The following is a 144,179-nucleotide window of genomic DNA, read 5'->3' on the forward strand; positions in this document are numbered from 1 at the left end:
AGAAAGGCGAAGTCATCCTCCTTCGTTGTAGTCTAAAGGCAACTTACTCAAATTGTCTAAAATTCCATGCATTCGTATACAATACTACTTATCCATCCATCTATACCTAACTATACTTACAGAATATGCAATACCCTATATCTATCAGGTATAACTGTATTCCATATCAAATGTTCTCTTGTATCTATACTGACCATATCTTATCTTTCAGTCTTACTAAATATTCGGTTTGGGCACCAAATCAGAATTTCTAATAGCAAGTAAATCATACTTTAACACTTTATCTTAATCCTAAACCTACTAATCATATCTAACCATACACTCCTCAACCTACTAAACCATATCTAACCATACATTTCTAAACTTACAAAACTATATCTAACCATAAATTAACTCGTCTCTCTCAATCCAATACTGTAGCAAATTTAGCTGCTTCCACTCCATGAATTTTACCTATATCCTCTCCCAGTAAAAATTAAAATGGAAGCATTGTAATGTCTTTTTTTAACCACGTTTAAGAAGTGAAAATATTCTGTAAAAGTTAACCTAAATACCCGATTTTTTCAGGAGATATTAACCTAAATAACCAATTAATATTAACTACCCATGGGGAGTCGCAGAAATACCTGGATTAGGACCCAGGCGGTGGGCGAACCCCCTCGGAGCTGATGGACCCGTAGGTTTTCCCAGGTCATCCGTCTAGGAGAAGGAAAACTCTGAAACTAAACCTAGGGGAGGGAGGCCTTTCAGTCCTAGACGACAACCTTCCTAGAGCTGGTGACTCAAACAAATCACCGGTTGGCAAACCTAAACTGCTTAAGGAGGAGATAGGCTCTGTCTATCGCCCGGCTTTCATACTCCTTCTTTGCCTATTGGGCAGGCGTAGAGATACTATCACAGGGACTAGTATGAATCACCCATTGATTGACCTTGTTTCCTGACTAAGGCAATGAACGCCACTTTTACCCGCTCCCGCCATATCCCATCCCCCTAAACTTGACACAGTGGGGTACTTCAGTGCTATATATGTCGGTGCAGTTGGACTGGGTTGGCTTTGCCTAATGGATTGAGGGTACCGGATTGATAGTTCCTGGCTGCTGTTTCCGACTGATAGTACAGGGGCTCTAATTCTTTGGTAGCGCTTAGAGCGGCTGCTCCATCAACAGTTGTAAAACATCGGGATGTTTGTAGTACCATGTCGCGCATGGAAAGGGACCCTGCACTCATCCCCCTTGGGCTTTCCTGAGGCCACAATCCTGTGGGTGAGGACAGCTGCTGGTCTACTTGTATTGCATGTCTGGTATTCTGCACAACTATTTGTCCAGCACCCCCTCACTCACTCACCCTAACTAAAACTTTTAAATAAAATAAAATGAAATGACAGCTCAAGAAAAAGTTACGTTTAAACCAGGACCAAACTCAAAGAAAACCAACCTGCCTCCTTTCTTGAGGCTTGCATTTACTAATATCCGCGGGCTTAGAACTAACAAAGAATGTTGAGTCATTTCTCCTTGTAAACACCCCGGATATCTTAACATTAAGTGAAACTAACCTTCACTACTCTATTCCCTCTAACCACTTTTTTTATTCAATTTTCACCCCAAACAAGGCACAGTGCCACTTTGAAGCAGGGGGCTACTATTAGGGACTTAATTAGCGGGGTCATTATGAAGGGAGATGAGTAGAAAGATGTTTGTTAACATTACACTTTAACTTCTGCATATCATTGCAGTTGGGAAAGCAGAATCCCGGAAGGGAGTTCCAAAGACCCGCAGTTCTGGGGAAGAAACTATTGGAGTAAAAGGCTTTCTTGCACCTAGGGATCTCTACTGTAAAGGGATGAGACTTAGTAGCTTGTCGGGTTTGTCGGGGGTAGTTACGTCGGGGAGGTACAAGTGTTTGCAGTTCGTCAGAGCATTCACCATAAAAGTATTTGTAGAACAGACAGAGGGATGCAACATCTCGTCGATGGGACAGAGACGGAAGCCTAGATGACAGTTCAGTACGAATCAGGTTGGCGACTCTCTTTTGAACCCTGTCCAGGAGCGAGACACTTTAACATGCCTGGTTATCTCCCACTCTACTGTAAGGACTCGGACAGACATATGCATGGGCTTGGAGTCTATATTCGTAACACCCTCCCCTGACTAGAGTAATAAAACTAGAATCAGAGGGGCAGTCCTTTATGTGCTTCAGACTAAATATGCAACACAATATTAGCTACTTGTATTTTCTCTACCGCTCTCCCTCAAACCAAGACTGTACCCTAATAAACAAAGTCTCAGACAGCATTGATATAGCACTCTCCCTCGATAATAGCACACAAATACATGTATTTGGTGACTTCAATGTCCACCACAGTAACTGACTAGGATTCTCTAATCACACAGACGTAGCTGGTAGCGCAACACATAGCTTCTCTATATCCCATTCCCTATCTCAGTTGGTTACATTTCCGACACGTTTCCCAGACCAGCAAGATCAACATGCCTCACTTCTAGATCTCTTTCTGACAACGGTTCCCAATGACTGTACAACAAATGCCCACAGCTCACTCGGGAATGCTGATCACGCTGTGATAATGGTAGAAATTAGTCTAAATTCTCGCCCTAACACTGAAGACCAACTACTCAAAACAACGAGGTATTACAAAAAGGCTGATTGGGAAGCCATCAGGGAGCTCATCAGAGATGCCCCATTGCAAAATATATTTACTCTTCAAGCGGAACAGCGTGCAAATGAGACCACTGAATGGTTCAAAAGTGCAATTGAAGCACATGTTCCCGCAAGGAAATTCTATAGCAAGCACCACTCTCCCCAATGGTTTACTTCTGCTTGTGCAGCTGCCATTTGTCAAAGGCAGCATGCGTTCCGCAGATTCAACCGACATAAGTCCAGCTCAAATAAACAGAAGTATATAGGAGCTAGAAATAACTGTAAGAGAGTGATAGAGACAGCTAAGACAGATTACTCTGAAACCACCAGAAAACGCATCGAAGCACAAAAATTAGGAAACCGGGATTTTGGAAAATCTACAATAGCGTAGTAAATAATGACCAGTCAACTATTCCCCCACTATCAAACAATCATGAGGTTGCTTGCACGGCAACTGACAAGGCTAATTTGCTTGCTAGTCAGTTTGCCTCAAACTCCACACTGAACTCGGTACACCACTCACTCCCTGATTTTCCTCTGCGAACAGACGCCACACTAGACGATTTGAAAATCACCCCTTCTCAGGTACATGCTATTATAAAAAACCTAGACACCTCAAAAGCATGTGGACCAGATCTCATCCCGGCTATGCTATTAAAAAAATGCTCTGCCGATGGTTGCTCCAGTTCTCTCCAAACTTTACAATAAGTGCCTTAACGAACCTTGCTTTCCCGACTGCGGGAAAACCACCTCTGTGGTACCAGTCTTCAAGAATTCTGGTGAAAGAACTGACCCACTAAATTATCGTCCCATTAGCCTCCTCCCGCTTTTCGCCAAAATATTTGAGTCCTTAGTTAATCAATCCCTAGTCCAGCACCTAACAGCTGCTAAACTCCTGACTGACAAACAATATGGATTCAGGCAAGCCCGTTCAACAGCAGATATATTAACTGTAGTTTCTGAACGTATATACCGTTCATTTGACAAAACACGGAAGGGCAGAGCGGTAGCCCTTGATATATCTAAGGCTTTTGACAGGGTATGGCAACATGGTCTTCTAAGGAAAATTAGATCATATGGAATCACTGGAAGAATTCATAATGAAATTAAATCCTTCTTAAGTTATAGAAAAATCAAAGTTGTCCTCGACGGACATACATCCAAACAATATGACATAAATGCGGGAGTACCTCAGGGGTCTAACCTTGGACCTCTATTATTCCTGATATTCATAAATGACCTCCCTGATAAAATTGTTTCGGAGATGGGTATATTTGCCGATGGCACCACTCTCTATAACAGATATGAAGGGAAAAAATGAACACATATCCAAGGAAATGGCAAAAACACTAGAGGATGACCTTCAATCTGTAGTGGAATGGGGAAAAATGGTTGGTCACATTCAATTCTGCTAAGACTAAGCTTGTTTCCTTCAATAACTACAAGAAACCTTCTCTACCACCAATAGCAATGGCCAAGAACACATTGCCTGAAAGTACTTCTTTTAAACTCCTCGGCCTAACGTTTACAGGGAATATGAACTGGGGGAAGACGTGGCTAGTAACCTTTAATGCATCCAAAACCAAACTCCTATCCTTACATCATCAACGCTCTGATCCCCATCTTGCATCAATTGGGAGGGATGTCTCTTGTCTGGGTGAAGCCCTGTGTTTTAACAAGCTTCTGGGTTTTACCTTTACTCCTGATCTGAAAGGGAACACGTACATCAAGTCTGTTGCCAAGGTCGCTGGAAAGATGGTGGAATCCTTCTACCGCTCCAGAAGATATCTCACTACTGATGCAATTCCCTTTCTATATAAAAGCCAAGTACGTCCAAGGATGGAATACTGTTTCCATATCTGGGCAGGAGCTGCTAAAAACAGCCTATCCTGCCTTGACAGAGTACAAAATAGACTTCGTGGCTTAGTGGGGGATGCCCTTTTCTCTACCCTGCAACCTCTCTCCCACAGAAGAGACGTTGCGAGCCTATCCTTGTTTTATCGTTATTTCCATGGCAGATGCTCGTCTGAACTCCAATCTCTGGTCCCCCCTCGCCAATCTTTCACAAAAAACACCCGTCTAGCTGAATCAACTGTGAAAAATTTTCCCCACTCTTTATCTGTCCTAAAACAAAACGTGGATTCCATGAACAAAGCTTCTTTCTTAGAACTGCACGCCTGTGGAACTCTGTTTCTTCTGCCTGCTTCCCACCGGACTTGGATGTCTTCATGTCTAATGTTAACAAATTCCTTATGAACCGCCCCCTTAAGTAAACACTTCATCAAATCTCCACACTAACGTAATGTACTTACAATAACCCTTATCCCTGAGTGGCTTTCGTGCCTTGATAAGTGGTGATCACTGTGTAAAAAAAAAGATACATTGAGAGCATTGCCAAGGCTGCTGCCAGGAAGGTTGGCTCCCTCTACCGTGCTAGAAAACTACTCACGCTTGACAGTATCCTATACCTCTATGAGGCCACCACTCGCCCATGTATGGAGTACTGTTGTCACATCTTGGTTGGTGCATCTGCTGCTTGTTTCTCGCTTCTGGACAGGGTTCAAAAGAGAGTCGCACACCTGATACGTCCTGAACTGTCATCTAGGCTTCAGATCGACGAGATGTTGCATCCCTCTGTCTGTTCTACAAATACTTTTATGGTGAATGCTCTGACGAACTGCAAACACTTGTACCTCCCCGACGTAACTACCCCCGACAAACCCGACAAGCTACTCTTTACAGTAGAGATCCCTAGGTGCAAGAAAGCCTTTTACTCCAATAGTTTCTTCCCCAGAACTGCGGGTCTTTGGAACTCCCTTCCGGGATTCTGCTTTCCCAACTGCAATGATATGCAGAAGTTAAAGTGTAATGTTAACAAACATCTTTCTACTCATCTCCCTTCATAATGACCCCGCTAATTAATTCCCTAATAGTAGCCCCCTGCTTCAAAGTGGCACTGTGCCTTGTTTGGGGTGAAAATTGAATTAAAAAAAAAATTAAAAAAAAGAAAAAGAATTATGTTTTTCTAGATACTCTGTTTCTATTGAATTTGATTTGTAAAGAAATATAACCAACTGTAATTTCAATTTATGAAGTCTATAGACTATCACTGATTGTGATTTAAGACGTTGCTAAATTAAAGGTAAACATAAGAAAAATTATAGTTATTTGGAATGATCTATAACTAAAAATATCAACGTCTCGATTGTTCAAGATAGCAAAAGAATTACAGTTTATTAAGACTATTTATAAATTAGATTTGGCTGATGTCCAGAAAAGCTGAAACAATATATTTCATTGGTACATCTGTAACTAAAAAGTTCTATTTGGTTAGTTTTCAGCAAAGATTAATGAAATTATAGGTTATTTTACCACCTGTAATAATACTATTAGATTCGGCTAATGTCCAGGAAGCTGAAAAATTATATATAGACCATATGTAACTATTAAATAATATTCAACTAGTTTCCAAGGAAGCTAAAAAAAATAAAGATTATTTAGACCAATTGTAACAATAAACGCAGAATTAACTACTATTCAGCCGAGAAGGAACATTTATAGGATACTTGAACGATCTCTAACTATAAACCCAGATTTTGTATTTTCCAGTGGAGCAGAAAAAATATGAATTATTTGGTCTATCTATATTTATAAACTTAGATTTGTTAGTGTCCAGAAGAGGTGAAGTAAATTGTGGATTATTTGAACCCTCTGTACCTATAAACTTAGATTACGATATTATCTAGCAGAGTTTAAGAAAATTGTGATGTATTCTTTGAACACTTTTTAAATATAAACTACAATTCATGCACGATAAATTAACAAAGTAACTGAACTACTTGGGCCATCTGGAACTATAAACTTAAGTTTGGTTAGTGTCCAACAGATGTGAAGAAAATATAGGTTATTTGCGCCATCTGTAGCTATAAACTTAGATTTAGCTAGTGTCCAGGGAAGTCGATGAAAATTAGATTATCTAGATCATATGTAACTATAAACGTAGATGTGGCTAATTATAGATCATTTTGACTTTCTGTAATATAAAGTAAAATGTCTCTTGTGTCCAGGAAGAACTGAAGGAAATTATAGATGATTTGGACCATCTGTAACAATAAATGTAAATTGATTTATATTCATAAGAGCAGAAAAATGTAGTTTATTTTGTCCATTCATAAACACGCCAATCTTATTTTCATAAATAAGTCCTTAATGGTGATCTAAAAGCGACTAAGTTCCTGTGGCACAGTTTGTGTTGCCATTTGCTTAAGGCTATACAAAGGTTAACGCCCCTTTGCCATTTGTTTGCGTTAAATCAACATAACACATGCATTATACATAAGGACAATACTTATTGCTTGGGCGATGTCTTATTGGAACTGCTAATATCTACGATAAAATAAAAGTCACTTCATGCGTGTGTTAGAGTTCGTTCCTCATAGGTTCCTAAATGGCTAAGTCTATCTTGTTCAAATTTCATGCAAAGCTAATTTAGCCTATAAAATCACTAAATGCAACGCAAATACTATTTCCAAAATAACTGGATTTGGTATTAAATAACCCGAAAACCGTAGAACAACCAAACCGACTCTACAAATAAATATTGGAAGATTAAAGAACCTGAAACATAAAACTGTTTCCAAAATAAATGGATTCGGCATTAAATAACCAAGTTTCGATGTGTCGTAAAACAACCAAACCTAACAATACTAAAGTTAATATCTGTTAGTGTTTTATGCATGTTTTGTATAGAAATTCATCCGATACGTATCGTAAATCGAAAAAAAATAAACTGATCTTAAATATAGCCATTCCTCTCTTAGAGATATGAATCATTTTACAGGGGAATGTTTTGTGTTACACCAGTGTAACCTTGGCCGGCATAAAGTGAAAGATTCCCCTGTCAAAATTCTTCGTTTTTATCTATAAGACAGGGAAACCTATTTTAGATCATCAAACCCAAATATCAGCTGATGTGATATTGTAAACAAACACAGACAGAATTTGATAAACGACATTATCATTATTAATTTTTTCTTTTGCGAATTAGTTAACCGGGCAAATTATTCCTCGTAATAAAAAATAATCAATAGAGGATTGATTCTATTATAATACATACGCAATCTGTATAAATTAAAATACCATGTTGAATCGTATTGTACGACCGGGCAACGCTGGGCGTCCAGATTGTTAATGAATAGCAAATAATGTACATATATTATATATCAACGGAATATATAATAAGATGAAAAAATCTAACAAATACATTCTTTTTATTATACCAAGTTAATTTTAAAACCTTCAACAGTATATTTATTATGTAATAATTTCTCCACCAAATACTTTATTTTAGTTGCCAAAATATCTTGTCCAAGAAACGACGGTCACTCTAAATGCAAGACCTCCTATATTGTTTTACTAAAAAGCTAAAGCGTTGAAAAACTGCAAAAACGGAAGTGGTCCGATTAAAACGAGCGACCTTTTGTGTTCCAGAATTTATTTTGCTGAAGATTTGCCATCATTTTCAATGCACTTTTGCAAGCTTCTTTTAATGCCTCTGTTGTAAATGTTCGGAGCATGCTTTGTCACTAACATCTCTGTTGCCACTATGAAATCCACGAGCCGAATTGTGTTAACATCAATTACATCGGTTTCGTAAACATTCAACAGGCGCCGGTGAATATTGATCGGTCTAATTGTTTTCTGCATGGAAGAATTCAATGACACACCTCGTCTTCTGACGCACGTCCTTAAGCATATCAGGCAAACGCGATAAACTACATAGCCGCACTACTAACGTGGCATCATTAAAACACGTTCAGGTTTAGCTAATTACTACAATAGCTATATATCTAATATTCATATTTTCACAACCCAGTTACATTATTTACTAAAAAGAAATGTAAAGTGAATTTAGACAGACGACTGTACACCAGGCATGCATTAAATTATAAACTGCGTTAACGTCAAACCTTATTTTGACCAATTATAACCCTAATAAGAAAAATATACGTTGCAAATGAAGCAATGATATTCGGTTTGGAAGAAATTTTGTTATATAAGAAAGAAGGGCGATGCTCTAATCGGAAAAGAATTATTCATAAATAGAGATGATAGGAGTACACATAATATTTGTTACAAAAAGTGTATCATTGCTAACAATATTAGGTTAAGAAAAAGGGAGTATTAACGTACACTGCAAATCGTTTTCTGAGATAGGCAACTATTCTTTCAACATAGATTTTTTAAGACGTACATTAAACATCCTAGCAGGAATCTTAACTTCACACTCCAGCTGATCCTTAATCTATTGCCGTACATTTCACCCTTTTTAGTTATAAAAAAAACACGATACACATTATGTCTTTAACCTATCATCTGTGTTTGCCAACTTCTTTTTTTTTTGCTATCACTGTTACTTCTTTGCCATGTGTCTACTTTATTAGTTGTACGGTCGATTAACACCTTCACATCTTTTAGTCCTATGCAACATGAACATCATCTCTCTTGATATTTCTATGGAAGACGCAAGGAACTACATTCTCAACCCTAGGCTTGCCACATGTTATTCTGTGTGTTTGAGTCACTAGTTTGAGTGGTTGTGTGATCTTGTTGAGTAGTATTTTGGCTTTCATAAGATATTCTTTTGGCCTCTGGTGGTGTGTAGTTGGTACTTATGATTCTTATATGGCTTAGGATAGCAACTATTTTCGTTCAGCGTTTTTTGTTTCTTTTTTTTAAATCGCCACTTTTAGATATCAATCTCTTTCACTTATGCCCGCATTTGCTTATCTAAATCTCGACGCGAGTTCTTCAGTTTCTCGACAGATTTCATTGTGCGATCACAATTAGAACGCCTGGTATGATCTTCCTGACAGCCATTGCTTTCACGTCTCCGTTGCAATTCGCCATCTCACACCAAACAACTCCAAGTTATACAAACAGCACTGAGCTGCAGATAAAAATTCCTAATTCCTTAATCCAACGCAAAACATAACCATTATCATGATGCAGATCATCTTTTTCATGAAATTCGCTAAAGACAAGTCAGAAAGCCACTTGATATAAATAATTAAAAATACTACTTCAAGTGTAAAGGCTGGCAATCGATTAGTGTTTAATGGATAGATTCCGGCCAAGAATAAGCGAAGAGAGAATTACGAGGATAAGTTGAATGTTGTCGTGCTTTGTAATCATCCATGCGGTCCAGTATTAAAACTAAGCAGTAACATACAGAACCAGAATCCAATGCAATATCTATCGATTATTTCAAATGATTTGAACATATTATTGGTTATTAAGGATATCACTATTTTGGTGTAAAATCTCCAACATTTTGCACACTATCAGTCACCTCATCAGTTTTTTGTTTATTGTTAAGCTACTTTTTACATAAACTGCTAGTCGCTTTAATTGAAACAGGAAAACAGCGTTTTATTGCTATGCTTTATGTTAATTATATTAATTAAAGCCCTCCATATGTTTTTTTTTAAATAGGCGCTTAAAGCAAGTTACCTCCTAGAAGTAAACATTTAACAGTTAAAATAATGCAAGTTGCTCTTTTTAATTGCTAATAGTTCTTTTTTTTGTTCATATTATATGAAAATAATTATAAAAAAGAAAACGGAAAATTCTTACTCAAAAAGTCCATCCTTAAAACTTCATATTGTGGAATATTGGAATTTTATTCTATTTAAATCTTTTAAAAAATTATGTGTTATTTTGTTGTAATGTAACTAATTATAAAATATATTATTAAGAAAAAAAGGGAACTTTTTAAAAAATGTAATATTTATTTTATGTTCACTTGTTATTTACAACTTCAAGATAAGTGAAATAAATAATATATGCATAAAACAACTATTTTTCATTAGCTGGCCAACATATCTTTGACGCCTAAGGCTTCTAAGCTGATTTAGATTGATTTCGAGGTATAGATTCCAAAAATGTTTTCTCATCACGTAAAGTGGTTGAGATATTTACTATTTTATAGTTTTCACCTTAAAATTAGGCGTCCCCCTCTATGTTTAACCCATTATCTCCCTTTAAGTTACTCCTAAATAAAAAGTTAGTTTCTCCCTAATTTAATCTTACGGTTAGTCTTTACTTCCTTTTTTCAACCAGTGGTGATGCAGCACACCTCCTTTTTTATCCACTCTCATCACCGGCATCAACGGTATATCTTATTCATTTTTCCTCTTGATAGTGTGTTGTTTACTTTTTCAGGGAGCCTGAAATTTCATTTTATATATCGTTACGAACTTATTCAGTCTTTCGATTTCTTTAACTCCTTCATTTTTCTACCCACGTTTTTTGTTATTGCTTTCATTTTCTCATGCCAGCACTTTTTACTCTTTCAGTTTTTACTATTTCTCTTTATATATATATATATATATATATATATATATATATATATATATATATATATATATATATATATATATAACTACTTCATTTACTCACATAAAATTTATATACGGAAAGTATAAATTTATGCGTAAACTTTAAATATTTACTTCAAAAGTGCTCCATACGTAGGTAGAACTAGTTAGTAAGTTATAAAATATATATGGCGATTAACCTACACTGAATATTCCGCGTTTCATCCACTCTATTTCTCTTCAGGCGCATAAGCCTGAAGAGTCCTAGAGTGGATGAAACGCGGAATATTCAGTGTAGCTTAATCGCCATATATATTTCATAACGTAATATATATATATATATATATATATATATGATAATTGCAAAGTCTTGTCAGACGAGTGGCACTCCTGCACTTAAAATCCATAAGCCCAAAATTGCTTCTATCGCACAGGACCATTTTAATAAACAAATGCCCGTGGGAGCATCTAAACACAGATGATGTTACAGAGTCTTAGCTTTGTACGACAACTAAGTCTCTCTCTCGGTTCAAAATGTTGAGATCCAGCAATAAGCAAGAACAAGATAGCCAGCAACAAGTTAAACTGCAGACCAGCTTAATGTTTTTTTTTTAAATCAGAGATTTGCTTCTCCTAGAAAGGTTGCCTTCACCACGGCTTACGGGAACCCTCTCCACTCCAACACACACATACGTACACACAAACGGTGCTAGCTGGCCGTTGACGCCGAAAAAGGGTTTATTCGCCCTTGGAAGGTCTTGTTTTTAATCTTTCAGAGAGACTAGCTACCCTCCTCACCAAACAAGTCTGATGGAGAACCAATTTAGTCGCCGGTGACTCGACCATGAGGCAGTTGGTACTAGCTTACATGGTACCAGTAGCATATGGGATGACCTGGCCTATATATATATATATATATATATATATATATATATATATATTTGTAGATTATGTACTAGTCTTCAGAGTTGTTATTTTTTAGAATAGTTTATCTGACTATGAAGCGGAGGAGCGTGCGACGACAGTAATAAGGCGGGTTTGTATTTACATTCTTCCTTCATAATTACAATTGTAGGTTGTTATTTTAAGGTGTGTAAATTGATTATGCCATCACAAACCTTAAAGTAAAAGATAAATTTGCTATACAATGAGGTATGTATTTAGTAAGTAGTTTAAAATGAGTAGTCAATAGGCAAACCGTTTGTTTTTGTTGATTTCTGAGTCCGAGTAAGCTTTATCCTCATATAGTTCAGCATGCTTTTATAAGTCAGACAGGAAATAATTTAACTGCATTATTTACTTTTGTTGCAGATTTTTGGAGCAAAAATTAAGGACGGCTACATCATCTCCTAGGTGACGTTGTTCAAATAATCCAAACGTGTTTTGCTATATTTGCAATCCAAGTGGAAAAGAAATCAGTGAATTTATGAAGCGTTTTCATCTTACTTACTTCGAAGTAATGCTGGCTGATCAAGATAAATCATAGACACTCCATATTGCATGCAAACAATATGTTGAACATATTCAATAGTGGACGAAAAAGGATAAAAATTTCTGCATTTCAATGTTCTGGCGTGAACGCAAAAAACATTTCTGTGCAGTCAAATCGAATAAAATCAACAGAAAAAACAGAAATTCGTTGGTTTATGCAGACCTCAAGTCTGCAATTAGACTAATTCCATACTGCAAAGAAAATTCCTGTTCCAACGTTTAAAGGCTCAAATTGGAATTGCTTTATTCTGAAGAGGATCAAGGTTGTTGTTGCCTACCGCCAGTAGTGAAAAAAACTGTTTCAGATTTCGGTTATTTTCTTTTCCTATCAGCACAGCATTTTCCTGAAGAACAACTTGATCTGATTAGAGATCTCAACCTTTCAAAATTATATTCAACACTCCAAGAAAAAATCTACTTCAGTCTAGCACTCTCATAACCTTTCCTATTGAATTCTTGTTATATTTCACTCAGGAATACGACATAGTATATTGCAACGAGGTTGCAGCTTGGTGTTGAAGAGCATTATTCTCAAGATTAGCGCCCTTTTTTCCAAAAGACGTTTCAAATGTGTTCTGCAGAGTAGAAACTTATATAGATAAGTTTCTCTAGATTATTTAACAAGCCTCAGAGGAAAATCTGAGGAAACCAAATTTGGAAAAGATTTCATACAGACAGCGCATATGGATCATATGCGTCGATTTGAAAATGTTTGGTTTCCCACGGGTTATAAAATGCCTACACAAAATGTCCTTGCTTCCTATGTTTTTGGGATACCAGGGTCAGAACAGAGCACACGATAAAAAAAAGATTGGCATGTGCACAGTGAACTGATTCCTGACTCTCTCAATGTTCTGGCTTCTCCTTTGGTGAGGCGTTCAAAATTGTGACTCCTCCTCTTAATATAAAGGTTGGCATCATGGAACAAGTTGTAAAGTCTCTTGAGAAAGATGGCGACTGTGTTAAATGTATTTGCATTACATTTCCAGATCTAACCATAGAGAAATTAAAAGCTGGAATCTGTAATAAACCCCAGATTCAAAATGTAATGAATGACGCAAATTTTGATTTGAAATTATTTTTTTTTAAATTGACGTGTACGTAAGGATACTTCAATTAAGATCAAATTATAACAGGAAAAAATTATAGAGGAATAAAAGGCGAATCAAATGAGTTATAGGTTGTTTAAACAGTGATATTCAATTAAGATCAACTTTGCGGATTTTAAAAAATGATGAATATGGACTTTCGTTTTGGCAGCACTGTATATCTTATCTATATTTCTATTAATAGAGATAATTTTATGTTTTGATATTCATATTACACCCCATTTTTTCTATTTTTGTAAAAAGAAAACGCAGCTTTGTTAAACATGGGTCATGGAATTGCATTCATCTTCAAAAGATCTAATTAATTTGCCTATTCTTTTAAACATTCAGTTTAATTAATTCTCTATTAGTTTTTTTTCGGTTTTCTTATGGGATGATCATCTTTAATTCACTATTCCGAGTGTTATTATATTCATGCAGATATTCGTCATGATTTATACTATAATTTTGTAAAAAGATTATAGTAAACCTCTTTGTATATTTATTTATGTATACAAACCTCTTTATATATTTATTTATGTATACGTAAATATATATTTGTTAAAAAAACAAACTCCTCTGTCAGTTTTTGAACGACAGACATGAAACTTTATATATAGGGCAATCAAACCCATGCGAGGTTTTTATACTTGGGTTTTAGCCGGGGGAATTCGGCGAAAAAGTGTGAAAATGAAAAAAAAAATGGAATTTGTCAGATAAAGGTCGAACGACAGCATTACAAGTATGCCCGAGTAAAGTAACAGCTTTTGTCTAAATTTTTTGCCCTGCAGATAAACATGCCTTCATAGCTAAGGCATTAACGTCAAAGAAAAAAGTAAATCGTAAGCTAAGCGTTTTAGTTTCGATTCTCGGCGGTGGCGCTCAAAACTTAAAATCTTTTTTAACCATTGCTATATATTGGGTCGGGTATAATATAATAATCTGCATTAATCACAATGTCATATATAAGCATATGTTACAACAGAGCAATAATTCAGGCAGTTTACTAGTATATATATATATATATATATATATATAAACTACTTCATTTACTCAAATAAAATTAATATACGATAGTATAAATTTATGCATAAAATTTAAGTATTTACTTCAACAGTGCTCAATACGCAGGTACAGCTATATATATATATATATATATATGTATGTATACTTAGTTATAAAATATATATGGCGATTAAGCTACAGTAAATATTCCGCGTTTCATCCACTCTAGGGTTCTTAAGGCTTACGCCTCAAGAATGCTAGAGTGGATGAAACGCGGAATATTCAGTGTTGCTTAATCGCCATATATATTTTATAACTTACTATATATATATATATATATATATATATATATATATATATATATATATATATATATATATATACGAAGTGCTTGTCTTTGAAATTACAGATGATATAATACGCTCCAAAAGTTATACATTCTGTTTTTATTCCGCCTGAAATGATCAGATGGAGATTGAAAATTGCATTGTTATGATAACTGAACTTCATGAACTGAAAGTTTAATTTCTCTTCAGATATTGACAGTATGAGACTTTAAAAAGGCAACCGCTGTCATAGATGTGCGTCAGAAGCAGATATGCGTAAATGAATTCATCCATGCAGAAAACATTGAACTAATCACAATTCACCGGCGATTGTTTTATGCTTACTAAACCAATGCAGTTGACGTCATGATGACTGTGTAACGAATGCCCACAGCCTACTTGGAATGCAAACCATGCAGTGATAATGGTTGAAATCGCCCTAAACTCTAGTTCCAAAACTGTAGAGCCATTGCTGAAAACAACGATATATTATAAAAAGGTTGACGAAGAAGCCATCAGGGATCTCATCAGAGACGCCTCATGGCGAAATATCTTTTAACTTCCTGCTGAACAGTGCGCAAATGAGACCACTAAATGGTTCAAAACGGCAATTGAAACACATGTTCCCACTCGAAAATTTTATAGCAAGCCGCACTTTCTCCAATGGTTTACTTCTACTTGTGAAGCTCCCATTGCGCAAAGGCAGCATCCATACCGCATATTTAACCGACATTAGTCCAGTTTAAACGGGCAGAAGTATATAGCAGCCAGAAGTTACTGCAAGTAAGAAATAGCGACAGCTAAGAGAGAACCTAATGAAACCACCAAAAAACGCATCGAAGCACAGAAATTAGGAACTCCTTCTTCTTGAAAATCTACAACAGTGTAATGGGCAATCAACAATTCCTCCACTATCCAATAATCAAGTTGTTTGCTCAGCAGCTGAGAAGGCTAACATGCTTTTGCCTCCAACTCTACACTGAACCCTGCTAACCATCTCCTCGCTGACTTTATTTGCGAACAGATGCCACACTAGACAATCTGAAAATCACTCCTCTCAGGTGCATCCTATCATAAAAATCTTGACATTCAATAGCATGTGAACATGGTTTCATCCCGGCCGTGCTATTAAAAAAGTAGTTCTAGTTCTCTCCAAACTTTACAACAAATGCCTTAATGAATCTTCCTTTCCTGTCTGCTGAAAAATTGCTTCTGTGGTACCAGCTTTCAAGAATTCTGGCGAAAGAACTGACTAAGTAAATTATCGCCCTATCAGCCGCCTTCCACTTTTCGCCAAAATATTTGAGACCATAATTAACCAAGTTCTAGTCCATCATCTTACATATGCTAAACTTCTGACGGACCAACACTATGGATTTAGGCAAGCCCGTTCCACAGTAGACATCCTAACTGTAATATCGGAACGTATATACTATTCACTGGACAAAGCAGGAGAGCGTAGAGCGGTAGCTCTACATATATCTAAGACTTTTGACAGGGCATGGCATGAAAGTCTTCTAAGGGAGATCAGATCATACAGTATCACTGGAAGAATACTTAACACAATTTAATCCTTCTTAGATGAGAGAATATCCTGGTTGTCCTCGACGGTCTTACAACTAAACAATACGATATAAATGCGGGAGTGCCTCAGGGGTCTATCCTTGCACCACCATTATTCTTAATATTCATAAATGAAATCCCTGACAAAATTGTCAGTGAGATCGGTATGTATGCTGATGACACCACTTTCTATAACAGACACGACAGGAAAACAAATGAACACATATCTAAAGAAATGGAAGAAACACTAGATAATGACCTCCAATCTGTAGTGGAATTGAGACAAAAGTGGATGGTCACATTCAATGCTACTAAGACTAAACTTATTTTCTTCAATAATACCAAGAAACCTTCTCTACCACCAGTAGCTATGGCCAAGGAATAGTTGGAACAATAACATTGAATGCATTGCCTTTTTCTACCTAGAAAGCTACTAACGGCCGAAAGTATTCTGTACCTATATAAGACCACAATTCCACATGTATTGAGTATTGTTGTCATAAAGCTGGTTCATCTGCTCTCGCTCCTTGATAAGGTTCCAAAGAGAGTCGCCAACGTGATAGGTTCTGAACTGTCATCTAAGATTCAGCCTCTGCCCCATCGACGAAATGTTGCATCCCTCTGCCTGTGCTACAAGTACTTTAACGGTGAATGCTCCGACGAACTGCAAGCGCTTGTACCCCTCGACGTAAATACACCCGACAAACCGGACAAGCAGCTAGATCCCAACACTTCATATTAGAGATCCCCCTAGATGTAAGTGATACTTCTATACCAGCAGTTTCTTCCCTGAACCGTTAGACTTTGCTTCCCCAACTATACTGAAATGCAGAAGTTCAAGTGTAACGTGAATCGACCTCTTGCTGCCCAACTTCCTACATAGTACACCAGTAGCTTATGTCCCTGGTAGTAGCCCCCTACATCAAAGTGGCAATTTGCCTTGTTTGGGGTGAAAATGTAATTAAAAAAACTTACCCGTAGTTTCGTATCAAAAGCTTCGAAAACATTGAAAATTCTAAGCTGCGCGTACTGTTAAATTTTCATCCTGTTTCGCGCAATGTAAACAACTTGCCATCGTAATTGCTGAATACACGGTATTGGAGGTTTCTCAAATTATTAACAAGGCAATTTGTTAGTCAATAAATTGGGTCGTAAAAATGAAGAGTTTTGAAAAGCGTACTATTACAGCACAGCACGCAAAAGGTAAAACTAGCATCGAAATATCGAAAATGATAGGAAGGCAGCATCAGACTTTGAAGTACTTTGTCAAGGATCCTACTGTTCGTTACACCAAATTAAACTTGAGTTGTTAAGAAAACTGTGCAGACAAGTCGAGAAGTCTTTGACGAAACCGTCTCAAAAAGTATTCGATGTCGCCTTCTGAAAGAAGTCACAGTCTGTTAAGCATGTAACAAAACCTCCATTAAAGCAACATCATATACAAAACCGATTGGAATTGGCAGAAGACAACATGAATACGACTTTTCCCAAGTTTTGTTTACGGATGATGTGCGTGTCACTCTTCATGGCCCATATGGCGCATCAGCATCAGCGTTTAAGGCGTCAACAAGGTGGTGGTGGGATTATGATTTGGGCTAGGATTATTGGCGTTAATTTACTTGCCTCATGGAGAGTCCCAGAATATGCAAAATTGACGTCAAATGCTTACATAGCTTTTCTCAAGGAGCACTTTGAACGATGGCTGAAGAAGAACCGTTATTTTTATGCGGGATAATGCCCTCTCGCATGCATCAAACAAAAGCAAAGAGTGTTTGCAACAACTGGGGTTCTCTGGGCTACGGAAGATGGAGTGGGCTTCGAATTTACCAGATTTGAACCCAATTGAGAATCTTTTGAGTATCATGAAGCGACGTCTCTATGCAAGTGGACGCTAATTTAAGAGCAAAGATGAGTTGTGGGATGCTCTCCAACAGGTACCGCGAGTTGTGGGATGCTCTACAAGAGGTATCGCGAGAAATACACAAATTTGACTAATTCTGTGGACCAATCTCGTTTACAAGTCATTCATAAAAAATAATCGCATATCCCCTACTAATTATGTCAACGTAGAATTGTTATGTACTTATTGTGCTCTAAGGATTCTAGTTCATTTAATGTTTGAAAATTAGTTCAATAAACAAGTTATGGGTATATTGTATTTTTTTCTCAACCTTGTTAATAGCTTGACACACTGTAATCAACAGATATTCCTGTCTTCTGCCATAGTTTCTCTGATACTGCTTTCAAGTCTTTTATTTTCTGATAGGAGTAGCTGAATAGTATTGTAAGCACTTTCTCAAAATTGCATGGATTCTTATTCACTCGTTCCTTAAATATGTAAAAAAATGTGAAATCCTTAATAATTTGATAAGCAGTGGATATAGTCTTTACACTTTTTAACATTTAAATATAAAAGACTTATGTAATTTTTATATTTTTTATCATTCCTTAAAGCACTATTTAGTCTGTACGTCATTTAATCACCTACAATCAATGCATAAACATGCTAACTCAAATTCAATATAGTACTGATATTAAGTTAAGGGATAAACCGTTGTTTATAATGATACACTGTTTCGGGGATTTAAAAACAAAACAGTATATTAAATCATGACCTCTCAGAAATGTTGATCAAATAACACCTCCCTTAATCCTAAGAATGTTTTGGTTTTTCATTGAAAATTATGTTTAGATCATTGTAATAATGTTTTATAATCATTGAAATCGTTTTTTTACGCGTGTCAGATGTTCTGTGAAGCGGCCTCTTCAGAAGGTATTTAAAATGTTTAGAAAATATTCAAGATGTGTTTAAAATGGAAAAGAACATTTTCGTAGTTCATTTGAAATGTTTCCGAGAGGTAGAAACATGTGGAAATGATTCTACTTTTCATTCGTATGCCCAATTTTTTTTTATTACTGGTTCATTGTGGTGGGCTATGGTCACTGCTGTCTTGTGTCTCGCTCTCTCTCTCTCTCTCTCTCTCTCTCTTAATATTATGTTTGTTTAGATAAAGATGTTTATTTATAAATATACGTAGGGGATTTTTTTTAATGTTTCTACTTTTCATTCGTATGTCCAATTTTGTATTACTGGTTCATTGGGTTGAACTGTGGTCACTGCTGTCTTATTTGTCTCCCCATGTGGGTATGCCCAGATCCAGGATCGGTTCTTAGTGTGGGGAAGGTCTCGTTCCCCAGAGGGGAGGCGGCACTTAGAGGGGGTATAGGTATGGGAGAAAGGATGATAGTTATCTCAGTCATGAAGGATTTCTCTTCCACTAACTGAGGGGGGAGGCGAAGTGTTGGAACATATACTACAGTATGGTTCTAGGTGTTTCCTAGTGTTGTTCGTTTCGAGGTTAAGTAGAGGTGGTATTGTTCAATGTGCTGTATTAGAGACAGGGGTGTTATGTCTGTGTGTGGCTGTATGCGTGGGTGTCTGTGTGTGTGTCTTTTAATGTGTCGGTTCTGAATTATGTGTGGGTGTGTATATGTATATGTACATGCATGCGAGTGTGACTTGCATTTTATGTTTTTGTGTGTCGATATTAGGCTCTGTTTAGTTCGGGAGTGAATCTCGTTATGAAACGTTTTTCCTGTGTAAGTAAATAAAAATAATTGCCTGTGTGGAAGATTGGCATACTTTTGAAGCTATTTCCACTGCATGTGTATACGTGTTTTGAAAGAAAGAGGTGTCTGTTATCTGCAATTTTGATGTTGCTCTTATGTAAGGCCTCTCTATTGCAAACATTTTTGGTGGCGCCTATGTAGGATTTGTCGCATGCTATGCATCTTATTGTATATACTACATTTCTGGAGGCGCAATTTAGATCCTTTTTTATTTTTAATGTTTGCGTTGGGTTTTTGAATGTGTATCTGTTTCCTTCTATTATTATGTCACATACTCCACATCGCGGTTTGTTGCATTTTGTTACCCCTTTTGTAGTGTGTGGAACGAGTTTTGAGGAAGATAGGATTTGTTTTAAGTTTTTGGGTGGCGTTTGCTTTTTATTATTTTTGTTGCTTTAAGTATGTTGTTTAGTTTGTCATTCTGATTGAGGAGGATACGGTTTTTTGTCATCTGTGTAAATAGGTTTGGGTTATTTATGTTGTGTGTGGAGATGTATGCTAAAATTTGTTCTTTGTTGTGTTCTTTTGAGATTCTTAGTTGGTCTATTGGAATGTTTTCTGCCAGTTCAATACCCTTCTGTATTAGTGGTAGTGAATATCCTCTTTTCCGCAGGGTTATTTGCAGTTCATTCAGTCTAGTTGAACGGATGTATCTGCCTCTTAATATGGTGCAGACTCTACGTGCTAGGGAGCAGGGTATTGATTTTAGACAGTTTTGGTGATGGCGGCTTTTGAAGTGGAGGTATTGTTGAGTGCATGTGGGTTTGTGGTGGATGTCTGTAATTAATTTGTTGTTTTTGATTATTACTAGGATGTCTAAGAAAGGTAGTTCTGTGGGGCTTTGTTCTAATGAAGTTTATTTTGGGGTGTAGATTTTGTAGCAAAGTGTGGAGTTCTCTGAGATCCCCCATGTGGTCCTCCAGAGGATAAAGCAGTCGGTTATGTATCTTTTCCAAGATTTTATTAATAGTGTTTTTATATTGTGCCCGTATTTCTGCTCCGTCCTTTCATAAAGGGTCTCTTCTAGGAAGGCGAGTGTAAGGGTGACATATGTTGGTGCAATTTTAGCACCCATTGCTGTGCCTGGTATTTGAATGCAGTTGTCATTATTGAATTGGAAGGAGTTGAGGATTATGTTAATGCTGTCAATCAAACATACACAGACTTTACACCCCAGATTCACTAAACAATTGACTATTTAATAATTACTAAATTCATTAATTTTATTAATTCTCGGTTATGTCTACCTATTTACGAGAATAATTTCACCATAATTCCATAAATTACATAAATTACAGATCAATATATGTTTTAATATACGAAATTAAAATTAATTTACAAAAAAAGGAAAACCCAACTATGCGTACTAATAATCTCAATCCATGAATCTACTACCTACATTTTCAATTACTAATTATTACATTTATTATTTCTAAGTTCCACATACATACTTATGGAAATAATATCAACAAAACTATGTCAACTAAATTATAAACTACTAAATATATGTACGAAAATTAAACTTACATACAAAAAAGGAAATAGGAAAGCCAACTATTCGTATTAACAAATTTATTTGTGGTCTCATCATTATAAATTATATTAGTAAATTCAATAATTCTAAGTTGTGTATACATAAATTTTACAATAATATCAACCGCATTATAAAATATGTGATCGGTTGCCGGCCAGAAATTTGGCTGTTAAGGGGTCAAAGTTCAACTATTTGATCTTTGAGAACTCTAGCAAACTCCTCTGACAATTTTGGGTCTAAACATTTGAAATTTTAGATATTGGTTTCTTGGGCACGGATCTAACTTAATAATTTGATTTGAGCCCCAAACACTAAATTTTAAATGGTCATAATAGGAGTCCAAGTTAAAGAATTGACCGTTTTTTTTTGTTTTGTTTTTGCACAGCATACACCTCCAAACACCCGGGCAACGCCAGGCACCCATGCTAGTATATATATATATATATATATGCTGTGTAAAAGAACAAAATAAAAGGTCTAAGCATTTAGAATTTTAGATATAGGTTCCTTGGACATGGATCTTACTTAATAACTCAATTTGAGCCCAAAACAATAAACTTAAAGGGGTCAAAATACGGGCCAAATAAAAAAATGACTTTTTTTTTCTCAGCAAACACCTCCAATGACCCGGGCAACGCCGGCCACCCATGCTAGTATATCTATAAAAGTGAACGGATCTGTGCGTCTATCTGTGTGTGTGTCTGTCTGTCTGTGTAAATTTCCCTATGCAACAACTCTGTTAATTTTTTTTGTCTACAGACTCGAAATCTGATATACAAAGTACTGAGATTTGGGAAAATCGATGTAATCGGTTTTCGGCCAGAAATTTGGCGATTAAGGGGTCAATGTTCAACGATTTGACTTTTGAGAACTCTACCAAACCCTCTGAAAATTTTGGGTCTAAACACTTGAAATTTTAGATATAGGCACCTTGGACGTGGATCTAATTTAATAATTCGAGTGGAGCCCAAAACAATAAATTTTAAGGGGTCATAATAGGGGTCAAATTTTAAAAAATTGACCGCTATTTATTTTTTTTTGCTCAACATACACATCCAAACACCCGGGCAACGGCGGGGACCCATGCTAGTATATCTATAAAAGTGAACGTGTGTGTGTGTGTGTGTGTGCGCACATTTCCGTACGCAATAACTCCGTCAATTTTTAGTCTACAGACTCGAAATTTCATATACAGGTTACTGGGATTTGGAAAAATCTATGTAATTCGTTTTCGGTCAGAAATTTTACTGTTAACGGGTCAAAGTCCAACGATTTGACCTTTGAGAACTCTACCAACTCCTCCGAGAATTTGGGACCTAAACGCTTGAAATTTAAGATATAGGTTCCTTGGACATGGATCTAACTTAATAACTTAATTAGAGTCCAAAACAATAAATGTTAAGGGGTCATAATAGGGGTAAAATTTAAAAGAAATGACCGATTTTTTTTTGCTCAGCATACACCAACCACCCGGGCAACGACAGACACCCATGCTAGTATATATATATATATATATATATATATATATATATATATATATATATATATATATATATATATATCATTCAACCACGGTAGTGGTTGAATATATGCTTAAGTCCGAAATTGAATGAATCGAGACACATTCAAACCCCCACCACTAATTCCGTTCGCAACCAAATTTCAAACAAGTTATATAGTTGGATAGAACACCTCATTAGCTACATTTTGAAAATAAATTTTTCGAAAATTGGTTCAGTAGAAAAAAAGTTACAACAAAATATGTGGGTTCACAAACAGGAGAGTAAGTACATAAGTGACTAACGCTTTTATTATTTTGCATAACTTATTCAAATAATAGATACAATATTTATCAATATTCAAATTTTATTTTTAGCTGCAATATTTTAAGTCTAAAAAATTCTTATTTTTTACTTTACTAGAATATCTTGTTCTTTACTTTTCCAGGTTGAATTTCTTGTCCTTTACTTTTCCAGGTTTAATAAAATCTTAAGAATATTACTTTTCATGCGCGCATTTTTCCATATAATATATATTCATCCCTCTCTTTCTTTCATGCTTTTCCAGGTTTAATAAAATCTTAAGAATATTACTTTTCATGCGCGCATTTTTCCAAATAATATATATTCATCCCTCTCTTTCTTTCATGCATATAAATTAGGTTTCTGTCTCTGTATTCTGTTAAATAAACTCTTTAAAATCGTAGTGATAAACGAGCAAGAAACAGGCATCAACTGTGCGGCCACTGACGAAACCTGGGTTCGAACGACGATGCAGGAGTGTATGGTTTTATACACCCGCAAGGGTAAGCGTACACCTCAATGCTTTATTTATATCTTATACTGATGCTAATTCTTATTCATCTCCGTTGCTCTACGAATAGTTGTATAATGAGACGAAAGGCTTCTTGCTTTTGTTCCTTTTATTAATTTCTTCTACAGCGTAGAATTGCGGACGCATTTATTGGCTTTAAAGGTCAAAATGTCTGCTGCACCTGCCACTTAGGATGCGAGGTAGCTTACTTATTTCCGCTATTAAACGGAATTTCCAGGGTGAATCCACCGTACATTCTCTGACGTGACATAAGCAATCACAGGTAATTGGCACGGCTTTTCAAGTGAGTCAAGGACGAAACTCCTATTCCTCCTCCGCCACCTCCTCCTCCTCCTACTACTACTACTGCTACTACTACTTCTACTACTGTAATACTTGTACTATCACATGGCCTTGATCACTTATTTTTCCACGCTACAACCATATTGTTCTAGGACTGTAGGAAGCATAAAGAATTATCATAACACTCATCATGCGTATGTACAGGGTAGAACGATAAAACTGTCGCCTTAGAAAATACGACATTATTCCATTTCCGCTTGATGAAATCATTTTTTTGTGTTGATACAGTTCACATACTAGTTATACAGGTCTGTATAAATCCCAATAGCAATAGCAGTCTTCCCTCATATCTGACAGTGGCACAATCTTCAACGAGCGAGATCGGAAATGCGCCGCTCTACAACTCATGCTCTTCACCAATGCAAAATTATGACAACAACCCCATTGTCAGGAGAAGCAAAATGGTCAGTGTAACGAGAAGATGTTTCTGTGCCGAGGCGGCTACATTGAATATATATATCAGCTCTACTACATAATCTGATTTTTATTCAATAAAAGTTTTAAAAAATCAAACTTTTTATCGTTTCATCCTGCATATGTATGCGTTTTGTGTATGTGTGTATGTGCGTTGGTCAAATAATAAGCTTAAAAAGAGAATATACGTATCTTCTACACTCAGAGACATTTCATTCGTTTGCTTTTCTAGAAATATATTTTTTACTAGTCGCACCCATGAGAAATTCCACGGTGATTTTTTTTCACACCAATCTATATAATCGTCTGTTAATAATAATATCTGATTGCAATAATAAATATCCAACAGAGACACTGCTATTATAATAGAAAACTGGGTCCATTTCACCATCTGTCGTTCACGTTCAGTTTAAAATTATTTATTCAAATGAAACGTTTAGAGCTTTTATTGCAAATTGTAGTAATTTAATTATTTTGTAAACCGTGGTGAAAATAATTAAAAACATGACTTACAAAAGCAACGGCGCCTCTGTCTATCCTGTTGAGTAACGAAATAAGGAAAGGAAAAAAAAACTTTCGTCTATAGACGATTTATTGATATACAGGGTGTCCCAATAAAATGTGTACACTATTTAAATGACCATAAAACCAACAGTTATGACAAAAAAGAAAAAGTTTCATACATCAAAATACCGCGAACAAATATAGAAACCATCTATTTATCGAAAGTGTTCAAATTATTGGCCATTGTGGTCCATGAACAGTTGACAACTAATTGAATCGAAAACGTTCCTAATCAGTTCAATTCGTATGTTGACACATCTTCTTTCAATGGTTGCTTTTAACTCATTCATTGTAGCTCGTTTTTGGTGTGAACCCTGTGTTTAACATGCCCCTACCCACACAATTCCGCCGCCAAAAAAGAGAAAAATCCAGGGGAGGGCGAGGGTTCAAATCCAGTGAGCGGTGACAGTACACGATACTTCATGCTAATATGTGTTTCATAGGTAACTATTAAGATATGCACTTACGTCATGGTGATAGTAGGCAAGTGCTTCATCCTGCTGGAAGTGCCGTTTTTCATTTTTAAAGCATCTCTTGGGAACGCTGTATAGCGTATTCCTGTAGCAAGTTGAGACAATTTAAAGAATGTATACATTTTATTGTGGCACCCTATACGTATCGCATTAATTTAGGTATAAGGACAATGATTACTGTAAAAAGAAATGAAGGGGGAAACACAGGGTAATTTTCTTTTTTCTTTTTTTTTTTTTTTGACAGCTGAGACAGACAGTTGGAACGGTTGGTGAAGATTACAGTTGAAGTCAGGAGTTTGTAAGAAGAGGTTTGGGCGAATATGTATTTTTTTAAATACATTTTCAACCCAAACAAGGTACATTGACACATTGGCGTAGGGGGCTACTACCAAGGACAAGAGCTACTGGGGTACTATGTAGGGAGTTTGGCAGTAAGATATCGGTTCACGTTACACTTAAACTTCTGCATGTCAGTAAAGTTGGGGAAGCAGGGAGCCGGAATGGAATTCCAAAGTCTAGCGGTTCTGAGTACGAAACTACTGGAGTAGAAATCTCTCCTACATCTAGGTATCTCCGCTGTGTGGGGGTGGGATTTAGCTGCTTGTCGGGTTTGTCGGATGTATTTACGTCGTGAGGGAACAAGTGTTTGCAGTTTGTCAGATAATTCACCATTAAAATACTTGTAGAACAGGAAGAGGGACGCAACATTTCGCCGGTGAGACAGAAGTTGAAGATTAGATGACAGTTTAGGACGTATCAGGTTGGAGGCTCTATTTTGGACGTTGTCTAGGAGCGAGAGACTAGTAGCAGATGCATCAGCCCAAATATGTGAACAATACTCCATGCATGGGCGATTGATGCCCTTATAGAGGTGATGGATACTTTCGGGCATTAGTAGATTTCTCGCACGGTAGGGAGAGCCTCCCTTCCTCGCAGCGCTCCTGGCAATGCTCTCAATGTAATCGCTCTAACTCAAGTTTCATTCAATATATATTCACTGCTTTGTTAACGTAAAAATAATTGCCAATTAAATATTTTTCAAATCAATAAAACGAATATCAATCTTTAAAATGTATTTATTTAAACTTATATTTATTTGACATGTTTGCTTTAGCAACATCATATCACCGACCACAATCACATTGTTGTAATATTATCACATCTTAAATAATAAACATCCTACAGGGGCAATACTATACAGAAAAAAATAACTGGTTCGACTCTCGAAGAAACATCTAGTACGAGTCAAGCCACCGACCAAAAGTTTTATGGTAACAAACTGCGTATATGAGAGATGCAACTGGGGAAAACTATACAAAGGTGAAACCAGTCGCCTTCTAAAGGTGAAGATAAAGGAATACCGTAAGGTTGTGACACAGAGGGGGTGGGCGAAAAGACGGGACTAGCTGATTACATATGAAAAAAGCAACACACTTCCCTTTTATAGAACGAGGTAAAAATAATTGAAAGGGATGCAAGATATATAGTAAGACAACGTAAATAAGTGGCATATATGCTAACAAAATCCTATACAGACCAAGCATAGAGATCAGCAGTATATGGAAACTTAGAATTATAAATACAAATAAAAATTGTAAACCGCTCCTTAAAATTTCAATGGTAAACATGAAATAGTCCCTAGTAAAACTTTATTAGAGTTATCTCCCTTTACCATCCGATGTTTTCACACATACGAAACCATAGCGAAATAAAAAAAAACAATTCAAAGAATACGAAACCATCTACGGAGCTAAAACGACCGAAACGTTTCGCAAAATGAGGACAATAGTCAGATCAAAACAAATAATATGACAATCAGCCTTCATCTTAAAAAAATAGAACTGTAAAAAAAAAAAAAATCACCCGTAGAAATAATTGCGAGTCTTTAAATAAATGTGTTTTTCCCCTATTTTTAAATATCAACTTTCTAAATTTGTAAAATTTAAAATCGAAACCGACCCTTAATTTTTTTCATCAATCGAGTTTTATCACGAACTTCCGTAAGACGAACTCAATGTGATCATTGAAAAGTTACTCGTAGAAAGACACCGAATAAATGTCATCATTGATGCAAAAATGCAATGCTCTACCAATATTTTATTTAATTTTCTATTTTGACGTGTATTATCATTATTATTATTTTATTATTATTTTCTTCTAACTGAACAGAAGGAAACCCACAAAAAACAACAAACCAAACAAAAAAACACTTTAAAACAAGTTAAAACACACATAAATTCATCCACGTAGGTAGAAGAGTAAAGCATCTTGTATTAAATGATTTTTATTTGTTAGAAGTTATGATTTAGGACAGAATTTGCAGGACAGTGTGTGGGAAGTTGAGTAGCAAGATGTCTGTTCACGTTACACTTGAACTTGGGCATGTCAGTACAGTAAAGGAGGAAGGGATCCGAGATGGCATTCCAAAGTCTAGCAGTTCGAGGATAAGAACTATTTGAATAGCAGGTTTTCCATCATCAAGTGATCTTTCCTGTGTAGGGGTAGGATTTTACTTCCTGTCCGGTTATGCGGGAGTATTTACATAGAGGAGGTACAAGGTCTTGAAGTTCGTCGGGGCACATTCAATTAAAATATTTAAAAAATAGGAACAGGAATACATAATTTCGTGTACAGACTAGTAGTAGATGTACCAGCTCAAATGTGGCAACTCTACTTCATGCATGGGCGAATGGTAGCCTTGTAGAGGTACAGGATACTTTAAGATTTAAGAAACTTTCTAGCACGATAGAGAGAGCTCACCTTCATTGGAGTAGCCTAGGCAATGACTTCACGGCATTTATTTTAATTAATGCTCCCTGCAAAAGTTAAAACGAGAGATTGAAGAAAATATTTTCAGGTAGTGTATCAGTAGCTATGGCTATCAGTGGTTGAGAAAATGTATTGTAATTATTAACTAAAGATAATTAATTAAAGACTGATTCAATAATGAATTATGTGTCATGAAAGTATAAAAATTATGCATGTGTACGTGGCGCAGCGGGTAAAATTAAGTTGTAAAAGTTAAATTCCTGGAGATCAAAGGTAAAGTTCTCCACCAAAAGTAATACAACTACGAATTTCTTAAGACATCTACTTAGTTATGGCTGACGGAACGAGAGAATGCTTCCCCAGTGGATTAAATAAAGGGGGTCATTCGAAAGTCCGTGCAAATACTCAAGTTCAACGTAAAGATTCCCGAGTTCGACAAGATACACCTGAATTCTTAGGTTACACTGTGCAAATAAACACCCAAGAAAGGAACAGTATTTCGAAAAATCAAAATATTACTAAAATATTTCAAATTTTATAGAAAAATAAATAGTTAGTTCATATTTAAGATTTTTCTATGAAGAGAACTTTTTTCACTCATCTTAAATGTTAATCTATGAGTGTTTGCTTATACCTTAATCTTCAAAATCGCTATCAAAATTTCATGTTGAAAAATTATGTACAAAACCAGCAGTGTGATTTTTAAATACTAAACAATTACTAAATTAAAGATTAAATTAGTTAAGATATAAATGAATACAATTATGTCAACGTACAGCGTGTAATTATCGTTAACTTCAAATTATCTTGTTTTTCTGCTTAGCACCAACCACCAGAACTAAACACTATGACATCAGCAGATAAACGCGATTCAGTGAACAGCCTTTCTTCTTAACGGAGGTCGTGGTTTTGTCTGCTGCACATAAAAAGAACTAATCGCGAGTAAACAATTTATAAACGTATAAAAATATCGTAAAATGTCTTTGATTTCCCACGGCGCTTTTGATGGTAGAATTTTCGATAAATTAAATAAAACTTTGTGGAATATTATGACGAGAAAGCTTTCAACATTCACTTTGAAATTTCGAAGTCTTGCTTTTCTTTTCTGTTCTTTTTAAAAATTCAACCCAAAGAAATATTCAGTGTTTTTAAAACGAATGCAAGCAAAGAAAGTATTACAAACGTTATATATTTTTTTAAGTTTTAAGGTATTCTTAAGCTGGGGATTCATATAGGTTTGAATATTTCTGACTGCAACTTTAGAAATAGACCAGAAATCGCAGAAGCAGTTTACGCCAAGATAACAACGAAAACAAATGCAAATGGCAGACGCCACTAACCCCAGCAACAAGATATAATCCATTCTTTACGCATTCTCAACCCAAGAAGAAAAATAAAATGTTGCTTACGTTTATGCCAGTACTAACTGACTGTCCGTTCGACGGCTGTTTGGTGTTTGTATCGTAAATCACAATTGCAAAGGTTCAGGAAATATAGATTTATTTGTAATAAGCAAAGTTTACAATTAAAAGGGATATTTCCGACTATTCTAACATCCTCCATGATGTTTATAATAAACTAATAAACTACTTGCCCGTGTTTCTGCGCTGCCTACAAAAGTAGATTAACTCAAGATATTCAATATTCAACCTTGACCTTCTGAATTATTTGATGTTTAGAATTGTCTGGCGCAAGCACATACCTCACGATCTTAATGTAAAACTACATACAGAAGAGTATTAAAAAATCTTCGAATCGTGTTTGGCCTCCTCTTCCTTCCCTGACCCATTATGAATATTTTTCTTTTATATTTTTATTTTCTGTAATATATACTTGAGTTATTCCAATAATAAAGTGTCCTATTTCATCTAAAGTTGTGGAGATACGAAAGTAGGAGTAGTATAATTTAAGCAAGTGATTTTTTTATACTCCAGGATTTAGTATTTAAATAGTCACAATCAATCTCAATGTACATTTATGATGAACGATGGCTGTTCATGGGTATCCAGAGCGCGCTTTGTCATACGAGGATCGTTCCAAAAGTTAAGCCTCCTATTCTTAAATATAAAGCTAAAGGAGCTAGGCAGACGGAAGCGGTACCATAAAAATGAGCGACCTTTCGTGCCCCAGACTTCATTTATCCACACATTTATTACTAAGGCAAGGACAACAGCGTGTTCTTTTCATTGTTTTGACTTTCGAGTGTGTATCCGTTAATATCTTATATGCTTTTATAAAAAGCGATGTGATTCTCGGTTAATTAACTGTGTTTAACTGTGTCGAATATATACTCGAAAATGAAGACAATGAAAAGAGAATATGCTGTTGTCATGGCACTAGTCATTACCATTCCCAATGCACTTTTACCAGGAATTCAATAACGTACTTCTGCTTCTGACGTACGTCCACACCAGGGCTTGCTTTCTAAAGAGTTTTACACAATAAATATCTTCTATAGAGAGCTGAAACTTTTAAGTCATGAATGCATGAGTTCAATCATAATATCAATGCAATTTACCGTCTCATGATATATTCGGGCGAGATTAAAATAGATGGTATTACCTTTTGAAAGCCGTTCTTATATTAGCAAGCTAAATAATTAAAAAAAAGCTTTGCTGTTTATAGATGATCATCCTCAACGCAAATCCATAAGATTTTCTATAATTTTAGATCGCCATTACTCATTATTAGTATTAGTGTTTTAACATATAATGTAGCCCCTCCCCTTTATTCAAGTATTTTAGTTTATAATCACGAACTTTTCTTACACTAACAGGCCGCCCAGTCATAAAATACCCTTAAATATATTTTAATTGATGCAGATTTCGTATTCATGAGTAGAGAGCAAATTTTAAAATGATTATTACATGGCACTGAAGATATAGTAATAGATAATAAAATAGTAATAAAATACTATATTGCATCCTAAAAGCAACGCCATCACAACCGCAGCAGCATTATAGGAAGAAGTCCCTATTTTTCCTTCTACATATTTAGTTCTACTACTGCTACTAGTTGTCATCGTGACGAATTCTACATGCTTCCTAGATTCTGTGATTACACCGACCGTAACTGGCTCATGCATACATAGGCCTAACATAATCTTTGCAATTTCTGATTCATTAATAATAAAGAATCTCCTGCCTAAGCCTGAGATGATGAGCTCTGAAAATCCTCACACAACGTCAATTGTATCTCATATTTATGAATGCGATTCTCCCCTTTATAAATGAATGATTACTAAAATTAAAATATGGCACCCATAAGAAACATAGTATTTCGCGCCGCGTCAATTTCATTTCATGCATAGGCAATAACAGTCGTGTGTAATTATGCGTGCATACGAAACAAATCACTCTAATAGTTGCTTTGTAGCTGTTGGACTGTCGTTCGCTATTACCCTACGGGACCCACACTGTGGGTAAAGGGATTACTCTTTCGCCTCTCTGCCTTTTTTTCTCTCAATGCGCGTATTTCCCTTCAGTAATGGTTCAGTTCGACCATGCATGTGTTTGTGTGCGTGTGTCCGACTTAGCATGTATCTTAAAATGCGATACCATTTCTTTTTCTTCTTCTTCTTCTTCTTCTTCTTATTTTTATTATTATTATTATTTTTATTATTATTATCAATTCATTACTCTTTTTCTTTCTTCTTTCGACCACAATGTTATTGTGTGATTTTTAAAATAATTATTTTATTTTTTAGTAAGTTACGTATTATAGACGCTAGTCCTTAGTCTATTTCTAAATTATACATAATATCCATGACTTTGGCCTACGCCCAGCGTAATCTGTAAGGTTTGCTCGCGTACACAAACACACTAACATACGTATACACTCGATGGAAGAAGAAAAGAGTTGTCTAACTAATCTGTACTTATACCTAAAACTTTAATAAATTAATCATGCCATAAGAACTAAATTTAATCTTAAAAAATATCGCGATCTGTCTTCTGCATGAGTGCCCATAACATATGTAATTACACAATAGTAAACGAAGCCTCCCTCCCAAACAATAACGTTATTATTTCAGCACGATCCGTCGGAATACAATGTATTGCGATCTTAAATAAAGCCAAGGTCAAAATCACAGAATGAAATTCACACTAAAACTAATGGACCAATTATCAATTTTGGAGCAGAGCTGCTAAGCGCAAGGGCGCCGTCTAAATATGATATATAATTGCATTCGCTTAGTATCACGTCGTTAAAAATTTAGGATAATATAATTTGCTTGCTTCACCCCCCCCCAAAAAAAAAAAACCAACAAAGACTTTCTGGTTTACTTTTATGGCCCCAGCCAACGCTGGGTAGCCCTTGACTAAATTAAGGCATGATAATTAAGAGTATTTTATGATCCTATTTCGGATATGTCTAATTGATGAGACGAAATGAAGCGTAACTCGAATCTGGAACAATTGGTTTGTTGGCTGTCATGACTACTGTGAGCTGCAACCTTATTTGACTTTGGGAATAATTATAAAATGATTATCACATTCTGATAATATATATATATATATATATATATATATATATATATATATATATATATATATATTACTAACAGTAAAACCGCACGTGGCCTGGGATTCAATAATCAACCATGACGTCATATATGACGTCATATATGGTGGCATCTATCGGACGTAATATGACGTATTTTGACGTCATATATGATACGAATTTATTATATATATATATATATATATATATATATATATATATATATAGAGAGAGAGAGAGAGAGAGAGAGAGAGAAGGAGAGAGAGACTGACTGCTGGAAAACTGATTCTGTCGTACCAGTTTTTAAGAATTCTGGCGAAAGAACTGACCCATTAAATTATCGCCCGATTAGGTTTCTCCCGTTTGTTCACCAAAATATTTGAACTCTTAATTAACCAAGCTCGAGTCCATCACCTTGCAGCTGCTAAACACCTGAACGACAATCAATATGGATTTTGGCAAGCCCATTCCACAGCGGACATCCTAACTGTAATCTCTGAACGTATATACTGTTTACTGAAAAAAAAAAACAGGGGAGAGTTGAGTAGTAGCCCTCGAAATATCTAAGGCTTTTGCACGATGGTCTTTTAAGGAAAATTAGATCACATCATATCACTGGAAGAACACATAATCTAATTAAATCCTTCTCAAATAAGAGAAAACTCTAGGTTTCCCTCGACGGTCGTACATCTAAACAATATGATATAAATGCGGGAGTACCTAAGGGGGTCTAATCTTGGACTATTATTTCTGATATTTATAAATTTCAACCCTGATAAAATTCATTCTGAAATAGGTATATTTGCTGATAACACCACTCTCTATAATAATTACTAGGGGAAAACAAATGAACACATATCTAAGGAAACGACAAACACACTAGAGGAAGACCCCCATTCCGTAGTGGAATCGGGAGTAAAATGGATGGTCACGTTCAATGCTGCCAAGATTAAGCTTGTTTTTTTTCAATAATTACAAGAAACCTTCTGTACCACCAATAGTAATAGCCAAGAACACATTACCCGAAAGTACTTCATTTAAACTTCTCGGCCTTACGTTTATAGTGCATTCCAAAGGCTGATGCGAAGAAGGTTGGCTCTTTCTACTGTGTTTATCTACCAAAGTCTATCCATTCTGATTGGCTGAGCTCTGAAAATTCTCATCTATTGGAATGCAATTATTCCCCTAACAAACGAATGGGTACTAAATTAAAATATGGCATTCCTAAGAGACATATTATTTTCCGCGGCGCCATTATCATTTAATGCATGTCCATGCTTACAATACAAATCACTCTAATAGTTGCTGTGTAGCTGTCGGACTGGCGTTCCCTACTATTCTACAGGGCAAACACTGTGTGTAAAAGGATTAACTTTCCCCTCTTTTTCTCTTTCTCTCTCTCTCTCTCTCAATGCGCGTATTTCCCTTCGCTAATACTTCTTATTATAGTTCATACATGCGTTTGTGTGTGTGTGTGTGTGTGTGTGTGTGTGTTCAGTAAAGTATGCGTCTGACAATGCGATAACATTTCTTCTATTATTATCACTAATTCATTTGTGTTTTGCTTTCTTCCATTCTCCTTCTTACACAATGTTATTGTGTCGGTTTTGAAAAATGTGTATATTTTTTAGTAAGTTTTTTTTTAGTAAGCTACGTTTTTAAATCATACGTAATATCCTTGGCTGTGGCCTGCGCCCTGCGTAATATGTAACGTTTTCGCCCACACACACACTAACATATGTGCGTACTCATTCGAAGGAGAAAATAGTTTTCTAACTAATCTCTACTTACAACTAACATTTTAATAAACACACACACACACATATATATATATAGAGAGAGAGAGATAGAAAGAGAGAGAGAGAGAGAGAGAGAGAAAGAGAGAGAGAGTGACAGACAGAGAGACAGAGAGAGAAATATAGAGAAAAAGCGACATAGTGATATATATGAATAGAGATATTACACTTTATTCTTATTTTTTTTATTCATTAGATGGCTGTTAAACTGAATTTCCAAGATGAATCCGCCGTACATCTGGTGACATGGCGCAAGTAGAGGTCTCTCCCACGGCTTCTCAATATTGCCAGGAAAAATTACTGCTACTACTCGATATAATACTACTACTACTATTACTACTTATACTACTGCTACTGGTACATGGCCACATCAAATTATTTTTACGCTATAGCTTGTTCTAGGACTGTAGAGAACATTAAAATTATAATAACACTCATCATGTATGTGTACGTGTGCGTACGTGTACGTGTATATGTGTATATATGTGTCTATGTCAATAACTTACCAGCATCTAATAAAATAATAAAAGGGTAGAATCTAATCTCTATAATTTTCTGTTAAAATAATATTTTCTTCCAAATAATAAATTTTCTTTCAAATAATAATTACCCGTCAGAGACACTATTAATAAGAAGTAAAACGCATTCCTTAATCATATGTACCTTAATATTCTTTAATTGAATGCAAGGATTATAGCTGTTATTCATTGAAAACTGTAGCAATTTAATTATGAAAAAAAAAAAACTGTGGCGAAAGTAATGAACACGTGACTCACACAAACAGCGGAAGCTCTGTAAGGAATGAAAAGAGAAAAGCATTTTTTTTTATATATAGACCGTTTATTAATATAAATATGACATTAATTTGCATATGAAGACAATGACTGCTGTAAAGAGCAAGTAGGTGAAAGCACAGGGCAGTCTTCTACTAAGAACAGCTGAGAGAGAGAGAGAGGGAGAGAGAGAAATAGGGAGAGAGATAGAGAGAATGCTCAGTGAAAATTACAGATTAAGTCGGGAATAACAAAAAGAGTTTGGACGAATATTTATTATTATTATTATTATTATTATTATTATAATAATAATAATAATAATAATAACAAGAACAAGAACAACAGCTCTTAGTTACATTCAGTGCATATTTACTGCCTTGTTAACGTAAAAATATATGTTAGTTAAATGTTTTTTTTTTTCAAATCAATAAATGAATATCATTTTTTGGGATGTATTTATTTTAAATTATGTTTATCGGAGAATTTGATTTGACGACATCAGATTAAATACAAACCACAATCGTACACGCACAATTTTGTACTGCGTGTGAAAGGTGACAACGTACGTACAGACGTAAAATGCCTTTACCTAATTTCTAAAAGAGATTCCAGAAGGAGTTCAAATTACATTGTTAGGATGCATATATTAAGTGAAAGTTCAATCTCTGTTGCAGATATAAACTGTGTATGATACTAAGAAAACAACTCCTGTCATGCATCAGAAGCAGAGATGCATTATTGAAACTCTAGCTAAATTGCATTGAGAATTGTGGTGACTATGTAGAGAAATAAATAAATTCTGGGGTACAAAAGGTCGCTCGTTTTTATGGTCTCACCTCTGCTTTAGTAGTTCTGCAACTTTTTGAGTAAAAAAAGGAGGCTTTACTTCTGCAACACCACTCGAACATGTACATGTCTATGAAATTTGAACGTATATTTATTAATACTAATAGTGTTTGATTAAGGATTTGACTAGTTTAAATTTTCGATAATTCTTTTGGAAGATGGCATAATCATGTTAAAAGACCGGTTATTGTTAGATCACCGAAGTTAAGAAACGTTGAGCCTAGTCAGTACCAGATGGGTGACCAATTAAAAAATTCCAGGCGCTGTATGCAGGAATTGCAAAAAAATAAATTCGTCCTCTCCCTGTAAGGTGATATACATGCAACTGGATACCGCTCTGAATTTCATACACCTTTTATTATTTTATTTTATTTTTTTTACTGCGGAGTCACCATTACCAAGGTCCGGAGGCCACTCAGGGATAAGGGTTATTGCGTGTACAATAATAAATGAGATAGTATTGTAGTAATCATTAGTATTGGAGATGTGATAGAGTGTCTTACTTAAGAGGGTGGTTTGTCAGGAATTTGTTTATGTTGGATTTGAAGACATCCAAGTTATAGTCAGGTTGGAAACAGGCGAACGCGAGAGAGTTCCAGAATCGTGCACTTCTGAGGAAGAAACTCTGCTCATGGAATCTACGTTTGGATTTAGGAATAGATAAAGAGTGGGGAAAATTATTGACAGTAGTTTCAGCCAGACGGCTGTTTCTCGTTAAAAATTGGCGAGGGGGACGAGAGATTGGAAATAAAAACATAAGACAGGCTCGCAACGTCTCTTCTGTGGGAGAGAGGCTGCAGGGAAGACCAAAGGGCATACCCCACCAAACCCCCAAGTCTATTTTGTACTCTGTCAAGGCAGGATAGGCTGCTTTTAGCAGCTCCTGCCCAGATATGGCAGCAGTACTCCATCCTTGGACGTACTTTCTCCTCTTGAGGAAGCTTGTTAAACGTGAATAGGGTTAGCGCCATGTTTAAAAATGGGGAGATACTGCTTTCAGTTAAATACTTGGTTATTAAAAAAAGATGATGAGGACGTTCACAGAGACATATAAAGTATTGAAATTTACAAGGACATGTGGCAACAAAATTACTTTTACACTTAATTAAGGAGTAGTGGTCGCATCAAAAGAAATACATTTCACTTGCTACTTTTTAACTTTAGAAATTTGTTAAATTCAAAGTCAGAACCGATCTTTTCAATTTATTTCCCCATTCGAGTTCAGTCTGTTGTGAAAAGAAAGAATCAATAATGAGTAATATATATATATATATATATATATATATATATATATATATATATATATGTGTGTGTGTGTGTGTTTGTGTGTGTGTCTGTGTGTCTGTGTGTGTGTGTGGGTGGGTGTGTGTGCGTGTATATATATATATATATATATATATATATATATATATAAATGTATAAAAATATAGGAAACTATCTTTGATTTTGAAGCCGCTTTTAATGGCAATTTTTTTTTTTCGAAAGATGAAGCAAAACTTTGAAGAATTGTAAATATTTGTGTGAAAATCGACGGAAAATTTTTTTAACATGTTAAGTTTTGTTTGTCGTTGAAGAAACAGAAAAAAAACTTTTCCATTTTTTATTATTTGCCTGTTTCAATTTAATTTTATTTAATTTTATTTATTTACTAGCATGGGTGCCCGGCGTTGTCCGGGTATTTGGAAGTGCATGTTGAGCAAAAAAAAAAAAAATAAAAATAAGCGGTCAATTTTTTTAACTTTAACACCTATTATGACCCCTTAACGTTTATTGTTTTGGGCTCAAATCAAGTTATTAAGTTAGAGCCATGTCCAAGGAACCCATATCGAAAATTTCAAGTATTTAGACCCAAAATTGTAAGAGGAGTTTGCTAGAGTTCTCAAATGTCGAATCATTGAACTTTGACCCCTTAATCGCCAAATTACTTGCCGAAAAACTGATTATATCGATTTCCCTCAACCTCAGTACCCAGTATATCAAATTTCGAGTCTGTAGACTCAAATTTGACAGAGTTATTGTGTAGGAAAATGTACGCATAGAGACAGACACGCAGATACACAGAAACACAAGCATGTTCACTTTTATAGATATACTAGCATTTCAGCCCGGCATTGCCCGGGTGTTTGGATGTGTATGTTGAGCAAAAAAAAAGTGGTCGTAGGGAGGCAGGCTCGAACCCGTAAAGCAAAGGAGGATAAGAACGGGGAAAAAACCAAACGTTTATGCTGTTACGACCACCGCCAAACCGGAAGCGACATTTTAAAAAATTAATGCTAGACAATCTAAAGGAGAGGATAACTTTAAAAAATATCGGCGAAAAAAATGACCCCCCCTGTAGAAAAGTGCCAAGTTTAAGGGGAAGATATTAATGTTTTTAGCCAATTTTTAATTATATAGATTGTTCTTTTATCCGTTTCTTACACTGTATTTAGTAGTTTTCCTTGGTCATGTAAACAATATAATTCATACATTGGTTTGTGAAAAGCTTCTTCTACAGAATACATCATTTTTCCTTATTTTCAACGCCGATGCCCGGGGAAAGGGGGTGTGGTGTTAGGGATAAATAATTAAAATTTACTTGCATCCCCACTAGGGCAGAGTTAGTCAGACACAGGGCCAATTTTCCATATGAGGAATATTCATCACCGCCTATATTATCTGCTCCTTTTTGTTTGTTTATTAATTTTTATCGGTGTTGCCAAGGCTTTATTATAATAAATATACCATAGTAAGTGTGTTTATTGCCTGCGAAACAGATTTTCTTTAGAATTTATTTAATATCTTAAATTAAAAATGGTCAATTTTTACAACGTGACCCAGCTTCGTTTAACCCCCCCGAAAAAAAATAAATTAAGACCTACTTTTGAGGGGCCTAATACGTTGAAACAGAGTTATAAATAATATGAAAGAAGAAATTAAAAAAAAAAAGAAAACTAACATTTAAGTGTGGGGGGTTATTTTTTTAATATATATATATTTAACGTAAAATGAGAACCTACGTTTTGGCTACAAAGTGTTCAACGAGACATGTAATCTCTCGCATTTTTTAAGTTTGGCGATCGAGGGGGAAAACATTACAAATACAATTTTTTATGGTAGGGGGCGGGAATCACATTTGAAACATAAAATAACGATAAATTTAATTATTTGATATGAGACCATTCTGTATTTACACCCAACAATTTTATAAACAAAACAACCCCCAAAATATGAAAAATTAAATCGGGGGGGGGATTATATTACAAATATAAAATGACGAAAAAATTCATTTAATTGTTTTTGGAATTGATTTTTGGTAGATTTGTTTTCGATCGCACGGGCATTGGCAACTATTTTTATTGAAACAAAAGTTGTAATGATTTATTTTTAATTATTTTTGTTGTTAGGAGAGTTCATTCCAGTGCTCAATATTCGAAGAATAGTTTCTTCTCTTTGTAGCCCTTCTGTCGAAATATTTGGTGGAGAGGGTATCACGTATTTTATCCTTTTTGGGGGCGATTACATTTGAATGTTTTCATCCGTTTTTTTTATTTTTGTTGTTGGGGTATCCATGTTGCCCATAGTGAAAATGATTAGTATACAGGTGTGCTTCAAACAGAACTCCATGTTCACCCAGGCAACGCCGGGTTCCCGTGCTAGTATATATATATATATATATATATATATATATATATATATATATATATATATATAAATGCATACGCATGCACATATATATATATTAAGTAATGTGATTTATAATTTAAAATTAAAAAATCAAATTCTAATTAAATTAAAAATCCGTTTCATAAGAAGGAACAACAACAAAATCAATTATCTGTACGATCGTTTCGGAAAACAATGCTTTTTATTGTGGTATACATCAAGTTATGTAGAATAATTATATATAGTTTTTTTGGTAAGCAAGGTCTCCTCATCAGTAAATTTAGGAGGGTTTTTATTGAATTTAAAAGACACCATAAATAAACCTAGCATTAAAAGTAAGGCAGATGAATCTTTTAATTTTTCTTTTTTTGAAATCAGGAACTGTGGTTAAAGTAGTCATTTAGATGTTTGCTATAGCTTTTTATCTTATTGGAAGCTTAGCTCCCTATAACAGGTCGAGTTTATATATATATATATATATATATATATATATATATATATATATATATATACAATATGATATTTTACAATTAATATGTTTTTACTTGTGAGAGGTGGCTGGGTAACAATATTTCGGAATATGTCTCCTCTCTTCAGGCATATGTTCGAATTTTAGAAGTACGTGATCAAGCTATTCTTAAATGAGACAATTCCGCAGAAATAAGAAATGAATTTATTTGCTTCAGATGTATAACTTAGTAAGATAGGACGTGTTTTTCTACTCAATATTATTTGTGTATATATATTATATAAATTTAAAATGAAATGTAACTTTATTTATGTATGTAATCGTAACTAATCTTTATTTTTATTATTAGTTTTATTTACTGCGGTCCTATTATGATGGCTAGAAGCTGAAATGTTGTTATTTAGGAAGATAACATTTTTCATCATTCACGGGGATAACTTTGCTAACGGTTGTCTAGGTAACTCACAGACACAAACATATCCACGTACACACAGAAACGCAGATGCAGACACAGCCTCACCCATATGTACGTATATATATATATATATATATATATATATATATATATATATATACATATATATTATCTTTAAAATATAATTATCCAATGACACTGGTTTTGTCGTCTACGACTCATTAGAGTGGCTGAATCTATCGAAATTGGGAATCGAGATAAATGTTGTTTGTTTTTGTGATACTTTTTGAATTAATTCAATTATTTACGAAAGTGCATTTTCACCTAAATGCAAATTGAAAATAATTTTCCCTTTACCTAATTTGGCTATAAATCTTTATTTTACACTAATTGGGAAGGAAGTGAGTGTTTATGTTACGTTAAAATTATATACCATAGGAAACGCTCTACAATGTTAATTGTTTGAATTGTATTTTTGTGCCAGTTTCTGAAAACTTTTTTCAGAATTATGTCATTACAATATTTTATTCCCTACCAGATATTCATCATAACAGAAGGGGAGTGATAGATGGACTCTTGGCTTCTGAGATTTTTTATGTCTCCGTTCTGAGTGCAGGCCCATTTAGTCTATCCGACTTTCTCCGCATATTAACCTTGATCAAACACTATGCGTGCACAAACCGCAACACGTATGTGTGACTTGATACGTTACGTCCGTCCCTGTTAGCATACTTTCTGGTGCAAACTGACCAGTCTCAGAGTTTAAAACCTGTCAAAACATGGTGATTCAAATCGCTGTTTTCTACTTGTAACTAGAAAGATAGATTATTATATAGACAGATAGATATGTAGATATATAGATATATGGATCGATAAACCGATCGAGAGATGGATAAATATTCAGATAACAGACAATTAATTCTTCTATAAGGCAATTATCTAACAACACAAGATAACACTAATCCTACGCTAACGCTAACGCTAAAAGAAACAAAATATAACTATATTACTAACCCTATCTCAAACGCTAAAAGAAATACGCCCTAAAGATAACGTTAGACCTAACGCTAACAGAAACACAACCTAACCCTCGCTCTTACGCCAAAAGAAAGAAAACCTAACTTTGAACCTAACCCAAACCCGAGGCATTACCCTAAGACTAGTAGAAACACAACCGTACTCCAACTGAAACTTTCACCCTTAATTTATCATTTACGCTAAAAGAAACATAACCTAAATCTAAACCTTACTCTAAGGCTAACAGAAACATAACCTAACGCTTACCCTAACACTAATCCTAACCCAAAAGCTAATAAAAACAGAACCTGGCCCTAAACAAGTGACCTATATTAGGTGTGTTGGACAAAGAGTAGTGTAAACTTGTCGCTTGATCGGGACCTTAGTGTTTTATCAATGTAGCTAGCTCCAAGAGATATAACCCCTAGATCAGGCGAGATGGGATTGGAGCCGCCCGCTAAATGCGATAATACTGTTGTCCTGCTATACGTCCACAAGTAGATATCAGGTTGGATGTATGTGTCCGTTGGACGAATGATGGATTGAACGCAAAAACCAAGGAACACAAACGGAAAATAAGACAACAATAATTAAAAACGTAGATTCAATGAACACAGCTTCTTTCTTAGAACAGCACGCCAGGTGAACTTTGTTCCGTCTGCCTGTTTCCCACCTGACTACAACTTGGATGTCTTCAAATCCAACGTACACAAATTCCTGATGAACCGCCCCCTTAAGATATGAAATCTCAACACTAACGTACAACGTACTGTATGTGCAATAACCCTTATCCCTGAGTGGCTTCCGGGCCTTGATAAATGGTGACATCCTTGTAAAAAAAATTGTTTTGGATAAGATTACTTTATGAGCCGTGAAAAAATGTCAATTCACTATAAAAGTTAGATTGTTGGCAAAAATGTTACCCCACAGATTTGCACCCTTTAACTTTGGCTAAGAATTGAAACGTAAAATATCATTTGTCTTTGGAAATATTCATTGGTTTCGTCTTGTTTCCCTAGATCTTAACACTGGTCGCCATATCATTTACTTCGTTCAACAGCATATGTGTGCTCTTTGCAGAAAAGGTCATGTTTCCTATACTGGCGATAATAGCTTATCTGTCAGCGATGGATGAAGTGTCCATACGCCTACCATGATGGCAAATTGACCACTCGGCCGACGTTTAGGTTCCAACCTTCAGGATTTCGTTTACACCCGGTTGGGCAATTTCTCAACCGGTGTCCCTCATAGTTACATGTAAAGCAGTCAGTTGCGACCTCCTCGGCTGATCCTTATCACGAGAGATAACTCAGAGGTAACCTTGCCTTTAAACCTCCACCCGCTTTTCACCTCACCGGCGATGATCATTCGCTCTGGGAATCTTCTTATACGATCCCACACATGCGCAAACTGTTTGACAAAATTTAGGGCTTCCTTTAGTTCCTTCGGTTTTCTTTATAGGACATCTGCACATATTTTGAGGTCGCCGTGCTCTCGACGTGAACCTATGTAGGCAGTTCTCGAATCATCGTACTCCCTCAGACTAACTTATCCGGAAAAAACACGCGAGGATAAACGCGTGGTTCTCTCAGCCAATTCATTTATTTCCTGGCTCGCTGCTATTTTGAATGTGAATAATATTCTTGTTGCATTTCCCGTGGTCTGTTCAGTGGAGTCGAGGCAAAACTCAAATTGTACCAGGATATTCGTGATTATTAAAGTATTCTAACCCTATGTTTCGGGAGACCGATCCCTTTTCCGCTTCATAAGCTAATAGGGCAATCTTTGGACCTCAAACCTGTATATTATCTGTTTGTACGGAGGGAGTGCAAACAGTCGTCCAAGTCCCTCGGGCATCTATTAAAACTTGGGAGAGGCATGCCCCCTAATAGCGTTCTAAAAACTTCGGATGTCATTGATATACTTATATCTTTACTAATTAGCTTCCCTATCTTTAGTTTCGCTGGTACTATTCGGTTATCTTGTACGCATCTCTCCCTCTCATATGAACTGTAACCAGTCATCCAACTTCTTAGAGCTATTTCTAAACTAGAGAGGATCCTGTCTTAACAGCGTTCTTAAAGTATCTGATACCCTCAATATCCCTACATATCCATTAATTTTTTCCCCAATTTTTAGCTCCGTTGGTACTACTAGACCGGCCACATTTAGCTGCTCTGTAGACATCTCTCTCTTTTTCTTTTCTTTTTCTATTTTATCGCTCTTTTCTTTCTTTTTGTAAATATATTCTCTACTCGCGCGCTCTCTCAACATCACACAACAAAGCAAGCTCGACAATGAATGCTTACGATGGCCAACAATTCAACAGAAAGAAAGGTTACCAATATAAAATGTCACCTTTGCGGTCCACGTTTGATTGGCTCCTCTATTTAAGTTCTGATGTGTTTTTTACTCTTTCACATGTCGTATCATTGTGTGAACAGCTCTAATCCAACACGAAACGCACTTTTTCCAAAAGGTCAACTCTTAGTTGCGGTCAGCAGTTATAATACAGATGGTGGTGACAAGCCGTGGTATGTCACTACAACGAGTAACAAGACCGTGCAATTAAGCGGAGAGTCACACTTGTTTACAAAAGCTCTAACAGCTATAACGCGTGCTAAATTGTAGTTATTATGTCAAAAGTTCTAACAGCTATAATACAATGCTAAAATACATTTTATTTCAGTCAGCCGTTAAATGCAAAATGTCTAGGATATCCCCGAGAAAGTAAAAACAGTTTTTTTGATTATTGGTTACTCTCTCTATCAATATAAACGAAAACATCCCACCCCCATAATCCATTCTCCACCCCTTCCGCCATAAGCACCGACACTCGAATGAAAAGTGTCAGTGAGCGGAAAACTTTCCAACGCGATGGTGGTGCCTTTTTGACAAAGAAGAAATAAGTTTAATGAATATCTGAACACGTGGAAACTCCCGACCGGTATTTTTGAAAATATCCGTGCTAAATTGTCTTTATTATATATATAATGCGAACATTAATATATTACATATGAGAGAAGATCCTGCTAGTTCAACGTTAATATTGAAATGACACAAACAATAACTTGTGGAACTTTTTTCAACAGGGAAGTGAAATCTACTAATGTCTTTCACTAAAACATATGCTTGCGTTTTGAAAACTTCACACACTCACGACTGTTTCTCTCTCATTCTCTCTATTCAATTATGTGTTTTAGTGAACAGATATTTCCTTTTCGTGGCTTCAATTGCATATTTATCTCCATGAAGACTCAATGTCATCGTTTTTAACAGATTTTTAGCTACATGTATTCTTTCCAGAGAATTAATTTCGGGGGAAAGCTGTCCTAAAAATAACACGTCATATTTTAATTCCGTCCAAATAACTATATATATTATTGCATTGTTTTAATGATTGAACTAATACATTCATAGTCGTACAGCATTATTTCTGTGTTGCGGATGTTGACGATATGAAACCATATGAAACCGTCCCCTGCTATGGACGTGTCTCAGAAACAGAGATGCGTCATTGACTTCCTAGCAAAAGTGCATCGAAAATAGTAGTGAATATGTAGGAAAATAAATTCAGGAGCACAAAATGGCTCCAGTTTTATTGATACCACTCTAGTCTCTGTAACGTCTCAACTTTTGGCTTCAAAAAGGAGACTAACTTTTGGAATGACCCTCGTATGAGAAAGCGTGTTTCGAACGCTCATGCACGGCCATCGTTCATCGCTGACAAAAAGTGTATTAAGAATTATTCTGACTATGTAGAAAAATAAATTCTGGAGCACAAAAGGTCGCTAGTTTAAATGGTACCACTCCCATCTTCGTAGCTCTTCAACATATTTTGTCAAGAAAAATAAGATTTACTTTTGAAACAACCCTTTTATTTTACATACAAGCAGACCGAACAAAATAGCACTCGTTAAGATACTAATAGTATATAGATAGCTATGCAATTAATGGCATTTTCTTGAAAAGCATTAATCGAAAAAAATGATAAAGTATATACGAAAAAAAAAAAAAAAAGAACGTCACGCCGGGACATGATATGAGATTGGATTCGAAAAAAAAACATATGTGATCATATTCTACGGTAATGCAGTTTGTTTCCCTACCGATCTCATGTGTTTCCTTTCTCAATATGTCATTGTTAAAGATAAGGAATAGCAATTTAGGAATTCTGTCTTGGTATATTATTATTTATCCTTAATTACTTTAAGATAACTCGCGTTTTAAAGAATTTGATCCTGTATCAACTGAGAGAAGAGAAACTTAAACACGAAGAAGGTACAGAGCACGTATGGGCGCGTGTTAAAATATCAGCAGCAGCATAAGGTAGCTAGCTATATAAAATATTAGCAGCAGCAGCCGTTAAAGAACGTATGCAAATTAGAGAACAATACACCACGTGATCGAAAGGAAAATCAAGTTGCCAGCTGGAAAAGATGGGCATGTAAATACGAGAGCGAGAAAGCTCTGGCTTTTATAAAGCATATGTGCGTGCGAAAATATTTTGGAAAGATGATGAAATGCACCATTCTGGAAGAACCACGAACAAATGTTTTTCATTTGAACTTAACAAAATACCGGAGCGCAGTTATATTTCTTCCTATTAATGTTTTATTTTGTGTCTGTTTGCGGCGATGCCAGACGGCGTGTTGGTGCGTTTATAAAAAGGAAATCCCTGTGGGTACTTTTTCGAATCGATTCTTCCTCAGTGTTGTGTGTGGTCCTGTTAAACGGGTCACAATATTAAAGTGAAATGTAAGGAATAAAGTAAGATTATTCATGCGCTACGTATTAGTTAAGGTATCTTTTTATGTAATTTACCCCAAGACAACAACGTTTGAAAGACTTCCTTATTAGGGGATGATCTTATATTCCTTGTTATCAGAGCATACGTAAAAGGTAAATAAACCTCAATGTTTTTCCATTACATTTTTTACACTGGGTGTCAAGTCTTTTTACTCCACCATTATTTTACAGGAACTGAAATCAAGGGAAAAATTAGTACCTAGGCATAATTACATGCCTGTAAATGTGTTTAATGTGTGTGTTTGGATTCTTAATCCGGCAGGGGATGTGATGCGTCTAGTTTATTAGGTATAAGTTAGTATTAAGTTCATGCTTGTGTGCCTGCTCGCTTCAAGCTAACACCGCTGGCTAACCTCACGATGAAAAGGAAGAAGCTATGCATGTCTTTCCTGCCAGTGCATAGAATCTCCATCATCAAGACTCCTAAAGTGCCTCCACGTTGGACACACACGGAAACTGGGTGCCTTGCAGCCCCGGGCTAAACTTGTAGGAGATCTAGGAGTAGTAGGGGACCCCAGAGGTAGTGTGTTATATCGCACCGATTTGTGGACACGCCCTGGCACACTACCACCCCTACCCCACTGTCTTGTGGATGACCTTGGTTGGGCGAAGGCTAGGGGACCCCACCCACAAATCAAACACCACTGCCTTGTGGGTGTTATCACAGCAAAAGGCTAAGAGATGGGAACTCTGACTTCAAATCCTACTGCTGCCTTGCAGTTTTCCTCAAAAGGCTATGAAACCTCACCCAGAAAGAAAAGGCGTAGTAGCGGAAACAATAGGACGACTGTTTACTTCACTAAGATTACTTTCGGCCAGAAGCTGCGGTTTCCGCTGCTGCCAGTCGTCGCGGGTTCGCTCAACTGGGCATGTGTATGGGAGGTTCAGAGGGTGTTTATCTGATGCACAACAGATAGTACACCTAAACTGCGCAAACAAGTTAGGAGACAAGGTGGAATGTCCTGTACCGAAGGATAAAGTACTGAGCCCCGACTAATCATCGTCAAGGCTGACAGACTGTATGATGATGATGATGAAATATGTTTATTTGAATAAGATCTATGGACCTCCTGGTGCTCGATGTATTTATAAAATCGGGTTCTCAGAAACGCTTTTCATTTCGCTGCCCTGTTCACATTGTCTTGACTTGAAATTTCAATTGACAAATTTGACGATATTACGTTTACCCTAACTGAATCAGGTTTTCGTCTTTATCAATGATCTAAACGGCAGTGTGATACATGGTTTTCTTTGTCTGGACTTTACTTAGCGAATAAAAAAAAATGTATTAATGGGACTGCTTGGACAATTTCAAATATAGTTATCCCTTTTGAGGACGGCGTATTTCTTTGAAGCCCAAATCAAATACAGAAACTCAAAATAAGTTATCTCCCTTTAATAAAGTTTGTCGACATTTACCTACTTGTATTCCATATTTGGTGGATACCGTATTGAGTCACACCCCATCTTATTCGAATTCGTTTGGTCTATTTTTAAGCCTCTTCCGTAAAACGCAGAATATAAAATCATTTCTCCCATGAAATCGTTGGAATCAATAAAAATGCTAAACTTTCCCTGAATGATGAAGGGAATATGACTGAATAAAAAAACATCGCAATAAAGATGGAAAATACATTGTTGATCTACCCGGTGACCACGAAAAGTTTGCTCGGGTAGATTCTAATTACCTGTACATAATGCATAAGGTGACCTTTGCTAGAAGGAACACGGTTTATACAACGAATATTTGCCAGTAGCTATTGTTTTACCTTTCTTTGTTATTCTTGGTGAGTAGGACAAATATTGTTGGATTCATTTCATTTTTGAGGGCGTTGGAGTTACAGGTAAAATCCGTCCTGTTTTTAATTTTCTTTTTTAAAATCAGGAATGTCTTAATTAATAATGCAGCGTAAACTGGTGTGAAATTGACTGCACAGCTGCTCGACTTATTGACCTTCAGAAAAATAACTATGTCCTTTTGGGAGACTTCCGTACGTCTCTCTTACAAATCTGTCTGTGTAACGAGAAGCATAAAAACAGATTCTGTTTCTTTCTTAAACCAAATGAGAAATTGTGCACCTATATGTACAATGCAATCATTTTTTGGCTTTACTGCCAGTCCTTTCATCTTGAGTTACATACCCAAGCTGCATGCTGAGAGATATTTATGACTCTGATAAGTATTCTTCCGTAATGGCCACAAATTTATGGTGGATAATTTGGTAACTACTGGGAATGATTCCGCATCCCTCTTTGCGGTATATAATATTGTACGTGTAAGATTAATAGATACAGGGTTCGATCTTCGGTCTTGTAATTCCAACTGCACATATATAGAGGTGTGGTCAATTACATCGCCTCTTCCTACTTTGGAAAAGGTCCCAGAGTATCGTTATTCCCTTAGTCTACAAACGGTTAAACTAGCCCCAGCCATAATAGACACTGAAGTTAAGAGGAAATGGGTTATTTATTCTCAATTCTCAAGTAAATATGATTCATTATCTTTACTGATTCCAGTTACTATTCAAAGTAAGATCCTGGTTAGTCAACTATAGGAAGGCACCTGTTATGATGCTAGGAGATTTATGCAAATTTTACTTCATCTTATGAAACTCTTGCCTAAGAGTTATACAAATGATTTTGAGTTCCCTAGACTTGTGATGAGGGAAGAATCACCGATAGAGTTTATATGATTTTGTGATACTTCAAAACTCGCATACGAGTTTTTATTTTTATGTAAAACAAGAAACAAAATTATCTCTGTAATTTGCTAAGATGAAGGTGGCTCCAATTAACGGAGGATCTTTCCTACTTTAGAACTTATGGCTATTTATCTGGCTCTGAAGGCCTATCAATAACTATTCCTTTTTTTCTCGTATATTGTGCCCAAGTTGCCCTATCCTGGATTTTAAACGGAAAAGGGACTAGGAAATACATTTTTGTCGAGAACCGTGTAGTGGACATTAAAAAAATGCTAGATAATTTCAATCTACGACTAAAAATTCTCCCTTAGTTCTAATTGTCCTCTTCCCCCGAAAGCTCTGCCGATTTTTAAATAGAGGCCTTTCCACCTCCAAGTTCGAACAGTTATTAAATTTCTCGGTACACGGGCCCAGTTTGTTAAAAAGACATACCATTGACTGGCCCACGTCTACGTTACATTTTCTTGATGATGTGAACAAAAAAATCATATTGTGTATGTTCTCTGATGGTCTCTGTATTGCCAAAAATAGCTTACTTGTAAATATTGCTGAATATTCTTCTTTGTTCGGGGCGATTAATGTCCTCGTGGTGTTGAGGTTCTGTGATGAGTTGAAGTACCGAAACAAAGATACCAATCGTAAAGCAAAATTACTGATCCTTTCTCTATGCAGAATTAAGAATTCCTCTGTAGATTGACATACATGCGCCAACTCACTAATAATGCTGTTCCTACATAAGTATCTGCCCTTGGCTTGTTTATCGATAAGGACAGTATAGTGCGAACAAATGGTCATGTACTGGATTCAACTCTTTCAAAATCGAGATTATCTGGATTTTGGATTCACCATAGGGTGGGCAATCTGTGATGAAAATTCTACAAAATTGCATCATTTTTAAAAAGATTAATTCGATTCCATATAAAGCCTAATCGAGTTCTCAAATGCCCAATCTCCGGGCAAATTTTGTTCATCCCTTTCACCCAACAAGTGGGTGTTGTCTTTATCGGTCATATTCTGGTAAAGCACAATGGAGACGGCGTGAAAATGTTCACCTGCATGAGTCTGCGTGCCGTACATCTGGAGATTTTACCGGATATGAGTACTAGATTCTTTATATTAACATTTATTTGGTCCAAAAATCAGTTTTATATCGCCACACATGTTCATTAGATAATGTGAAGATCTACTTGTCGTCTGATGTTTTGTATCCGAAATATTCGTTTCGGATGAATTCAAAGAAAATTTCAGATCGACTTTCATTAGTTACATCAGATTCCTCTTTATTCTGCTTGGTATGGCGGTGAATGAGAGAGAACGATAAAGACATTCAAACAATATTTGAAAAAAATTGATAGGTAGAAAGAGAGTGTGCTATTTCGACGTCTTAATGTGGAAATGATCGACTGCTTATCTATGTTACTGATTTTGAAGGAGGAATCGATCTTTTAACCCCTTATCATTTCCTACAAACGAGGTATAAACATTTCGTTGTTGGTAAATAATTATGAATCAGACGATTTTAGGCCTGATCCTTCCAGTCGTGCATCACTTCTACAGTCTCTAGAATTGAGACATAAATGTAATGAAACATCCATGACAACGATTACTTGTCGTTCTTGAGAGAGAGAGAGAGATAGCGAGAGAGAGAGAGAAAGAGAGAGAGAGGGAGGGAGAGATAGAGAGAGAGAGAGTGTGTGTGTTTGTGTGTGATGCTAATATAATGGAAAGGGTATCGGTGGGAGAAATCAAATAATACTCGACCATTTTGGAATTAGACTCATCAATGGGAACGATGGTAAAGTTCTCTCGGCCTCTGTATGAAGGGGCAGTATTTAAAACGTTTATTCCTGCCATCTTCTACAGAATTTATGGAACAATTTATCACAAATGACGAATCATCTCCAATGATGTGAGGCAATGCCTGTGGTAGAATTTTGACTGTGTTGGGGTTAGTTGGCAGGATACTCTCGAGGAATGGAATTGTCTGAATTGTAAAAGTAAATAACTTTGTTCTTTACATTCTCTCTTTAAATTCAGTATTTGTTAAGCTGTCATTTGACTTATGTTCACGTCATAGTTCTTAATATTATTGATATTTGTAATCTAAATAAACTAGATTTATTGCTTATAAATTCACTTTTCAAAAGTTAACAGTATCACACATAGCTACTTTAAAATAAATAGTAAAATCTAAAATGGTTAGTTAAGTCCTTGTGAATTATTTACTGATCGATTAATTGACATAATTACCATGTATTTAATATTAAAAACGTAACGTGTACCCATTACTTTTTTTCCTCCTTAGCCAATGTGTCAGAAATTGTAATGACTTGAAATGTGAACTTTCCTTGGTTGATGAATTAATGTCATGATCTATTACAACCCTTTTGATTGGTGGATTGAAATTTGAACACAAGGCATGCCGGTGTTCAAACCGCTAATATAACACTTTGTGTATATATTTCGTAGAAGCAAGGCATGATTTTCATCTCTCCTCCATGCAATCAGAGAGTCGTTAATTTAGGAGCAAGTGGCGACCCTTTTCTCTCATCAGAGAGAATATTTTACCTAACTGATTAGATTTCATTAAAGACGTTATAACGTCTCCTTACAGCTGCGAATAAAGTTGATATCGTATTTGACTATTCGACGAACTTACCTTGCGCCATAACTAAATAAAACCTTACCAAGAACGTTAACTGTACTCATAAGAGATGCAAATAACACTTATGAAGTAAACTATCAAACAACAGAGGAAAACGACTTGAGTAAGTTTGATTTTCATTCGTTGTCTTTATTTCTCTCTGTCGTGTTCTAAATTAGGTATAATTAAATTTCCTCCAAGAGAAATCTCGACCGAGGTCTGCCATTACACGTATCGTTTCTGTCGGACATGCATTGCTTTTATTTATGTTTTAATTTATTTATGTGTTCACCATAACCATCATCATAAACATTAAAGAGATACAGTATCTTAAAACCGTTTCTCTATATGAACCTTTCAACATAAGATCGCGACTGAAGTCTGCCCATTAAACCGATCGTTTCTGTTGGATAAGTTTTGTTTTTATTTAAGTATTAATTTATTAATAGCGATTGAAAATGATTTCATCAACAGAAGAAGTAAGGCGCTACTTTCCTCCGCCAGCCCGTGGGAGATCATTGACCAAGGTTGAGTACCAATTTCGTACCCCCATCAGGTTTAAGTGTATCCAATCCCCACCTTTCCGTTGTAAAAATCTATTTCGCTACTTGGGATTCTGACCTTCAACCGTTCTGATGCCGTTGCTGTCCAGTACCGTCTTGATGGCAGCTTTTAATCCTGAAACGTCTTCAGGTCAAGACCAAATTTTCTGAAAAGCTCATCCTCGACGAACATAATGCCGATGATGCGGCATTCCCTAACCATACCTCCAGTGGACTTCAACACACTGTCAACGTAGTCTTTTACACCTACTAACGAGCAGACCTTCTTATCAACACCAAGAAGACGGAAATCCTGCTGAACATGTCTCTACCGATGCCCCCATCGTCACTGTCAACGATATTCCTCTACAGAATATCAGCAGCTTAACATACCTTGGTTCCAATCTCTCATTCTCCTACAACCTTAGCAATGAAGTTCATCGCCGCCATTAATTTCGTCTCTTCTGTTTTTGGCCACGTAAAAGACCGAGTGTTCGCCAACTGCAATATCATGAACCATACAAGGGTCGCTGTGTACAACGCAATTGTCATACCTACCCTTCTATACAATCCGAAGACTGGGTACTGTATCGCCCTCACACCACGCTATTTAGTTAGACGACTACAGCAGATCCTCGGTTTCCATTCGTGGCATAATTCAGAGATTCGCAGGAGTGTTGGAGTTACTCCTCTAGAGTCACTCTTTGTCCTTTGTCTACTTCGATGGTTGGGCCACGTCATCAGGATGCCTTCAAACAGACTACCTCAAAGAGTTCTCTTCGCTCAGTTCACTCACGAACGACAGAACGTCGGCTGCCCGAAAAAAATGCTACATACACTGCATCATGATCACCCTCAAGCGCTGCACTATTTCCTATAAACGTTTGGAGATTTTGGCAGTGGAAAGAAACATTTAGCACTCCTCGTGTGATAGCGGAATAGCCCTTTTCAACAACGAGCATGAGCAAGCAGCTACGGGGCGTCGCACTATGAGACACCGACGAGCGGCAGCACCTCACCATCAGCACCCATATTATGTCTTCATGTGCTCTACCTGAGCAAAGCATTGTAAGTCGCGCATTGGGCTTCACAGCCATCAACGGAGTCACATAGTCAATAAAAAATGATACAGAAGACTTCGTCATCCACATTGATATAATACCATAACTAACTAACGAACTACCTCACTAAATAATTATATATATATGGATAAATAGTAAATGCTGAAAATATATGAATTTTCATATCTTTTCTGTATTTATTTCCTATATTTAACGCGTAGGAATACGAAAAGTCTTTTGAAAGAAAACAAAATATTTCTTTCAAAAGCACATAATTTCAACCGAATCTCTCCATCTCCTACAATCTCATCTTATGAATGGAAGACGTATTCTTTCGGAACTCATTTTATATTAAAAAAAAAGACCGAGGAGAAAAGGAAAATGGATGGCGACTAAAAAATAAAAGTAGTATAATTGAGAAAAAAATCAAAACGAGTCAATTGACATGTTTTTTTGTTTTTTTTGGTTTTTTTTACACAGTGATCACCACTTATCAAGGCCCGGAAGCCACTCAGGGATAAGGGTTATTGCAAGCACATTACGTTAGTGTGGAGATTTGAAGAAGTGTTGTATTAAGGGGTCGGTTCATTAGGAATTTGTAAACATTGGACATGAAGACACCCAAGTTGTAGTCCGGAGGGAACCAGGCAGACGGAACAGAGTTCCACAGGCGTGCAGTTCTAAGAAAGAAGATTTGTTCATGGAATCCGCGTTTTGATTTAGGCACAGATATAAAGTGGGGGAAATTTTTCACAGTGGATTCAGCTAGACGGGTTTTTTTCGTGAAAGATTGGCGAGGGGGGCCAGAGATTGGAGTTCAGACGAGCATCTGCTATGAAAATAACAATAAAGCAAGGATAGGCTCGCAATGTCTCTTCTATGGGAGAGAGGTTTTAGGGTAGAGAAAAGGGCATCCCCCACTAAGCCACGAAGGCTCTTTTGTACTCTGTCAAGGCATGATATGCTGTTTTTGGCCGCTCCTGTCCAGATATGGCAACAGTATTCCATCCTTGGACGTACTTGGCTTTTATATAGATAGAGAATCGCATCAGTAGTGAGATATCTTCTGGAGCGGTAGAACGATCCCACCATCTTTCCAGCGACCTTGGCAACAGACTTGATGTACGTGTTCCATTTAAGATCAGGAGTAAAGGTCAAACCCAGAAGCTTGTCAAAACACGGGGCCTCACCCAGACAAGATCCATCCATCACAACTGATGCCAGATGGGGATCAGAGCGTTGATGATGTAAGGATAGGAGTTTGGTTTTGGATGAATTAAAGGTAACCATCCACATCTTCCCCCACTGAACCACGCGCTCGAGATCAGAGGAGAGAGAATCCGAGAGAACTTTGTCATTTACAGCCTTTGATGTGTTGCCGTAGATGGTCGTGTCATCAGCATAGATGTCAACGAATGATTTAAGTATGTGTTTAGGGAGGTCATTGATGTAGATCAGAAAGAGAGTTGGGCCCAGGATTGACCCATGAGGGACTCCAGCATTTATATTGCAGGCCTCCGATTTTTGTCCATCAACCACTACTCTTATGAACCTATCGGAGAGAAATGATTTAATGATTGAGAAAATATTTCCAGTTATACTGTAGCTGGAAATCTTGTGAAGTAGACCGTTATTCCATACCTTGTCGAAGGCCTTTGATATGTCAAGAGCAATTGCCCTAGAAAGGAAGCCTTTGTCAAGAGATTCACTAATCCTGTGGGATATAACCGTCAGCACATCTGCGGTAGATCTTGCAGAGCGGCAACCATATTGTGTGTCACTAAGAAGGTTATTCCTGCTGAGGTGGATGGCTATTTCTCTATTTAATATTGATTCCAGCAACTTACTCGTGACACACACGAGACTTATTGGTCTGTACTGAGAGGGAGAGGACTTATCACCTGAATTCTTAAATACAGGGCAAACTGATGAGGTCTTCCAGGGGGTCGGAAAGCACTTCTCCTTAAGGCAGCGCTTAAATAGTTTCGTAAGTATGGGAGCAAGTTGTGGTTGAAGCTTTTTTGACACTATAATTGGGATGCCATCAGAGCCAGTTGCTTTACTGGAATCTAGGGTTTTTATTAGCTTGGCGACCTCATGCACGGATATTTGTATGTTACCTAGCTTGTTCTGTGTTATAGGAGGAAATATGGGGAGTTGATCGCCTTCGTCGCATAGAGTAGAATTAGCTGCAAATTTCTTTGCAAATAGTTTGGCCTTGTCTGACGCTGACGAGGTGACCGCTGGTCCATTGATAATGGTTGAGATAGAACGCACACTTCTGTTCAGTATTCCATTTGTTATTTGCCAAATCTGTAGGGATCCAAGCTACCTTGGATTTAACAGACTGGGCATATAGCTAACTTGGATTTAACAGACTGGGCATATAGCTACCTTGCATTTTCTTATTACTCTTTTATAGTGGTTGCTGGCAGACCTTAAAGCAGCTTTAGTCTCAGTGCATCTATTACGTTGGTAGCTATGGAAAAAGTGATTTCTGTGCGCAGTAGCAGCAGCACATTCTGGGGAGAACCATGGCTGGCTGTTAGTTTTTTTTTTGTTTATATATATTTAAAGGCAATTATGAAGGGAAGACGTATTCTTTCGGAATTCATTTTATATTTAAAAAAAGACCGAGGAGAAAAGGAAAATGAATGGCGACTAAAAAATAAAAGCAGTAAAATAGAGAAAAAAATCAAAACGAGTCAATTGACATGTTTCGCCCTCACTTATCAATATTGGAATAGATGGATTTATTTTTTAGTAATCTGTTTTCCTTAATGATAAAATTTAAAAAAAGGGAAAGGAGCAACAGCAATCGTATGGGGATGAATTTTACTGTTGTTCCCGTCTCTTTTTTAGATTTTATTATTAAGTAAAACAAATTACTAAAAAATAAATCCCTCGATTCAAATTTTCATGAGTGAGTGTCAATTTTCGTTTTTATTTTTTCCTCTATTTCCCTACTTTTATTTTTTTTTCTGCTTTCCATATGACTACAATATGGTTTTCTTCAAGTCTAACGGAAATAAGTTCTTGATGAGCCGTTCCATATAAGTTAACACATTTACCGAATGTTCATTACTAATGATTACTATATTGTTCGATTTCTACTGTACACTCTTTAACCCTTATCCTCGAGTGGCCTCTTTGCCTTGATAATATGGTGATGCCTGTATATAAATAACTAAAAAGGGGTTAGATTTTCTTTAAAATCGACCTAAGTGACTCATATCTACATATTCCAGTTGAAAATTAGAATGTTACATAATTGCATTACATACCCATTAGGTTCTTTACATATATGAAAGAATAGCGTTTTAAGCCAATGTCGCGCCTGCCATTTTCACCAGGCTACGAACATTATGTTAGGCAAGCTGGACAATATTATTATAACCAGTAACAACATAGAAGACCACAAAGACCGTATCTATATACATTGAGAGCATTGCCAAGGCTGCTGCAAGGAAGGTTGGCTCCCTCTACCGTGCTAGAAAACTACTTACGCCTGACAGTATCCTACACCTCTATAAGGCAACCATTCGCCCATGTATGGAGTACTGTTGTCACATCTGGGCTGGTGCATCTGCTTCTTGTCTCTCGCTCCTGGACAGGGTTCAAAAGAGAGTCGCCAACCTGATAGGTCCTGAACTGTCATCTAGGCTTCAGCCTCTGTCCCATCCAAGAGATGTTGCATCCCTCTGCCTGTTCTACAAATACTTCAATGCTGAATGCTCTGACGAACTGCAAGCATTTGTACCTCCCCGACGTAACTACCCCCGACAAACCCGACAAGCTACTAAGTCTCATCCCTTTACAGTAGAGATCCCTAGGTGCAAGAAAGCCTTTTACTCGAATAGTTTATTCCCCAGAACTGCGGGTCTTTGGAACTCCCTTCCAGGATTCTGCTTTCCCCACTGCAACGATATGCAGAAGTTCAAGTGTAATGTCAACAAACATCTTTCTACTCATCTCCCTTCATAATGACCCCGCTAATTAAGTCCCTGATAGTAGCCCACTGCTTCAAAGTGGCATTGTGCCTTGTTTGGGGTGAAAATTGAATAAAAAAAAAATTTAAAAAATCTACGATGATGGATATAGGAGTTTGGATTCAAAATCAAGGCAAACAATTGTGAACCATTCCTACAGGAAATAAAATATTTAGGGAACATAATCGATATGAACGGCAAACGTCCAGACGTCCAGACCCAGAGAGAGCTGCTGCAATAAGGAACATGCCGCAACCCGGAAGTACTACGCAGTTACAAAGTTTCTTAGAGATCGCTAACTATTACCAGCGCTTCATTCTAAGAATGCATGAACTGTGGGCACCTTTGAACAAGCTTCTAAAAAAGGATAAATGTTGAAAATGGACTTCCGAGTGTCAGTCAGCGTTTGAGGAATTTAAAAATGTGTTAACACCAGACTTCTGTTTCACACATTTTAACCCGAGACAAGACATCATAGTGGCTGGTGATACTGCCCAATACGGTATAGGTGCATGCCTACTACGTAATATGCCAGATGAGCCGAACGAAAAGCATTGCCAATGCCTTCAGTAAACTGTTCCCGGCAGAAAGACACAACTCACAGATAGAGAAAGACATCATTGTTACTTGCACAGTATGGCATGTTACGCTGCAAACAGACCTCAACCGCTTCTAACCATTTTTGAGTCCAAAAAGGGACTACCAAGATTTACGGTCAACCGTTTACTAAGATGGGGAATCGGTTTACTGAAATTCCCAGCGTCAAAGAATATCGCGCATACGGATGGGCTGTCTACGCTAATCCTGGCCCAAAATAGAACCTCTCGAGGACTGAGTAATCCCTGCATTTTGGATAAATATTGAAATAAAAACGATAAATCACAATACACTCCAGAAATTACTAGTGAATCTTCAAAAAATTAAGACTGAAATGGCAAACATTGAATTTATGAAACGCACATAGCAGGAATTGGAACAAGGAAAATTTACTTTTGAAATGTACTCTTTCTGTGACAACGTTGTGCTTATAGCGAGAGTCATTATTCCAAAAGCGCTGCAAAAGAGAATACTAAAACACTTTTACATGCGTCATCTTGGGACCAGCAGAATGAAACGCTGTATGTGTAGTTTCGTTTACTGAACCGAGATATAACTGATATGGTTAAAACATTGAGAAATTGTGCTTTGGCTGCAAATGCACCACCAATTATCCGAAAACATGCCCAAAATCCGAACAACCGTAGTCCAGGATACATTAAAACTTTTCGGGAATACTGGATGAATTCTGTTACATGATAGTGGTGAATAGTTTTTTTCCACGTGGGCAAAGGTGCTTAGATGCAGATAACTCACAACAGCGGTAACCATTAATTTCCTACATGAGTTTTTCGCTCGTTTTGGTGTTTTTGAGTGCCTAGTTAATGATAATGTTACGCAATTCACTCCTTCGGGGTTCCAAGAATTTTGCGAGACATATCAGGTAAAACATTTTATAACCCCTCAATGTCATTCGAGAAATAACGGACAAGCCTAACGCTTTCTATACAAACTAAAACGGCATCATGGGAGGATTATGGATCCCCCACAGTTTCCTCAAGTTTACAGAATTACTGCAACCCCTACACTCCATCAGGCAAATCACCAGTGGAGATTATTTTGGACTGTAAAACCAGATCTGTATTTGAGAAGTTGGTACCAAGGCAAAGTTAACATAGGAGAACATCTACTGTACCATGAAAAATAAGATCTTTTAGAGAAAATGTACTTGAAGCATAAAAAATGTTTCGTTTTGGGAACTAAGATAAGCAATAAAAAGAATCGAAAACATGATCTATATATTCCAGGGTCCAACATTCACACACAAAAGGCAGGTCAATCAGATACGCAAACGTTTGACTGTGGGCCAGGAAAGTTGCCCCAGGATAAAAGTAGAGACTATAGAAACCGTCTGCGACACGTTTGATATTAAGTCTTTAATCCCACCAGAACAAAAAAGGAAAAACATCGAGCTGTTCAAAGAGGCAAGATAAAAATACACCTTCCGGAGTTATCATCTTGGGAGTGAGATGTTGTGGCGTAACTAACCTATTTTACCTACTAATAGACTATTCCAATCTGAAAAAATACCGGAGGACTAAGCCGTAATCGATATCCGTCGAACCAACGTAGGACGTTCGTCGTAATAGACGAACAAGCTGCGTTGGCAATACATCTTGCACTTTATTTTAGTATCTGATTTTCTCTTTTTATAACCCTTCAACTGAGCTATAAAAACCTATACATTTTAGTGAGTTTTGCTTGAACATTGATATTAAACCCCCTACTTTCTGTATTTAAACATTATTAAAACGAACTTTTTGATATACCTAGTCGTAGATATGTCAGCGACTACAGTAATGTAAACAAATTTGTATATCTCTTTCAAAAACAGCGTTAATTAATTGTTTATTAATTTCCATGCTTTCTAATTGGTTTGCATTTACCATTATAGTAAATTCTATTTTGCATAGTTTGTACATTCTGCATAATTGTGTAGAATTTAAGTGAAAACGGAAATATGATTTTTGGTCACTCTCCCTATTTCTCTTTCTCTTCCTCCTTCCCTGTCCTTCGCACCACACACACACACACACACACACACACACACATACACACACACACATATATATATATATATATATAAACTAGCAGGGGTTACCGGCGTTGCCTGGGTGATCGGCCCCCTTCCCACTCCGAGGGGTAACAAAAAAAGTCACCCCTCTGGATTTACATGCTTGGTGCCGGCCTCCCCCCTTCAGGGAGAGATAATCCCCAACCCCACTTTCAGGGAGGAGGGGGCCTGGAGGCTTCTCCCCCCCCCCCAAGAAAATGTCACCTCCTCCTTGCCTCTTCGCCCCCCACCCTTGGGGGGGAGAAACTGCCAAGCACCCCTATTTCGAGTGCGAAAATGCCAGACTTCCCTTTATGGTGGGGGGATGGTGGCGTGGCCTTCGTTATAAAGATGGCCGGCCAGCTGAAAAAATGACGTCATCGCCGAGGTCCCAACAAGCAAGATATGTGGAACTTTTAGACTGTCAATAATGAACAGTAATTTTTACAGACAGCGTTACAAAACTTCCAAATTGGATTGAAATAAAGAACACGATGATTTATACTGAAACTCATCTAATATTAACATTAAAAAAATAATTTAAAAAACACAAGTTGTTTGTTTAAGTATTATAAGCAATTGAATATTTCGTTGTATTATAGATTTTAAAGATTAGAATGCGTCCTTTCATTAGTTATACATTACATTTTAAAAAAGTGAAGGAACACGATTTGATTTGTAGTAAACTTGAAGTTTGTTTAATATAATTAAATGAAAATTATGCATGTAAGATTATGAATATTTGAAGCAGAACACAAGCAAAACATTTGATATGAGTAAAGACAATAAACAAATATTAAAATTAAACTATATTTTTAATCAAAATGAATTTTTAAAATCAAAATGAATGTTTTTAATCGAAATGAACAATATTTTTTTTAAAATCAAAATGAATATTTTTAAATCAAAATGAATATTTTTTAATCAAAAGGAACCACAATATTTTTAAATACAAATGAACCACAATATTTTTTCAAAATAAAAAACAATATTTACTGTACACATAGATTCGAAAAAGTTGTCAAAAAACAAATATATAACGTATAAATATTATCAAAGGCAAGATAAGTTACTTTTCTACCAAACTGGATATATTTTTCGTATTTTTATTCAATGTAACATGTTTATTCAGTTCGAAAACCATACAATGTTTACCGATGTATTGGAAAATTCAAAATGGCGTCTGACTCCCTCTTTAACACGGTAAGTATGGGAAAAGGTGTTATGAATAAAAAACTGGATAAAATACTGTTAAAAACTCGCTCAATATATGTTACCGTGACATAGGTTGACATATATTCGGCAGGTTTTTAATAGGATTTTGTATAGTTTTTTTTATTTATAACACCTTTTCCCATACTTACCGTGTTAAAGAGGGAATGAGGCGCCATCTTGAATTTTCCAATACATTGGTAAGCATTATATTTTTTTCGAGCTGAATAAACATGTTACATTGAATAAAAACACGAAAAATATATCCAGTTTGGTAGAAAAGTAACTTATCTTGCCTTTGATAACATTTATTTGTTATATATTTGTTTTTTGACAACTTTTTCGAATCTATGTGTACAGTAATACAAACCCGTTTTTCGAGCTGAATAAATATGTTTCATTGAATAAAAACACGAAAAATATATCCAGTTTGGTAGAAAAGTTACTTATCTTGCCTTTGATAACATTTATTTGTTATATATTTGTTTTTTGACAACTTTTTCGAATCTATGTGTACAGTAATACAAACCCGAAATGAAGTCTAAGACCACGAGTGAACGCGCGTTCTTTTTAGTTTAGTTTCATATATATATATATATATATATATATATATATATATATATATATATATATAAATAAGTATTTTTAAATTTTATCTTTCTAGCTTTAAAAAAAAGTTTAAAAATTTTATCAGCCTGCATAATTTATTTTTAAATATTGCAAAATTTCAGGAAAATTTATTTTTGCTAGATTTTTAAAATATGTGTGTTAACAGCTTAAAAAATCGTCTCTTCAAAAGAACGAGTTTTAAAGAGGACGGTAGTGAACGTGTGTGTGTGTGTGTGTGTGTGTGCGTGTGTCCGCGTGTGCTGGGTAGTAGTACTAATACTGTCCTTTGGAGGACAGCGTTTGTTTTCGTGTTGTGTGTACGTGTGTGCGGCTAGCGCCAGAATGGCAAGTTAGGAAAAAAATAGACCCTTCCAAGATGGACAATAAATCAGGGCATAATATTTTATGGTAAATTTAAGAACGTAGGAACCATAGTTGTTTATGAGATGTAATTATTGGATTAACCAATCAAAAATCGCCTGTGGCACACACATCTGTTTATATATATATATATATATATATATATATATATATATATATATATATATATATAATATAAAGTAACCATCTCATTGTGTGTGCGAAAAATATCTACCAGACTCCTCCCTGAATATTGATATAAGGGGCATTTGGACCTCTACCACACTTTAGATTTGGCTTTTATCCGATAATATAGCTAGAGAGGTGTCATAAATAATTTCAAAAATCGTTGACCTTGCCATCGCGTAGGTCGACTATACCTGTTTTTTTTTCTGTACATGCGCTAATTAAATGTCATATAATTTTATCTTTTATAATTTATATTTAGATAATACGCTAACGAATATGCTGGAGAGCTATTTGTTTTAGTTTTGAGTATAGCTGTTTGCACACTAATATTTTTTTTCATTTGAAATCACTGGATATACACTATAATATCCGATAAGGAATTTGATCTATAATACAAAATACGAAGTCTGCATAAATTAACACATATTATTTAAGTGTATTTCGCGATTGTCTAGCGGCGGCAGCTAGCTAGTATATATATATATATATATATATATATATATATATATATATATATATATATATATATATATACATGTGTGTGTGTGTGATTTTTTCACTGGAAAGCCATAAATTGAACATGTGTCCTGCTTTTAAATCACCGAAATTAGGAGCAGCTGATGATACAGATTTTCTAGGTCACAATTTAATTAAGGGTTCTTGGTTATTTGTCACTTCTCTATAGTTGAATCTATACTTCTATAATTGTGAATTTTTCAGTGGTCAGTAAACTTCTTCAATTGCTTAGTCTGCGGTAAGTTCAATTTAATATACCTAGGAAATGAAACCCTATTATTTTTTTGTTTTTTTCTCCCTTAATATAAACTACTCAAAGCTTCTTTATACTACACACACACAGACACGGAGACACAGAGACAAACAGATAGACAAACAGACAGACACACACACATGCTCGTCTGCGCTCCAATCTCTAGTCCCGAATCGCAAATCTTTTACGAAAAACACCTGTCTAGCTGAAACCACTGTCAAAAGATTTCCCCACTCTTTATCTGTGCCTTAATCAAAACGTAGATTCTATGAACAAAGCTTCTTTCCTAGAACTGCACGCCTGTTCCGTCTGCTTTCCTCCCACCTGACTACAACCTGCATGTCTTCGAGTCCAACGTAAACAAATCCCTGATGAACCGCCCCCTTAAGTAGACATTTTTATTAAACCCCCACACTAACGTACTGTACATGCAGTAATCCTTATCCCTGAGTGGATTTCGGGCCTTGATAAGTGGTGACCACCTTGTAATATATATATATATATATATATATATATATATATATATAATGGTAAAATGTTCAATAATTCTGCTGGAATAGTAATTTCAAGGTTATGCTGGTTTTTGAAGCACGAAAACGATGTTGATTTTACATTTAATATTTTATTGTTTATATTCAAAGCGGCCCTCTGCTAGTTCACAAAAACGTAGCGAAAAAGAAACACTTTCTTGTTAACAAGAGTGGAGGACCACTTAAAATATAAGAAATACGATATTAAATAAAAAATAATATCGTTTTCATGCTACAAAAATCTCATAACTTTATAAGCTTGAAATTTATACATATATATATATATATATATATATATATATATATATATATATATACAGAAAGAGAGAAAAAAGAGTGAAAGAGAAACAGAAAGAGAGAGAGAGAGGGAGGAAAAGAGATGATTAACATTGCGTAAAGAACATTTCCTTAACTTAAGTAGATTTTGAGGGTACGATTTCTTGCATTTTTAAAAGGTTACTTGCAATAGTATAGCTATACACACAAACTGAATGCTTACACGACACTGTACTCGAGTGTGTAAGCTCTCACTGGAGAGTGCATTGTCAGGACATGCTGGCATGGCGACACTTCCCCCTAACTAAATATTACAAAAAACATATTATTGAAGGCCTACTTAAATCCCTTGTGCACGTCTACCTTTTCACTGGCTATAAAAGGATTGATGCATGTCATGTTTCCATAGTAACAACATTAATCTGCATACACCATCAAATTAGATGGAATATTATCTTTAAATCTAATAAGGCCAAGATACAAACAGAAAGATGTAGTAAATGAGATAAAAAAATACTATTACTAAGTTTGTTATTAACTCAATATTTCGGACATAAAAGAGAACTGTAATGGAATATTCGAATGTCTATGCATCTTATATAGTAGGGGGGCATCTTGATTTTTGAGAAATTCTACTAAAATAAAATGAATATCGTTTTCCTTTCTAATTTTGATGCATCCCAAAGTAAAAAAAAAGAAATTCATATATCAGAATTATCTTAATAGTCCAATGCTTTGACTCCTGTTTTTAAGCCGATTTTTAAACTGATTGACAAGTTTCCTCCGCGTGTCACTTATCTTGACAATGTTTCCAGTATTTTCAATGTTGGTTGGATTCTTTGACAATATTAAACTGACTGCCTCGCAAATGTCAGAGTGACCCTTGGGATTACTCTTTGTTAAATAGATATTACTTGTAGCGCTCAAACATGTTATATTACCTCTAAAACTTCTAACACCTGTCAGTAACCTATATCTGGAAAAGCCACCATTGACCCGTGCGTGGAGTTTTGTTGCCAAATATGAGTTGGTGCGCGAGCCACTAGTTTCCACCTCTTGAACAGAGTACAAAATAGATGTTTCTAAATTTTTGAGATGAGGATGTATTATTCGTATTATTTTGATTACTGTTGAGTGTGATTTTCACAATGTTTCGATCGATGTAACCTCCGACCTTTTTCAAGTGTATCTTGTCGAACTCGAAAATCTTTTTGAACAACTCAGGAATCTTCACAGAATTTCAAATGTTACCCGTTATGCTCTCCTTCTGGCAGCCATGATCGGTTAGAATGAGAGACGCTAAAAATAGGAGTTGTCCCAGTCGTGAAGGATTTCTCCTCCACCGAAAGAGAACAAGAAATGGAAGTGCGGCATCCGAAGAACAGATGCTGCACTTTGATCGTGACCAAAAGGCCAAGAGTAGCGGTGAACCCGTGGAAAAAGAAAAGGAAAAAAGAGGAAGCTGTAAACGACGAAAGGAAGAGAAAGAAAGACAGAGAAAAAAGATAAGATCATAGCTTATGGTGGGAGAACGTGATAACGTTAAATTGGCCATGACAGCCCGTGGGTGGCGAGGATACCAATGAAATTCCGATGTACAAAGCAAACAGTCGACGAACAGCGGGGCGACAAGTGACCCTATTGAAAAGACGCGTGGCCTTTGTGGAATCGGATTCAGCTGTTTTTATGTCCTCTCAAAAATAATTAAGTTGGGCATCTCTGTTTTTACGACCTGTCAAGTTCCATTAGAGAACACCCGAATGCCAACAGAGAAAGAAAGACAGCTCCTTTTTTGGGTATAGGCCGCCTGGCGAAGATTTGACGGACAGTGATCCCTTAATTCTGATTGGCCAACGACCTGAAACGGGAAGAGACCCAGTCCACGCCCCCACAATATAAGCAGCGAGCCTTGAGAGATTGAGAGAGAGTTAGAGAGAGAGCTTTGCTTCCTTGGGTCCGACGAACGAAGATTCCCCCATCGATTGACCCTGTCACGTAGATAATTGAGTTGTCTGTCGGAGAGAGAGGAGAAAACCTCGCAGTTAACAAGTGGCCAGTCCCTAAATAAACAGCTTACTGCGATTGTACCCTGATTGAATACAAAGAAGTTTAAACAAAAAGAAACGCTTATTGACTTGGTCCCTTCAATTGTTTTGCATAACAAGTCTGTTTCAGGAAACCGGCCGTTGACATCATCGCCGAGAAAACACCAAAACCGACAACCGGGGGCATTCCACCACTGGACGACGCGCGGGTGACGTAAGTGTCACAAGAAGTCATCTTATAAAAAATGCGAATTACTTTAAACTTCTACTCTGACGGAGCGATAGTACGCTACCCTGCTGGATTAAATAACGAGCTATGTTCTAAATTCCGTGCAGATTTCTGAACCAGACCGAAGGATTTCCGTGTTCAACAAGATACAACTGAAGAATGTCGTAGGTTTAATCGAAAAAAAAACATAACATGACCATTAAACTCTAGAATTCTATAAAAGACTATAAAATGAATAGGTACACACATACGAGAACGTTTGAAAAGAAGATTACTCTAGAGTGTTGATTGATGTCACGCGTGGCAAGAGAATGACGAATACATTTGTATTCTTAAAACCTGAAACGGAAATTGAAGTTCTTTCCTATTTTTTGTCTCATTTGCGACTGAGTCTGAAACGTGTTGGTTCTGGGAGTCTGCATGTTGACGCGTGTGTAGACATGTGTAACGTTACACTCATAGAAAAAATAGGATTAATTGCTTAATTTTCACACATTTTTATCGGATTATTTTTTTTTATTGCTTTGAACTATGTAAGAGTTCAGTGTCTTAAACTCACTAAATAACAGCAGAGATTATCAGTATTAGAAACCTTTATTAGTTGAGGAATTTCAACAAGTATATTGTTATGATTTCAGAACAGCCGCTTCCTCTAACCACATAAATGTATATTTCACAGTAACATTGGGTAACATAAGAAAAAGGCACAAGACGGACGCATTAAAAATATGGGAAGCGATACAATGCTAACATATTAAGCAAAGGACCTATTTTATTTGATCTAAGAATGAAGACAAGATTTTCTAATAATGACGAAACACCATCGCCCACCGCCACCCGAAAACAATGTGATTTGCTTGGTTTAACAAGTTGGCAACCAGTCAGAAAAATGTCACTTTAGTTTGGCACAATGTCTAAAGTCTTCGACACAAAAATATCTCAGTTTCTTATTTTACTGCGTTCAATAATTCCGCGTATACACACACACACACACACACACACACACACACACACACACACATATATATATATATATATATATATATATATATATATATATATATATCCCAAAACATGTCGCCTTTATGGAGGGGAGACTAAAACATTTTTTTACATGGTAGTCACCACTTATCAAGTCTCGGAAGCCACTCCGGAATAAGGGTTATTCCGTGTACAGTAATTAATGGGATTATATCGTCAGTAATGGAGATTTGATAAAGTGTTTACTTAAGGGGGCAATTTATCAGGAATTTGTTTATGTTGGACTTAAAGACATCAAGGTTGTAGTCAGGTGGGAAACAGGCAAACGGAACAGCGTTCCATAGGCGTGCACTTCTAAGAAAGACGCTTTGTTTATGGAATTTACGTTTGGATTTAGGCACAGATAAATAGTGGGGAAAATTATTGAAAGTGGTTTCAGTTAGACGGGTGTTTTTCGTGAAAGATCGGCGAGGGGAGAGCAGAGATTGGAATTCAGACGAGCACTTGTCATGGAAATAACGATAAAAAAAGAGAGGCACGCAACGTCTCTTCTGTGGAAGAGAGGTTACAGAGAAGAGAAAAGGGCATCCCCCCACTAAGCCCTGAAGTCTATTTTGTACTTTGTCAAGGTAGGATAGGCTGTATTTAGCAGCTCCTGTCCAAATGTAGCAACAGTACTCCTTCCTTGGACGTACTTGGCTTTTATATAGATAGAGAATTGCATCAGCAGTGCGATATCTTCTTGAGCGGTAGAAGGATCCTACCATTTTTCCAGCGACCTTGGCAACAGATTTGATGTGCGTGTTCCATTTCAGCTCAGAAGTAAAGGTCAATCTAAGAAGTTTGCCAAACATTGAGCCTACCCAAGACGAGATCCATCCATTTAACTTGATGCCAGATGGAGATCAGAGCGTTGATGATATAAAGATAGGATCTTTGTTTAAGATGCATTAAAAGTAACCAGCCACCTCCTCACTCATTGTACGAGAGGAAAGAGAATCAGAGAGAGATTCGTCATTTACGGTCTTTGATGTGTTGCCATAGATGGTCGTGTCATCAGCATAGATATCAAGGAATGATTTAAGTATGTATTTTGGGAGATCATTGATGCAGATCAGGAAGAGAGTCGGGCCCAGGATTGACCCCTGAGGGACTCTAGCATTAAAACTTTGGGCCTTATTTCTGCTAATCAACCACTACTCTTCTTTTTTTTTATTATTACATTTTCACCCCAAACAAGGCAAATTGCCACTTTGGTGTAGGGGGCTACTATCAGGGGCAACAACTACTGGGGTATTATGTAGGGATTTGGGCAACAAGGTGTCGATTCACGTTACACTTGAACTTCTGCAAGTCAGTACTGTTGGGGAAGCAGGGACCTGGAATGGAATTCCAGAGTCTAGCGGTTCTGGGGAAGAAACTATTGGAGTAAAAAGAGCTTTTACATCTAGGGATCTCTACAGTGTGGGGTGGGATTTTGCAGCCTGTCAGGTTTGTCGAGGGTGCTCACGTCGTGGGGGCACAAGTGATTGCAGTTCGTCAGAGCATTCACCACTAAAATACTTGTAGAAAAAGCAGAGGGATGCAACATTTCGTCGATGGGAGAGAGGCTGAAGCTTAGATGCCAGTTCAGGGCCTATCAGGTTTGCGACTCTCTTTTGAACCTTGTCAAGGAGCGAGAGACTAGTAGCAAATGCACCAGCCCAGATGTGGCAGCAATACTCCATACATGGGCGAATAGTGGCCTTATAAAGGTACAGGATACTTTCGGGTGTTAGTAGTTTTCTAGCACGGTAGAGAGAGCCCACCTTTCTTGCAGCGGCCCTGGCAATCCCTTCAATGTAATTGTTCCAACTCATGTTTCCTGTGAACGTTAGGCCAAGGAGTTTGAAAGATGGACTCTCAGGTAAAGAGTCGTTGGTCATTGCTATGGGTGGTAGAGAGGGTTTCTTGTAATTATTTAATGAAACTAGTTTAGTCTTGGCAGCATTGAACGCGACCAACCACTTTTGTCCCCATTCCACTACAGATTGGAGGTCTTCCTCTAATGTTTCTGCCATTTCTTTAGAAATGTGTTCATTCGTCTTCCTGTTGTGCCTGCCATAGAGTGTAGTGTCATCAGCATATATACCCATCTCAGAGGCAATGTTGTCGGGGAGGTCATTTATGAATATCAGGAACAATAGAGGTCCAAGGATAGAACCCTGGGGCACCCCCGCATTTATATCATATTGTTTAGATGTACGACCGTCGAGGACAACCTGGATTTTTCTCTTATCTAAGAAGGATTTAATTATGTTAAGTATTCTACCAGTGATACCGTATGATCTGATTTTACTGCGGAGACCCTCATGCCATACCCTGTCAAAAGCCTTAGATATATCTAGAGCTACCGCTCTGCCCTCCCCCGCTTTGTCCAGTGAATGGTATATACTTTCAGAGATCACAGTTAGGATGTCTGCTGTGGAACGGGCTTGTCTAAATCCATATTGTTTGTCAGTCAGTAGTTTAGCATCTGTAAGGTGATAGACTAGAGCATGGTTAATTATGGTCTCAAATATTTTGGCAAAAAGTGGGAGAAGGCTAATGGGGCGATAATTTGATGGGTCTGTCCTTTCGCCAGAATTCTTGAATACTGGTACAACAGAAGCAGTTTTCCAACAGCCCGGAAAGCAAGATTCATTAAGGCATTTGTTGTAGAGTTTGAAGAGAACTGACGCTACTTCGGCTGAGCACATTTTTAATAGCACAGCTGTGATGAGATCGGGTCCACATGCTTTTGAAGTGTCAAGGTTTTTTATGATAGTATGCACCTGAGCAGGGGTGGTTTTCAGATCGTCTAGTATGGCGTCTGTCCGCATAGGAAAGTCAGGTAGGGGGTGGTTGGAAGGGTCCAGTGTGGAGTTTGAGGCAAACCGACTGGCAAGCATGTTAGCCTTGTCGGTTGCTGAGGAGACAACCTCGTGATTGTTGGTTAGTGGGGGAATTGTTGATTGCCCATTATTTACTACACTGTTGTAGATTTTCCAGAAGTCTCGAGTTCCTAGTTTTTGTGCTTCGATGCGCTTTTTAGTGGTTTCCGTAAATTCTCTCTTAGCTGTCGCTATTTCTTTCTTAACGTTATTTCTAGCTTCTATATATTTCAGTCTGTTTGAACTGGACTGATGTCGGTTAAACCTACGGTATACATGCTGCTTTTGAGCAATGGCAGTTACACAAGTCGACGTAAACCATTGGGGAGAGTGGGGCTTACTATAAAATTTCCGCATGGGAACATGCGCTTCGATTGCAGTTTTGAACCAGTCAGTGGTCTCGTTTGCACATTGTTCAGCAGGGAGAGAGAAAATATTTTTCCATGGAGCATCTCTAATTAGTTCCCTGATGGCTTCCCAGTCAGCCTTATTATAATATCTCGTTGTTTTGAGCACTGGCTCTTCAGTTTTGGGTCTAGAGTTTAGGGCGATTTCAACCATTATCACTGCGTGATCAGCGTTCCCGAGTGGCTGTGGGCCTTCGTTATGCAGTCATTGGGAACTGTGGTCAAAAACAGATCTAGAAGTGATGCGTGTTGTTCTTCCTGGTCAGGGAAACGGGTTGGAAACGTAACAATGTGTGATAGGGAGTGAGATATAGCGAAGCTATGGGTTGTGCTGCCCGCTGCATCTGTGTGAGTAGAGAATCCAAGCCAGTTTTTGTGGTAGACATTAAAGTCACCAAATACATGTATTTGTGCGCTAGTGTCGAGGGACAGTGCCGTGTCTATGCTGTCAGATACTTTGTTTATTATGGAGCAGTCCTGAGTCGAGGGAGAGCGGTAGAGAAAATAATAGTAGCTAATATTGTGTTGCATGTTTAGTCTAAAGCACATAAAGGCTTGATCATCTGTCTCTAGGTTTGTTTCTCTAGTCAAGGGACGGGTATTACGAATGTAAACTCCAAGTCCGTGCATATGTCTGTCAGAGTCCTTACGGCAGAGTGGGAGATATCCAGGCATATTAAAGTGGTTAGAGTGAATGGAGGAGTGTAGGTTAGTCTCACTTAGTGCTAAGATATCCGGGGTATTTGTTAAGAGAAATGCTTCAACATCAGGTAAGTTAGTTCTAAGCCCACGGATATTTGTGAATGAGAGCCTCAAGGGAGGAGGCAAGTTGAATTTGTTTGTCCCTAATCCTGGTTTAAGCTTATTTTTAAATTGTACTGTCCTCATATTTTTCTAAGAGTTTCGGTAAGGGGGAGCTAAGCAAGAGGTTATGCAGAGCTTCAGACATGCATCACAAGTAGACCATCAGCTGACCTTTCTCCAATTAGGGTTGTGGCCTCAGGAAAGCCCACCGGGGATTAGTGCAGGGTCCCTTTCCATGCGCGTCATGGCACTACAAACAACCCGATATTATTCAACTGTTGATGGAGCAGCCGCTCTAAGCGCTACCAAAGAGTTAGGGCTCCTGTACTACCAGTCGGGAACAGCAGCCAGGAACTGTCAATCCGGTACCCTAAACCCATTAGAAGAAGGTCAACCCAATTTAATCGCTCAGGCATATCTTATACTCAAGCACTCCCAAATGTTCAGTTTTAGGGGTGGGGCGTGCTGGGAATGGGGAAGAACGGCGTTCGTTGCCCTAGCCAGGAAACAAGATCTACCGCTGGGTGTTTCTGTCGACTCACCGAGATAGTGTCTCTGTGCTTGACTAATAGACAAAGAAGGAGTATGGAAGCCGGGCGATAGACAGAGCCTATCTACTCCTTAAGCAATTTAGGTTTGCAAACCGGTTAATTTGTTTGAGTCACCAGCTCTAGGAAGGTTGTCATCACAGACTGAAGAGGCGTCTCTCCCCTTTGGTTTAGTTTCAGAGTTTTCCTTCTCCTAGACGGATGATCTGGGAAGACCTACTGGGTCCGTCGGCCCTGAGAGGGTTTTCTCCGCGCCTAGGTTCTAATCCAGGTATTTCTGCGACCCCGCGTGCTTAGTGTTACTGGGTTAGTTTATGGGGGATTATATCTCTACTGATTAGTTACACTCCTCAAAGTGATTTAGGGACATGCTATTTACTTGTTAATGGATAAAGGGGGTGGGTGAAGTTCATACAGTGTAAGCGTCTATGATTGTAAGAGGGCTTGTTAGGGAGGAGATAATGTGATTTTAGTCTTACCCCTTTTTTATTTTATTTATGTTAGCTTAGGTCTAGGATAATGTTACAGTATGAGTAGGTATTAAGAATTGAGCTACGAGTTGTGCCCGAGCTATTTTAGATGATAGGAGGGTTAAGATGTAAGTGCAATATAGTATGGATAAGACAGCAAGTTTTGAGTCATGCGTAATTAGGTGAATAGATATATGGGCAGGTTTTCAGTAGGTGCGAATAGAGTTGAAGTTGTAGTTATTTTCTAGTAAGAGTCATGGGGCATTTTGCATAACAAGGAGTGTCGTTTCAATAACGTATTAATCGTTGCAAAACTCGAGGAGATAGTTGTGTAGTGTAGATCGATTTGTTTCTGAGTACTTTGGCTGTTAAGTACCTGCCTCTGTGTGCATAGGCTGTTAAATCCCTTACTGGATAGGAATGAGCTGTAATGCATGCCTTAGAGGTAGAAATGTATAGATGTTTAGTGATGGCTATTAAAACATTTTGCATGTGAGGGATTATGGGCTGGAAGTTAGCGATTCCACTACAGATGCGGGGCAATGTGGGAGTTTAGTTGCGGATAGGTTGGAAGAAGTAGATTGTTAGCGTTCAAGAGAAGAGGGGTTATTTATTTACAGATAGATTTCCATTAGGATTTTTGGGTTACAGGCAAGGTTTAGTTTGAAGAAGAGGGATTTTTTTTTGCATGCAGGTAAGACAAACGCAATCGTCTTGGAGGTAAAATGTATAAGATTTCGTAGCTAGCTATTAGGTTTTTTCCTCCCAGTTATAGGAACAGCTAGTTCGTTGGGATTTGGAATTGTAGTCATTAAGGTCAGGCGCAGAGTGTTGCATCTACACAGAAAATTAGCCCTAGTATCACAGCTGGAATTATGTATATTGCAGTTACAAATATAGTGACAGTTAAATTATGAGCCACGTGCAGTGGTTTGGTATGGTATGGGTATCATGGAGGACACTTTAATACAAGCAAGCGTACGGTGATTGCATATATTAAGTATACTACTTAAATAAAGTTCTTCTGTCTTCTATAGTAGAAAGAAAGGTATTCCTAGCTCTGTTCTTTATTTTTGTATAAACTATTCGTTTCCGAGTAAGTTCTGTCCACAAAACGGGTCGCATGGAACTAAAATGTTAAAGACCATTTCTACGCATATGTAGTTAGAATGCATTAAATAAATAAATTTAAAGAGAAGGTATAAACAGGTGGTTAAGGCTAAAAGAGAAAAATAAATAAATAAAAAAAATAAAAACAAAAGATAATAGAAACAGCTCGCATGGAAGCAAAGAGTTAAAGACAATATATGCGCATATAATTAAAATACATAAAATAGTCTAATTTAAAAAGCAGTTGCCATTTTGGTAAGATTAGGATTTGTTAAGTCACTTAGCTGTTTTTTTTTCTTTGCCCACTCCAATTTTGTCGCGACAGTCAGCGAGCGTAACCAAGTTCTTATGAGCCTATAATAGAAAAACGATTTAATAATTGAGAAAACATTTCCAGTTATACCGTAGCTGGAAATCTTGTTAAGTAGGTCTTTATGCCATACCTTATCGAAGGTCTTTGATATGTCAAGAGCAATTGCCTTTGAAAGGAGGCCCATACCGAGGGATTCATTTGCTTCTATGGTTTATAAGAAATTTATGAAATAACAGCAAGAGGGACTTGAAATTTATGAAATAACAGCAAGGGGGACTTGATTCCAAATATTTATCATATGTTATATCTCCCGTCTTTTGGAAATAGGGTACGATTATAGATATCTCCAGTTTAAAATCATTGTTATACACTGTGAAATTTGTTTTATGTGTGAAAACTAACAGGGAAGATATAACACATGAGAAATATTTTGAATTAAGAATCCCATTGCTGTTATTTCAGATCATTGAGGCCAGAGGTTTTGGGGAAATATAAGATATTTTGTAATTCATATGCAAAATTAGGATAACAAATGCCTATGATTGACATATTTGTAAAGGTGTAGTATATTTCGACCCACAAAAAATCCTTTAAAATTCCCACTGTTATCGGTTTTCAAGGGTGCTTAAAACGAAAACAACAATTAAAATCCCAGGCAACGAGTAATTTCAATAATATGAATTAATTATTGTTTTAAAATACGAGGGATCACTTTCCTATATTAATTTAACGTAAAATAAACACCTACTTTATAGCCAAGGTGGGAATACAGTGGGTGCTCATTTTGGGTTAAATTAATATTGAAAAGTGACATCCACTTGCTTAAACAAATATGTGCGACCTTACGGGCAAATATCACATAGCTCACTACATAATTCAGGATATTAGATTTCTAACGGACCTTAATTTGTTAGATACTGTAGCTATATACAAGTTTCCTAAGATTTTAAAGATACAATCATCAAGTATTTGTATGATATGGCCTCAATAATTTTCCAAACGTTTTGACATGGTCACTTTTATTGATAGTAAACACGGAGATCTAGTCCCCTTCGGCTGCAGTGCATTTGTTGTTCCGTTCCAAAAAAAACTGAAAAGCTTTATGGGAGTCCTCTTGTGTGAGCATGTCAATGATTCTCTTTCATCCCCTTAATTGTTTCATAACGAAAGTCTCTAGATTTTTACTTGACCTTAGGAAATAACCGAAAGACACAAGTAGGAAGGGACTATCGGGAGATTCCTAATGCCTATCTTTGTCATGACAATATATTTCTTTCTGATCGTTTATGAGCAGTTTTGAGACAACAATTTTATTGCATACTGCTCTTCTAAAGGGTCCAAATTTCATTTTTGAAATTCACCAGCTGTGATAATCAGTAAGGTGTAATCCAATTCCTGCTGTAGCTGTTCATTTCAACTTGAAATCATTAATTTTAACCTGAAATGATTCATTTTAAACTTAAATCATTTATACATGAAATTATTTATTTTCACCTGCAAGTATTCATTTTAGCCTGCAATTATTCATTTTAACATGAAATCATTGATTTTAACCTGAAATTATTCATTTTAACCTGAAATGACTTTAACCTAAAATGATTTATTTAAACCTAAAATCATTCATTTTAACTTGAAATTATTTATTTTAACCTGAACTTATCCATTTTAATCTGAAATCGTTAATTGTAACCTGAAATTATCTATTTTAACCTGCAATTATTCATTTTAACCTGCAATTATTCATTTTTACATGAAATCATTGATTTTAACCTGAAATTATTCATTTTAACCTGAAATTACTTTAACCTGAAATTATTTATTTAAACCTAAAATCATTCATTTTAACTTGAAATTATTTATTTTTACCTGAACTTATTCATTTTAATCTGAAATCATTCATTTTAACTTGAAATTATCTATTTTAACCTGAAATTATTTTTTTTTTTTTTACCTAAGTTATATATTTTCCATAAATTATTCATTTTAACCTGAAATCATGAAAAAATCATCGGGCATCTCATTAGATGAATGACATACTGAATTTTTAACAGTTTATCATAATTTAAACTATTTTAAATGTTTGTACAAAAAATGTCTGAAAAAGCATCGAAGGCATCTCATACATGAATAAAATAATTCGACATTGTTGTTTAAACTTGCTTGGGATTGTTTCTTTGGTATTAATTGAAAGATTTGTACTCGTTCAATTTCCAATATAATACACCAACGTCTGGTTTATGACATACCTTCAGTAACAGTGCGGCTTTGGGGCACAATATACATTTTTCCGACGTGACATGTTATTTGCAGACGGTGTTGCTTTAATTGCTACATCACACGGTGAAGCAAAAAAGACTTGTCAACAGATGTTCTGTAAAAGGTTTAGACTCACCACAAGAACTACGAAAACTTAAGTCGTGCATCAACGTCTCTCCCAATCCATAACAGTTCCAAGCTGTGAAACAAAATCCATTAGAATATTTTTCCAGACTGCAGCATTAGAGTAGATGGAAAGGATTTGAAATATGCAAAGTCTTTAAAGTACTTGGGACACAAAATAAACTCAGATGCTAATTTTGATGATGAAATTGTTAATCATATCGCAATGGAAATAGTAACATTTCGTAAAGTTAGAGACGAACTGTGCGATGATAGATGTATAACATTTGAAACAAACATTGAAGTGTATCAGACTGTTGTTCTTTACAACTCTCTATGATCGGCTATCCCTATCACACGCATATAAGACAGTTAAATATCTTTTAAAATAGTTGTCTTCCTACGAGATGTGAACTTAACATAAAAATCAACAAGAGTAAAAACAATTAAATTGAGATATTCTCATATAGCGCCACCAAGATTGGGTGTGGAACGTTGTTAGAATGAGTCACGATATAATCCCTAAAGCTCTTTTGTACCATCAAATTATTATTGGGGAAAAGACGCGATGGCTTCCCTTGTTGAGTTATAAGTATAAACTAAAGATCAATTTTTTACCAACACGTATTCCACTATCCAATTCATGCCGATGTTCCCCATAGAAAACTGTGGCGATAAACATGCCGCAATGCTCTGATGTGATTTGAATATGAAAACGAAAGAAAACTCAGTGAAACAAAAGAAAGAATGAATAGATTAGCTGCCACACCATACCGCATTGCATCCAACCATTGCTCATGTCCTGCTTGTAGCCAATATTTCAAATTGTTAACCTGTATAAGGGGCCATACCCACATACATAGACCCCTATATATATATATATATATATATATATATATATATATATATATATACACATATATATATATATATATATATATGATGAAAAAAAGAGAAATAGTATTCCGACAAAACAGAGAAATAAAAATAAAAAGAAACAAACCGAGTTGTGTTCATCAACATAACGAAAACACACTCATCTTATTTCTGTTACACACATATATTTGTATATTGACAAATATATACTTTCCAGAAAGAATATTGACTGCGTTCATATCTTTTAAATAACATATTAACGACTATATGACGTTATTAAAAATATCCTTCTCTTTAACAAAGCGGGCCCCCTTCTTTATTTTTAATTTCCAACGTCTTTTTCCGTTTCTGAAATAGAATACTGTCACTCTTTGCACATAAAACATTTCCAAATATTTGTACTTGTGTTTTTGTTTTCATAATCTCATTCATCCAGAAGAAGTCTCGAAATAAAGACGAAACGTTGATTAACACATAACTCGGTCTGTTCCTTTTTTATTTTTATTTCTCTCTCTCTATATATATACATACTTAAAAGAAGCAGTTAGACGTATGGCTGTCGTTGACAATTAAATGCGCCCGCCAAGACCACCGAGACCTACGAAAAGAGTGGAGAAAAGACGTATTTGGAGATAAGGCGACTCTTCGCGCATCAACTAATACCATTCAATCTGCTCAGAGACACCTCCGGATGAGTATCATATTCATCAAAGTTGATGACCAACTCAAAACATTTAAAATCACTTACAAAATCTTTTGAATATCGGTGTTGTTGCTCAAACAGATCTACCACACGTTGAGAAAATCTTTGATCTTTTCAATGAAATTAAAAGTTGTGATTTTACTCAGGATGAAGTGGACATTGCTGTCCGACAGATAAACAACGGAAAGGCACCTGGTCTTGACGGATGGCCACCAGAATTTTAGAAAATGCCTAAAATGAGAAAGAATCTGCTGTCTTTCTGTAACCAGGCATTTTAGGGAAATCGTCCAAAAGATGGGACATATCAGGTCTGATATCTATACCAAAGAAAGGTGATCTCTTCAAAATGGATAACTACAGAGGAATTTCATTTTCCCCAGTTGCAGCCAAAATTTATAATCACTATCTCTTCAACAGAATTAGTTCTGCCATTGATGAATTGATTTGCGCCCGTACCAGAAGGGGTTCCGTAAGGGGCCGTTAACCACATTCCACATTCTCGAACTTTGACGAATTGTTGAGAAACTGAAGAACCACATAATTCTCATCGATTTCTTCAGGGCTTTCGACTTCATCAATCGTGCCCGAATGATTGAAGTTCTGGCAGCCTATGGAATTTCCATAAGAGTTGTCAGCGCAATTCATGTAATGTACAAGAAACTTTTGCTGTGGTGATCATGCCGGAAAGAGGTAAAGATGAATTTAAGAGACAGGAGTTCTTCATGGGGCCTGCTTGCTCTTTTTATATTCATAATTGTTCTTGATTATGCGCTTCGCACATCAATCACCAGTAGTGATAGCCTTACTTTTAAACAACGCCGTAGCATTAGGCATCCTTCTGAAATGCTAGAGGACTTGAACTATGCTGACGACATTACATTTCTTACTGATTGTATTTAGTCTCCTCAGGGGCTTCTGAAATGAGTCAAAACGCCTTTTTAAGACGTTGGGCTGTATCTCAATGCTAAAAAAAAAAGTACATTTGTCTAAATCGATCTTCCAACGCATCGTTGGTTTCATCAAATGGATCTGAAAATGACTGTGTTGACGACTTCAAATACCTGGGAAGCCATTGTAAAAGCGAACGTGATATGAATGTTAAGATCGCACTAGCATGGAGTGTATTTAATTCTTTAAAAAAAGTTTAGAAATCTCCAATCAAGAAAGAAAACCAGACCAAGGTTTTAAAAGCCGGCATAGAGTCAATCCTTCTCTACAACTCAGAATCATGGACGCTAAGCGTATCACGCCGAAAATATGCCGATACTAAATATACAAAAATGCTTCAACTAGCCTACAATGTATCTTTTTTTATTACATTTTCGCCCCAAACAAAGCACATTGCCACTTTGGTGTAGGGGGAAACTATCAGGGGCAGCAACTACTCGGGCACTATGTAGGGATTTCGGCAGCAAGATGTCGGTTCACGTTACACATGAACTTGTGCATGTCAGTACAGTTGGAGAATCAGGGACCTGGAATGGAATTCCAGAGTCTAGCGGTTCTGGGGAAGAAACTACTGGAGTAAAAGGCTTTCTTGCATCTAGGAGGGATTAGCGCCAGTTTTTCTTTTTGTTAGAACATGATGTAGTTTTCATTTAGATGTGTTCTGCTATGCCCGCTTCTAATCTTGCTTATATTATTTATTTGTTTTTTTATTATTAATTATTATTTTTAATGACAATTATAAGGATTAGTATTGTTGTTATTATGTTTTTTTGTTTTTTTTATATATCCTTTCTATCTGTGTAAACCTCCTGTAAAATTTTGTGTATGCATATGTTTGTCATTTTACTCTTGCAATTTAATAAATGTTGGAATCTTCAAAATTAAGGATAGCAATTTCCTCATTTAGGATTAGTTAACACGGATTGTTCAAGTTCTGACATGTACTGGCTTGGATTACTAATTATTACTGGACTATAATCAAGTTTTCACTTCCTTAGAGCTCCTAGTACTGGTTCGCTAGTCTGTTCGGCGTTTTTTCTCGTCTTTTTTTTTCAGTGTACTTCCGTGGTCGTATTATGTATTTTTTAAATGTTGGGACAGAATACCCACGTAGCATTTCATGTTATTCACGTTTTCCTTAGCAAATATGGTGGCCTCGTCTACACGATGATTTTGGTGATGCACATATTTTTAGTTGACAGAGTGCACGAGTTATGCAATTAAAATCATTCTTTTCATTGATAACATTTTTATGTCTATTAGGGTTTGGAGTCTTACTATCTATTTATCAATAGGATAATGAGTGTTTTTTTGTTAGCTTAGTTTACACCTTTTCCCCTGAGTGACTGTCGTTTAATTGTTATGACCCTCCATTTATTGTAATAAATTATTTTACTAAAACTTGGATTCGTTTCGATTATAGTTGATGGCAGTCAATCCATCTATTTTATGATAAAATCTCGTGGTAGGGGTGGGGGTGCTCGGCTTGAATGTGCTATTTTAATTTGTCCAGATTTTGTGTATATTAATATAGGGTTGTGATTTCAAAAGTAACAACAATTTATTTAGGTGCTATCAGCTATAATCGAAACCGAAATCAAATCTGTAGCATTCAAAGCTGGTGATGTTACTACTGTACTAAAGTGACACGCATATTAACTGATTAAAGAATTAAAAATAAAATAACATGTATAACAATTTTTCAATATTAACCTTTTTGGACCCGTTAACAACTATTTTAACCGACTAAAGACACATAAAAAACCGCCCATAAACCCCCCAATAATTTGAGGCCCCTAGCACCGCAGTGTCAGTTTTAGTTCCGGCAAAGATAGAGTTTTAAAATAGGGAGACAGACAGACATAGTGCATTTTATATATTAGATTTTACCAAGAAGTTTACATAAGTTTTGTTTTTCAGTTTCGATTATAGCTGAAAGAACTCAATTATATATATATATATATATATATATATATATATATATATATATATATGTTTCTTTTCTTAACAGTTGTGGTTTCGGTTTCGATTCAAGCTGATGCACCTGTCACATCAATATATATTATTTATTTTTTAAATCACCAGTAAAGGATCGATAGAACATTTAGTATATAAAATATATACGACATCTGCATGAATTACAATATCATATGTGAGTTTATTTAACGACCGGGTTATGCTGAACGTCTCTGCTAGCTAAGATAAATACTTCTGCAGTTTTAGCAAAAGAGCTACAATAATAACAAGGCGTCTCCATTCACGCTGAACATCAATATATTACACAAAAAATGTCCACAATGCCCGCTAGTTTCTAACACTTATATTTATGCCCTTTGTTGTAGTGTCGGTCAATTTTCTTACTAATATTGTTATTTGTTTTTAATGCTCTCATTTAATATTTTATTAATATGTGCATCAATTATTATTTAAGTTTTCACAGCAACTATAGGACAGTTTTATATTATTTTTACTGTTACGGGTATGGTTTTTTATGATAGTTAGGAATTTCTTTCCTAGTTAGGTTTTTAGCATTTGATTATATTTCTTCGTCTTCAATTTTAGGTCTTATACCGAGCGCTTTCCAATGGTTCGTAATTAATTTCCATATTATTGTATCCAATATTTTTTAACTGTGTAATTAATACTATTTGATTTTGTAATATATTTTCGTTGCTAAAATTTTTATTAACTCTACTCTCGATAGTGATAGAAATCTGTTTGATGATTTATAGGGGACCAGCAGGAAACCCCATCGTTGCCCGGGATTGAATGCTGGTCAACGAATATTTCACACTCCTATGTTTTTCATCAAAATCAAAATCCGTGAAATCACCCGGGAGAAAGCTTCACATGCATCCATGCAGTAACTTGGTCCAAAATATGTGTTATTCTACATCGCACTCTAGAGAACCTACTGTTTCTTTTATAAATTATTTTATATAAACTTCTGTCTAGTTAACGAAAAATAACGTAAAGAAATTTACGTGCGAAATCTAAACCTGAAGAACACGTCATGCAAAAAAAAAAATCAACAACAAAAAACACCAAGTAAATTTTCAAATCTTATAACATTTTTTGCAGTTACCGAAAAAAAATTAAGAAATTTACCGGCGGAGTTTGAACCTACAGACCACGTCATGTAAAAACAAACACAACAATGCTATCAATTTACCCACAGTAGAATTTTAACGGCCCGTTTTTTTTTTCATTGTTGCTAAGCAAGGATATGGTAAAATGGCTTTACCGATGATAGATAAATTAAAATACTTGTTTCGATTATCGATTTCCGATAATTATCTGAGTTATTATCAGTCAAAACTTAACTGACAACACTCCCAGACGTACTGTAATGTTCTGTCAATTTTAAGGAAAATCTATTCAGCCGTTTCGAAGTATATAAGGGACGGACTCACACACAGACAAAGTTGCATTTATATAACGTAGAGATAATTAGACTTTGAATTTACAAATATTGGATTGGCGTTATCGGTTTAGTATGACTCGTAAGTACTGTTTATTTAAATTTAGAGTGACATCTAAGAAATTAGTTAACTTTCTATTCGTAGGTCTAAGTATCTACTTCCTAAGTGCATAAAACCCAAAATCAATAGAACTCATGATTAACTTCGAAAATCACCTCTTAAATCTAATTAAGGATATAGAGTTTTGGGACGGTGACATCAATAATGAGCGCAGTTCTTCCGGACTTGTTAGATTGTAATATGGAACGAGCCCTGAAGAACTGCGTTCATTATTGATGTCACCGCCCCAAATGACTATTGCCTTAATAGAGCTGAGCGGGGAAAGATAACAAAATATACGGACATAAAGAAATATGTTAAAACAACACTGTCTTTGAAAGAAATAAACATTATATGGGTTGTGATATGATCAACAAACCTAATGTTTAAACATCTTAAAAATACGTGAAAACAACCCATGGAATTTCTAACACAACACATATAGCAACCATTCTTAAAAGACCCTCGGGATATAAAATCAAATCGTAATGTAATCAAGTGTGAGCTTAAGGAGGGGGCCCTTGATCTTTTGAAACAAATTAAAGTAAAAAATTAAAAAAAACTACAAACGACTATTAGAAATAAAAACAATTTAAACGAAATATTACTGTGAGCTCAAAGAAAATAGACGCTCGGCGATAGTCGAGTGATAAAGAGTTAAACAAGCCAGTATATGTAGTAACTTAAGCGATTCGAGCAGATTATGTCGGGATTTGGCTTCTTTTGTACAAAAGAATCACCACTAATAAAGGCCCGGAGGACACTCGAGGATAAAGGCAAATTAGTGTATAGTAGTCCGTGGGAAAATATCGTAGTAATCGTTAGTAGTGGGAATTGGGTAACTTGGATTAATTAAGGGATGGCTCATTAACAACGTGTTTGCGTTGCACTTGAAGACAAACATATTGTAGTAAGTTGACAAGCAGGAAAACGGAAAAGAGTACAACAGGCGTGCAGTTCGAAAAAAAGAAGCTTTGTTCATGGAATCTACGTTTTGGTTTAGACAAAGATAAAGTTTGAGTGAAATTATTGATAGTGGGTTCAGTAGAAAATGTTTGTCGTGAAAGTCATGTCAGAGAGACCATAGATTGGAGCTGAGACGAGTACTTGCCATGAAAATAACGACAAAGCAGAGGCAGGCTCGTAACGTCACTTCTGTGGACAAGAGGTTGCATTGAAGAGAAAAGGCATCAGAGGAGACGGAATTAGAGAGAAACCTCCCCAAATTATTGACGTGCACCATTGAAATTACAAGCATATGCGTGCACAAAAAAAGGTTTACCTTTGGATAGCATCACATAAACATAACTAAAAAAGACAAATAAACATAACAACAATAACCTCAATAATAATAATAATAATAATAATAATAATAAAAATAATAATAATAATAATAATTATAATAATAATAATAATAATAATAATAATAATAATAATAATAATAAACCAAATAAATAAACTAATACACTTTTATAATAATATAAGATAACGAACATTTAAAAGCCTTAATAGAATCTGATCCTCACAAACCACACGAGGGGTTTCTGTTGAACTCCAGGTCGGCCACTCAACAGTCGGTCACCATTAAAAACTAATAGTGAAGTTGGATAATTGGGGGTCGCATGAATTAAACGATAATTAAAAAAAATCGTCGTTTAAGTGGGTCTTCTAAGCTTTCTCTGCGCAACAAAAAGCGACCCATTTCTCGAGCGAATGTGACGTCTGATGAGAAGTGGATCCTCTACGACAACTGGCGACGTTCAGCAGAATGGTTGGATGCTGGAGAAGCTTCCCGAAACGTACATTGCACCATTTCACCAAAAAAGGTAATGGTGACTGTTTTGTAGGTTGTAGCCGCCTCATTTATCACAGCTTCTTTAATCCTTGCGAAAACATTATGGGGGAAATGTACTCATCACAAATTTACGAAATCCACCAGAAGCTCCAATGAATGTGCCCAAGATTGCTCAATATGGAGGAACCAATTCTCCTCCATGAAAATGTTCCCCTCCTGTTGCTCACTGACCCTGTAGAAGCTGAGCGACTTGGGTCACGAGACGTCATCTCATCCACTATATTCATCTGATCTCTCTCCCACCGATTATCACTTTTTCAAGAATCTCGATCGACACCTTTCTGCGCGAAAAATTCTTCAAAAGCCGAGATGATGCCAGAATAGGCCTCCGATTACTTCATCGTTTTCATATGCACAAATGTTGACAACGATATGTGTATAAATACACCCACGCCCCCCACACACACATATTGATATTAGATTAAAGTTAAACTAGTATATAACACATATTTAACATCATATCAAGGTGTGTAAAGCTCAACCGGCATGTTGGAGTTTAAATATAATAATAACAACTATAAACAATTCATCTACATAAGGTAAACACTCCAGATGGCCATCTCGCTCTTCGTTTATTATTCCCATATTTACTAGTCACATTAAAAACTCCCCGATTATCCCCTATTATGCCACCCTGAAATGTCTGTCTCTTCTCTTCTTGTCTCTCCCTCGACGAGAAGTAATAGGTTTCGAAATTCCGAGGTATAAAGACCTCCCCCAATTACCTTTTTATTGCACTAACAAATAATTTAATGTATACCAACACATGGCTTTGCCTTGCCTATACTTGCTATTATATATATACTCACCAGAGATAGATTGTTTCTCTATTATCATATCGTAGCGAGACCGACAATTATTTCAAGCTGTGATTGACATTTGACCTTTATGAAAGCAGACGGAAGGTAAATAAACGATTGTGAGGGTCTATCCATAATCCACTGAGATAAAACCTTGAACAAGCAAATATACAAAGAGGGAGCACAGAACTATATAGACATATATCACATCTATTTAAAAATGTTGAATTTCTTTTTTTACTGTTCAAAATATAGACATTGAACTATCTTCGAAAATCTTTTAAACACTTACACATAATGTGTTCGTTTTGCTAAAACAATTTCGCAAACTAAGCAGGTGCGGAATGACAATAAATCATTATTATTGCCTTTTCTCTAAAAAAAAAACAATTGTATTTCATGTAAAGTATCGTTATTGACAGAAAAATGATATCAAACTTACATCTAAATTAGCTCAATGAAAGTTAGACATTATTTATCAAGAATTCGACAAATGCCTTTTAATTAACTACGCAGGTGGTTCGAGAAATGAAATAAATAGATTCAAGAATGTTATTATTACAAAAGAACATTATGCATGTTGTTTTTAACTAGGAAATAAGTAAATAATTCACAGAATCTTACCGATGAATTTTTACTAGAAATTAAGGTGTTTCTAGAGAAGTGATCAATAGATTCAAGTTTAAACAAAAAACTGTGATTCTAGAGAAGTGATAAATAGTTTAAGAATACTACTCATAATTTTTTACTAACGATCGAAATGTTTCAAGGGACGAGCTAAATAGTTTACGATTGTAACAATACCAAAACATGTCTCGTAATATTTTCCTTTCACTTTTATACTTGTTAAATCTTGATAAATTGTAAAAAATACCAGGTTTTAATATTACAGTTGAAATAGTCTTTAAAGAAACATCCTTTTACACATGCGTCATAAAATTAACACACACAAACTCACGCATATATATATATATATATATATATATATATATATATATATATATATAAAAGTAATCTGCTAACATGTTTCGAAGTTTTACCTATTGTGCGTGTAGCTTGAGTTTCTAGAATTATAACACTAGACGATCTGTTTTATACTCGAATACATTAACAGTTACGTCACGAAGTTCTCGATCAGTTTACGTGTTATTTTCATATCTTTTAAGGTTATGCAATTTTTTTTGTTGATTTTTAAATGATAATATGGTTAATAGCGTGTTCAACCTTAAAGAACATTGAAAATCTGTCCTTTTTTGGAGGGTCGCCCATATTTTTTGGCCGTGTTCTTAGTGGTAGTCACAGTAGTGCTGTTTCAGGAGCGATAAGCCTCATGCTCTATTGGAAGAGAGTGAGGTAACTGGCAGTTAGTGTTGTATAAAGGTGTGTTATGGTGGACCTTGACTGTCTAAACAACGGTAACTGTCGGTTACAGACGTACAGCTTCGGCCATTGGCGGCCAGGAGCAGTATCGACCTCCAGTTGATGATCACTAACATGTAGGTTGTATTGAGACGTTTACTGGCAGACCTTGGCTGCCTGTGCAGCTGTCACAGACAGTTCCGAGCGTTTAGTGTCTATCACCCGTCACCATGAGCGTTTTCTACGTCCACTGAACTGTTGTTAAATTAAGTTGTAATGGATAATAGCGTTTGCATTTAGTTTTTCTGTAAATGTCGATCATGAGGGGTGTTGCCTTTAGTTAACAATTATGCATTAAAATCGACTGTGGTTATTTTCACTTCATGGGAATTTCGGATACTGGCGCTCACTGTTGAGCAAATCGCCTGTCTGGAAATGTCGGTGACCGCCATACAGTTGTAAACCGCTTACTGATGTATGCTTGTTCAGATAACAGACACACCGCCCTGTTTTAGTTTCATTTCACTTGCGGCAATGTTTGCACCAAAATTATTATCCCCTCCCGAAAAAAAAAAATTAAGCATAAAAAACTCTATCCTTCAAAAGATATTTAAAAAAAAAGCAACAACAAAAACCAATAAGACATAAACTCATAAATGACAAAATGAAGGACTCTAAATTCAGCCGTATGTGTGCCAGGTGAAAACCTCGGGTACAACCAATAATGTCTTTTTTAAACAGTGATCACCACTTATCAAGGCCGGGAAGCCACTCAGGGATAAGGGTTATTGCAAGTACATTACGTTAGTGTGGGGATTTGATGAAGTGTTTACTTAAGGGGGCGGTTCATTAGGAAATTGTTAACGTTGGACTTGAAGACATCCAAGTTGTAGTCCGGTGGGAAGCAGGCAGACGTTACCAAACCGGGCTTCAATTTTTATTGTAAAACAGTTAAACAAAATTTGCCTGGATGAAGATGTGTAAGTTTAGTAACAATTTGAATTTTTTATGTATATTTTACAAAATTTAGAAATACATTAGTATTATGAAATAAGTTACTTTATTAAATATTTATTGGTTTCTTCATATTTATTGAGTAAATAGAATACGATTCGTCTTTTCACGTTTTTGTTTTAAATTAGAAGATTTTGATTTTTAATAGTTATAGTATTACAAAAATAGTAAAGTATTACTTAGACACATAGTAATTATTTTTTTGTTCAATTGTTTTTTGAAAAATAGAATTAAATGTTTTTAAATGGTTTGAATTTGTTTTGTTAATGCAAGAATATATTTATTAAATATTTATTAATTTCTTTATGTTTTTTAGAAGAAATAGACTACAATGGTTTGTTTCTTTTTTACTTTTTTGTCTTAATTTTTAGAATGACTACGAAATAAAGTATCATGTTGCATTAAATTTTAATTCTTATCTAGATTCTCCAACATAAAACTATATACTATATACTTTATATCATTGAGAGCATTGCGAAGAAGGTAGGCTTCCTCTATCGTGCTAGAAAACTACTCATACCTGAGAGCACTTAGTACCTTTACAAGGAAAGTATTCGCACATGTATAAAGTAGTGTTGCCACATCTGCGATGATGCATCTATAACTAGTCTTTTCCTCTCTGATAGGATCCAAAATGGCCTCCAATTATCAATTAAGCTCCAACCCTTGTTCCATCAGCGCAATGTTTCATCTCCGTGTTTGTTTTACAAGTATTTTAATGGAACGTGCTTTGATGAACTCGTTGCACTTGTGCCTTCTCGACGTGCATATACCCGACAAACCCGCTTTGCAATAAAATCACACCCCTTCACTGCTAAGGTCCCTAAATGAAAGATTACATCATATTCTAGAAGCTTCCCCCTACCTGCTTACCTGACTGTAGGTTACAAATTTAACGTAAACAAGCGTCTTGGTTATCTTCCCTAGGCATGCCCCCAGTTAGTAATCCCTTACGTACAAGTGCTTTGTTTGAGCTGTTCAGAAATAAAAAAAGAAAAGAAAAGAACATCTGAAACATAGCTGCTAGCGAAATAAACACTATATACACGATGTTTTATTTAAATAATGACCAACTATTAATTATTTTGAACAATATATACAGTGCTGTGCTTATAGTATGAACAAGAGAAAAAAAGCAGTTTGTAAATTGCAACAAAGTAAACCTGTTTTAATTTTGATCTTATACAGCAGAAACAGAAATTTTACGGATTTATTAAAGGAATTTTGTTCACAGCACGTTAATAAGCTTTGTGAAATATTTCCGTAAAAATATAAATAAAACACACCTAAATTATACTCAGGTATCTTTCATATATACATAAAAGCAAAGTGCAATTGTATTTTCGTTTGTGACTTACGTGCGTTTATAAATAGAAGCAAAACATTAGTTATTGTACTTGCGAGCCCGCAGAAAAAAGTTTAAAGATTGAGCAACTTTTTATGTAAAATTAAAATAACATCTATTACCGTGTCAAGCTTAAAAAAGGATGAACAAAAAGTCACATGCAGTCCGAAGGCTCAAACGCTAAGTGGAATTGTAGGTGCAGTACAATGAAATCACTTTTGCCGCTTTAGCCACGGTAAAGGTTTCACTTTACCGGTCTTCGACATCGCCCGATTATAAAACGTATCGGTAAGCGTGAATGAATTAGTGACAAACACAGTTAGTGCAGAAGTATAAGAGAAACACGGCTGATCTCTCTCTCTTTCTCTCTCTGTGTTTCTGTATCTCTATCTCTCCCTCCTTTTCTCCCTCTCATATTCTCTCTCCCCACTTTCTCTGTCTCCCTGTAACTTCAACTCCATGTATATAATATGTATATAGCCCCGCGTATATTTGCTTTATTCCTATCTTTCTTGCTGGTCGATCAAACCTACAAGTTCATACTAACGTGCATGTTTCTTTACTCTTTCGGTCGAAACCAAGAAGTCGCTTAATATAGCAACAGTTCATGTTAATTGTCTATTTATTTTTTTAATTATGTGCAAATATTAACAATATATGTGTTCACTTATAGTGACTGCTTTTGTTAATACCAAAAAGTCTCTTAATGTAAACATAAGTGTATCTACGTCAAAAGTAAACCAACAGTTCAGCGTAAACGTTCAACATTTTAAAAATTAAATTATACAGCCAAACACATGAAATCCTCGTATATCTTTATATTTCATTAGTTCTTTTACAGATAAAAAATGCCGAGAATTATTTTCTCTATTACAGTAGATTAACTTACGATTTTATTAAAGTAATATACTTAATATATATTATTACTGTAAGCTTGCTTATACTGAAAATGCTTGCTTCCTGTCTAGCCAATCAAACCATCTAATATAATTAGTCTTATTTTCAATTATATTCAAAATATATTACAGTGGCATTAGCAGAGAAAAAGTCACCTATGAAAACGAACCTACTAAATTAAAACTTGAATACTTATCTAAACTCAAATGTAAATTAATATAAGGCCGTATTCACAAATTGATAAAAGTTTATTATTGGATTTTAACTATAAGGTGAAGCTCCAATGATTCAAACTCGAGATAGATAACGCCAAAAACATCTACCCATTAATATTATATTGGATATAATCATCAAAAGTGTCCTGAATTGATAATTTAGCACCGGACTGTACTACTTAGATATTAATAAGTCCCTTGTACCCATTCCCCTCCTCCCCGTTTTTGTTTTCATGGAGAGTAGATAATACAGTGGATGTGCTATCGGCAGCTCCAGTAACTCTCGCTTCTCCTTTTTTGTCCCTCAGTCCTCATTTTTCTGAAAAAGGGTGAAGAAAAGCTACTTTAAAGGTCGGAAGTACTTGGTGAACAGTAGTCTGAGATGTCAGAAATTTCTCTGTCTCTATGTCTATCCTTGTGGCCATGTCACTAGTAAGTGTGCTTGAGGTAAACGTTTTGTCTGGGTTGACCTTATCCACCTGATAGACAGGGACCCGAACCTTGGATTAAACACTAAGGAGCCTGTCCTATAAGCAGGCGCAAAGTACTGAGACTGTTGTATTCCCATTTTGGTTAATGGATTCTGGATCATGCAATTCTCTGATGGAGCCCCTTGATGCCATACTAGTAGGTAATTGTAACAGCTTTACCTTTTCGTGTGCTACAAAAATCCTGTCATTTTCTCTCTTACTTTCCCTCTCTATCCTACTCTAACAAAGTATGCCGACCTGTTCCACAAATAACAAAACCTCAATATGAAATATCTCCAGAAAACAAAAAACTCGTAAAAACCTAGAACCCCATCTTCAAACGCAGACCCCTACTACCAGTTTGAACCTACAGACCACGTCATGTAAAAAGAAACAAAACAATGCTATCAATTTACCCACAGTAGAATTTTAACGGCCCGTTTTTCTTTCATTGTTGCTAAACAAGGATATGGAAAAATGGCTTTATCGATGATAGATAAATTAAAATAATTGTGTCGATTATCGATTTCCGATAATTATCTGAGTTATTATCAGTCAAAACTTAACTGACAACACTCCCAGACATACTCTAATGTTCTGTCAATTTTAAGGAAAATCTATTCAGCCGTTTCGAAGTATATAAGGGACGGACTCACACACAGACAAAGTTGCATTTATATAACTTAGAGATCATTAGACTTTGAATTTACAAATATTGGATTGGCGTTATCAGTTAAGTATGACTCGTAAGTACAATTTATTTAAATTTAGAGTGACATCTAAGAAATTAGTTAACTTTCTATTCGTAGGTCTTACTATCTAGTTTCTAAGTGCATAAAACCCAAAATCAATAGAACTCATGATTAACTTCGAAAATCACCTCTTAAATCTAATTAAGGATATAGAGTTTTGGGACGGTGACATCACTAATGAGTGCAGTTCTTCCGGGCTTGTTAGATTGTAATATGGAACGAGCTCTGAAGAACTGCGTTCATTATTGATGTCACCGCCCCAAATGACTATTGCCTTACTAGAGCTGAGCGGGGAAAGATAACAAAATATACGGACATAAAGAAATATGTTAAAACAACACTGTCTTTGAAAGAAATAAACATTATACGGGTTGTGATATGATCAACAAACCTAATGTTTAAACATCTTAAAAATACGTGAAAACAACCCATGGAATTTCTAACACAACACATATAGCAACCATTCTTAAAAGACCCTCGGTATATAAAATCAAATCGTAATGTAATCAAGTGTGAGCTCAAGGAGGGGGCCCCTTGATCTTTTGAAACAAATTAAAGTAAAAAATTAAAAAAAACTACAAACGACTATTAGAAATAAAAACAAATTAAACGAAATATTACTGTGAGCTCAAAGAAAATAGACGCTCGGCGATAGTCGAGTGATAAAGAGTTAAACAAGCCAGTATATGTAGTAACTTAAGCGATTCGAGCAGATTATGTCGGGATTTGGCTTCTTTTGTACACAAGAATCACCACTTATAAAGGCCCGGAGGACACTCGAGGATAAAGGCAAATTAGTGTACAGTAGACTGTGGGAAAATATCGTAGTAATCGTTAGTAGTGGAAATTGGGTAACTTGGATTAATTAAGGGATGGCTCATTAACAACGTGTTTACGTTGCACTTGAAGACAAACATATTGTAGTAAGTTGACAAGCAGGAAAACGGAAAAGAGTACAACAGGCGTGAAGTTCGAAATAAAGAAGCTTTGTTCATGGAATCTACGTTTTGGTTTAGACACAGATAAAGTTTGAGTGAAATTATTGATAGTTGGTTCAGTAGAAAAGTGTTTGTCGTGAAAGTCATGTCAGATAGACCATAGATTGGAGCTGAGACGAGTACTTGCCATGAAAATAACGACACAGCAGAGGCAGGCTCGTTACGTCACTTCTGTTGAAAAGAGGTTGCATTGAAGAGAAAAGGCATCCCCTAGTGGGCTACAAAGTCTATTTTGAACTCTATCAAGGCAAAATAATCTGCTTATGGCAGCTCTTGGCAACCGTACTCCATTCTTGGTCTACTTAGCTCTTATGCAGGTAGAGAATTGCATCAGCAGTGAGATATCTACTGGAGCGGGGTGACGATCCCACGATTTTTGCAGCAGTCTTGACAATGGATTTGATGTAACTGATCGATCTCAGATCAGGAGTAAAGGACAGACCTAGAAGCTTGTTAAAACATTAAGCCTCTCCAAAACGAGAGCAATTCATTTCAATTGATGCCAGACGGTAATAAGAGCATTGGTAATGGAAAGGCAAAGGCTTGGTTTTAGATGCATTACAATTAACCAGACACCCCTTTTCCCATTTTACCACGTGAACAAGATCAGAGGAAACGGAATTAGAGAGAAATACCCCCAAATTATTGACGGTCACCATTGAAATGACGAGCATATGCGTGCAAAAAAAAAAAAATTACCTTCGAATAACAGCACATAAACATAAATAAAAAAACAACATAACAACAATAACCTTAATAATAATAATAATAATAATAATAATAATAATAATAATAACCTTAATAATAATAATAATAATAACCTTAATAATTATAATAATAATAATAATAATAATAAATAAATAAATAAATAAATACACATTTATAATAATATAAGATAACGAACATTTAAAAGCCTTAATAGAATCTGATCCCCACAAACCACACGAGGAGTTTCTGTTGAACTCGAGGTAGGCCACTCAACAGCCGTTCCCCATTTAAAACTAATAGGGAAGTTGGATAAATGGGTGCCGCATGAATTAAACGATAATTTAAAAAAATCGTCGTTTAAGTGGGTCTTTTAAGCTTTCTCTGCGCAACAAAAAGCGACCCATTTCTCGAGCGAATTGTGACGTGTAATGAGAAGTGGATCCTTTACGACAACCGGCGACGTTCAGCAGAGTGGTTGGATGCTGGAGAAGCTTCCCGAAACGTACATTGCACCATTTCACCAAAAAAGGTAATGGTGACTGTTTTGTAGGTTGTAGCCGCCTCATTTATCACAGCTTCTTTAATCCTTGCGAAAACATTATGGGGGAAATGTACTCATCACAAATTTACGAAATCCACCAGAAGCTCCAATGAATGTGCCCAAGATTGCTCAATATCGAGGAACCAATACTCCTCCATGATAATGTTCCCCTCCTGTTGCTCACTGACCCTGTAGAAGCTGAGGGACTTGGGTTACGAGACGTTATCTCATCCACCATATTCATCTCATCTCTCTCCCACCGATTATCACTTTTTCAAGCATCTCGGCGACTTTCTGCGCGAATAAATTCTTCAAAAGCCGAGATGATGCCGGAATAGGCCTCCGATTACTTCATCGTTTTCAGAACTCCGGATTTCTGTGCTAATGAGATAAATAACATTGTTTCTCGTTGGCAAAGCTGTGTCGATTATAATGGTCCATAGTTCGATTAATACAGTTTATTATGAAAGAAGTTATGATCTTTTGAAGTTAAACGCCCCCCCCCCCAATAAAAATGACATGATTTTTGCCCCAACGTAATAACTAAGTTGTTCCAAGAGAAAAGAGAAATATAAATGAAAAAAAATACTAATGTCTTTTAAACGAGCAGTTCAGTTGTTCCTAGAGAATAAAAATGTAAATTAAAAATACTGCCAGTGTATTTTTAACAAGCAAAACAGTTGTTCCTAGGGATAAGAAATATAAATGAAAAATAATACCAATGTCTTTTAAGCGAGCAGTTTAGTTGTTCATAGAGAATAAAAATGTAAATTAAAAATACTACCAGTGTATTTTTTATAAGCAAAACAGTTGTTCCTAGGGATAAGAAATATAAATTAAAAATAATATCAATGTCTTTTAAACTAGAAATATAAATGAAAACTACTTACAAGGCCTTTTTTTTTTACACAGTGATCACCACTTATCAAGGACCGGAAGCCACTCAGGGATAAGGGTTATTGCAAGTACATTACGTTAGTGAGGAGATTTGATGAAGTGTTTACTTAAGGGGGAGGATCAATAGGCCTTTGTTACTAGCTTGTCGTTTGTTTCTTGAAATAAGAATTATAAATTAAAGATACTATCAATTTTTTTTATGAGCAAGTAAGTTGTTCTTAGAGATAAAAAAATAAATTAAAAAAATAAAAACTTTTTATGAATTAAAAAATACTACCAATGTCGTTTTACGAGCAACTCAGTTCTTAAATTAAATTTAAAATACTACCAATGCCTTTTTTACTAGAAACTAACTTGTGCTAATGTGCCGTGACCGCCTCTGTGAGCGCTAGAGCTCCACATTGTCGGGAGTTGAGAAAAAATTGGGTAAAGCCGGGCAACTATGCTGATTTTAACTGTTAAGCATTATTGGGTGCCCGGGCAGCGGCGGATAAATGGAAGAGTTAAGTTATTAGTTTATTGTGTTTTTGTAGAACAGACATATGCTTTTTACTGTTTGAGAAAAATGACAAGTGATGCTATTTTGAAAGCTATAACTAAATATAATGTGGTTCTTGGCCTTCAATGTATTTGTCTTTCATATTTCTTTTTGTTACAGCAAAAGTATTATTGCTAAATAATTATTTCATTAAATAAAGATATGTTTACAAAAAGAAATATACACAGAAATACACGCACAATAAATTAATAAATTTTCGGATTACACCCTTGACTCATATAAAGTATATAGTATATAGTTTTATGTTGGAGAATATAGATAGGAATTAAAATTTAATGACAACATTATCCTTTATTTCCGAGTCATTCTAAAAATTAAGACAAAAAAGTAAAAAAGAAACAAACTATTGTGTTCTATTTGTTCCAAAAAACTAAAGAAATTAATAAATATTTAATAAATATATTCTTGCATTAACTAAACAAATTCAAACCATTTAAAAACATTTCATTCTATTTTTCAAAAAGCAATTAAAAAAGAAATAATTATTATGTTTCTAAGTAATACTTTAATACTTTTTGTAATACTATAACTATAAAAAAGCAAAATCTTCTAATTTAAAACAAAAACGTGAAAAGACGAATCGTATTCTATTTACTCAATAAATATGAAGAAATAAATAAATATTTTATAAAGTAACTTATTTCATAATACTAATGTATTACTAATTTTTGTAAAATATACATAAAAAATCAAAATTGTTACTAACGTTACACATCTTCATCCAGGCAAATTTTGTTTAACTGTTTTACAATAAAAATGGAAGCCCGGTTTGGTAACGTCTGCCTGCTTCCCACCAGACTACAACTTGGATGTCTTCAAGTCCAACGTTAACAAATGAACCGCCCCCTTAAGTAAACACTTCATCGAATCCCCACACTAACGTAATGTACTTGCAATAACCCTTATCCCTGAGTGGCTTCCCGGGCTTGATAAGTTGTGATCACTGTGTCAGAAATAAATTATTGGTTGTACCCGAGGTTTTCACCAGACTTACATCCGGCTGAATTTAGAGTCCTTCATTTTGCCATTTATAAGTTTATGTCTTGTTGGTTTTGTTGTTGTTGTTTTTTAATAGTATGAAATATTTTTCGAAGGATAGAGTTTTTTTTTCTTAATTTTATTTTCGGGAGGGGATAATAAATTTTGGTGTAAACATTGCCGCAAGTGAAATGAAACTAAAACAGGGCGTCCGGTCTGTAAGCTGAACAAGCATACATCAGTAAGCGGTTTACAACTGTATGGCGGTCACCGACATTTCCAGACAGGCGATTTGCTCAACAGTGAGCGCCAGTATCCGCCAATCCCATGAAGTGAAAATAACTACAGTCGATTTTAATTCATAGTTGTTAACTAAAGGCAACACCCCTCATGATCGACATTTACAGAAAAATTAAATGCAAACGCTATTATCCATTACAACTTAATTTAACAGCAGTTCAGTGGACGTAGAAAACGCTCATGGTGACGGGTGATAGACACTAAACGCTCGGAACTGTCTGTGAGAGCGGCACAGGCAGCCAAGGTCTGCCAGTAAACGTCTCAATACAACCTACATGTTAGTGATCATCAACTGGAGGGCGATACTGCTCATGGCCGCCAATGACCGAATCTGTACGTCCGATACCGATAATTACCGTTGGTTAGACAGTCAAGGTCCACCATAACACACCTTTATACAACACTAACTGCCAGTAATCCTCACTCTCTTCCAATAGAGCATGAGGCTTATCGCCCCTGAAACAGCACTACTGTGGCTACCACTAAGAACACTTCCAAAAAATATGGGCGACCCTCCAAAAAAAGACAGATTTTCCATGTTCTTTAAGGTTGAACACGCTATTAACCATATTATCATTTAAAAATCAACAAAAAAATCACATAACCTGAAAAGAGATGAAAATAACACGTAAACTGATCGAGAACTTCGTGACGTAACGGTTAATGTATTCGAGTATAAAACAGATCGTCTGGTGTTATAATTCTAGACACTCAAGCTACACTAACTATAGGTAGAACTTCGAAACATGTTAGCAGATTACTTTTATATATATATATATATATGCGTGAGTGTGTGTCTGTGTTAATTTTATGACGCTTGTGTAAAAGGATTTTTTCGTTAAAGACTATTTCAACTGTAATATTAAAACCTGGTATTTTTTACAATTTATCAAGATTTAACAAATATAAAAGTGAAAGGAAAATATTACGAGACATGTTTTGGTATTGTTACAATCGTAAACTATTTAGCTCGTCCCTTGAAACATTTCGATTGTTAGTAAAAAATTGTGAGTAGTATTCTTAAACTATTTATCACTTCTCTAGAATCACAGTTTTTTACTTGTTCCCTAGTTAAAAAGACATGCATAATGTTCTTTTGTAATAATACCATTCTTGAATCTATTTATTTCATCTCTGGAACCACCTGCGTAGTTAGTTAAAAGGCATTTGTCGAATCCTTGATAAAAAAATTTCGAACATTCATTGAGTTAATTTAGATGTAAGTTTGATATCATTTTTCTCTTGAATTTGTAACTAACGATACTTTACATGAAATACAATTGTTTTTTTTTAAGAGAAAAGGCAATAATGATTTATTGTCATTCCGCACCTGCTCAGTTTTCGAAATTGTTTTAGCAAAACGAACACATTATGTGTAAGTGTTTAAAAGATTTTCTAAGATAGTTAAATGTCTATATTTTGAACAGTAAAAAAAGAAATTCAACATTTTTAAATAGATGTGATATATGTCTATATAGTTCTGTGCTCCCTCTTTGTATATTTGCTTGTTATAGGTTTTATCTCAGTGGATTATGGATTGACCCTCACAGTCGTTTATTTACCTTCCGTCTGCATTCATAAAAGTCGAATGTCAATCACAGCTTGAAATAATTGTCGGTCTCTCTACGATATGATAATAGAGAAACAGTCTATCTCTCGTGAGTATATATATAATAGCAAGTATAGGCAAGGCAAAGCCATGTGTTGGTATACATTAAATCATTTGTTGGTGCAATAAAAAAAAGTAATTGGGGGAGGTCTTTATACCTCGGAATTTCGAAACCTATTACTTCTCGTCGAGGGAGAGACAAGAAGAGAAGAGACAGACATTTAAGGGTGGCATAATAGGGGATAATCGGGGAGTTTTTAATGTGACTAGTAAATATGGAAATAATAAACGAAGAGCGAGATGGCCATCTGGAGTGTTTACCTTATGTAGATGAATTGTTTATAGTTGTTATTATTATATTTAAACTCCAACATGCCGGTTGAGCTTTACACACCTTGATATGATGTTAAATATGTGTTATATACTAGTTTAACTTTAATCTAATATCAATATGTGTGCGGGGGGCGTGGGTGTATTTATACACATATCGTTGTCAACATTTGTGCATATGGGTTTCTTATGCAACTCTGTTTGAAAAGAAGCGTCATTTAAGCCGGATATTTTTCTTATGCAACCAATTTTTTAAATAAAAATATATGGGTGGAAGACGCTGCTTCTTTGGAGGAGCTGCAGTAGAAATATATACGCATGTAAATAATAAATATTATATGAAAAATACGTTATAATTAGGCTCTGCTTCTCATTGATAACTTACTTGCTAGTAAAAAAGATATTGGTAGTATTTTGATATATATTCCTCATCTCTGGGAACGACTTAGCAACTGGTTTAAAAGATATATGAACCAGATTTTTTATTTATATTTCGTATCTCATTTGAAAACAAAGATTATAGTGAAAATCATTTGTAAATTTTATTATCTTTCTATTTTTCGTGTCTAGAAATAACTTAGTTGCTGCTTAAAAAGACATTGGTAGTATTTTTGAATTCATATTCGTTATTTCTAGAAACTTACTATTATTATTTGTAGAAACTAAGTATTTGCTAGTTAAAATATAGTAGGATTTTTAAAATCTATATTTCTTATATTTAGGGACAATTAGTTGCTTGTTAGCAAGCATTGGTAGTCTTTTTTAATTTTTATTTCTTCTCTCCAGAAACAACTTAGTTCTAGAAAAAAAAATATTGGATGTATTTTTTTTATTTATTTCTTATTATTAAGTGTGACATCTGACCCCATCCAAGTCACAATGGTCGTGATCGCCTTCTCTCCGTGAGATCTCTGCAGGATCCTTCCGCGTCGCAGTCCTCGTTTATCGGGTTTATATGCCAGTTACCGCTGAAAATAATTAGCCTTTCATGCAGGCAAAATAAGATAAACTCAGATATCTATTCTACGCACTTAATTAAACCGAAATTTACACAGTGTGTTCACATATGTACAATTGTTTAGTTGGATTTTATACAAAACACTGTTGAATCTAATTCTCCGTAGTTGTGACAACGGTCGATGAGGGGGGGGGGCGTCTCTTTGATTAGTGTTAACTTCTCTCGAGATCCAACTCAATCTGAGATTTTTTGGCGGGGGAATTCGCTTATATTTCGAGGAAAGGTTTGGATCGGGATAAGCCACCGGGTCAATCACCAATCAGCACTTAATTTCAGGGAATGTCCAAATCCCTTACACGACCCGAGAATCTATGATCACAGCTCAACTCCGTTCACACGATCAGAAGGTTAACACTTAACCCTCGGCCTGGCCTTGTACTCAGAAGCCAAACGTGCTTGAGTTGGGTTTCGCCAGGTATATGTACGTCGAGAAGGCACAAGTGCAACGAGCTCATCAAAGCACGTTCCATTAAAATACTTGTAAAACAGGCACGGAGATGAAACATTCCGGCGATGGGACAGGGGTTGGAGCTTAATTGATAATTGGAGGCCATTTTGGACACTATCCAAGAGATAAAGACTAGTTATGGATGCATCAGCGCATATGTGGCAACACTACTTTATACATGTGCGAATACTTTCCTTGTAAAGGTACTAAGTGCTCTCAGGTATGAGTAGTTTTCTAGCACGTTAGAGGAAGCCTACCTTCTTCGCCTGGTAGTCAGGGACCCGAACCTTGGATTAACCACTAAGGAGCCTGTCCTATCAGCAGGCGCAAAGTACTGGGACTGCTGTATTGCCATTTTTTGAATGGATTCTGAACCATGCAGTAGTCTCTGGTGGGGCCCCTTGATGCCATGCTAGTGGGTAATTGTAACAGCTTTACCTTTTCGTGTGCTACAAAAATCCTGTCATTTTCTCTCTTACTTTCCCTCTCTATCCTGCTCTAACCAAGTATGCCGACCTGTTCCACAAATCCCAAAACCTCAATATGAAATATATCCAGAAAATAAAACTCGAATAAACCTAGAACCCCATCTTCAAAAGTAGACCCCTACTACCAGGTCTCCTACTCCAACATCAGGGGTCTACGTTCCAACCATCCAGAGGTTGAAACCCAAATACAGGAAACGAAACCGAACATATTCTTTCTATGCGAAACTGGAATAGGGCCGACAACTTCCCTAGATGAGTTCATAATTAACGGATACTCTTACTTAACAGCTAAATCTGATCCCCAAGATCGCCATGGGAATGGAATATGCGCCTATATTACAGATGGCTTCCCGTGTGGCAGGGATATCTCTAGAAGAGATCCTAATATAACTTATATGTGCTTCCGGGTTGAACTTGCTTCCACCACTGCATTTTATTTGCCCTCTATCGGCTCCTTAACAGCGGAGTTACTATCTTTAAGAGTATATCTGAGAAAATAAACAAGATCCTGTCTGCACATCCCTCGGCTAACATCCACATCTGTGGTGACTTCAACGTCCATAACGTGGGATGGCTGACTCATTAAAATAAGACAGACGAGGAGGGAAGGTTCTGTTATGATTTTGCCATTGCTTATGACATCACTCAGATTGTTCGCGAAGCCACCCGTGTGCCCGATCTTACCGGTCAATATGCAAGCCTCCAAGACCTTTTTCTCACAAATTCCCCTAAGCTATGTTCATGTTCCGTTCATTCTCCTCTAGGATTCTCCGACCACTCCGTCGTATCAGTTAAGATAAAAGTGAAATGTAATAAGACGTACCCATCCACCGTACTGTATACCGATACTCTATGGCTGACTAGGATAGCTTCCGTACATTCATATCTGATTTACCTCTGCATTCTATGGTTTAAAAGGATGTGTCCTCTATAGTATCAGATCTGATTAAAGGTTAATTTTAGGTACATACCATCTAAAAAATCTCAACAAAAACCTTACAGCCAGCCATGTTTCTCCCCAGAATGTGCTGCTGCTATCGCACACAGAAATCACTTTTTTCCATAACTACGGACGTAATAGATGCACTGAGACTAAAGCTGCTTTCAGGAACGCCAGCAACCACCGTAAAAGAGAAAATACGCCCAGTCTTTCGCATCCAAAGTAGCTGATCAGCGGCTTGGTTCCCACCAGTTTTGGCAAATAACAAATAGGATCCTGAACGGAAGTGTGCGTTCTATCCCAACCATTATCAATGGACTTGAGGTCATCTCGTCAGCATCAGACAAGGCCAGACTATTTCCAAAGAAATTTGCAGCTAATTCTATACTATGTGACGAATGCCATCAACTCCCCATATTTCCTCCTATAAAAGAGAACACGCTAGGTAACGTACACATATCTGTGCATGAGCTCGCCAAGCTAATGAATAACCTTGATTCCAGTAAAGCAACTGGCCCTGACGGCATCCCAATTATAGTGTTAAAAAAGCTTCAACCAGAACTTGCTCCCATACTTACGAAACTATTTAAGCGTTGCCTTAAGGAGAAGTGCTCTCCGACTCCCTGGAAAATCTCATCAGTATGCCCTGTATTTAAGAATTGAGGTTAAAAGTCATCTCCCTCTCAGTACAGACCAGTAAGTCTCCTGCGTGTGATGAGTAAGTTGCTGGAATCCATATTAAATAGAGAAATAGAAAACAACCTCAGAAGAAAAAACTTCTTAGTGACACACAATATGGTTTCCGTTCTGCAAGATCTACCGCAGATGTGCTAACGATTATATCTCACATGATTAGTGAATCTCTCGACAAAGGCTTCCCTTCTAGGGCACTTGCTCTTGACATATCAAAGGCCTTCAACAAGGTATGGCATAAAGGCCAACTTCACAAGATTTCCAGCTACGGTATAACTGGAAATGTTTTCTCAATCATTAAATCATTTCTCTCCGATAGGCTCATAAGAGTAGTGGTCGATGGACAAAAATCAGAGGCCTGCACTATTAATGCTGGAGTCCCTCAAGGGTCAATCCTGGTCCCAACTCTCTTCCTGATCTACGTCAATGATCTCCCTAAACACATACTTAAATCATTCGTTGACATCTATACTGATGATACGACCATCTACGGCAACATATCAAAGGCTGTAAATAACAAAGTTCTCTCTGATCCTCTTTCCTCTGATCTCGCGCGCGTGGTTCAGTGGGAGAAGACGTGGCTGGTTACCTTTAATGCATCCAAAACAAACTCCTATCTTTACATCATAACGCTCTGCTCCCCATCTGGCATCAATTGAAATGGAAGGCTCTCGTCTAGGAGAAGCCCCATGTTTTGACAAGCTTCTGGGTGTGTCCTTTACTCCTGCTCTGAAATGGAACACGTACATCACGTCTGTTTCCAAGGTCGCTGGAAAGATGGTGGGATCCTTCTACCGCTCCAGAAGATATCTCACTACTGATGCAATTCTCTATCTATATAAAAGCCAAGTACGTCCCAGGATTGAATACTGCTGCCATATCTTAGCAGAAGCTGCTAAAAATAGCCTATCCTGCCTTGACAGTGTGTTATATAGGTTTCATTAATATTATTATGATTAATCTGTTTGTTGTTGTTATTGTTCGTTGTTAGGAAGTCTTATTAAAAGTGAGGCTTAGAGAGTCTTATTAAGAGAGATGTTGCGTTCTGTGTTCCTGTTATGAAGAGATTCATAGATATAAAATGTTCATATTTAGAAGTGTAGTAGTAGCTCTTAGAGTGAGGAGACAGTGCTGAGACAGTCTTTGTGTTCACATTGTAGATGTGAGATGTAGAGACATTGTGTATGTGAAAATATTAAAAACACAGGATATATAAGACATAATGACAATTTAACTTTACCTTCTGGTAGAATTACAATACAAAGACGACGTTTATAAAAACACATGATTCGTTTATTTCCATGGATCGGTCGGTGGTTTTCTTAGTAAGGAATTCAAAGTTTTACATTTTATGTTTCAAAGGGGACCGTCTCGCTTCTAGACGTTCGACTATCCATCTCTGGACTCCAGACTTTTGTCTGTCCTCCTCAGACTCTCTCTGCTTAACTCTCAAGTTTCTAACTATATCGAGAACTTCCCATTTTCCATGACGTCATACACATGTTAAAACGTGTCCTCTTCCACGTGTTCTGGAAATGCGTGTCCAAAACCTTTTCCTTTGTTTACAAAAGTAATTTTAATCTATATTTCCAGTAACCTATATTTCCAATATGTTAAAAACATGTTTATTAAATTATCCTATATTTGCATTCCTCAATTCAATTTTGTAACAGAATATACAAACGCACATTCCTTTTCTTAAAACTAAATTATTATGTTACATGAAAGATGCTTGTCCCCTTTTACATGTAAGTAAAAATAAAAAGAATTAGTAAATGAAAATAAAATTAGAGAAAACGGGAATCGAACCCTAGAGATAAGTTTTAAAGAACAATAGGTTTTAAATGGAATGTCCAGTAAATTGTTGATTCTGATAAAATAAATAATAAATATAATTTTGGCTGGAATCTATTCATTGTAGAAAGAATGTTAGATAATAAAAAATGGGTTAAATGGGTTAGATATGGAGGTTGAATTCCTTTGTGAGAACAACAAAGGAAAATGGGAAATCAGAATGTTTCGAAATATGCAGGTCGCGCCTGTTGATGGCACGTGAGTTGTGGTCACGTATGCCGGACATGCATGGATTTCTCAATATAGGAAGTGAGAGTTAGTTAGTTAGGAAGAGGTCAGAAGAAAGGAGGCAAAGAGTCAGAGCCAGATGCGAGTCTGACCAGGGAAAAGAAGGTTCAGTTCGAACCTTGGACTCTGGAAGCGAGAGGGGTTTAAACAGAAAAAGATGTAAAGAAAGAAACTTTGAATTCCTGAATCCAAAGCCATTGACCGGTCAATTGGAAGGAATAAATGATCATCAAGATTTTATAACTACCGTCTCCTGTGTTTATCATTACAACGAGAAAAGGTATTGCCAATTTATATATAAGAACCATTTGAAAATTATCATCTAAAAAAATATGTGTTTAGAAAGTATATGTGTCATACTATTTATATTATATAAACTGAGGCATTTCATACAGAACTGACAAAGCATAAATGCCAACCTCTCAATCTATCGGTCTTTCTATCTAGATATGAAATCCCCTCTCAAAGTGTAATTATATGTACTCTCTCTCTCAATTATAAACTCTCTCTCTCTATTCATATATATCTCACTAATGACTCCATGTCTTACAATATGAACACTTACAACATGAACTCTCCTAAGACTCACACAAAGAACGATACAAATACAAATAGATTTTTCATCATTGTAATAATAACACTACGTAGCAATTATATGTAGGATAAAGTGATTTTCAGATCGTAAACTTCTTCAGCTATTTTCGTGACTGACTCCTTATATATTTTCCGTTCACTACACCCCCTTTACCAATAATATGAGGAGAAATAAGGTACTTGTACAGTATTTTACCTATATAAAAAAACAATGAAAATCATACTACTTGATGAATTGACGTAATTTTCGGTTTTAAAAACTTTTATGGACGTCCCAGTAAGATTTCTCTGTTTATTTCGTATGGGTAGTATCCTTTACAATACGTTGTTCATTTGGTCGATTACTGTACAAGTATCTTATTTCTTGTTTAAAAATGAAACTTAATGATTATTTTACGTAATTTTGGGTTATGATAACTTTTCCATACGTTACGACAGAGTGCTTGTTTTTTCACATCTGTACTATATGTGGATACACGTTATTTATTGTTGCAAAGCGATACTACTCGATAATTTTACGTGTTTTTCAGTTTTTATCACTTTTATGTACGTCACAGGTACTGTATTCTTTTTATAATATGTGTACTCTACTGTAGAAGTACCTTATTTCCTGATGCAATTACTGTAAAATATCTCTTATTAAAAAATGAAACTTTTCTATTATTTTATTTAATTTTCTATTTTGCTAACTTTTCAGTGCGTGACGGCTAAAAGATTGTTTTTTGTATGTGTTCTATACTAAAGAAACACCTTATTTATTATTTAAAATAATTCTACTTGAAGATTTGACCTGAGTTTCGATTTTAATTACTTTCATGTACGTCACATATGACATTTTGTTTCGTTACGGCTAAGTTTTTTTCATATAGGTGCCGATATCATATGCGAATAATTACTAAACAAAGAAAAAGTAAAAAATGTTTAGGAGACTTGCATTGTATTAACAAACCGAACATTATTCCCGCCTAAACAAAAACAAAAACGAAGGAGATAATGCTTAGGATATTATATTTTACCACAAAACACATAATACTACCCCTACCCCTGCTTAAAAAAAAGTTTTTGTAATCTCTGGAAGCCCCAGTGTACTTTTAAAAGACACTTTTTCGTGCTTCGTTCCGTCACTTTCGAAAGATGACTCTGCATTTTGTCAATATGTATACAAAACACACTGTTGTATTATAAATTAATTGCATAACATCGAAAATGCAGGTTAACGGACACAGCAATTGGCCCAATTGACCCTCACAAAATACCAACAACTATTTCATGTGATGGTGGCGGTGGCGGTGAAGTTGGTTGGGGTGATGGTAGTGGCGATTGTGGTGGCTGTGGTGGTGTCAAGTAGGTGTTGGCGGTGCTGTTAGGAGTAGCTCTGGTAGTGATGGTTCCGAGCTAGCAGTGTCGGTTTTGGATGATGCTGGTTGTGCTTGTAGCAGTGATGACAATGGTGGGGGTAGAGGTGGTGGTTGTGGTGGTGGTTGTGGTGGTGGCAATAATGATGGTTTCAATAGTGATAGTTGTTGTGACGATGGTGGTGATGGAAGTGGTGGGAGTGGTATTTGTAGTAACACTTGTTTTGGTTGTGGAATTTGCGCTGAAGATTGAGGCGCTTGCAGTGACGGATGCAAAGGTGGTGGTGCAGTAGAAATAGAGGTGGTGTAGTTGCAGTGGCTACATTAGAGGTGGTAGTAATAGCGGATGTGGTGATGGCCGTCGTGGTGAAGTTATAGTGGTAATTGTTGCGGGAATTTTTATAATTAATCAAAAGTGAGTATTTTTGCAATTAATCAGTAGTTACTTTTTATGTGAATTTTAGTAATTATTCAGAAGTGATTTTCGGGGAATTTTTGTAATGTTGAAACTTTGAAACATTAAATATAGTATTTGAAAAACGAAACACTTTTTACTTTTTTACACTTAATAAGAAGTAACTTTTCCATAACATTTTTGTAATTAATCAGAAGTGAATTTTCCAGATATTTTTTATAATTTTATAATTTTGTAATTAAATATAGTACTTGTAAAAGAATAAAAAATGAGTACACTTAATTAGAAGTGACTATTCCAGGGCATTAAATAAACAGTTGAAAAAGAGTTTTCCTAACCAGAGACACCATATTTATTTCCATTTCAATGGAGTAGTCCTCTTTCCTTTTATGAGATGTCAAAATGATAACGGTCGAAGTGACACTAGAGTAGATAATTACGTTTTCACATGAAATGCGTTGGGATTTGTACTAATTTCAACATTACATAAATATATTAATTTTATTTATTGCGGACTATTATCCTCATCTTTTATTAGTTGATTCACGGCGTTTCAGCCAACTATTCTTCTGGCCTTCGTCAGGTGGTAACCGCAACGGATAGGAACTCTGAATTCCCTGAATGCATTAACTGCAATTATTGCCTTCCATAGTTGTGGTCTCACCACATTTTAACCAAGTAAGCCTCTGGGTGGCTTTGGGTAGGATTTAAACCGCTATCTTCAGGCAATCCTCACCTGAAACCGTAGAGATTCAACGTCTCTATCAACTGCGCCACATCCAAAAAAAAATCTAAATTAAAATGATTTAGTCATTTCACAACAAGTTACGGTTTTCAAATTTTCTTATTTAAATTCATTAAAAAATTGTTTTCTAAAATCAGTGATTTTACATTGCTTTAATTTCGCACTTAAAACAAGCGACAACACATGGATATAAACAGCTACTGAGACAAGACGTATCTCCTCTTCGGGTGGCTTCGACCTCTTATTACATAATTATAAAGAAGAAGAAGAAATAACTTAATCGGACAGACATCTCCTTGTTAAAGCCAGGTCATTAGCGAAAATTCGGTTGGTTGTTTGTTTGTTTTTGTTTTACGGCATATAAATCCTTTTCAGGTTATTTAATGCCGAATCCAAATATTTTGAAGAATTTTTTTTTAATACAGTATATTTGTTGTTTTCACGTCGGTTTCTATTCAACCCATAGTTGGGACCCTAACAGGTACTACCACTTCGGCTAAGAGTGGACCTGGGAGCAATGGTAATTAAAGGGTTGCTCCACACTCCCCAAAGCCAACAAGCTGAGGCCTCACCACTGGATATAGTTTAAGGTCATATCCAGGACCCCCATTGAGGGACTTTTAGCCTCTGCAGGGGGGCAGTCGGCGTATTCTAATGCCCCACCGACAGGGCCGCGAAAATTCGGAATTTAACAATAACACAAAAAATAGTATATGAAAAATGATTTTCATAACCTTTTCAGCTTTTTAAATTTTCTTATTCATTAAAAAAATGTTTTCTAAATTATGTGAATTTACATTGCTTTAAAATAAACGTTTTTATACTTATCCTGTTAAGGTAGGATAGAAAAATACTTATCGTGTTATTAAAAAAACAATAACGATGTATGCTTGACGCAAACTAGCAAAAGCTAAGAATATAAGCGAGTATTTTATTCGCTGGACAGCCTGGGCACAGATTTTAAGACTATCTTAATTCAGCTTTTTAAAACGAAAGAACGAAACCATCGTTCGTGCAAATAGCATCGAAAGCATGATTTTTATCTGACCTCTTTCAACAAAACGACATTTCTACATTGACGATTTTTTGTAATTGTTCGACATTATGTGCCCGGAAGATGAATCATTCTAACACGAACATATTTGGGACTGGATAATTCAAATAATAAAAGTTTTCAGCTAATATACAAACACACACATACATAAATTCACAGACAACTGGCATTTATATAATAGACTATCACGGACATCCAGCATTGCCCGAGTCGACATGAACTTCGATTTGGTCACACGTGTTTTACTAAGGATATTGAGCACTTTCATCGATACCCATACAGCAACTTTAAAAATAAAAATAAAACAGATGAAAACACAAAAAAACAATTACCCCCAAAATGAAGAAGATCGTAGCAACCTTCCCACGAGATATTTAGGCAGAAGAGAAGAAGCTATTTTCCGGATATAGAGCACTTTTTCTTGCCCGTTGGTTGAAAAGAAATAAAACCCTACAAAAATTCTCTTTAAAGAAATGAATAAAATGAATTTACAATCAAAATAGAAGTGCTAGTGCGACCGAAAATAATGTCTTGAATCAGGAACGTGAAAGAGGGGAAAAAGGAAAAAAGTTATGGGCAAACATGGCCACGAGTGCTTATGACGTAATGTCCTTTCAAAATAAACTTTTAAAACATAGTTTTAGCAAATTACCTGTGATTGACTTGCTAACACAGCGACGAATAAAAGAACACTCTTCCTAAAAGGAATCCTATTGACTACTACAAGATTAATCTGTTTTCTAATTTTCACATATTATACATCCGAGGTATTTTACTTTCAAATGGATATTACCGTTTTCGACCCAGTCAAATATGGATTACAAAAGTTTTTTAGCAGCCACACACACACACACACGCACACACACGCAAACACACTAACACATAGACTAGCAAGATTACCCGGTGTTGCGTGGGGATCATATAAACTTAAAGAGAAGTGAAATTATGTGTAATGTTTTGTATTAATATTTCTATATCCGCCCTCTCTCACAAATCGTCTCTTTATATTTTTCCACTCCCGTATTTACTGTCTTTACCCAGAAACTTTTCTATATCTCATTTCTCTCTTTTGCTTTACGATGTGTTAATAAAATACTGGAGCTAACTTAAAATTTAAATGTAATACTGCATTCTCATATTTATTGCTGATGGGAAACAAGTAACTTCCATATGATGAATTTCACCTGTCTGTTTAAATGTATGTATGTATGTATGTTTTTATGTCGGCCTAAAACTTTCAACAGAGGCGACGAATTTTCACGAGATCGGTATTGTTTTGAGGAGCGACCCTTCAGACGAAAAAATATTTAAAAAAAACGGCTAAAATATTAATTCCTCCAGCCTCGACCTTTTTTTTTACTGGTCCGAAGATTTATATATATATATATATATATATATATATATATATATATATATATATATATATATATATATATACACGCACCCACACACACCCACACACACACACCCACACACACATATATATATATATATATATATATATATATTAGAGTTGGTCGATTATTTAAATTTTTTAAAAAGAATAATGCAGCGAAATTTGTGTATATACATATAAAATACTAATAGAAAGCTGACGACCTGAATTTTCAACAGTTTTTGAGCATTTAGCAGGAAAGATGTTTAATATACATTTTCGATTTTTGCCAGATGTAGCTTAAAGATTGGTGTGGAAATTACAAAAATTCAGTATTTATATAAGGAAAACTTATTTATGGTAATATAACGAGGAAATTGTAATAAAACTACAATTCGAAATCTGAACCCCCGTTCCTCACTCTACCTTACCATTTTCACTTTTGAAATGCGTTTATTCAAGCGGTAATAGTTTAAACATATTGACATTCTTTCCTGTTATAATTAAAAAATGCAAGAAAATTGAAGAAACTGTTTTAATATTTTGTTATTATAATAGGTTAATATGTTCAATATATTACCCTTTTCAAGAAAATGGGTGTCTTAATTGTCGGTACAGAACTTGTTTTTATATTAAAAATTTAATAATTTTTATGAAACAAACTATTTAGCACGTGATTTACTCTTATTTTTTGTTTGGTGTTGAATTCATGATCAACAATATTTTAAGAATTTCGCATCATACAGTTGAATGCATAAACCATTCTAAATCAATTTTATGAACTTGAACTCTCAGTCCACACCTTAAGTATGTGAATGGAAATCAGGCAAGTCAAGCTTTTCCCCAGTTAATAATGGATTTTTTAATTGTTTCTCAGAAAAAATGTCTAGTGTTAATGGCGGTTCACAGACTCTATCGTCTGAGAGAGAAATCAATTAAATTTGTGCAATCTAACAATTTAAAGTTGGTCACTGGATTTTTTTACAGTCTATTCTTTTCTGAAAGAATATAAAAATTATTTGAGTTCATGTTTTTAAATTCAATCTATACTGATTTTATATATTTGAAATAACATGTTTGATAAATTGGCACAAGTAATTCAACCAGTTATTATAATATATATATATAATATTATATAATTATGAATAAAACTTACTAAATTGCCAACATTCCTTTAATAGCTTCTTTCACCTTAGGTTCATCACATTTCATTATTCAAAATAAAACATTTCCACGGAGTAATGCAAAGTCATTAAACTGGATATTTTTTAAATGTAAAACTCTGAATCTCAATAGATTGCTTTTTAATTCTTTTAATCATTTTATAAATATAAGTTGGTGCATAGTGTAACCTGTTAATTTTTAAAGTTAATCCAGCAAATGTCATAAACATTACCAATAAAATTTATCAAACTATATAGTTTGGTTCAAAGATTCTGTGAGTATGCCCAACGATTCCATAGACATATGAGCCTGATAGCTGGTTTATTTGACCAATTTTCCCCGATACAAATCTAGGGTTCACCTTAACTCTATAAATACCAACTGTATATTAATAGAGGAGTCTTTGGTCACAACTTAGTGTACCCATATATTCCATTCTAAAATGAAACTTCAGCGGATTCCAAAAAGTTAAAACAAAAATATATTTGAGGTAAATTATGGCACTCGTTTGCGCATAATTTACCCAGTGAACTACTTAATGTAATAGGTATTTTTGTGGTGCCATCAACATGTTTGAATGGAGCTCTGAATGGAAGTTTATTTTGATTTAAGGATCAACCAATAGTGTGAATTTTTTTCTATATTTTTCTAGAAGTGAAAAAACATCGCCTTCACAACGAGTATTCGCATTTATATTGTAAACAATGACAACCTTATTAGTGCTCACATTTTAATTTTGTGTAAAACATCAGCCACTGGCCCTGTAAAGACAGTGCCATTTGCAAACTTATGTCTCAAATATTTAATCTCCTTTGATGTGTCATTTGGTGGCTCCTTTGGGATTGTTTAGTAGCGTTCAAATCCGTTTGCTTTTTTAAGAATTTTACTTCTATTTTCTTCCACTGATTCCTTTTAGAGAAATCTTTGTCATTTCTCACGTCGACTCTAATACAATGAAGATTCCTCCAATTTTCATTTTATTTTAGCGTTTGCTCTATTAATATTGCATTCATCCATAGGAATATGTTTTTATATCAATATTAGGTTAAGAAGGCCTATAGCCCTCAAATCCAAGAGGCAAAGCTGGCTCCAAGATAAGATGATATACCAACCCTACCTAATTCAACAGAGTATACCATTTTCATATTTAGTTAAATAAAATTACAAAAAAAACAAATAATAAGCCTTGATAAAATATTAACTTAATATGAAAATGGTGTACGTAAAATAAGGAACAAACAATAGGAAGGGAACGGGCTGGCCGAGCATAGCCTACCTCCAGAAGAGGGAGACTCATCAGCTCCAAGAGAGGTTCCTAAAAAAATAGTTTCAACACATTGAGTGCTGAACAATTCGATTGAAACACTTTATGTCAGATAGAAAAAGTCTCAGTTCTCGGTAAGAAGGACACAGTTTCTGTAGCAGTGTCAGAAATTTCGTGAAAACTATTGAATAATTCCACCCGCTATCTTTCGAAGCTTATAACCCCTCGAAAAATGTAATTCAAGCCCTAATTACTTTTTCAATTAAAGAAGCAAGGAGCAAGGTTTCATTAAAAAAAAACAGCGTGGGTTTAAAAAAAAAAGGTTTTAAACTTCGGACTTTACAGGTAAATTTCTAAAAAAACACTACTTCTTTTTGTTTTAAATTTGAATATATTATTTATTGATCTTTTATCTTCAATTTGTGATATATAAAAGTTTGTTACATAAATTAATCATTTACTTTTAAATAGACATTTGAAAATGGGGGGAGGCATGAATTAAAAAAAACGTTTATCTAAAATATTATATTCGATTTATTGGAAAGAGCATAACATTTCACATTGACCCTGAAAATATCGTAAAAATAGAATCAATAGAAAAATTTTGATAGATTTTTAAAGTTTAAAAATTGAAAAATACTGAACTCATAACATTCAATTCCTTTCATTTCTTTTTTTTTTTTTTAAATATTTCTATTACTTTTTATACAACTTTAATAGTTTATTTTGGAAGTATAATCCAAAAAGAAAATAAACCACCCACCTTTAAAAGAAAAATTACGAGTTTTTTATATTTTATTTGCAGTTTCGTGTTAGGGGTGTCAAAAATTCCTACAACAATTCTGATACACCTACATTTTCTGGTGAAGACTACAAAATTTCAAACCTCGGGCTTCCGTAAAGAAAAACAAAGAAGAAAAACCCACTCCTCACAAATTCGTTTGTTCATCACAGAAACAATCGCTTCAAAACTCCAATGATCTTCGCACTCAATGACAACATCGCCCCGTACTTCGCTACACACCATCTGCCAAGTGGTCTCCCGCCGCCAGCTTTATGCCAGGTAATCGCTAACTGATTTGCCTCCGGCCAAGTTCACCTCTCCCCAATCATCGCAGCTACGAGATCGAGTTTCCCATAAGACCAACTAAACTGTAATGAGTCGGTCTTATGGGATTTCCCTTGGATCAAATACTCATTTGCGCGCCGAGAGTAAAGCTTAGTCTCACTTTCATGTCAAGAAATGGATAATATACTGTAAATATTCATTATCGAATAGATTTTATTATTTCGTTCTTTTTAAAGTGTCGGTATTATTTTATGTCCAGTGACTCCGATAGGAAAACATAAATCGCAAATTCTTGTCTCTTTAAATTCGAATGCTACAAAAATACTTTTGGAAAAATATGTTGTGTGGTAATTTCCAATGTTCTTTTACAACTTTCTTCGAATTATTTTTTACAGTTCAATAATCGGCCTACTCTAACGCACACACACACACACACACACACACACACACACACACACACACACACACACACACACACACACACACACATATATATGTATATATATAGAGAGAGAGAGCGAGAGAGAAAGAAGGAGAGAAAAGGAAAGAGAGAGATACATATATATGTATATTTATGTGTGTGTATATATATGTAGATACACACACACTCACCCACACATACACGCACACACACATACACACACACACACACACACACACACACACACATATATATATATATATATATATATATATATATATATATATGATTAAAAATTTTAATTTAACGTTTTAAATAACCAAACAAAGATAACACTTAAAAAAAAAATAAATGCATTTATTTTTGGAATTAAATTATATTTCCGACTTGTAAAAGAGTCTTCTCCAAGAAACTGTAGATAGTATTTTTATTGCTTTACTTACGTGACATGGATATGTTACATATAATATTAAAACCTGCTCTGACCGCATATGTTTGGTCGTATTATATGTACTAGATAATCAGACAGACTATGTATAGAACTGGAACCTCCTTCACTCGTTCCAATGCACTAATTAACCGTCTGTACGGTGAATGAAAACACTTACCCTATCCTCCAAGCGAATTGCTTTATATTACATTCACCCACGCGAATCTCGCGAGATCATATGAGACCGTTTCTGTTAAATATCGCAGACGCCATCTTTGTTTTTTTTTCCTGACCCACGCGCATGACAGGCAGGCATGTGAGCGCTTTACAGGTAGGCCGTTTATATGTTCGTTTCTATTTTCCCCATATCCTCCTTATCTCATGCTCACAGAGATGACAGGGAGGTGGCGCTCTCTTCCGGCCTCTTGTATAGGCCTCTTGTTCATTTGCGCTCTTATCGGCAGTCTGAGGGTCGAAGAACACTGCCTTCCTTAGAGGCTCCTAATATTGGATTCGCTGCTTGATAAGGATGAAGATAGTGCAAACCAGAGAGATGGCACACTGGCCTCACTCAGAGTCGCTCTCGTCATCCAATGGTACTTGCACCTGTGTCGCCGACCTAAGGTTGCTAACATGGCGGGGCACACCGGAATTCATGAGTGACTGCTGACTCAGCACATCGGTCACTAGGCCCTGTGTATATCTGTCAGTGCACCGGCTTCCCGGCGGCTTAACCCAGGCAGGATGCCCTGGTGAAAACCACCCCTGTCCTTTATCGTTGGCGACTTCTCTCTTGGGGTAGATTCTCTTTTCTAGGACTCGGTATTGGTAAATTGCGTTGGCAGGCGCTGTTCCTGGACAGACGCCATCCTTCGACGTGATGTACCGATATATGGCTTCTGAGACGTTGCACCTCTTCCTAGCCGCAATTCTTTTGATGCTGCACTGGCTTCTCTCAGCAATACCATTGCCAGATGGCACATAAGCACACTGCAGTCTTAGCCGCACTCCCCACTCCTTCAGGAACTGCCTGACTTGTCAGCTGCAGAAGGCTGGGTCATTGTCCGTCAGCATCTTTTCGGACGCGCCTCTTTCAAAGAACACAGATGACATCTGACGAATAATGTAGGTGGAGTCTTGGCGCCAAAGTAATATCCAGACTGCGAAGCGCGTTAGTCCACAATCGACGGGGCTGAGGAAGTGATTGCAACCGTAATGTGCAACTGTATCGGAGCCGGGTCGATTGATTGACATGCCTTACAACTTTCCACTGCTCTCTTGACATCTGCCCTTCTTACTTCCGGGTCAGCCATTTTGGCAAAATACAGTGTTTGCTTAACCCTTGGGTGTCCACATTGTCGATGAATATTACTGATACGATCCGCATCTATATTACACGCGACGGCTGCACACGGCTGTTGTAGCATCTCAGAACCCCACCGGTTGTGGCACTGGTGCCAGCGCATCTGCTTTGTTGCTTACATACCTGATCAACGTTACGTCTACGGCCAGTTAGTACTCTTTGATTGTATCGACAGGGTTGCGAGCCGTCTTCGTATCAACATCTCACTCGCTGCCCGTGGGGTTAGCCGTGCTCTTCCGGTCAATATATCGGTTATGCACCGATGAGTGCACGCAGCATCCGTGATAATATGGAGTACCCTTGCTTGCCATTGAAGTGCTAAGCTTCCCGTAAACGCAGCAGTTCCTTCGCACAGGGTCGTCACGAGTCACTCTGGCCACAGTTTCTTTCAGCATTCTCAGGAGCGTTGCATCATGCACTGTATCGTCCCAACTCAATGATACAGATGTTACACGACGTTTTATGGCTGCCACTGCTATCCTGAGCCGACCAGACACTTGAAAGTGGTCCACCAGCTTTCCACAAACAGAAAAAACGATCCGACGAGTGATGTTTCATGGGACTTTCAGAACGTCATCACCTTTCCTTCAGTAGAGCCCCTCTTTGCTTCCGCTGACGCGCAAGCCAAGCACTTTTGCCCCGTCACGCAGATGCTCAGCTTCCTTGCATCCCAGTTCAAAGTCCTCTAAGTGCTTTTAGACCGACTGGACAGACATGACGCCTTCATTTACAAATATATCATCGATGGAAAACGATTTCGCCTGACACACAGCCTCATCCTGTTGCCGGATTGTGTGTGCAATTGCCGTCATAATGCCTGCTACCACGTTGAGACCGAACCCAAGCCTGGTCAGACAATAGCGAGTTCCTTTAATTTCCACAGTCTGAAATGGCTGCAGCGCTTTTTCAATGCGTATCTGAAGATAGGCCCTGCGCAGGTCCAGAATTGTCACCTTCGACCCTTGTTGCCGCTACTCCCTTAATTTGAGCACAAAAACATTCGCCCCTGCCGTTTACTGGTCGACATGTTCATTAACTTCACGGTAGTTCATGACGGCTTGGACCTTCTGTTTGCTATCTTGTAAGACAGCCATCAAGGGAATCAGTCCTCGGGGGGGGGCGATATCACCCTCGGTGTATGGAAGCAGCCAACCATTTTTTATCCAAGTCTACAGTTCTTCTTCATATTGCTCCTTAGCCTCATTGGAGGAGGTACTCTTATAGTCGGTTCCGTAAGGATATTGGTTGTTGATCGCCAGCCCCTTCCAAGATGCCGTCCACGCGTTGGTTTCCCTATCGTACTCAGGCTTGTCCAGTGTAATCGCGGAGCAAACACGTTTGCCATGTCGGGAGAACTCTATCTTGCTGTTGCAGTCCACAGTGATTCCACCCAGTTGTGTATACAAATCCATTCCTAGAATTAGGTCGTACCCAAACAGCTCCCCATCCACTACCAGGGCTTGCACGGCTACTGCAGACCCATCGCCGATGCCTGTGCTGATGACGCTCACTCCGCAAGTGGCCAGTGACCCTCCATCCACCGGAATTCTCTCCCTGTACCAAGTGTCGCGACATGCCTTGCGCACGAGGGTCTGGGCGCACCCAGTGTTTACAAGGGCGAGGCAGTTACGTCCATTAACGCGCACACTCACTGCGGGAAGCGCCTTGTTCAGTGACGATCTGGGGAGAAGACTGGCACTGTAGCTTCTGCCTCTTGCTCGTTTCCCGGACAGGCAAGGGTCAGGTTTCCTCGGTTTGTACATTTATAGCACTGAAGCCCGCTAGGCCTTCGAGTCAATGAGCGAATGAGATACAATCACGGGCCAAATTGTCGAGCCCACAAAATATGTAGCAGCTTGTAACCATGTCCAGTTCCTGAAATCCACCCTGTGATAGTTGCACGGCTGCCGCACAGTCTACAGTCTCTGGGCTCTTTTTTAGTATCACCCGCTCTCGCCTTAATACTTCCGAGATGTACATCTCGTCTACTTGGGATGAGGGTCGGAGCAGATCCTCCACACCAGCAGGCAATCCTGCAATAAATGCACACACCAGGCCTTTATCTGACATTCCTCCGAACAGGATCGCAAACTACTTCAGTTCTGCCTTTTCTACCTATTCCTGTACTGACTGCTCAGGGATGCTGCCATAAAACAGTGGAATCAGCTAAGGATCAAATCATGACGTCATGCCGATTGTAGATTGTAGAACTGGAACCGCTTTTACTCGTTCCAATGCACTGGGTTCCCGTTTGTAGAACTGGAGTTCCCTTCACTCGTTCGTTTCCGGCGAAAAAAATCTTCCCCACTCCTCCAAGCGACCTGCTTTATATTACATTCATCCACGTGAATCTGGCGAGATAACTTGAGACCGTTTCTGTTAAATATCGCAGAAGCCATTTTGGTTTTTTTTTTCCTGTCCAACGCGCATGACAGCCAGAAACACCGGCGCTTTACAGGCAGGCCTTTGTATGTTCGTTTCTTTTTTTCTCACAGTATGCCTTTGCTGCTGCCAGGTTAAGAGATAGTGTTGTTTAATCCTAAGAGTTCCCCAGTAGGCTTTATTTAAGCGGGTTTATTGGTGAATGATGACATGGCTTTTCACGAATTTTCTTTAAGTCAGGGTGTACTTCACCCAATGCGTACGCTATTTTTAAACCTGTTACAACTTTGAAGGGTCGATGGTATATTTAAAGAAGTAGAGAAAATATATCAGAGAGGCGGTAGCACTTTCTATATAGGGATGCCCCGTACACGCCTATATACGCCTACAAAACAAAACTATCCAAATCTCAACTAAAATCAACTTATAAGTTTCAAAAAGCACTTATTCTTACAGAGAAGCGTCTTACGAATCCAGCAAGTGTCAGAACTTCGCTTAAAATGTCAAAAGAGAGCAAAAAAAGGGTACAAAAATGGCCAATTGTTCTTCTTTCTTCTTTCTTTTGAGACGATGTATCTCGGTGTACGAACGGTCTCTGACAACAGTTCAAGCATCAATCGACTGCTCTTTACATGGAGAAGTGCAGTGACCCATCGCTTTTTAGCTAACTCCATAATTAAATAAGATTACGTGTAATAACAAGTTTTAAACACTATATACCCAGTGTAGACGGACCACTTCGAACACGGAAGTTCTCTCAAAAGGGACAGCTCCAAATAATACAGCGGATGCTCACAGACGTTCCAGTTTGCCAGTGGCCTATATTTCTTGGACGCTGAATATTTGAGGTGAACGTTAAGGTTTTTTCTTTAAACAGTAACCCACCAGCGTTAATGAAACCACGAAATCTTTATCTCAGTTGATCAAAATTGTTATAAGAGTAACCTATCAGCAAGTACGACGTCAAAAAACAATGTTATAAAAACAAATAATTCTTCAGATTTTGGACTGTAAAATATGTACAAAATGTCAATGCTGTGACCATGATTCGAACCTAGGTTAGCACGGCCACAACGTGGGGTCCTAACCTCTAGGCGATCACGGCTAACACTGACGTCTGTCGCTCTTGGCAGAAAGACACATGACTACTGCCAAACTATTGAAAAATAAGGAGGAAACTTGAAATTCTCACGCATGCGCAAAAATACACTATAGCAACCATTGTTAAATGCAGCTGAATCTCTTCGCTCGCTAAGAAAAGTAGATCAGACCAATTCTTCTAAGAACTCACCAAACGCCAAAGGAAATGAGTTAAATTAACCGCAAAAGAAACTGCAAGAAAGTCATATTCTAAGAACTCACTGGAAGCTGACCAAAAAGAATCAAAATCCAAGCCCTAGCCACAAAAATAACTAGATATTGTGGCTACTATACACAATCTACTAATAAAAACAAGTAAGTTTTCTAAAATAAACTACAATAAATTAACCAAGTAACCTCACACTGTCACTGATTAGGACTTCATATAAAGATAACAACTACACTATTGGTGTATATACCGTTCCACACTTTAACTATTGGTGACGGGGCAGTATCTCAATTCTACGAGAGTTGTCTTGCTATAAGATAAGTGATATTATAGTAAGATACACATAAGTGTTATATGTTTACATTTAATAAAAAATGCCAAAGTCAGCCCGTAGTAAAAAAGCTCAGAGAAATATAGACTATGAAAAAAACAAAGTAAAGGTATTATCTGGGCAAAAAGAATACTATCAGAAAAATGCTGAAATAATAAAAATTAAGTATCATGCAAATCCTGAGGCAAAGAAGGCTGCCTCACGTGCTGACTCAAAAGCACGGTATAACAGGGATCCCGAGGGGAAAAACTGCCTCACGTGCTCTTTATAACAAAGAACCAGAAAAAAAGAAGGCTGCCTCACGTGCTGACTCAAACGCACGGTATAACAGGGATCCCAAGGGGAAAAAAGCTGCCTCATGCACAAACTATTATAAATATAAATATAAAAAACTGCCAAATCTTTGCCAAAACGCCAAAGAATGAACCAACAAAAATTTAATAGTGAAGGTATGAACATTTTAGAACTTTATAATATTCTAACTGTTTTATCAGAGAGGCGGTAGCACTCTCTATGTAATATAGAACCGATGGAGGACTAAGAGGAAACTCCTAAGGCCCAAAACCCAAAGACCTAAAACCCAGCAGGAAGCGACCTGCTACTAATGGAGGCGGCAATGAGCCGCCTCCTAAAAAAGACAATACTATCATGAATGTAAGTTTAAAAATAAGATTGTAAGTAGAAATACTAATTAACAAGAATAAAAAAGCATTGGAAATGCAAAAGGATATAGGGAGTGTATGCCAAAATGTATACAAACAAGATAGCTATGAATGGCTAGGCACAGGGAAATAGAATTGCATCCAAAGTATAGCCCTATAGCTTTTTACAACCGTAATGATGGCACGGAATGAAAATTGGAGAAAAGCTATAGGGCTATACTTTGGATGCAATTCTATTTCAATGTGCCTAGCCATCTATAGCTATCTTGTTTGTATACTTTTTGGCATACCATCCCTATATCCTTTTGCATTTCCAATGCTTTTTTATTCTTGTATTATTTGAATTAATCGGAATACCATTATTTGAATTAATCAGGGTACTGTCATCATTTTCAATGTTATTTGTACAACGTTTCAGTCGGTGTAACCTTCGACCTTATTCAAGTGTATAAGACGTCCTGTTTAGTAAAAGAAAGAGAGAAGTTTAGCTTCACACTTCTGAGGTTTCCAATTTAGATTAAGTTCAAAATAAATATAAAAAAATTATAAAGTCAATGAAAATATCAAGCAAAACAATTTTCGAATTATTTGTAACATTTAATTAATTCGACTATTAACAAATTGTAAGTTCTTAAAATAACGAAAGTTTACGAAACAAATGTTGACGATGGCACATAATTGTTAAATCTCATGTTTCTTACCTTTAATTTTTAATGAGATATTTTCTTGTAGAAAATATTATTATCGAGAAAACCTATATGAGATGAAAAATAAAAGACAAACGGCAATCTAAAAAATACAACTAATCAATCTTCATGTCAAAAATTCAGAAACGTACTCTTCTGTACTTTTGTGAATACGCAATCTTTTAAACATATGACAGGAAAGTTCTACCGGTTTTTAACTTTTAAATTCAGCTGAACGTATTTTGGCTCAAACCAAAATTTATTGATCAAAATAAGTATCATCACAATCAACACACTTTTGCCAACGCCAAACAATACAAAACAATTCACGACAGCAAAGTAAAAGTTTTGGATATCGCTTAAGTTATTAAAGCATTTCTCACGCAGAAAATTGCCGAGCTGCTAAAAAGGTGGTAGTCGATAGGGAAGAGGCGGATGACGCAGTGTCTCGTAACCCAATTTGCTAAACTTCTACATGGTCGTTTTAAGCAACGTATCCTGGAGGAATATTGGGCCTTTTTCTGTTGAAAAATGCTTGCTGGTGTTATCAAAGTTTTTATATCTTATCCATTTGTTGACAGTACTTCTCCGCCGTAATGGTTTCAGTCAAAAAACTGTAATGGATGAGACCGGTCGAAGACAACTAACCCGTCAGTATGATGAAACTCTGGCTTAGGGAATCTTATGCAGCTTCGTCGGGTATTAAAGAAATCCACTTTTCACCGCAATTCACAACTCGGTCGAGGAAGGGGTCGGTTTTGTTGCGTAAAAATGGAATGACACTCCATAACGGCGTTCCTCTATGTTGTCGTTTAATTCGTGAGGCACCCATTTACACATTTTTTTTCTCATATATCCCAAGTTGTTGGAAATCGTCGCATACGTTACGTCTAATTCAGACGCAAGTTCTGGAACAGTTGTGCATGGTTGACCTTCGACTAAGGCTCCAAACTGTCAACATCCGAAGGCCTATTCTACTCTTGTCATCTTCAAGGGACTCGTCGCCGCTACAAAATTTCTTTTGCAACAATTGTGCTGTGCGTTAAATTGTAATTCTTGAACCAAACGCTTATCTGATACTGCGAGCTGTTTCGACAGCTTTTCCACATAGCTTCACTTGAAATCAGAAAATTGTCCGAATTTCCTTTTTTTACATTGTATTCAACGTCCCAAAAAGATATAATTATTTTCCAGTCGATTGTACTTTAAACGAAAACGTTTAGAACGAAAAATGCTCTTTACAATGATATAAAGAGTACAAATATATATCATAAGGAAAATGTATTTGAAAATACATCATTTGAAATCAAAATAAAATTCCGCAATAACTTTTTTGTCAAACTAATATCACCGTGTTATTTTGTTTATTATTGACCTTTCATACTTACAACACTAATCATGAAAACTAGGATTTATTCGGAAAAAATAATTCTTACGTTAATTACAACATTGGCAATGAATACTCGTTTACATTAATACTCTCAGAAGAAAAAAAAATCTACTTTTATGCAAAAGAAACTTTGTCTGTGTGAGTGTGTTTGCGTGTGTATGTCTGTATGTGTACGTGTCTGTGAATTCGTTCCCTATGGTCTCGAAAACGACTTGACCGAAATTTATTAAAGAAATCAGCATTGCTATACGTTTTTGCAAGAGATCGAACAAAAATCTACACAATCGGCAGAAATGTGGTCATACAGACGACGGATAATACCAAGAAAAACTTGTCCATGGATTACTTTTATGCATATTACATATAAAAACATACTTAAACTGATTAAATATGTTTTGAGACAGAGATGGCTGCGTAGTTCAGATCAGTAATTGGCAGTAACCAAAATGACGGCATAGTTCAGATCAGTAATTGGTAAGATGGCGCTCAAGTTGCGGTCTGTGGCTTAGTTTTTTGTTTTTTTTTTTACATAGGCATCACCACATTATCAAGGCCAAGAGGCCACTCAAGAATAAGGGTTAAAGAGTGTACAGTAGAAATTGGACAATATAGTAATAATTAGTAATGAAACTTTGGTAAATTTGATAACTTATATGGAACGGCTCATCAAGAACTTATTTACGTTAGACTTGAAGACAACCATATTGTAGTCAGCCGGAAAGCAGGAAAACGGAAGGCAATTCCAAAGGCGTGCAGTTCTAAGAAAGAAGCTTTGTTCATGGAATCTACGTTTAGGTTTAGGCACAGATAAAGAGTGGGAGGAATTATTGATAGGGTTTACAGCTAGACAAGTGTTTCTTGTGAAAGATTGGCGAGGGGGGTCATAGATTGAAGCTCAGTCGAACACTTTCCATGAAAATAACGATATATCAGAGACAAACTCGCAACATTCTTCTGTGAGATAGAGGTTGCAAGGAAGAGAAAAGGACATCTCCTACGAGGCTACGAAGTCTATTTTAAACTCTATCAAGGCAGGCCAAGTCCTTTCTAGCAGCTCCTGCCCAGATGTGGCAACAATATTCCATCCTTGGACGTACCTGGCTCTTATATAGATAGAGAATAGCATCAGCAGTGAGATATTTACCGGATCGATAGAAAGATCCCACCATTTTTCCAGCAGCCTTGACAACAGATTTGATGTACGTGTTCCATTTAAGATCAGGAGTAATGGTCAAGCCAAGAAGCTTGTCAAAACTTGAGGCCTCCTGAAGACGAGAGCCATTCATTTCAATTGATGCCAGATGTCGATCAGAATGTTGATGATCTAAAGAGAGAAGCTTGGTTTTTGATGCATTAAAAGTAACCAGCCACTCCTTACCCATTGTACTACGTGCTCAAGATCAGAGGAGAGAGAATTGGAGAGAACTTGGTCGTTTACTGTCTTAGATGTGCTACCATAAATGGTAGTGTCGTCAGCATAGATGTCTACAAATGATGTAAGGATGTGATTTGGAAGATCATTAATGTAGATCAGGAAAAGAGTTGGGCCCATGATGGACCCCTGAGGGACACCGGCATTAATACTGTGAGCTTCTGAATTTTTCCCCCCAACTACTACTCTTATGAACCTATCAGAAAGAAATGATTTAATAATTGAGAAGACATTTCCAGCAATATCATAGCTAGAGACCTTATGAAGTAAACCTTTATGCCATACCCTATCAAAGGCCTTAGATATGTCAAGAGCAATTGCCCTAGAAAGGTTGCCTCCGTCGAGAGATTTGCTAATCCTATGAGATATAACTGTAAGCACATCTGTTGTAGATCTAGCAGAACGGAAACCATATTGAGTGTCACTAAGAAGGTTATTTTTGTTGAGATGGTTGATTACTTCTGTAAGTTAGTTAAAGGCGAACTGATTGAATCCAAAATTCGACAATTTTTATAATAATTTTGAAAGGTTTTCATTCGTTGTTTAGCACAGCCGGTGGTTATAAAAATGATTGGCGAATCCATTCGTCTCATACCCCCATTAGAACTCTGATGGGGAAGATCTCCGAGCGGCTTCGGCTGCAGGGAGACAGTGTAGTACTCGTCAAGGATTCGTCACTTGACACTCAGACCAACAGGTGAGGGGCCGGTAACCGGCCCAGAATCTGTTGGACTTAGGTATGCCGCCTGGGTAATAACTAAATGGGTCCACCATCACAGGCCTTTCCACTGGGCTTTCCGGTGGAGTAAGTTCATTGCTTACTTCCTGAGGCACCCCTACCGGGGAATGCCGACGGGGTTACTCAGGCAATTTTTACCAGAATTTTTACCGCAATTGTTGTGCCACATTTTGCCGAGGTGAGCGGCAAATAAATAACTACCCCCATTAGTCGCCTTATGGGGAAGTTCTCCTAGCTGCTTCGGCTGAAGGGAGACAGGGTAGTAGTACTCGTCAAGGATCCGTTCTTGACACTCAGCCCGACAGGTGAGGTGCTGGGAACCGGCACAGCACCTGTCGGACTGAGGTACACCGCCTCGGTAATACCAAGGAGTTCGACCCTCCCAGGACTTGCCACCGGGCTGTCCAGTTGAGCAAGCCCATTGCTTACTGCCTGAGGCGCCCCTACCGGACAATGCCGACGGGTTTACTCAGACAAATTTTACAAGTGCAGGAGTGCCCCTCTTTTAGGGGAGCCTGCTTGATCCCCCCTTTCCGGCCTTGTGCTACATTTTGCTAAGGTGGTTAGCAAAATAAATAACTACCCCCCCAATTAGTCCTCTGATTAGGCAAGTCTCCTAGCTGCTTCGGCTGCAGGGAGAGAGTAGTCGTACTCGTCAAGAATCCGTTCTTGACACTCAGCCCGACAGGTGAGGAACCGAGATTCTTTCCAGCACCTGTCGGACTGAGGTACACCGCTTGGGTACTACCTAGGAGGTCCATCCTCCCAGGCCTTGCCACCGGGCTTTCCGGTGGGGCAAGTTAATTGCGTGTCGCCTGAGGCGCCACTACCGGGGAATGCCGAAGGAGCTGGCCAGGCAATATTTAATGAGGCAAGAATGCTCCTCCTTTAGGGGAACTTACCTATTTCCACCTTGCGGCCTTTTGCGAAATTTTGGTGTGGTGGACACCAAATAAATAACTACCCTTATTAGCTGTAAAGAACATTTTACATGCTCCCTTTTTTGATATAATGAAAAAATTCGTTTGGATTCAATTTTGGTTTGACTTGAGAAAAGGAAAAAAAATAAATGAATAGAAAAATAAAAATAAATATAAACAAATACATGAACAAATAAAAAACAATAAGATTTTTGTTTGTTTCGTGTTTTTTTCTGGTTTTGGAGGAATTTGTATGTATTCTTATTGTTCAAAAAGAATTATTAATATATTGGTATAATGTGTGCAAAAAGAAGCCATTTATTTTTATTACATTAAGGTTTTTTTATACGTATATAAATAAACACTTTTTAAGTATATATAAACATACAATACTTTTCAAATAAATATAAACATATTCACAAAAAATCACAAATATACATTAATTTGTTTTTTTTAAACAAAAACTGGAAGCATTATATTAGGTATTAGTTGGTTAATTTGGTTAGTAAGGTCACAGTTTAGCGTCGTGCCCGGGACAATTTACAATTTTTTATATTTTCTGTGTGATTTTGACTGCTCATGCTTCTCTTTTTTTCTTTCTGAAAAGAGATTTATTCATAATTAGATTCCAAAAAGCTATGTTATAAAATGTCTTAATTTTATTCTTTTTATAGGTTTAGTGAAAATGCCGGCTATATAATTTTCAAACGTCACATAAATAAGAGTAATAGATTTTTGATTTATTTCATCCGTTATAAAATTATATCTGATATACATATGCTTTGACCTTCGATGAATCAAATAATTATTTGCTAATAAGCTACTGCTCTGATTATCATAATGGATTACTATAGGCTTTTTACTTAGATCTGGTTTTAAAACAGATTTTAGAAGGGCGTTCAGAAAAATTGCCTATATATAATATTATTCATACCGCGCAGGAGGCAACTTTTCTGAACACCCTTCTAAAATCTTTTTTAAAACCAGATCTAAGTATATATATATTGGCTACATATATATATATATATATATATATATATATATATATATATATATATATATATATATATATATAGCCAATATTTATAACAAAAAATAAATAAGTAAATAAAATAAAATTACCCCCAGCTCAATACGGTTAAACTAACCACACCTTTCTGCGGTCCTGACCTCTTTCTGCAGTCCTGCCGTCTTCTATTCCGTCGTCGTGAATATACTTTCGTTTTCTTTTATTTTTAAAGGTGAGGTTCCTTTCTCCCGAAATCAATCAAAGTTTCATACCACCAACGGACTTTATATACACCGGACATACCAGCAACTTGGTTATAAAATAATTATATATCGAGATGAGGAATGATAGATGAATACACATTTAGACATTTCTCTTCTCAACACACCCCTCTACTTGTTTGTTTGTTTTTCTTTACTTTAGGCTCATAATTCCTGTCTTTTTCGCATAGTTTTTTACTTTTAAACTTCAATATATTCCTTTACCAATAACGTTTAAAGCAAACTACCACCTACTATTAGAATACCGACTTCGATATCCCTAAAAGTCCCGATCTTTTCGATTCTCGATTCTTATTAGTCTTTCCAACACTAATATATATATATATATATATATATATATATATATATATATATATATATATATAAGTATATATATATATATATACATATATATATATATATATATATATATATATATATATATATATATATATATATAGGAGAGAGAGAGTGAGAAAGAGCAAATTTATCTCCACAGACCAGGTAATTGTTTTATTATTGCTTTATCGTATAGGAATGATACTAGTGATACTCGAGTGAAGAACTGTCGAAACATAATCCAGAGTGAAGAACAATGTGTGACATTGTACCAACTCTTAAATAACATTAAAATAGACAAAAAGTAAAAAGATAAGAGACGTTAAGTACGATTATACCCTTTTACAACTTAGTGAAAAACGGATTAGAACGTTTAAAAAAAAAAGCTGAACGCCCAAAACAGAAAAGCTACATGTTCGCCAAAGATTCGTTATAACCTCTGGAATAACATTCAACAAAACAAATAGCTCTTTCGGAAAAAAGATACACCGTTACAACTACAAATCGCATCTTATTCTACAAGGCTTTCAAAACAACAGCCAGAACAGCAATAACACTTATTTAAAATAGTAGACTCACGATAAGAGTATTCGTTAATGATCCGAGAAACCAGGTTCAATCCTGGTTCAATGCATACCAACAACTTAAACATATAGTAAGAGATGGCGTCTTGCTAAACACGTAACCCCGTTTTGATAATCAAAAGCAAGTGGAGTAATCCTGTTAATGGGATGTCGCTGCCGTACACCTCAGTGTAGCAGCTTATAAAAAGGGAGCCTCCGGGTTGTCTTCGACTATACTTGAACACTCAGCTTAGCTTTACTAGTATAATGTTACCGTTATAAACAAACAAGAGAAATAAATAAATAAATAAATAAATAAAAGTCCGGGTTGGCATTTTTTAAACATTTTTTTTATTACCGTTACTCCCCCGTTTCGATAACACTAAAAAAAGTCTCTATTTTCTCCAGCCAATTCTCGTCTTCGACTTTACATCCGTATTTCATTCGACGTCAACTTTTTTTGTCAGCTGCGTGATGTATTCTTTGTCGTTAATTTTTTTTTTTAAATTTCACGCACAATTCCTAATTTGCATATGCGCGTTTTCGGTTACTGTTGCTAGTCTCTCTTAGCAAGCCAACATCTTTCGCTTCTCCTGATACTCTACCCCGTGCTCAAATGCACTATGTTACACTAGAACATATATATTTCTATGAGACCGTCTATTATTATTATTATTATTATTATTATTATTATTATTATTATTATTATTACTATTACTATTATTATTATTATTATTATTATTATCATTATCATTATCATTATCATTATTATTATTATTATTATTATTAACAACAACAACAACAACAACATTATTATTATTATTATTAACATTATTCTTCTTCTTCTTCTTCTTCTTCAAATGTATCGGAATTATTCGCACGATTGCGCAAAAGCTGTTGCTTATAACTCTTATATTTGTAAGTAAATTAAAAACAAAACACAGATAAAGGAACCCAGTGCTTGCGGTCCTGCAAAGAAAATTGAATAAACTAATAACCTCATTTTCTCCCATTGGAACCTCATATTTCTATGTCTATTTGAATCTTTTGCTTTTGATAAACAAAAATATGTAAGGATTCATAACTCCCTCTGATCACGTATAGAAAATCGAAATATTTTCTAGGTTTTACTTTTTCATATTATCTGAAATTATGCCAAGGAAATCTTAGTAACTTATCTTTTTTTTACACGGTGGTCACCACTTATCAAGGCCCGGAAACCACTCACGGATAAGAGTTATTGCAAGTGCAGTACGTTAGTCTGGAGATTTGATGAAGTGTTTACTTAAGGGGCGGTTCATTAGGAATTTGATAACGTTGGACTTGAACACATCCAAGTTGTAGTCAGGTGGGAAGCAGGCAGACGGAACAGAGTTCCACAGGCGTGCAGTTCTAAGAAAGAAGCTTTGTTCATGGAATCCACGTTTATTCCATCTGGCAAACTTCTGAATGGTATTTGCTTTTATCAAACAGTATCAGATTCATATATAAAACTTGACACAATCGGGCGTTGTTTTGTTTTTCTTTTTTTACAAGGTAGTCAGCACTTATCAAGGCCCGGAAGCCATTCGGGGATAAAGCTTATTGCGAGTACAGTATGTTAGTGTTGAGATTTAATAAAGTGTCTGACTTAAGGGGGCGGTTCATCAGGAATTTGTTTATGTTTGGCTTGAAGACATCCAGGTTGTAATCAGGTGGGAAACAGGCAAACGGAACAGAGTTCCACAGGCGTGCACTTCTAAGAAAGAAGCTTTGTTCATGTAATCTACGTTTTGATTTTGACACAGATAAAGAGTGGGGCAAATTTTTGACAGTGGTTTCAGCTAGACGGGTGTTTTTCGTGAAAGATTGGATAGGGAGGACTAGAGATTGGAGTTCAGACGAGCGTTTGCCATGCGTGATGTATTGCCATGAAAATAAGGATAAAACAGACAGGCTCACAACGTCTCTCCTGTGTGAGAGAGGTTGTAGGGAAGAGAAAAGGGCATCTCCCACTAAGCCATGAATACTATTTTGTACTTTGTCAAGGCAGGAGAGAGTGTTTTTAGCAGCTCCTGCCAAGATGTGGACCAGTACTCCATCCTTGGACGTACTTGGCTTTTATATAAATCGATAATTGCATCAGCAACTAGGTATCTTCTGGAGCGAAGTTTAAATTTCTTTAAAACTTTGACAACGCACAAACGTTTTATGATAAAGAGCAATGGTCAGTCATATAAAATGCGGGACCTCATTCGTTACAACATTATCTAAGGCACCAATTTCTACGATGATTAAAACTAAATTTATCGGCAAAATAATCACCTTTTTACGTGACTTATACTTCGCAGCTTTATCCATTGTGTCAGTTATCTTTTCGAACAATCTGCTGATAAAGTACCTTAATTATAATTTGTTAAAATTAGTTTTCTGATTTAATTCTTAGTATAAGAGATAGTAAGAATACAATTACGACATGTTTTCTGTGGTGATGGTTCTTTTCTTTATTCTGTTGAGAATAAAATTGGTCACGACATCAACACTGGTGTTCTATATATTGACTGCGGCCGGTCGTCAAATGCGTTTTTCAGTCTATAAAATTTCTAAAATATAAACTTTTGTCTCGATTTAAACATTTGGCAGCAAAATAAAACATACACGGCTGTTTAAAAACAATTGTTTCTTTTTGGAAAATAACCTTTTCGATTTCAGAATTACAGTTATGACATTAGTGACAACGTGCGTGTGTTTTGCAGTGAATAAAATTGTGTCGCTTCGCTTGCCTGTCGTGGTCGTTCTCACTCTTGCTTTTTGTCTGCACTTTTATTTTATTGGCACATATGACGTCAAAGCATTCCACCACGCATCGTCTTGAAATCGCTGCTCTAAAATAAGTCTGACCCTATCACCCCTTTACTAAAAGTGCAAGTATTGTAGGGTATAAGGATAAAAGTCCTGCCCTATTAAAACGGCATGAATCCATTTCCGTTTGTTGAAAACCGGTTTTCAATTTTGTGACAGACCATCTACTAGTTGGCAAGTTGTGTACAAATCCCAAGACCGATAGGAGCCTTTTGTCGTGTTTGAATAATGTTCAACACGCGAGATCGTAAAGCACCGCTGTACAACTCATGCTCTTTAGCAATATAAGTTATGACAACAGCACCGCTGCCAGCACCCTCAAAATGTAAATGCAGACGATTCAATACTTGAGGGCAAAGCTCAACGAAGTTTCCGGCCAGGGTGATGGTATTAGGTGCGGTTATCAGTGATGGCACTATTATGCAATCTCACATATTCGATGTCAGCTTGAAAGTGAACAGAAAACTAGATCTGGATGTGCTGAAGTGTACGGTGATCGCCTGTTTAAGTTAGGTGGCTGCTGGCAGACTCTAGGTATGACATGAAGACTCGGTACAGGCCCACAAGCCCAAAGCAACAAAGGCTTGCCTACGAATTTGTACTCGTCCATCACTGGTTCCCTTCGCTCCCAACCTTTACCAGCTGGACAACTTCGTTTGGTTATACGTTGAGAACATCACCAACATGACCACACCACTAAAACAAGTCTGATTGCCGCCATCCGCCAAATAATCGCCAACCTCCTACTGGCACTTGTGGGAAATGCATGCTCCAAGTTCTGGATCCGTATGGATGCGGTGATTAAGGGTGAAGGCGACTACATTGAATAGATGTCAACTGTAAAACATAATCATGTTAGTTGCATTGGTTATCAATAAAAGTTTAAAATAAAACCGTAGTGGTGTTTTCTTTAGGGCGACAAATTTATCGTTTAGAATTTTGAACATTAAAAACAAATTCTCAACCATGATTCAATAGCTACGACGTGGTAGAAACAAAGTAAAGATTGGAAATTTATATTAAAATGTTAGCGTAAAAACTAGCGAGAAATAAATAAAGTTTTCTAAAGTTTATTTAGATCGGCCAATCTTCATATTGAATTACGGAATAATGACCGGTGCCATGAACTATCTTCCGTGTAAAGTTGCCAATTTGTAACGTGCTAAAATATTTTATGTTGTTGATGTCTTTCACTGATCTTCTGGCAAATTGCTCATAAATATATTACTCGGTTTGTACAACATTCTTAAGACTGCTACTATCACTACGACTAATATTATATAAGCGTTCACAGGATTTCTTCTCTAATTGCTTTAAGCTCAACTACCGGGTATTAATATTATCAGTATTATTATTATTATAAATAATAATAATAATAATAATAATAATAATAATAATAATAATAATATATATATATATATATATATATATATATATATATATATATATATATATATATATATATATATATGTCGAGTGGATTAAAAGATACTGATCAATTTTGTCAAAGTATACGTACAAAATATAAGAAGTGCAACCTGCGGGGTGGTGCATAATAATAAAAAAAAGATATAGACAGGATAAAGTAAATATGACATTATTGCTCTGTTCTGTAATGAAAACAAGACAAGAGATTCTTTCTGGTAATCCTTTATTCAAGTTAGAATCGTACTACTCGTCTTCTGGACAGGAGGAAATTTACAACTTTTATAGCTTTGATTATCAAATGAGAAGATAATCCATATTCACGACAGTCTCTCCCACCAAATTTCTCACTGATAGAGAAGAAATCCCCTTTAATGGGCAGGTATCATACGAGCTCGCAGTGACCGCACCAGCAGTCCATAATTGGTGGTCGGAGTACTCAAACAGGGATGCTTTTCAGTGCGAGCCGGTCTGTGGGCTCTAAAATACCTTGCTCCGAAATATTTCCTGTTCAGAAGAGCAGGCCGTTCAGCGTCAGAGTCAGTCTCTTGATGAACACGATTTTCGATGAGAGTCATTTATATCAGGGATTCAGGTGTTGGCCAATTCAAAGGGTCTGACGGAGCCCCAACTTAGACAGTGTCATTAGACGACTTGCCAGGAGCAATTTAAGTGTCATAATCTTCCGGAAGGGCTTCACTGTCATGGGAGTTTGTCTGGTCCTAGGTGCCAGGTCTCTGAAAGACCTATTAGACTCTCTACCGTCTGCATGTCCTACTAGAGCGTACTGAGGGTGCGCCTCTATGAGCTCTACCTTGTCAACCAAGGGATCGTTCCTGGTGTAAAGAGCATGTCGTCTCAAAACCCAGTACCGGATCGAGAGAGTCAAGATGAAAGCGAAGCTCCCGCCGAACTCCGTCGATGAAGAGATAAAAACCTTTCGTGTGGGTAGGCATGAGTGTTAGTGCACAATATGTTTCGAATGGCGTATAATGCGATGGAAAGAGTTTTTTTGAATTATCAATCGAACATTTGTTATTTGATGTAGCCAATTGAACGGTCTTCCAAATAATGCCGTTATATCTTTCGTATTAGTCGTTACCATCAGGGCTGTAGGGAGTTGTCCGACTTATGGCTACTCCTCGTTCCTGTAGAAATTGGCGAAGCTACTTTGACATGAAAGAAACCCCTCGGTCCGAATATATACAGGCATTGACTACAACGACGGCAAATAGTAAGCAGAGGTTTTGTATAATTGCAGTAGCCGATAGGTTTCAGCAATGCAAGGCAAACGGAAATCATGAATATTTGTCGACAACAGTTAATGTATATATATATATATATATATATATATATATATATATATGTGTGTGTGTGTGTGTGTGTGTGTGTGTGTGTGTGTGTATATCGATTCCTTGTTTTGCTTGGTAGTGGCCCTTTAAAATCAAGAGTTAGTCTTTAAAACGGTTGTGTTGCTTTTACTAAAACGCCAGTTTTGGGTTTATCAAACCGTTATGGCAGACATGAATTCTCAATATAGGAGCTAGAGCCAAAAATGAGTTAGACAGACGGATAGAGTTGGAGACAAAGCTAGACAGAATTGAAGACGGGAAGCAGTCGAGCAGGGCCTCCCTTTGGAAGCGAGGGAAGAAGTTTTAATCATGCAGTCAACTTTTAATTCCTGGATGTCAAATTCATTGCGACCGGTCGAATGTAATAAAAGAACACATCATATTTTGTCCTGCCGTCGTGTGTCTTCATTCTACAACAAAAGGTAATGTAAAATAATCGGTAATATGAACTTTGTGCCTTCTCAATAAATTTTGTCTCCCTCGTCGTTATAATGAGCATTGGTATAACTGATCTAAGTAATGTGTTCCCCTCTCCATCTAAGTAATGAATGTCCCCTCTCCTCCCGTGTCATAACACTGATAACTCTCTTCTCTAAATATGTGTTAAAAGAACTCCTACCCCCTCTGTAAAACAGAACTGTAGAATTGTATAAATGTCTCCCTTCTCCCTCTCCCCAATATGAATGTCCCTATCCTTCTGTCTCTCTCTGATATGATCTCCCTATGCAACAGTATTATCTAATTAATATATATTGTGTATAGGCGTGGAATCATGAGAGTGTACTATGTGTACCTGGCACTAAATAACTGTTTGTTGTGTTCTTATCATAACGGCCCTAGTACCTAAATGTCTACCTTAACGGCCTCTTAATCGTCTAGTTTTCGTGTGTGAATGTCAGAACATATAATACACCAAACAAAAACTACACACCAGTCCCTGTTGACGGCTGCTGTCTTTTGGCCGCTGCTTCGAGGATTCGTCAATCATCTTTAATGGATACGGACCTGTTTAAAGGAAACGCTTCCAAACAGAAACAAAAGACGAATAAATGTTTTTAATATATATTTAATTAACTTCTCACACATTTTGTCACCGCAGAATTGAAGTGAATATTAGCTTGTATTTTCTCTATTTGTGACCGTCACTTCTTTTATAGGGAGGTCTTCTTAACTCATCTTGCTTGGACGGCGTCTCAAGTCCAACTCAAACTACGCGTGCGCAAACCAGAATACGTAAAACGTGACACGTTACGTCCAGTTCCCGCTTGCATATTTTCGGTGCAAACTGACCTATCACATAGTTTCATACATGTCAAAACGTGTCACGATTTAAATATATGTTGTTCACTCATCTTTAGAAAGATAGATAATTATATATGCAGATAGATTAGCAGATAACAGCTAATTAAATGTTTCCATACGGTTATTATCTAATATGAGATAAATATTATGTTAATAATCAACCAATAATAGGAAACTGTATGAATAAATATAAAATTGAAGGAATACCAATATTAACACGAAATGGGAATACATGTGTTAAGGTGCATAGTGTAGAAGTGAATACGTAGTAGAAGGATAAAACGCTGGAAATTGCGATTATATGAGGAGGGGCAGGAGGAGGATATATTGAATTCGAAGAATATTTGAATTATGACAAAAGTTAGAAAGAAAAGGAGGAGCTAGAAATCGCTTTCATTTAAGCAACGGGGTACATTAACCCCTGAAGAGAGCTTAATCGGTGATTAAAATTGGTAGTATTCTAACATAATACCTAATGTGAGAAGTGAAAAATTTATACAAAGAAACCTAAACACTTTTGCAGAAATAAAGGAAGATATTCCAAAAGAGATAATATAAGTTGCCGTTGCTGAGCAGGAATGAGGTGACAAAAAAGAGAAAGAAATACGAAACAATACAAACAAGTAAAGCAGATATATAATAAAAAATAAAATTACATGAAAATATATTATACATATATTAAAAATACATATACATACATGAACATATAGAAAATATGTACATACAGAATAAACTAGAAAAAATTATATAATAGATAAAATTTTAATAACCTTTAAGTCTTATGAAAAACGCAGGATAAATGTAACGCATATGTAGATCCCGAAGAATTAGAGGGCAATTATTCTTTGGGCCAAGGTTAAACGAGGTATGACTATAATTACTAATTGTAAGTTAAAATCAATTGTAATCTGATACAAGTGTTTAGAGGAACAATTCATATCTGGTATAAATCCGAAATTATTATAGGAGTTTCTTCGATTAGATATGCAATTTAGTTTCAGATATCCACGTAAATAATACGAAGTCATATGGAATTTCATGTCAGAAAACTTCGAAAATTATCCAGGATAAGAGCATTTAAACTGTAAAATATTAAAAGGCAAAATACTCTATGACATACTAAGAATGACAAGACGAATTTGATATCTAAAATTCAGAATTGAAAAAAAGCAGATAGCAAAGCAAAAAATAGATAAAAAAGGAGATAGAAACCAAAATTTGCACTGTTCACAGCTCGCTTAAATGAAGATAGAAAGAGAAAAAATATATGTGAAAAGAATTTTAATAGAAATTAAGGCATATGTGAAGAAAATGTAAGAAAGCTAGTGGGGGCAAATTCGAAGCAATGTTAATTTCATTATGTACAATCAATTGCTTACTATTCCGTAACTTCAGAAATGGGTTGTAAAAACTAGTCTGCACTTTCAGCTAAGAATTTCCGGGTTAAAATTCGACAAATTGCTGTAAAATATCTCGACTCCAAAATTCAAATCAACTCAGTCTCTAAAAATCCCGATTTGTAATTCAAACCGGCAGCTTCACATTTGCATATGAGGTGATGAAAAATTCTGCTACTTCACGAGATCAACATCATATAAATAGAAGCAGGAGTCATTTTTTTTCTTTTCTTTACTACTTGACGCTACAGACTGTTCAAAGTCAGGTTAGTACCAATTTAAAGGCATTTAATCAGACATTTTATACTTTGCTTAACATAAAGAAAACACGTCCGTTATTTTGACGATAAAATCGGGATTTAATTTGATCGAAGTATCCTCTCTGTGTCAATTACATTTAACGTTGCCACATATGCAAATTCAAAATATACGTTTTGTTTGGGGTTAAAATTTAAAAAAAAATATTATTAATCACGTTATCAACAGTAGAATTTTCACAGCCCGTTGTTCTATCATGGTTACTAAGCGACGACAAAAAATGGCTTTCTGATGATAGATAAATTAGAATAACGGTTTCGATCATCGATTATCGGTTATTATCGGGTGTATTCAAGGGCACAACTTAATTAAGATCACTTCCGGACTTATACACAAAAGTTCTGTAAATTTTAAAGAAAATCTGTAATGCCGTTTCGGAGTCTATAATGTAAGAACCCACGCACACAGAGAGAAAAGGTTGCATTCATATATATATATATATATATATATATATATATATATATATATATATATAGAGAGAGAGAGAGAGAGAGAGAGAGTTTATATATATATATATATATATATATAGAGAGAGAGAGAGAGAGAGAGAGAGGTACATTAAAGGTTATATATTGATAGATAGAGATTGAGGTTGTTAATAGGATTGATCACACACGCACAAACTGTTAGAATTGTAATCTCTACGCTCATTATACCGCAAAAAATGAAACGTAAACGTATGTGCATAATAATTAAATATATATGATTAAATAATTTATGGTTCTTTTTGTTGGGCACATTAATGAAAAATAATAAACACCGCTTTATATAAGCTCAATATATATATATATATATATATATATATATATATATATATATATATATATATATATAGTTTCTTTTTCTTGAACAGTGTAAGGACGGCTAATTCTGGTTGTTCGCCTACGTTATTATCATATCGTGTAACGGTTAGAACATTCAGAATGTGAGTTAAGGATGACTCTTGTTCCTGATTTCGAATAGTTTAAATAGTTTAAACAATTATAAGTGAATTGATTATTGCTTAGACGCTGAACGTATAGTACGCAAATCTAGTATATTAAAGGTTGTATGTATGTCTCCTTATTTTCAAACTCTTTCTCTCTGAAACTAAAAGTCGCGGATCAACGCAAGGGGAATACATGGTTGGAGTTTTTACGGACCGGTCTGTCATGGGTATTTAGCCCGGTTAAATAGTTGTCAGGAGTTAAAATTGAGAAAAATCGTTATACATCGTGTACATTCATCTTAGTTTATTTTTAACAAGTTCACAGTCGTGTCATGTTAGTACAGTGTTAACGTCATCAGCTTTGCGTGCTACAGTATTTTTTTCGATTTCGATTCTAGCTGATGGAACCCACGTGCTTTTGAAATCACGCTTTTATATTAAATATACACACTCTGGACAAATTAAAATATCATCTTTAAGCGTATTTTACAACCGGGGAAAGCCAGGTAAAGCCCGGCGCCCCCCACGCTAATAGTGAAATAATTATATATACAATTATATATAATAATTATATGTAAAAAATAATGAAATAATTATATATATATATATATATATATATGTGGAAATATACATTATTTTCGTATAATACATAATAATCCTTATATAAGAAGCTCAATATCATTACAGAGCAACATAGTGAATGAATGACAAAAGTCTATATTCCAAAATTCATGATGTTGACCATATTATAATTTATTCCTTTGATTCAGATAGCATTTACATTTCTTGACAGTATCTGTTTCGTAGCACGAAATCAATCATTTAATTATTATATCAATTAGTGAATCTATGTTGCTCTTTACTCATCAGAAGAAATAGCAGCAGCCAATCCATCAAGGAGGAAATGATGTGCGTTTTTTCATGATTAAAAATCGAAAATTTGAAGAGAAACTGTAGACACCTTATAATATGTTTCCATTACGCCATTTTAAATTTAGAAATAAAATCACTAAACCTATCTATTGGTACTAATATATTTTATTAATTTAGGTATATTCTGCCAAAAAATGTTCTATTTAATAATGAGTAAATTTATTCATTATAATTAATGCACTCTTATTTATGAAAAAAATACATCAATAATTAAAATATATTGCACATTTTTGCATATACGAAACTTAGAAAACTTTCGGATGTTAATCATGTAAAACGCGATGGGAAGAAAAACAACGGATATGAAATTCGTTTCTAAGCAAAAAACGCATTACAAAAAGAACTAATAACACATCTTTTAAATAAAATAAAATCATTAGAAAACGTCTTAAACAAACAAAAGCTTTCAAAGCTTTACAAACACGGTATCTTGAACGGACAGTTTTTTTTTTTCTCTTTTCTAAGAATTCTCACCTACTGAACAATGTTTAACGCTATTTCCAACGCAGGTTGATGCAAACCCAGTTTACAATGTATATTCTGTAATGTATACAAAATGGAATAATAAAAATAGTCGCCCTAGAAAAGACGACATGATTCAATTTTTGTTCGATGAGAACTTGTTTTCTATTGTTGTTTTCTGGCTATCTACAAGTTAATCAGTTGTATGCAAATCCCAAGAGTGATAAGAACCTCCTATCATGTTGAAAGTGACCAATGGTCAACGAGTGAGATCGGAGATTTGCTGCTGTACAACTTATGATAACAGAATCAAGGTCAGCAGGCTCAAAATGCATCGCTGGATTGCAAGAAACTTCAGGGGCGTGTAGTTTTCGGTCACGGTTACGGTCTTTGGTGTAGTTTCAAGTGAAAGCAACATCATGCCATCTCACATCTTCGAAGTTGGATTGAAATTTATTACCAGATTGTACTTGGATGTGCTGAAGTGCGTGGTGATCCTCTGGTGCAATCACGTGACCGCTGACCGTGGATGTGGCAGCAAGATTCATCGCCAACCGATTAGGCCAAAGAGTCTCAAGCTTGGCTTCAGAATTAGTTCTTCGACTTTGAACTCTTCTCTAACCTCCGCTGACCTGAACTCGCCGGAGTACTTCGTTTGGTCATACATCGACAACATCAGCAACATCCACAACACCAAAGCAAGCCTGATCGCTGCCGTCCGTCGAGTATTCGCTGAACTCCCGCCGGCCCTGGTAGAAAGTTATTTGAGTTGATTTTTTGAATAAAACTTTTAAGAGAAAGCTATAGTTTTGCTTTCTTAAGGACGATGAACTTATGGTTCCACTTAGTATTTATATCAAAATTTCATCTAATAATCTGCATCTTTTCTTATGAAAACAGACGACATACCCTTTAATTCAATAATTAACTCAGAAAAGAGAGGGCCCAAATTTGCAACTGTAGAAAATAGACCACTGTCTATTGAAAAGCAATTTCCACAATATAATACATTATATCCCTAAGTGAAAACATTAAGGAAAAAAGTATATATTGTGAATGCTACAAATTGGAAATCAATATAGCAGTTTGGCATGTAAGTTCTTGCGAATATTTAACTGTTAAATTCAGATGAACATATCTCAGCTTTAATAATCGAAATAAGCACCGTCAGAATTAAGATAATTTCCAACGCAATACAAGTGCATTTATGCCAATAACGTAAATAATATCTTGCGTTCTGGTTGCGATAAAGTCGCTGAAGGCCTTTTCCGTATCGCTTCGTTTTTGAAGCATTTCACACGCAGAAAGTTTTCGAGATAATTGAAAAAAATAGAAGGTAGGTCAGAGATCGGAAGAGTATGGTGAATAAGGCAGAGTTTCGTAGCCCAATTTGTTCAATCTTCAGGATCAGTTGTGCAACGTCCGGTCTCGCAAAATCGCAGAGAAGAATTTGACCTTTTCTGTTAAATAATGTTGGGTGTTGTTGTCAAAGTTTTGATGCATTTTATCCATTTGTTGACAGTACAGATCCGCCGTAATGGTTTCACCTGCATTAAAAAAAATAACTGTCGCAGATCATCAAATAGTTAGCATGGATTTCTTTTGGTGCAATTTTGGCTTCGGGACGCAAGTTCTTGAACAGTTGCGGGTAGATAGGCTTCGACTGAGGCTCTTAATTGATAGTTGCCAAACATCCGCTGTCAGACCACTATGCTCGTCATCTTCAAGGCAGCCCTCACCCCCACAACATTCCGTTAAACCACAATTGTTCTATTCGTTCAGTACAGGTTTAAACGGTTAACTATTTCGTTGATGTTGCGAGGTGTTTCGGCAGCTTTTCGCCTTAGTTTGAATTAAAATAAGAAAATTGTGCGAATTTTCTTTTTACAATCTTGTATTAAACCTTCTGAAAAAAAGATATAATTATTTTCAAAAGATTGTAATTCAAACGATTCGATAAAGCGAAAAAAGATGTTCAAAATTTTGTATAATGTAAAGGTATTGTAACGAAAACCTGTTTGAAAATCCATCATTTGAAATCAAAATTATAAGTTCCGCGAGAACTTGCATTACTATGTAATATTTCACGTGATTTATATCTAATAGTTCTGGATAAAATTTTATGGAGATCTTTATATTATGCGCGAAAAAACAAACAAACAAAAAACATAGACCACTTTACGAATACTGTGAATCTCTTATAGAGGAACACTATTAATACAATGATTAAAAAATAAAATTTGAGGAATCTGTATATATTAACACGCTTGTCCGTATCTCCGATGTCAAAAAAGTATCATCATCTCAAGCATTAATTAATGAGAAACGAGTACTACCTTAATATATATTCGCTTTTGTCAGTTAAAAATCATCAAAGCCATTCCGTCTCTAGAAGTTTGCATTGCCTATTAAAACTACTTACATGACATGTAGAAATTAATAAAAAATCTGATGCATTTAAAATGAAAACATTATTACCTACTTCGAGTTCATGTTGAAATTAATAAAAATGTTCACGCATTGCATGTGTTAAAATAATTACCTACTTAAATATCATGCCGACATGAATAACATTGAAAGGTGCTTTGGGTTGATTACGAATCTGTTTAACCTACGTATTATTTCAGATGAAAATAGTGTTACCTACTAATGTGTAATATCAACACAAGTTAAACCATAGAGTGAGTTTTTGGATTAGGGGTTGTTTTAACCTACGCATTTCAGGTGAAAAAATATCACCTGCTAATATGTCATCTTCAAACTACTACAAATTCCAACGCATTTAAAGTGAAAACATTGTAAACTCCTTAAATATCATGTTGAAATTAGTAAAACTTTCAACGCATTTCAGTTGTTAAAATGTTATTTCCTAATTAAATATAATATCGACATAAGAAAAACCAAAAGGTTCTTTTGTTTATTAGGGATCTTTTAAACATACATATTTCAGGTAAGAACATTATTACCTACTTACATATCATGTTGAAATCAGACCAAATCCAACAAATTCCAGGGGAAATATTATTACCTACTGAAAAAAAATCCAAAGGTGGGTTTGTTGATAAGTGAGTTTTTAAATGTACGCATTTCAGATGAAAATATTATTACCTATTAAAATGTCATATTAAAAGTAATACAAATTTCAACCATTTGAAGTGAAAATATTATTACCTAATTGTCATGTAGGCATAAGTGAAAATGAAAGGTGCCTTTCCTAATTACGGATTTTCTAAACTTACGCATTTCAAGTGAAAACAATATTATTTAAGGGTTACGCCCAAATATGTAAAAGCAAATGCGCTTTTTTATTAGGAATATTTAAGGCTACGCATTCCAGATGAAAACATTACGTTCTAAACAATCATGTATAAATTAAAACAAATTTCAACGCGTTGCAGATTAAAACGTTAGGACCTTCTTTATTGTAACGTCGAAATATGAAATATAAATGCATGTTTCTCTCTAATATGCGTATTTCAGGTGAAAACATTATTACATACTTACATGTAATGTTGAAATTTGTACTAATCTCAACACATTCCCGGTGTAAATATTATTACATACTTACATGTAATGTAAAAATTAATACTAATCTCAACAGATTCCCGGTGAAAATATTATTTTCTATTTTAGTGTCATGCTGACATAAGTAAAATAAAAAAAAAACTGCTGTTGTTTATTAAGGATGTTTTAGCCTCCACATTTCAGGTTAAAACATTATTTGTTACTTACATCCTATTAAAATTATTTCTAGAAAGACATCATGTACTAACGAGAGGGATAAGGCGAAGGTTGCCAACATTCGCAAAGGGAAGCATTTCTACTGAACAAGTTGAATTCGAAATTGGTACCCTCGGTTGTTAAATCGTCACGGGTTTTGAATCTTTTAGCCACAGTCACTTCCAATCCCTTGAGTCCATTACTAGGCAAGAGGGTTACATAAACAATATACTTACTTTCTTAATATATATATATATATATATATATATATATATATATATATATTTCTGGATAACACGATTACTCTTATTAATTTTGCTTCCGCCGCCATTTGCAATAAAAAAAACCTTATCTTTTATACAAATACTATTTAGCAAATCTGTAATTTGGCCCTTTTGATCAAATCGATGAGGCGTGGATCTCATCTGCAGTTCCGTTTTAGTCATTCAAATTGACGAAACATATTAGTTCCGGAAAGCTGGATTGTTTTCAATAGAAATGTCTTCTTCACATAACGGCGCAGAGTTGCTTCGATAGGAGTTAATTACAAATGAAGGACATGAAGGGAAAACCCATAACAGTGTAACCTACTGACCCATATTTAAAATGGTATATATACAGTTAAATATATATATATGTATATATATACATATATATATACATATATATATATTGAAATTGAACCGTATATATATCATTTCATATATATTTATATATGTGTGTGCGTGTGTGCGTGTGTGCATGTTTGTGTGTGTGTGCGTGTGTGTGTGTGTGTGTGTGTGTTTGTGTGTGTGCCCTGTTCAACCGCAGATAGATTTACTGTAGTCTCTGAACGTATATAACGTTCACTGGAAAAAACAGAGGAAGGTAGAGCGGTAGCACTTGATATATCTAAGGTTTTGACCGAGTATGGCACTATGGTCTCATAAGGAAAATTATACCATATGGTATCACTGGAAGAATACATAATGTAATTACATCCTTCTTCAGTAAGAGAATAATCCAAGTTGCCTTCGACGGTCTTGCATCCAAACAATATTATATAAATGCAAGAGTACCCCAGGGGTTTATTTTTGGACCTTTATTATTCCTGATATTCATAAATGACCCCCTGATAAAATTGTTTCGGAGATGGGTATATTTACCGATGATACCACCCTCTATAACAGGCACGAGGGGAAGACAAATAAACACATATCTAAGGAAACGGCAGAAACACCAGAGGATGACCTCCGATCTGTAGTGGAATGGGAACACAACTAGACTATCACATTCAATGCTGCCAAGACTAAGCTTGTTTCCTTTAATAACTACAAGAAACATTTTCTGCCACCAATAGCAATGGTCAAAAACACACACTGCCTGAAAGTACTTCATTAAAACTCTTCGGCCAAAAATTTACAGGGAAGATGAACTGGAATAGATACATTGAGAGCATTGCCAAGGCTGCTGCAAAGAAGGTTGGCTCTCTCGACCGTGCCAGGAAATTACTTACGCCTGAAAGTATCTTGTACCTCTACAAGGCCACTATTCGCCCATGTATGGAGTACTGTTGTCACATTTGGGTTGGTGCATCTGCTGCTTGTCTCTCGCTCCTGGACAGGGTTCAAAAGAGAGTTGCCAACCTGATAGGTCCTGAACTGTTATCTAGGCTTCAGCCTCTGTCTCATCGACAAAATGTTGCACCCTTTTGTCTGTTCTAAAAATACTTTAATAGTGAATTCTCTGACGAACTGCAACATTGCACCTCCTCGACGTGACTAACCCCGAAAAACTCGACAAGAAACTAAATCCAACCCTTTTACAATAGAGATCTCCAGGTGTAAGAAACCCATTTATTCCAATGGTTTCTTCCCCCGAACTGCAGGTCCTTGGAATTCCCTTCCGGGATATTGCTTTCCCAAAGGTACTGATATGCAACAGTTCAAGTGTAATGTGAACAAACATCTTTCTACTCATCTCCCTTCATAATGCCTCTCAAATTATAACTGCCATAGTAGCCCGCTACTTCAAAATAGTACTTGCCTTGTTTGGGGGGGTGAAACGGAATTAAAAACATCTATTTTTACCAACGTATAGTTTTTGTGCTTTCATTTTTATTCCTATTGTTTCCTGTATGAGCCCCAATGAAACTTTTCAAGTTTTATATTATCCCGATATAGAATTGAACTCACTCTCTTCTTCTAACTCACTAATATATATATATATATATATATATATATATATATATATATATATATATATATATATATGACGTATCGAAGGTCGTCGATAAAGTATGGCATAAGGGCCTACTTCACAAGATTTCAAGCTACG

Source organism: Euprymna scolopes, chromosome 24 (genome assembly GCF_053919585.1).
Source record: "Euprymna scolopes isolate OS-2025 chromosome 24, ASM5391958v1, whole genome shotgun sequence".
In the NCBI taxonomy this organism is placed as follows: Eukaryota; Metazoa; Mollusca; class Cephalopoda; order Sepiida; family Sepiolidae; genus Euprymna; species Euprymna scolopes.